The 118,351-nt window shown below is 42.6% G+C and overlaps 3 protein-coding genes and 1 pseudogene across 10 annotated transcripts; 2 read left to right on the top strand and 2 right to left on the bottom strand.

The window, feature by feature from the left end:
- Positions 1–9,401: 9,401 nt before the first annotated feature.
- Positions 9,402–34,870, bottom strand: LOC139577067 (major facilitator superfamily domain-containing protein 3-like). Its single transcript, XM_071403825.1, has 6 exons — positions 34,812–34,870; positions 32,529–33,294; positions 24,009–24,156; positions 17,846–17,946; positions 13,267–13,376; positions 9,402–9,726 (listed from the first exon to the last, which is right to left on the bottom strand). Exons 2-6 carry the CDS (start codon positions 33,217–33,219, stop codon positions 9,535–9,537), a joined length of 1,242 nt encoding a protein of 413 aa, XP_071259926.1. The 5' UTR covers positions 33,220–33,294; positions 34,812–34,870; the 3' UTR covers positions 9,402–9,534.
- On the top strand, positions 21,758–81,100 carry LOC139577068 (annexin A1-like). 8 transcript variants are annotated; one of them, XM_071403829.1, is made up of 14 exons: positions 71,833–71,956; positions 72,281–72,348; positions 73,215–73,274; positions 74,118–74,208; positions 74,534–74,628; positions 74,803–74,916; positions 76,076–76,166; positions 76,257–76,336; positions 76,432–76,488; positions 76,591–76,684; positions 79,236–79,331; positions 79,728–79,786; positions 80,083–80,205; positions 80,693–81,100. In XM_071403829.1, exons 3-14 carry the CDS (start codon positions 73,227–73,229, stop codon positions 80,750–80,752), a joined length of 1,008 nt encoding a protein of 335 aa, XP_071259930.1. In that variant the 5' UTR covers positions 71,833–71,956; positions 72,281–72,348; positions 73,215–73,226; the 3' UTR covers positions 80,753–81,100. The 8 variants fall into 8 exon arrangements, 6 of the variants coding, with proteins under 6 accessions (XP_071259932.1, XP_071259927.1, XP_071259930.1 ...); XM_071403827.1 differs by having other exon boundaries at positions 71,904–72,025; XM_071403826.1 differs by lacking the exon at positions 72,281–72,348 and having other exon boundaries at positions 71,828–71,956.
- Positions 81,101–89,470: 8,370 nt separating this feature from the next.
- LOC139577065 (annexin A1-like) lies at positions 89,471–102,295 on the bottom strand. Its single transcript, XM_071403823.1, has 13 exons — positions 102,149–102,295; positions 101,314–101,385; positions 100,805–100,895; positions 100,093–100,187; positions 99,792–99,905; positions 95,438–95,528; positions 95,265–95,344; positions 95,104–95,160; positions 94,893–94,986; positions 91,339–91,434; positions 90,887–90,945; positions 90,469–90,591; positions 89,471–89,868 (listed from the first exon to the last, which is right to left on the bottom strand). Exons 2-13 carry the CDS (start codon positions 101,371–101,373, stop codon positions 89,809–89,811), a joined length of 1,020 nt encoding a protein of 339 aa, XP_071259924.1. The 5' UTR covers positions 101,374–101,385; positions 102,149–102,295; the 3' UTR covers positions 89,471–89,808.
- A 15,576-nt stretch (positions 102,296–117,871) lies between these two features.
- LOC139575357 (uncharacterized) overlaps positions 117,872–118,351 on the top strand; it is a 1,513-nt pseudogene continuing 1,033 nt past the window's right edge.

Genomic DNA, 118,351 nt, shown 5'->3' with positions numbered 1-118,351 from the left:
CTCCTGCTGAATCTTTGTCCTTATGACTGCTGCTATTTTAAGCTGATACAGTGCAGCTGATATAGGCAACAGATTTCACGCCAACCTGTCACTTCAAAAGCACTCAATGATCTCGGAGTGTCTGCATTTGAACTTTATGTTTATTGTGGTATACCGTGATGTAAGCAGAATTCAATATAATTCCAATGCAAGAACTCCCAAAAATGTATCCCCCTTGCCGATTTCAACTGCCCCCTTAGTCCCTTCATCCTGGCACCGGGACTGGCCTGCCTTAGTTACAGAACAGAGGCAGGAGATGGATAGATACAGTAGCAGCAGTGTAATTTTCCATTCCCTCCGAGTTGGCTCTCACCAGGCGGATGCAGGCGGATGCACATGCAGCACAGGTCACATGACGATTGCACCAATTTCTACATGATTTAAATTCAATTAGTAAACCTATCCAGCTAGGGCTGGTGATGCAATATCTCTTCTGGTGAGTGACAAATGGTCCTTGGAGGTCATCGAAGACAGACCTTTCAGAATTGGGAGCATCACACTAGGGTGGCTTCCTTAGCCAATGGTGACAGGACCTGTACACTGTTCACCCTCATTTTGGTAGCACAGGCCTAGCTAGTGATTTCTTCTAATTATATCTGACCATGTTTAATTTAAAATGTTACATTACTGGAGGAATTTAAAGATAGTGATGCACAAAGTAAACGACAGTATCGGGGCGACTTCCGCAACAACTAAGAGTGCGAAGCTAAACTTCTTGGCTTTTGTTGACCCGCAGCAGAGGGAAGTGCACCCGTGCACATGTGCAAATACTCTGTGTGAGTACAGCGTCTTGCATGGAACTCATCTGCAATATCTTCGGTTCATCCTGCTGCTCGTGGCACCATCATATCGTGGATTCTCAGTTTAATCTTCAGACTTGAAATCAGATCCTGGTATCTGTACCGTGTGTACTAGTGGAATATATGCATTCAAGTAGAGTATTACATTCCATAGTCATTTAATTTGTACAGAAGTCATTTCCATATAGAATCTGTACTCTCTGCCAACATAATCAGTCAGCTATTTTTAGAGGTGTACTCTAATCTGCATGAATATTCCAATGAGATAGCAGAGGCGTCATGCCCATATGGGGCACAGGGGCACTTGCCCCCTCACAGGACACTATTCATCACGATCAGACAGGATTCTTAAAAGGAAGATATATTGGAGACAATATTAGACAACTACTAGAAATAATGGGAAACTTTGAGAATGCAGGGAAACCAGGTATAATCTTTATAGGAGATGTTAAGAAAGCATTTGATACAGTATGTCTAGAATCTGTTTATAAGTGCCTGGATTTTTTCATCTTTAGAGAATCTCTCAAGATGGGTAAAAGTCATGTACAGCAATTATTTATATAAAACAATTATAATGGTTACATCTGAGAACTTTGAAGTTTCAAGAGGCATAAAACAAGGTTGCCCTCCGTCACCATACATACAGTATTAATTATGGCCATTGAATTGTTAGCTTTAACAATCAAATCTAAAGATAACATTATTAAGGGACCAAAAATTAAGGAATTAGAGTATCAATGTATGCATATGATTCAAGTTCTCTCTGGAGTCCTTAATCTTCAACCTTGAAGGGCCTCATTGAGGAACTGGATAATTTCTCCAGTTTCTCTGGACTAAAACCCAACTATGATAAGTGTACTATATTACGGATTACTTTAAATTGCTATGTGGTCTCTCGATTTAAATGGGTGGATGGTGAAGTTGATGTACATATCCTGGAAAAGTTGAGCAATTTTGCAACTATTAACTTTCATATCAAATGTAGCAAAATATATAGAATCTTGAAACCATGGAGATGGAAAAACCTATCCAATTACGGGAAGATTAATTTTTATGAAGGACATTGTAAACAAGAACTGTAAAATTATGTCACACAAGCAACTAACAGTGTATGGCGGTGCATGCTCAATACAAAATTATAACCAACTCATCGCGGCTCTGCTACAAAATATGAAAATACAATTACTTAAGAAGAAATGAAAGAATTTGTCTGTCACCCATTAAAAATCATCAATGGCTTAAATTGATTAGTATTAATTGAGAAATGTAGCAGTTTCACTTAAACTCAAAAGGTTTCACCGCAATACCATATAAAATTCAAGTAAGTTGGGAACAGGTTTTTGATGTCCCATAACCTTGGCTTCGGGTCAATGAACTGACAAACAAAACAATTGCATTCAGAAATTATTCAGACCCCTTCCCTTTTTCCACATTTTGTTACGTTACAGCCTTATTCTAAAATTGAATAAATTAACATTTCCTCATCAATCTACACACAATACCGCGTAATGACAGTGAAAACAGTTAAACAAAAAAAAATGCTATACCCTTTGCTATGAGACTCGAAATTGTTTTGATTGATCATCTTTCAGATGTTTCTACAACTTGATTGGACATGATTTGGAAAGGCACACCTGTCTATATAAGGTCCCATAGTTGCCAGTGCATGTCAGAGCAAAAACCAAGCCATGAAGTCGAAGGAATTATCCGTAGAGCTCCGAGACAGGATTGTGTTGAGGAACAGATCTGGGGAAGGGTACCAAAACATTTCTGCAGCATTAAAGGTCCCCCAAAACACAGTGTTCTCCTTAATTCTTAAATGGAAGAAGTTTGGAACCATCAAGACTCTTCCCAGAGCTGGCCGCTTGCCCAAACTGAGCAATCGAAGGAGAAGGGCTTTGGTCAGGGAGGTGACCAAGAACCTGATGGTCACTCTGACAGAGCTCCAGAGTTCCTCTGTGGAGATGGGAGAACCTACCAGAAGGAGAACCATCTCTTCAGCACTTCACCAATCAGGACTTGATGGTAGAGTGGCTAGACGGAAGCCACTCCTCAGTAAAAGGCACATGACAGCCCGCTTGGAGTTTGCCAAAAGGCACCTAAAGGACTCTCAGACCATGAGAAACAAGATTCTCTGGTCTGATGAAACAAAGATTGAACTCTTTGGCCTGACTGTCAAGCGTCATGTCCGGAGGAAACCTGGCACCATTGCTACGGTGAAGCATGGTGGTGGCAGCATAATGCTGTGGGGATGTTTTTCAGCGGCAGGGACTGGGAGACTAGTCAGAATCGAGAGAAAGATGAACGGAGCAAAGTACAGAGAGATCCTTGATGAAAACCTGCTCCAGAGCACTCAGGACCTCAGACTGGGGCGAAGGTTCACCTTCCAACAGGACAACGACCCTAAGCAGAGAGCCAAGATAATGCAGGAGTGGCTTCGGGACAAGTCTCTGAATGTCCTTGAGTGGCCCAGCCAGAGCCCGGACTTGAACCGGATCGAACATCTCTGGAGAGACCTGAAAATAGCTGTGCAGCGACGCTCCCCATCCAACCTGACAGAGCTTGAGATGATCTGCAGAGAAGAATAGTAGAATCTCCCCAAATATAGGTGTGCCAAGCTTGTAGCGTCATACCCAAGAAGAATTGAGGCTGTAATCGCTGCCAAAGGTGCTTCAACAAAGTACTGAGTAAAGGGTCTGAATACTTACGTAAATGTCATATTTCAGTTTTTATATTTAATATATTTGTAAAAAATTCAAATTCATTATGGGGTATTGTGTGTGTAGATTGATGAGGATAAAAAAAAAAACATTTTAGAATAAGGCTGTAACATAACAAAATGTTGAAAAAGTGAAAGGGTCTGAATACTTTCCAAATGCACTGTAGTCTACATATTTCATCATCAATTAATTTGGTATCTTGTGTCATGGCTTAACCTCTCTGGGATATTCGGGATGGTAGCGTCCCACCTCGCCAACAGCCAGTGAAATTGCAGGGCGCCAAATTCAAAACAACAGAAATCCCATAATTAAAATTCCTCAAACATACAAGTATTTTACACCATTTTAAAGATAAACTTGTTGTAAATCCAGCCACAGTGTCCGATTTCAAAAAGGCTTTACGACGAAAGCACACCAAACGATTATGTTAGGTCAGCTCCTAGTCACAGAAAAACACAGCCATTTTTCCAGCCAAAGAGGGGATTCACAAAAAGCAGAAATAGAGAAAATTAATCACTAACCTTTGATGATCTTCATTAGATGACACTCATAGGACTTCATGTTACACAATACATGTACGTTTTGTTCGATAAAGTTCATATTAATATCCAAAACTCTCAGTTTACATTGGCGCGTTATATTCAGTAATGTGTTGCTTCCAAAACATCCGGTGATTTTGCAGAGAGCCACATCAATTTCCAGAAATACTCATAATAAACATTGCTAAAAGATACAAATGTTACGCATGGAATTATAGATAAACTTCTCCTTAATGCAACCGCTGTGTCAGATTTCAAAAAAGCATTATGGAAAAAACACACCATGCAATACCCATGCAATACTCTGAGTACTGCGCTCAGACACAAAAACAAGCCATACAGATACCCGCCATGTTGTGGAGTCAACAGAAGTCAGAAATAGCATTATAAATATTCACTTACCTTTGATGATCTTCATCTGAATGCACTCCCAGGAATCCCAGTTCCACAATAAATGTTTGTTTTGTTCGATAAAGTCCATAATTTATGTCCAAATACCTCCTTTTTGTTTGAGCGTTTAGTACACAAATCCAAAGTCAGGAGGTGCGGGCAAGTCCAGGCGAAAGTTCAGACTAAAAGTTATATTACAGTTCGTAGAAACATGTCAAACGAAGTATAGAATCAATCTTTAGGATGTTTTTATCATAAATCTTCAATAATGTTTCAACCAGAGAATTCGCACGAGACTGAGCTCATGGCACTCTGCCAGACCCCTGACTCAAACAGCTCTCATCCCCCCCTCCTTCACAGTAGAAGCCTCAAACAAGGTTCTAAAGACTGTTGACATCTAGTGGAAGCCTTAGGAAGTGCAATATGACCCCATAGACACTGTATATTTGATAGGCAATGACCTGAAAAACTACAAACCTCAGATTTCCCACTTCCTGGTTGGATTTTCTCTCAGGTTTTTTCCTGCCATATTAGTTCTGTTTTACTCACAGACATCATTCAAACAGTTTTAGAAACTTCAGAGTGTTTTCTATCCAAGTCTCCTAATTATATGCATATTCTAGCTTTCAGGCCTGAGTAGCAGGCAGTTTACTCTGGGCACCTTTTTATCCAAGTTACTCAATACTGTCCCCCAGTCCCAAAGAAGTTAATCGACTCCATGAAAACAAAATCTATTAATAGCCTATCAAACAGATGAAAGAATATGCCGCTTGAGTGTTCATTACTGAATCATTACTGAAGACAAAATGATCAGTGATCAGTTCTCAGCAGGGTTGTGAGAAGATCTATTGCTCTGAGTAATAAGACTGAATCAGAGATATAGTGAAAACTTTCACTGGCAGTTACAATCAAAGAAGATTAGACTGAGATTGCAGGCCGATGATGGCTCGCCAAACGCAACATTCCACAGCTGTGGATGGTCAGACCTTGCATCCATTGCTCTGTCTATGAATTGGAAAGTGGATACATTTCTCCAGTGGTGGAGTAACCGCTTTGTTGTTGTTTGAATCCCAGATTGCCCCTTTAATGGACACGTTAACGGACATATTTTCTGAAAATACCTCATTGGACAGAATAAGGGGCACACAGTTACACGCCCAGAAGCAAAAGATCAATTAACATTTTATAATTACTGCATCCTCACTTTTGTAACTGCAATAGTGCCATCATTTTGTAGTTCAACTGTAGATATTTTTGCAGTAAACACTGCAATTACTGCATCCAAATTAACATTGTTTATTTTTTTAAAGTAGGTATCCAGGTAAAGAGGATTGCCTGTGTCAATGTCTTTTTAAGAGTTACCTACATATTTGTTTGTTTTGATAAATCTGTAGACATTAGTAAGAGGAAACCGTTTACCCTTTTTCATCTTTGCAGACACTGCTTTCCATAATTGAAAACACCTCACATTCCTGCGCATGATGAATGACTGTCCATCCACACCTGTAGCAAGAAACCAGCAGACACTGTCCACTGATCTGATCGAGCCTACCTGGCCACGAGGGTTATGTAATCTCAGGTCTATGGTGTATGTAAAACCAAACACCTAGTTATCTTAGCTGTCTATGGTGATGTGTTTGGTAATGGGAGTTAGTTCATATACTGAAGTACTACTGTATAAAGTGATAGAAGCTGGTCTGTAGGGAAAAGTCCAATAGAGAGGGTCCTATAGAGTCCTTTCTGATGGGTGGAGATGTGACAGGCTGCCAGCTCATATGGTGTTGTGCTTGATTCACTTCACAGTGGGTCGTGGGCCCCTCTCGCCCCCATCCCTGGCCTCAACCCTATTCTCTCACAACCTCGTTTGAGCCATTAGGGCCATAGCAGAAGACGCCCCATGTTTCAAACCACCCCTCTCTGCACCCCACCTCCCCATCCCTTCATTCCTCTGCCCTCTACTACTACTCCATCCCATAACCCCCTCTGTGTCTCATAGACAACCTGTCGTGGCACGTTGGCTGAGGGCCGCATCACAGTGTTCAGGGTGTTGTGAAAAGCCCTCTCTAACGATGCCATGATTACATGTCTGTCCATCAGCCAGTGCTGTAGCAAATCATCAACTCTGAGAAGACAAGGGGCCAGGGACTTGAAGGGGTTAACTGCCTTTGTATGATTGATTGAACTGAAGCGATTCATCAGGATACTCTGTCTCACATTCAAGGGAGTCGAATGAATATGTATCTTCGTGTCATTTATCTTTGTTGTATCTGTATCATTTTCCAAAATCATATATTAAATGATCTGGGAAGTGTGTTAAGCCATGCCCTTTTAACTGGCAAGGGGAAAAAATTGGGCTGGTAGGGGTTATCTGGATTTTCTGCCAGGTTACCTATTGTACAGATGAAGACAAGTGTTGGGTTTTCCCTAATCTGATACATAACACCTGTAGCAAATACACGGATTACAACTGACTTGAAACAGACAAATTAGGCAATGTAATACTCAACAGTGATGTACTGCAGGAAAACTGAACACGCGACATCATCGCTCGATGTTACGTTAGAATTTAAATGGGTCTATTGATTAAATGGTCATTCATGTAGTCATTGTTCCAAACACCTGTGTTTTGATTCCCCGACAGAGAACCAAACCTGATCAATGTGTGTTGAAAATGCCAATACCACCTGTGATTTCTGAGAAATATCAATGCTGTAGCTAGAATGTGGTGGGTGTGTTGCATGGAGCAAGGGGAGAGGTATAGGAGAGAGATGGAGTCACACACACACACACACACACACACACACACACACACACACACACACACACACACACACACACACACACACACACACACACACACACACACACACACACACACACACACACACACACACACACACACACACACACACACACACACACACACACACACACACACACACACACACACACACACACACACACACACACACACAAAGAGCTATGGTTATCAGGAGGACCCTGATGTAATGAGATCTTTATCCAAAATGACATAGGGTGTGGATATATGAGAGACGTGTGTGAGGAAAACATAATTGTGTCCCAAGATTTGGCATGGTGTAATGTCCCCAACAATGGCTAGCCTCAATCCCATTCAGTCCACTGGATATAACCGGTTTGATATATTAACTTTATGCTTCTATCTTTCAAATGTACAGGTGTTTACTATGATTCTTTTTTAGACTGATGCCAAAGTGACGGTATTAAAAACAGGTACGTTCAGGTAGAGGATTATTACAGGATATGACATTTGGGCAGCAGCTTTATTTAGTGACAATCTCTCAGCATGTGTCAGAGGCAGGGGTGTGCTTTGCAACAGGTGCTTTACATTAGTGTGGACTTGGCTGTATTGGTCAAAGTGACCTTGCTGATCATGACAGTTCATAACATGGCTGCTCTGGTTTTATCTCCCCACGGCTGTCCCTATCTGAAACTGCCTAGGCCTAGTGTCACTATGCCACCTCTGTGAACTGTCATCCCTTTGGCTTGTCCCCTGTGATTTTCATCCCTGTGACTATCTGTTATATTGTAATTCAGCAATCACAATGTGTGATACGGTAAACAAAAGACAGATGGTATTCAATCAGTGTGAGGCATTGGTTGAATATTTCAGTCCTTTTGCCAGTAGACGCCTCTCACGAGTCGAATGAACTGCACCACAATCTAAGTTGCTTCAACTGCTGTGATTAGATAAGGTGTGTGTTATTCTTAAGAACTTTACACATTATTTAACAACTCAAACAAGCAATATCAGCAGGTAGTTAAACAACCAGCATCTATGAAAAATTACATATAAATATAATTTCCCCCCAGAATTCATAAAAATGTACAATATATATTTTTCATTTTTTTTGTTGCCAATCTTGGAAAACTAACCACCATACAAAATGTAAGGCTACAGTACTGTTCTCGGTAATACTTTATTTGGATAGTCCATCTGTAGATATAGACCATCAGTAACATTTCAACTAACTATCTACTAACCCTAGCTGTAACCTAAACCGTTATCATAACCCTAAGCTTAGACCGTACCCTAACCTTAACCCTAACCCTAAACCTAACAGTAACCATAGCAAGCAGTTGCTTATCAACAGATAGTTTGTTGATAGTATGACCATCTGTAGAGCATCTACAGATTTAAAATCCGGACTATATAAATAAAGTCTGACCTGGTTCTCTAATTGCGCTAACAACTAACCTAGGCTAGCAGAGTAATGGTTCAAGCTAGCTACCTCTAATCAAAATTGCACGCTAGCTAGCAAATGTTGTACTTTACAGCTCACTAGCTTCTTCTGCGTATCTTACAGTGTTGATAAGAGGTAGTAGGGATTCATTCAAAAATGTCACCACAGAACAAGTTCAAAAAGGAAACTGATATGACATATATAACCTTCATCGCTGGCTAATCAATGGCTAAGTATAACTGCTGGATTAAATTTGACTGCAGCCTTGGCAAATATGAAAATGGCTCAGATGGTACTGTATGTCCTCCAACAACCCCTTAACAGCTTTCCCATTTATTGTCCTCCCTATCCCTTATGCTACTGATCCAATCCCCCCAACTCAATATAGCTACTCATCAGTGTCCTGGAAAAATCTTGTATAAAAAAGTTCACTTTTCAGGAATCTGAAACAATGTTGTTGTTGCCATATATTAATGGGAATTCACAAGGCTTTTTGAATTACTTATATTAGTACTAGATTCATTAATCTTTCACAGAACATGGAGTGGAATGTTCTGTGAAAAGTTCAATTTATGTTTTAAAAAAGTGAGAGTTTTTCTAGGACGCCGACGTACGACAGAATTTGCTTCGCACTCATGCAACACACTTCTTCCTCCTCCTCCTCAATCTCAGTGATCACCATCTCTAGTCCTGGACACCTATAGGGTGTGGAGGTTTTTGTTCCAACCCTACACTCACACACCTTGTTCAACGACTCAACTGATCATCGACCCCTTGAGTAGCTTGATCTGATGTGTTAGTAAGGGCTAGAACAAAAAGCTGATCACTTGGGCTCTTCCCTGAGCGCCCCTGTGTCTGTGGCCTTCCAGATGTGGAGGGCTGTCCCGGCAGAGAGGACCAGGAAAAGGAGGAAGGCGGTGGGAAAACCCACCCAGTCCACCAGGCCCCCTGCCAGGGCACCGAACATCAGCTTCCCCAGTACCTCCAGAGTGGACAGGAAACTGTAGTGGGTGGCCTGTAGAGAGAAGAGGAGAGGGTTAGGTAGGGACGAGCTCAGAGAGAGAAAAAACTAGAGGCCACACCACACCAACACAGATTACCTAACATCCCAGACTCCACCTCTCAGGCCCACAGCAACACAACAAGGCAACATAGCCAACGCATCTCCATGGGTCTCCACCCTCCACTGACACCTAAATGTTCACACAATGGCAACCCTATTCCATACACTCAGGTGTATGACATAAAGACTCTACAAATGAAACAATGTAAACTGCTAACCTCTTAACTGAATGGATTAATTTCAGCAGAAACCACTAAGACATCCGCTGTGGCATGCATAGTTATCAGTACAGTTCTGGCTATCCCTAAATCCACATGATCAAAGTGAGATGGATCTTAATCAATAAGGGGAGGGAGTGATCATGGTGAGCAGATGACTTAGATCATTAGAACTTTGGGGCGGTGAAAAGGCGACAAGGTCTTCCTTAGTTGTGCCTTTGACGCCATGTAACATAGCTCCTGTGTGGCTAATTGTAATTTAGCCAGTTACCTGACTAGGAAAATGTCACCGGCGACGAAACAAGAAAACTGTAAAGGAGACATTACCCAGGCATCTCTGTTGGGTCTCAGTATTGAGAAAAGTGCTGGTTTGAGCCAGGTTCACACAGTTGAAGTGCCTGTAGACCCGAGTTAAGTGAAGTGCTTTTATTCGGGCTAACTTGCTTAAGAGATTCCGTTTCTCTCTCCTGGGCCATCGACAACCACTCATGGTATCAGCTTTCTGTCACTGGATATGACCTTAAAAAGGTAGCTATATGTGTCACTGTCATGAGAACATTTCAAATTAACCCCAGAGGTTATTAGCTTTGTTTCATTATGTTTTTCTTCCTTAATTGCCCAGATACAGCCCTGTATCCTCCTTGGCGTAGTTTTCCTAGTCAACGACTCCTTGGTAGAACTGTGGTAACTCGTCCCCTTCAGAATTGATTGAGTGACGATTGAGAGGCTGCGAACAGAACACCTCCAGGCAGCGATGGCCCAGTTTAAACAGGACAAAATAAGTTATGTCAAAGAAGAGGGGGGGAGAGAGGGAAATATAGATATGTAAAAGGGGAGAGAGAGTTAGCTAGGAGAAGAAAATGGCCTTGTTAGTCCCAGCTGAAGGGTGGGTGTTGTTTCTGTGAGGAGGGCTACCTGTCCTGCCTGTTGACATCGTAGGATATAATCTAACTCCAGGAGTTTCCATTTTGCTCGCTAACATATCAGACCATTCCAGAGGCCGACGGGTTTCAGAGAATTTTGTCTTCTTATATAAAAATCATCTCCTCCAAGTGGAGGTAAAAGGATGAGAGCCTCACTCTGTAAATGTGTGCATAGCTTCAAAGATTGGGCCACATGCAAAAATGTTAACAATTGAGCAAATGCATCCCCATGACAAATAGCACTTGATTTCTGACACATCTCAAGGAATGACTTTACCTTTTAAAACATGATTTGAAGTTGAACATAATTGTCCGTTGACGACAAAAATGTAACCAATGGAGTTCAGTTTTTTGGTAAAGATCACTTTATCTTTATTTAACTAGGCACGTCAGTTAAGAACAAATTCTTATTTTCAATGACGGGCTAGGAACAGTTGGTTAACTGCCTTGTTCAGGGGCAGAATGACAGATCTTTACCTTGTCAGCTCGGGGATATGATCTTGCAACCTTTCGGTTACTAGTGCAACGCACTAACCACTAGGCTACCTGCCGCCCCAATGTACTGATGATGTTAGACATTTGTACTTACCTCAGTCACATTCACCAAAATCAAGGGATATACAGTTGAAGTCGGAAGTTTACATACACCATAGCCAAATACATTTAAACTCAGTTTTTCACAATTCCTGACATTTAATCCTAGTAAAAAGTCCCTGTCTTAGGTCAGTTAGGATCACCACTTTATTTTAAGAATGTGAAATGTCAGAATAATAGTAGAGAGATTGATTTATTTCAGCTTTTATTTCTTTCATCACATTCCCAGTGGGTCAGAAGTTTACATACACTCAATTAGTATTTGGTAGCATTGCCTTGAAATTGTTTAACTTGGGTCAAACGTTTCGGGTAGCCTTACACAAGCCTCCCACAATAAGTTGGGTGAATTTTGGCAATTTCCTCCCATTCCTCCTGAGCTGGTGTAACTGAGTCAGGTTTGTAGCTCCTTGCTCGCACACGCTTTTTCAGTTCTGTCCACAAATGTTCTATAGGATTGAGGTCAGTGCTTTGTGATGGCCACTCCAATACCTTGACTTTGTTGTCCTTAAGCCATTTTGCCACAACTTTGTAAGTATGCTTGCGGTCATTGTCCATTTGGAAGACCCATTTGCGACCAAGGTTTAACTTCCTGACTGATGTCTTGAGATGTTGCTTCAATATATCCACATAATTTTACCTCCTCATGATGCCATCTATTTTGTGAAGTGGACCAGTCCCTCCTGCAGCAAAGCACCACCACAACATGATGCTGCCACCCCCGTGCTTCACGGTTGGGATGGTGTTCTTTGGCTTGCAAGCCTCCCCCTTTTTCCTCTAAACATAACAATGGTCATTATGGCCAAACAATTCAATTTTTGTGTCATCAGACCAGAGGACATTTCCCCAAAAAGTACAATCTTTGTTCCCATGTGCAGTTGCAAACGGTAGTCTGGCTTTTTTATGGCGGTTTTGGAACAGTGGCTTCCTTGCTGAGCGGCCTTTCAGGTTATGTCGATATAGGACTAGTTTTACTGTGGATATTGATACTTTTGTACCTGTTTCCTCCAGGATCTTCACAAGGTCCTTTGCTGTTGTTCTGGGATTGATTTGAACTTTTCGCACCAAAGTACATTCATCTCTAGGAGACAGAGAGCATCTCCTTCCTGAGCGGTGTGACGGCTGCGTGGTCCCATGGAGTTTATACTTGCGTACTATTGTTTGTACAGATGAATGTGGTAACTTCAGGCGCTTGGACCAGACTTGTGGAGGTCTCCAATTTTTTTTCTGTGGTCTTGGCTGATTTCTTTTGATTTTCCCATGATGTCAAGCGAAGAGGCACTGAGTTTGAAGGTAGGCCTTGAAATACATCCACAGGTACACCTCCAATTATGTCAATTCACCTATCAGAAGCTTCTAAAGCCATAACATCATTTTCTGGAATTTTCCAAGCTGTTTAAAGGCACAGTGACTTATGTAAAACTTCTGACCCACTGGAATTGTGATACAGTGAATTATAAGTGAAATAATCTGTCTGTAAACAATTATTGGAAAAATTACTTGTGTCATGCACAAAGTAGATGTCCTAACCGACTTGCCAAAACTGTAGTTTGTTAACTTTGTGGAGTGGTTAAAAAACAAGTTTTTAATAACTCCAACCTAAGTATATGTAGACTTCTGACTTAAACTGTATGTGATTATTTAATATCACTGAAAAAAATTCAGATCTGTCTTTAATACTTGTTTCTCACATAAAGGACCTGACTTCGCCATGGGAAACAATGTTCTAGGTTGACAGGTGTGTAGAGGGTGACTCTTACCTGTACACTCTCCTCCGCTCTCTGTGTGCAGTGCATCATGGTTGTGAAGGTGAGCGTTGTGATGAGGCCGCCCAGAAAGTGCTGAATGCTCAAACTCAACACTGCCATACCTGAGGGGCAAACACAGTAACAGCCTTGACACTGTCTCAAACTCAACACTGCCATACCTGAGGGGCAAACACAGTAACAGCCTTGACACTGTCTCAAACTCAACACAATATTGCGTAACATTATGGGTGCTTATATTTGTCCTATTTCACACATGTGAATTGGGAATGTGTTTTTTGCATATCCCACTCTCCCTAAGACCCTTGGAGAGTGGGGTCAAGGCCAGGGTCTGCCATTATCAACAGCAACCCTGGAACAATTAGGGGTTAAGTGCCTTGCTCAAGGGCGCATCGACAGATATTTCACCTTGTCGACTCAGGTATTCGAACTAGTGACCTTTCGGTTACTGGCCCAACGCTCTAACCGCTAGGCTACCTGCTGCATCCTGTCTTAAAGTGGTGTTATCTAAATTTGCCTCTTTCTTTTCACTCAGAGTCCCTACTGGATGGATGGTGTGAGAAGGAGAGCTCAGTGGCACAGCGTATATCAGTGGAGTCTGATCTGTCGCTGAACCGAGACAACAAAGGTGGAAGTGAGGGGGGTGCTGTCTCCTCGCGTTCCCCCAAACAAGTTGTTCCCTCTCAGAAGACAGCAGAACACAGGCGACAGAGTGTCTCTCAGCTCCCACTGACGTTGAATTATTCACCGGAGATGTCGAGTTTTGCAGAATAAGACTTCTCCATTTCACAGGATTCAGAGAGCGAGACACTAACTCAGCGTATCAGAGTGAGAAAATGGGGCACTCATGTAATATTGAGAATTTTACAGCAAAACATTTTTTAATCTTTGACATCATTGTTCCTGCTCTAAAGAGGGAGACCTCTATTTCCAGAGGTTTCCAGAGTGAACAGCTCAACATAGGTTCAAACAGGTCACTGAGAAAGCTTCTGTTCTGCTTTCAGCTTTCCTTCAATTTAGTCGATTAAAATGGGATGTTTGTGAGAGATGCTCAAAGCGCTGTAAACTGACCTCTTCACGCACCTCTTCTTCCACCACATACAGGGCCTTCAGAAAGTATTCACACCCCTTGACCTTTTCCACATTTTGTTGTGTTACAGCCCAAGTTTAAAATTGCTTAAATTGAGATGTTGTGTCACCGGTTTACACACAATACTCAATAATGTCAAAGTGGAATTATGTTTTTTGAAATGTTTGCAAATGAATAAAAAATTAAAAGCTGAAATGTCTTGAGTCAATACGTTTTCAACCCCTTTGTTATGGAAAGCCTAAATAAGTTCAGGTGTAAAAATGTGCTTAACAAGTCACATAATAAGTTACATAGACTCTGTGTGCAATAATAGTGGTTAACATATATTTTTTTATGACTACCTCATCTCTGTACCCCACACATACAATTATCTGTAGTCCCTCAGTCGAGCAGTGAATTTCAAACACATAGACTAGGGAAGTTTTCCAATGCCTCACAAAGAAGGGCAGCTATTAGTAGATAAAAAGCACACATTGGATATTGCTTTGAGCATGGTGAAGTTATTAATTACACTTTGGATGGTGTATCAATACACCCAGTCACTACAAAGATACAGGCGTCCTTCTAAACTCAGTTGCTGGAGAGGAAGGAAACTGCTCAGGGATTTCACCATGTGGCCAGTGGTGACTTTTAAAAAGTTACAGAGTTTAATGGCTGTGATAGGAGAAAACTGAGGATGGATCAACAACATTATAGTTACTCCACAATACTAACCTAAATGACAGAAGGAATACAAATATTTCAAAACATGCATCCTGTTTGCAATAAGGCACTAAAGTAAATTTGCAAAAAAAAATGTCAAAGTAATGAACTTTAAGTCCTGAATACAAAGCGCTATGTTTGGAACAAATCCAACACATCACTGAGTACCACTCTTCATATTTTCAAACATGGTGGTGGCGGCATCATGTTATGGGTATGCTTGTCAAAAAGTTTTTATTAGGATAAAAATAAACGTAATAGAGCTAAGCACAGCCAAAATCCTAGAGGAAAATGTCTGCTTTCTAACAGACTCCGGGAGACAAATTCACCTTTCAGCAGGACAATAACCTAAAACACAAGGCCAAATATACACTGGAGTTGCTTACCAAGATGACATTGAATGTTGCTGAGTGGCCTAGTTAAAGTTTTGACTTAAATCGGCTTAAACATCTATGTCTCTTGAAACGATCAATAACCAACTTGACAGAGCTTGAAGAATTAAAAAAATAATAATGTGCAAATATTGTACAATCCAGGTATGCAAAGCTTTTAGAGTCTTACCCAGAAAAACACAGCTGTATTCGCTGCCAAAGGTGATTCTAACATGTATTGACTCAGGAGTGTGAATACTTATGTAAATAATATATTTCTGTATTTCATTTTCAATACATTTGCAAAAATGTCTAAAAACATGTTTTCACTTTGTCATTATGGGGGTATTGTGTGTAGATGGGTAATACATTTTTTTTTTAATCCATTTTGAATTCCAGCTGTAACACAACTTATTTATTTTTTATTTTCCCTTTATTTAACTAGGTAAGTCAGTTAAGAACAAATTCTTATTTACAATGACGACCTAGGAACAGTGGGTTAACTGCCTTGTTCAGGGGCAGAACGACAGATTCGATCTAGCTGGCCCAACGCTCTAACCACTAGGCTACCTACCGCCCTCGAGACTAACTTAATGTGAAATAAGTCAAGGGGTATGAATACTTTCTGAAAGCACTGTATGTGTGTGTGTTGTATGTATAGGCCTTATGTACCAGGTCTCTATTGAAAAATGTATTTCTATCTCAACGAGACAAACCTGGTTCAATAAAGGTTCAATCAAGAAGGCCTGAATGTGAACGGGTTACACATATATTTTTTATTTATGTATAGGCCTAAATGTGGATGGGTAACATAAGACACAACGTGTTATTTGTTTCGCTATGGGGTCAGGGGGTTAGAGTGTGGCCGTTGTAGATGCATACGATGGGTATCCAGTAAAGTCCATCATGTGTAGCAAAGCGGATGGATCTGCGAGCCCAGTGGGTTTGTTCATAATAGTCTTGACTACCTGTGTGAGTCAGTGAGGTCACATGGAGGTGCCTGCCTTCATTCATCAGTCACACATTCACCTGCCTCCTGCTCCCACTTTGTGCAAGGTGAAAGAAAGATATCGAGCTACGGATAGACAAACAGATGTGGCTTGTGGGGGACTAGAGACACGGACAGGTCTAGATCAGTGGAAAAGGACATGCTGGTTAGAGTCAATGGTGTATGTCCATGGTTAGTGAACTGATGACATTGACCCCGTTTACATGCACACCAATATCCCGTTATTATTCGGGATACTCAAGTATTCTATTTTTGAGTTGACGCATATAAACATCATATCCCGTTTACAATAACCGCAAAAAGCTTGTATCACGGTCATAAGAAAGCCAGATAAGATGCCTGGGATATGCTGATGGGATACTGTAGCATGTAAACATCTTATGCCATTTACTGTTGATTTTCAGGCTCAGTTGTGCATATCATGGGTGTTGTGCATTCTATGGTGTTGTGTGATGATCTTTTTATCTGATTATCGAACAAATCACTTAACAAGTAGGCTACCTGCGCAGTTCCATCCACCATTATTAATTCCATAATAATTTTGCCTACTATAATTAATTTCCGATATTTCAAATCAAGTTTCTGCTTATAATTTCCGACATTTGGTAGGCCATTTGTTTGTAAACTGTAGTTTGATAGCCTACATGCAGCTTTGCTTCTGTCATAACTTGTTGCCCCAGAATACTAAATAAAGTAGTGCTCACCAGAATAATCTCTTATTTCAATAGAATGAATACATTAATCTAGTTAACACCAGTAAAGTTGTTTCGTTTAGGAACCGGGGAGAAAACACAATAACTGTGCAATTGGTCCTGTGCAAAATGTCCAAATGCCATCAGTTTGACCGGTTTTAAGGAAAGGAAAAGCTAAGAAAACAACTAAACAAGTTTCTGATAAGACTTTCTGATAAGACAGTTCGTCTTGGCTGCATATTTTATGTGGTTGAAATACTGTCTGCTTGCATAACAGTGTCAAAGACAAAACATTACACGCACATTCACATTTTCTCAAGAGATACTAAAAGAAAGAAATCAGACTTTTCCACTCCTGTCCAGACACAAAATTAACATTTGTTGTCTAATTTTACTGTAAGAAATGCTGAAATTCTGCAGGAGTTCATATTTTATTACTCTACATGTGAGAGGTTATAGACCTACAGTCAGTGTCCAGATTTCAGTTACTATTCCATTTAACCCATCTGAACTTCAATGAGGAATATTCTGTTTATTCATGGATACAGGGATACTCGTGAGCAGGATATCAAAGGTGCATGTAAACAGCTTATCCCGAACAAGACCTTAAGCGGGATATGAGCTACTATCTGGAATACTGTGCGCATGTAAACGTGGTCAATGCTGCCTAGTCAAGTTGTGGTCAGAGTGCGGTCTGGTCTTCTCTCACCTTTCATGAGTGGAGAAGGTTCCAGCACGGTCAGGAGGGAGCTCTGGAACACCATGCTGACAGTCCGCATCACAAATACCCGCCTCATCAGAGAGCCAATACTGTGGAGACACACAAGACAGACAACCAGTCACAAATGCCATTTGACACACACACAGGCAAAGAATACTGTGTAGTATGTGTATGCTAACAAAAACAAACACCATATTTCCTTCTACAGTAGCACACACACCCACACTCCAGGGTTTCCATGAGGAAAATGTGGCACCGGACATTTGACTGGCAGCATTTTAATTTACTGGACATTCGAGAATGTTTTTAACCTCTTTTTCTCCCCAATTTCGTGGTATCCAATTGGTTGTTACAGTCTTGTCCCATCGCTGCCACTCCCGTACGGACTCGCGAGAGGCGAAGGTCGAGAGCCGTGCATCCTCCGAAACACAACCCAGCCAAGCCACAATGCTTCTTGACACAACGCCCGCTTAACCCGGAAGCCAACCGCACCAATGTGTTGGCGGAAACACCGTACACCTGGCGACCGTGTCAGCGTGCATTGCGCCCGGCCCGCCACAGGAATCACTAGTGCGCGAAGGGACAAGAACATCCCTGCCGGCCAAACCCTCCCCTAACCCGACGCTGGGCCAATTGTGCGCCGCCCTATGGGTCTTCTGGTCGCGGCCGGCTGCGACAGAGCCTGGAATCAAACCAGGATCTCTTGTGGCACAGCTAGCACTGCGATACCTGACATTTGAGAAATTTACCAAACCCATACGTAACATGATCAGGGCGTCCACCCACGGTATTCAGAATGACAGAAATCACATTTAAATTATAGTAATTCATCTTAACAAATCATGAACCTCAAGGATGAACGGTGTGGGTCTTCTTGCCGAATTCCATTTAAAGATGTTAGAATAACTCCCACATTTACTTTTGCTCAGCCAACAAGACGAGTAATGAACAACCAAACCACAAGCCTATGTCAATCTACTAACCCCAATTTGTTATTTGTTTAGGCTCTGTAATCCAGCACTTTGAATTTGAAATGATACAATGACTATGAAGTGCAGACTGTCAGCTTAATTTGAGTGTATTTTCATCCATATCAGGTGAACCGTTTAAAAATGAATGGCAAATAATGTAATCATTGCGTGCTAGGAATATGGGACTACTTTAATACACATAAGTGAATTTGTCCCAATACTTGTTGTCCCCTAAAATGAAGGGACTATGTACAAAAAGTGCTGTAATTTCTAAACGGTTCACCCACTATGAATGAAAATACCCTAAAATTAAAGCTGACAGTCTGCACTTTAAACTCGCTCATTGTATAATTTCAAATCCAAAGTGCTGGATTACAGACCCAAAACAAAACAAACAAAACATGTGTCACTGTCCCGATACTTTTGGAGCTCACTGTAGGTTACTGGTTTCAATAACATAAAGTTTTTATAAAATAATTGCATCCACATTTGGTCTTATTTTGGCTAGACTACTTTAAAGAATGGTAAACATGCCTCATAATATGTAGTATAATGTTCAGCTTTCAAACTATTTAGTATATGTTTTCCAAATGCATACGGCCTCCAGCTCATTGCAAAGTGGTGTGTGACGCACTGAAGCCTACCTGCCATTATAGGCACTTAGAATGGCGAATGGGAAGTGCACTTCAAATACCAGTTGAGAAATAAAAATAGTATCTCTTTTTTATCATGCTATCAAAATTGTTTTTAACATGAGATTTCAGTTAGAATTGTTGCACAATGATTGGGCTTATAAAAGCACATTTCCCTCCAGCAGCACCAGGAGCTGTAGCTGCAGGTCTCGTGCTGTCAAAGATGTTCAGCTTAAACTAGGCTCTGTATGCTAGGCTCTGTATGCTAGGCTTTGTATGCTAGGCTCTGTATGCTAGGCTCTGTATGCTAGGCTCTGTATGCTAGGTTCTGTATGCTACACTCTGTATGCTAAGCTCTAAATGCTAGGCTCTGTATGCTAGACTCTGTATGCTAGGTTCTGTATGCTAGGCTCTGTATGCTAGGCTCTGTATGCTAGGTTCTGTATGCTAGACTCTGTATGCTAGACTCTGCATGCTAGGTTCTGTATGCTAGACTCTGTATGCTAGACTCTGTATGCTAGACTCTGTATGCTAGGCTCTGTATGCTAGGCTCTGTATGCTAGGCTCTGTATGCTAGGTTCTGTATGCTAGACTCTGTATGCTAGACTCTGTATGCTGGGCTCTGTATGCTGGGCTCTGTATGCTGGGCTCTGTATGCTAGGCTCTGTATGCTAGACTCTGTATGCTAGACTCTGTATGCTGGGCTATGTATGCTGGGCTCTGTATGCTAGGCTCTGTATGCTGTGCGTGTGTGATAAATAAGAATCATAACGACTAACAAAAATATACACATGCCAATTTAATTTCACTAAATTATGGAAATTAACCCATAGACCAATAAGCATGACTGGTCAAATGTATTTACATCAACTGGCATTTCCATCAATGAATAGGCTAAAAGGCATTATTTTGCTATGGGATTTTTTTCTCTCTCCCAGACAATTGGCCGGTGCAAATTTTATTTATCAGCTTAAAAAATATATATTGGCCATAAGCCGGCTATTACCGGCTAACGGAAACCGTGACACACACACACACACGACGTGTCCCCAGACGCTAATTGATTCCTTGTTAGTCTAAGAGCTGTGTCTCCCGATAGGCTTGGCTCATGGGGTAATCAATAACCCAAGGAGCTCCCCACTTCTCACCCCCTTAGAGCATTGTGTTGTGTGTGTGTGTATCTCCCAGGGATTACCTCTGTGCCAATCAGTCCCCAAAGGATCCTGTCAATCAGACAAACCAGACACGTGTCTGGTATCTGACATCTATACCATCTGACAAGGACATTACCACATGGACATTACCACAGCTTAGTTTGATTTAACTATGACATGAGAAATAGACCAACTATACTTAAATCTGATACCAAATAGTATCTGTCCATTCTGTCAGTCTTTACGTCTACAGGCTCTACAACACCTCTCTCATTTCTCCTTCTTTACCCTTTCCACCAGAAAACCAATCTGCTGTCATTCACATGCTAAAAACATTCTTTCCCTCATTTTTATTCTCTCCTTCTCAATGACACTCTTTCAAATTTGGCTCTCTGAGGAGTTGCAGTAGTGATGGGGTGAGAGGAGAACCTGCCTCGCTACTGACACCTCACACGGGCCGGGCTGCGATACCATATAGGCTCTCGGGTTGCCGATGGCGATCTGTGTGAGGCAGTCAGTCTCTGACCACTCAGGCGTTTCTGATGGGGCCCAGGATAAATGTTCAAATTTGATTTGAGAGCGGCTTGGTGGATTAGCTTTGTGTAGTGTGTATATGTGTGCTTGTGTGTTGGGAGGTGGGGGAGAGTGGTGGTGAGTCATTCTGTGGGAATCTGGACTGGGTGTACAGTGTCAGATGAACGCACCGCTGTGTGTGAAAATGTGACTATTCTGCCCGAGTCCTAACGAAGACATCAAAACTATGAAATAACACATATGGAATCATGTAGTAACCAAAAAAAGTGTTAAACAAATCAAAATATGTTTAATAAAGATTAGGGGGATAAAGATTAGGGGGAAGGGTAGGAAGGAGGACAGAGGAAGAGTGAGAGAAAAATAGACGGATGTTGAGGATAGCTACAGAGAGTCTGAGAAACAAACTGCACAATTCCTTCTCTTTCCCACTCTATCCCTATTCCTTATATGGGATGTTTCTCTCTTTGTTTCTGAACTATTCTCTACATTTTGTGAAGGTATCCATTGATTCACTGCATGGCAGCTAAGTGAAATTGTTCTGTCTCAGACCCAACTCAATCAGGGCACTGTGACTCCCTACCCGCATTTCAGGGCCGATGGGGATGCAGGCATCTTGGATAAGGCCATCAAGGCCAAAGGTGAGGTTGTCACACACACACACACACACACACACACACACACACACACACACACACACACACACACACACACACACACACACACACACACACACACACACACACACTCACACACACACACACACACACACACACACACACCCCCCCCCAATGTGGGTGATATCTGTGCCACAGAAAGGGACGCTAAAATGGGCACTATAGACAGAGTTGCTTCTAAACGCTAACAGGAGAGTGCTGCCTCTGAACGCTAACAAGAGAGTGCTCCCTCTGAACGCTAACAGGAGAGTGCTGCCTCTGAACGCTAACAAGAGAGTGCTGCCTCTGAACGCTAACAAGAGAGTGCTCCCTCTGAACGCTAACAAGAGAGTGCTGCCTCTGAACGCTAACAAGAGAGTGCTGCCTCTGAACGCTAACAAGAGAGTGCTCCCTCTGAACGCTAACAAGAGAGTGCTGCCTCTGAACGCTAACAAGAGAGTGCTGCCTCTGAACGCTAACAAGAGAGTGCTCCCTCTGAACGCTAACAAGAGAGTGCTGCCTCTGAACGCTAACAAGAGAGTGCTGCCCCTGAACGCTAACAAGAGAGTGCTCCCTCTGAACGCTAACAAGAGAGTGCTGCCTCTGAACGCTAACAAGAGAGTGCTGCCTCTGAACGCTAACAGGAGAGTGCTGCCTCTGAACGCTAACAAGAGAGTGCTACGTCTGAACGCTAACAGGAGAGTGCTACGTCTGAACGCTAACAGGAGAGTGTTACGTCTGAACGCTAACAGGAGAGTGCTGCCTCAGAACGCTAACAGGAGAGTGCTGCCTCTGAATGTTAACAGGAGAGTGTTACGTCTGAACACTAACAGGAGAGTGTTACGTCTGAACGCTAACAGGAGAGTGTTACGTCTGAACGCTAACAGGAGAGTGCTGCCTCTGAACGCTAACAGGAGAGTGCTGCCTCTGAACGCTAACAAGAGAGTGCTGCCTCTGAACGCTAACAAGAGAGTGCTGCCTCTGAACGCTAACAAGAGAGTGCTGCCTCTGAACGCTAACAAGAGAGTGCTGCCTCTGAACGCTAACAAGAGAGTGCTGCCCCTGAACGCTAACAAGAGAGTGCTCCCTCTGAACGCTAACAAGAGAGTGCTGCCTCTGAACGCTAACAAGAGAGTGCTGCCTCTGAACGCTAACAGGAGAGTGCTGCCTCTGAACGCTAACAAGAGAGTGCTACGTCTGAACGCTAACAGGAGAGTGCTACGTCTGAACGCTAACAGGAGAGTGTTACGTCTGAACGCTAACAGGAGAGTGCTGCCTCAGAACGCTAACAGGAGAGTGCTGCCTCTGAATGTTAACAGGAGAGTGTTACGTCTGAACACTAACAGGAGAGTGTTACGTCTGAACGCTAACAGGAGAGTGTTACGTCTGAACGCTAACAGGAGAGTGCTGCCTCAGAACGCTAACAGGAGAGTGCTGCCTCTGAATGTTAACAGGAGAGTGTTACGTCTGAACGCTAACAGGAGAGTGTTACGTCTGAACGCTAACAGGAGAGTGTTACGTCTGAACGCTAACAGGAGAGTGCTGCCTCTGAACGCTAACAAGAGAGTGCTGCCTCTGAACGCTAACAAGAGAGTGCTGCCTCTGAACGCTAACAAGAGAGTGCTGCCCCTGAACGCTAACAAGAGAGTGCTCCCTCTGAACGCTAACAAGAGAGTGCTGCCTCTGAACGCTAACAGGAGAGTGCTGCCTCTGAACGCTAACAAGAGAGTGCTGCCTCTGAACGCTAACAAGAGAGTGCTGCCTCTGAACGCTAACAAGAGAGTGCTGCCCCTGAACGCTAACAAGAGAGTGCTCCCTCTGAACGCTAACAAGAGAGTGCTGCCTCTGAACGCTAACAGGAGAGTGCTGCCTCTGAACGCTAACAGGAGAGTGCTACGTCTGAACGCTAACAGGAGAGTGTTACGTCTGAACGCTAACAGGAGAGTGCTGCCTCAGAACGCTAACAGGAGAGTGCTGCCTCTGAATGTTAACAGGAGAGTGTTACGTCTGAACGCTAACAGGAGAGTGTTACGTCTGAACGCTAACAGGAGAGTGCTGCCTCAGAACGCTAACAGGAGAGTGCTGCCTCTGAATGTTAACAGGAGAGTGTTACGTCTGAACGCTAACAGGAGAGTGTTACGTCTGAACGCTAACAGGAGAGTGTTACGTCTGAACGCTAACAGGAGAGTGCTGCCTCTGAACGCTACCTGAACTGGGAGAGCAGCAGGCCACCGAGGGAGGAGCCACAGATTGAGAAGCACATGGCGATCATGCCATTCCAGAACCCCAGCTCCCGGGCTGTCATGTGATGGTCCAAAAGGAAGAGAGGGAACATGGTCACCGCACCCTGCTCACCTGTGGATAGAGAGAGAGAGAGAGAGAGAGAGAGAGAGAGAGAGAGAGAGAGAGAGAGAGAGAGAGAGAGAGAGAGAGAGAGAGAGAGAGAGAGAGAGAGAGAGAGAGAGAGAGGACAAACCAGTTGGGGTTCAGGTTAGACAAAAGAGAGTTAGACTCTAAACACAAATCTGTTCATCTGTAGTTTTAGTCGTTTTATCTACAACATAGCCAAGAGTCAACTACGATGGATTAGCCATTGTTGGAAATAAACACCTGTGACAGAGCTATTTAAAGGAAAAACGGAAGAAGAAAACAATAGTGGATGTCTTCACTGTGTATGACAACTCCAACTTTCTTAAACACTGTGACAGTGAACAAAGCAGTTACTTTTAATAGACTGGACAATGTTATATTGGTGCTTTCTTAATCTAACAACATACACTATTCCTAGATAGTATCAATAATAGATGTAAAAAAAAAAACAATGAATAACATGCGTCATTTTTCAAAAGGGCCTAATGTAAAACTTCCTCAGATAACACAAGCCTCAGTCACAGAGCTTTCGGGTGAAATAAAAGTTTGTCAGTGAGACAATAGTGTCTCTGTCGCTGTGTGGTTTCGAAGGTGGGACAATGTTCTGCCGAACGACACTGTAAAATATTCAGCACTGCCGCCATTATTAATGGAGAGTGACTTCACAAAGACAGGGAGACGGAGTGTTGAGTGACAACTCAGAGACTGCTGTCAAAGAGACGACACACACACACACACACACACACACACACACACACACACACACACACACACACACACACACACACACACACACACACACACACACACACACACACACACACACACACACACACACACACACACGGCCAGAAGAAAAACAAAAATAGAGAGAGAATCTTTCACATGAAATGGAGAAGGATATCAAACAGAGTTCTTAGAGAAGACGCTCAAAACCTCCTGGCACACGGGAACGCTACGACAACGTACACGTTATGACAACGCTATGTGACAGCCAAGCTAAATGTATGGCAGGAGAATGAGAGGGATAAACAGAGGTTGCTATGATGACATATTCATTCAGCGTCTATATTCTATATTCCAAGGCAGCACTAACATCAACAGCTATCAGCTACTGTACTACTCACTATTTCCCACCATCACCGGTTGAAACCTGGGGAACTTTTTATCATCCAACAGGGTAGATAGTTTGAGCATTTGTCATTACGGCAAGACATTACTTAAATGGGCAATCTGCCATTGCTACATCAATTTTTTGACTTTGAAATGATCGATATACACCCATTGATTCTTGAAGAATATATACTGAGTGTACAAAACATTAGGAACACGTACCTAATATTGAGTTGCACCCCATTTTGCCCTCAGAACAGCCTCAATTTGTCAGGGCATGGACTCTACAAGCTATTGAAAGCGTTTCACAGGGATTCTGGCCCATATTGACTACAATGCTTCCCACAAATGTGTCAAGTTGGCTGGATGTCCTTTGGGTGGTTGACCATTCTTGATACACATGGGAAACTGTTGAGCGTGAAAAACCCTCCAACCGGGGTGCCTGGCACCTATTGCCATTCCCCGTTCAAAGGCACTTAAATCTTTTGTTTTGCCCATTCAACCTCTGAATGGCACACACACAATCCATGTCTCAATTGTCTCAAGGCTTAAAAGGCATTTTTTTTAACCTGTCTCCTCCCCTTCATATACACTGATTGAGGGGATTTAACAAGTGACATCAATAAGGGATCATAGCTTTCACGTGGATTCACCTGGTCAGTCTATGTCATGGAAACAGCAGGTGTTCCTAATGTTTTGTACACTCAGTGTAATTAAAATGCCTCATGCGCTTAGTTAAATTCTTTTACTCCATCAAGACCCCAAATATACATTTGTTTCACTCATTTGTTTGTAAACAGTGTAGGTCTTATTGTAAACAAACACTGCATCAAAATAGCCCAAAAAATGGTTATAACTATAATTTATAATTTAATTTTTACATTTTACTCATTTAGCAAATGCTCTTATCCAGAGTGACTTACAGTTAGTGCATTCATCTTAAGATAGCTAGGTGTGATATCCACATATCACTGTCATGGTAAGTACATTTTATCTCAATAAAGTAGCTCAGCAAAGTCAGAGTTAGTAAGGGAGGAAAAGTGTTAGTTCACAAAATGCATTTTTATGCAGGGGGGGTTGCTCTGCTGTCCTAGCTTTAGGGGGAAGCCAGTTCCACCATTGGGTTGTGCAAGGGAAGAGAAGAGCTTGGACTGGGCTGAGCAGGAGCTGCCCTCCAGTAGGGGTGGGAGGGCCAAGAGACCAGAGGTGCTCAGGTTGGGGTGTAGGGTTTGAGCATAGCCTGAAGGTAGGGAGGGGCAGTTAGTCACTCATGGGATGGTCAGTCCTTGCATCCATAGCTCTGTCTATGAATTTGAGAGTGGTTACATTCCTCCAACCCCATCCCTGAGCTATTTACCAAAACACTGGATAGGGTAACACCTTTGTTGTTGTTTGAACAACAGATTGTTCTTTTAAAGCCTTTATGATGTCTAATAAACCGCAGGCTACTGTTGCACATGGAAACCATGTGTTTGATGTATTTGATACCAATCCACTCATTCCACTCCAGCCATTACCACGAGCCCTGTCCTCTCCAATTAAGGTGCCACCAACCTCCTATGCTTGATTCTTTACCAGTGGTTCTGTCTACAGCATTCAGTGCTCCCACTGCTTCAAACTCATTATTTCTTTAAAAGGGGAGTGCAGACAAAAACAACAGGGCTGATTATTCAATTCTATAAATATTCTCAAAGCAACAATTGTCCATTTCAGTGGGGATTTCATTAGGCATCCACAAAGAAGAAACTAGTAGAGAGGGGGGTATGGGAGAAAGATAGAGAGACAGAGAGTGGGATAGAGACAGAGGGGGAGAAAGACAGAGAGAGAGAGAACAACAGAGACAGAAAATGGGAAAAGGCGGAGAGAAAAATTATGGATAAGAGAGAAAGACAGAGAGAGAGGGGTAAGGGAGAAACATGAACAGACAGAGAGAGGGGTAAGGGAGAAACATGAACAGACAGAGAGAGAGGGGTAAAGGAGAAACATGAACAGACAGAGAGAGAGGGGTAAGAGAGAAACATGAACAGACGGAGAGAGAGGGGTAAGAGAGAAACATGAACAGACAGAGAGAGAGGGGTAAGAGAGAAACATGAACAGACAGAGAGAGAGGGGTAAGGGAGAAACATGAACAGACAGAGAGAGAGGGGTAAGAGAGAAACATGAACAGACAGAGAGAGAGGGGTAAAGGAGAAACATGAACAGACGGAGAGAGAGGGGTAAGAGAGAAACATGAACAGACAGAGAGAGAGGGGTAAGAGAGAAACATGAACAGACAGAGAGAGAGGGGTAAGAGAGAAACATGAACAGACGGAGAGAGAGGGGTAAGAGAGAAACATGAACAGACGGAGAGAGAGGGGTAAGAGAGAAACATGAACAGACAGAGAGAGAGGGGTAAGGGAGAAACATGAACAGACAGAGAGAGGGGTAAGGGAGAAACATGAACAGACAGAGAGAGAGGGGTAAAGGAGAAACATGAACAGACAGAGAGAGAGGGGTAAGAGAGAAACATGAACAGACAGAGAGAGAGGGGTAAGAGAGAAACATGAACAGACAGAGAGAGAGGGGTAAGAGAGAAACATGAACAGACGGAGAGAGAGAGGGGTAAGAGAGAAACATGAACAGACGGAGAGAGAGGGGTAAGAGAGAAACATGAACAGACAGAGAGAGAGGGGTAAAGGAGAAACATGAACAGACAGAGAGAGAGGGGTAAGGGAGAAACATGAACAGACAGAGAGAGGGGTAAGGGAGAAACATGAACAGACAGAGAGAGAGGGGTAAGGGAGAAACATGAACAGACAGAGAGAGAGGGGTAAGGGAGAAACATGAACAGACAGAGAGAGAGGGGTAAGAGAGAAACATGAACAGACAGAGAGAGAGAGGGGTAAGGGAGAAACATGAACAGACAGAGAGAGAGGGGTAAAGGAGAAACATGAACAGACAGAGAGAGGGGTAAGGGAGAAACATGAACAGACAGAGAGAGAGGGGTAAGGGAGAAACATGAACAGACAGAGAGAGAGAGGTAAAGGAGAAACATGAACAGAGAGAGAGAGAGGGGTAAGGGAGAAACATGAACAGACAGAGAGAGAGGGGTAAGGGAGAAACATGAACAGACAGAGAGAGGGGTAAGGGAGAAACATGAACAGACAGAGAGAGAGGGGTAAGGGAGAAACATGAACAGACAGAGAGAGAGAGGTAAAGGAGAAACATGAACAGAGAGAGAGAGAGGGGTAAGGGAGAAACATGAACAGACAGAGAGAGAGGGGTAAAGGAGAAACATGAACAGACAGAGAGAGAGGGGTAAGGGAGAAACATGAACAGACAGAGAGAGAGGGGTAAAGGAGAAACATGAACAGACAGGGAGAGGGGTAAGGGAGAAACATGAACAGACAGAGAGAGGGGTAAGGGAGAAACATGAACAGACAGAGAGAGAGGGGTAAAGGAGAAACATGAACAGACAGAGAGAGAGGGGTAAGGGAGAAACATGAACAGACAGAGAGAAGGGGGTAAGGGAGAGAGATAGTGAGAATGATTTATGGAGAGAGACAGGGTTTATAGAGGAGGAGGGATGCAGAAAAATTGCCAAAATGTGGAAGAATGAGACTGAGGAGAATGAGGAATTTGGTACAGGAGGGGTGATGGGGAGAGGAGGGTTGACAGGTTGCTGATGGGTAACAAGAGGTGTTTGTGTACGAGTAAGAAAGAAAGAAAGAAATAGTGAGAGAGAGAAGAGGAGGAGACACCAGCATGAGAGGGTAGGTGGGGTGAAGGGTCAATTAGGACACAGAATGGTCAGGTAACAGAGTGATCACATGAAGCTCAGACACTAGAGGCCAGGATCAGATGGGATCACGAGGACACTTAGGAGAAAACAAGACACAAAACACACCCTGGGAACACGACAGAGAGAGAGGCCCAGTAAATCAGTAAGCTGATTAATCAGTAATCAGTACACCTTCCATAGACAATAGACACCCCACACCCTCACATGACAAGCCCTATTGACACACACACACTAACAGCAATCCCTACAGGTGTGCACTTTGCAGGGTGTCACAGAGTTTGTTGAACCCCTAAGGAACTAGGCTGAAGCATGGGGAAAAAACTTGAACCCCACCCACCCTACCCAGATGGGTCACTTTGCTAAAATGCTCTTACTTTACCAACTATGTTTTACTCCCATAACCACATGAACTATAACTGTCCTCTCTAACCTTTCTACAGAAAGCTGTTGCACTACAGAGCTCCATAGTACCAAGAGATCCACACCATTCCATCAATCAGGGGTCCTAACATTCCATGTAGGACTGGGTGATATGGCCAAAATAACATATCACATTCTTTTGAGTGCATGGCAGTATTTGACAGTATTCTGTGTTTCTGAATAATACAAGCTATAAATATGTTTTATGACTAGTGCATAACCCTAGGATGGCAACAGATTCATTCTAATTGGTTTAATGGTCTTTCTCCTTTCTGATTGTTTTATACTCAACCAAACTAGGACAAAACCGGTATACCTTGAAATATGATACATCACCCAGCCCTAACTACATGCCACCAGTGTATTGACCAATGATTGATATCTATGCTGTTGACGAAGCAAACAAACACTGACTATGCAATGTAGGGGAGCAGTGTTATGGACAACCAAACAGGGTCACTGGTTGGTTTGGCTCCAGTATTGAAAAAGTCCTGTTATACCGTCCCAATACTGTCCTCTCTCTTTAGGCCTCTTTGCCTTTATTCATCGCTGTCTCTGTCTCCCTCTGGGCACCATGTGGTGGTTCTTCATCAATTCATCGCCCCTTCAGCCTCCCTGCCGTCCTCCTTTTTCCCTCTTAAAAATTACCCCACATGCCCCCCCCCCTCTTCCCCTCACCCATGCTCTGCCATCATCTCTCCCGTGTCTCACAGTCTATCCTCCCAGTATGGCTGTGCATGACAGAGGAGGAGGGGGGGGGGGGGTCCCATAGCAGGAAACAACAGGACATTTTAATTATTGCGTGGATTATAATTAATGGACATTTTTGTAGGGGTTGATACATTCTTTGTTAGTGCAAATCAAGTCTGACATTTTAAAGTGGAAATTACCTGCAACAACAGGGTGATCAAATTAAGATCTTACATCTGTAGATGTTGGCCGCAAGTTAACCACTGACTGATACAGGGTCAGTTTTTCTCTGTTTGATTAGTGGTTAAGGTTATTATTGTAGGGTAGGTTAATCTGATCCTAGATCAGTGGGTACTAAACCCAATAAGAGCAGCTCTATCACTTTCCCATCTACCAATACTAGCCCATCCCTCCACCGGTGTTCCCCGGACTACAATACACAGGTTCATTCTCCTTCTATCCCTTTTGCCCCCGACTCTCTCTCTGGGATTCTGCCCAGACAGCAAGTCCCATGGCCGCGACCTCAGATGACACAGGGGTCATCCAAACGGCTCCCTCTCATTGGTTGTGCGGTTCTACACAGAGCAAACTCACTGTGTTCATTAATAGTGTGTGGGAGAGAGGGGTCTGAGATGAGATGAGTGTGTTTGTGTGTTGGGGGAGGGGGGGGGTTTAAGGCAGACCTTTCACTCCAAAATCTCACACACAAACAGTCTCACATTCACACGGGTTTCACCCGACAGTTGCACACAAACAGTATGACTTTTTTATTCTGAAATAAAGAGCGAACAACTAAGCCGGTTATTTGTAAATGCTGATTATATTAGATATGATTATTATGTTAATATTGATAACATCATGAGGATGAGGATGTTAACGATAATGGCGATGATGAAAATTATTGCTATGGAGATGGTGACAGTGGTGATGATGCCGATGCTGGTGAACCCCTCAAACAAACTGTCTTACTGTCCTGTCTAGTGTCTGCCTGGGATCATCCAATTACTGTGCCACCCCTAACACACTCTCTCTCAAACACATACGAACACATACAGGAAAAACAATGGCACACACATTCACAAAGAAGCACATGTATGCAAATGTATATAGAACATGTTTTCCCAACACCCAAACAAACACACACACCAGTGTGACGCTGCGTCTTCCATTTCAGTTTCCATGAAAAAAACACCAGACACACAGACACTCTAATCCTTACATAATCCCCTCCTGCTGCCAGACACCAAACTCTGTTCCTACCAATTCTCACACACACACACACACACACACACACACTGCTTAACACCAAACTGTGTTGATCATAGAACGTTTTCCCTTGCAAATATAAACTTGGACACAAATACATTTTTTTAAAGGACAACATTCCAAACATCTCACCAGCCCTAATATATACCTGTTACTTTGTACATAAAGGCTATTCACTGAGTTCAAAATGTCATATTTTCCAAAAATGGAACTTTAAGTAGGTTCTGGACTCATTACCAAATCCCTGGGAATAACTCACTCATTCCCTGTATTCATCAACAGACTAGATGATCAGTCTAGATCAGGGTCATCGTTAGTTACCCCAGACACAAATGTTATTTTAAACCTAACCTTAACCACACTGCTAACTTTATGCCTAACCTTAAATTAAGACCAAAAAGTACATTTTTACAATATAGCCCTTTTTTTAAAACTTTGTGGCTGTAGTAAATAGTTCAGGGCCCTCTTGGATATGGCAACAGTGGTAAGAAATGAGACCACAGCTGAATGGAGAAAATATGATTCTGTCTTGCTTACTTCATTTTTACATTTTAGTCATTTCGCAGATGATATTATCCAGAGCGACTTACAGGAGAAATTAGGGTTAAGTACCTTGATCAAGAGCACAAACAGATTACATTTTTCACCAAGTCAGCTCAGAGATTTGAACAAGCGACCGTTTGGTTACTGGCCCAACGCTCTTAACCGCTAGGCTACCTGCCACCTACTTCACAAATGAGGCTACAGGTCATCAGGCTGGTATTCAATAGGCACCAAATGGAATAAAACAGACTGAAACAGGCAGGGACTATGGGAACTTGTCCAATAACAAACTATTCTTTTTGTATTCCGTTGCTAAATGTTTTGCTACGTTTTGCATTAATGAATGTAGGACTACTATTAGAAGAAAACATGTTTTGGCTAAGTCATTTATGGAATAGTGGGTTTCTTATGTAGTAGCCTTGTAGTGGATCAGCTTTAGTGTACAGTAGCTGAGAGTGCAGGTTAGTGTTAAGACTTTTAGCTACTTCTCCATTTGGTACAGTAGGTGAGTGTGCATGGTTGTCAGACTGACTAGCAGATTTACCCAGTTTGTATGTGAGAACGTAGATCATGGTCCAGGGTGTGCCAGGTACTGACAGCAGCTTCCGCCACACCCTCCAGGGATGCACAGCGTCTGACTGGACCCCCCTCCTCCCCTCTGCCTGGCCCCTCAACAGCTCATTGTCCAGCACAGGGGCCCCCCACACAAACAGTGCCACCCCGAAGTACACAAAGGCCAACAGCATAAACATAGGGCCCCACCCAGCCACGTCAATCACAGCCAGGAGCCCGCCCCCGGCGAACACCGAGCCGGCCTTGTAGCCCACCACCTGAGCCATGTTGCCCAGGCCCAGCTCGCTGCGGCCCTTCAGCAGTCCCACAGCGGCCCCGTCCACTGTGATGTCCTGAATCGATGCCAGGGCGTTCATGGCCAGCAGAGTCCCCACCACTCCCCAGATGTGGGCCTCCGGGGCCAGAGCGGCACTGGAGAGACAAGTAAGCGCCAGGCCAGAGACCGTGGCCACCAGCCAGCACCGTTTGGTGCCCACACGGTCCACCAGGGGTGCCCAGAGGACCTTGAGCACCCAGGGGAAGTAGAGGATTTTGGTCAAGCCGATGTGGGTGAGGGAGTGGCCCGCCCCACGGAGGTAGACAGGGAGCAACAAGGACTGGAGACCATAGGGGATCCCCTGCACAAAGTACAGGAGGCCCAGAAAAAACAGCTTGTCATTCATGATTAAATAGGAAAGGGACAATTCGTCAGGTCATGACGATGTTCCACCAGGAGCTGATCAAATGGGTCGATCAGCCTAGGAGAGATGGGGAAGAGAGAGAGGGGATCATTTCACTGACAGAAAACATGAACAAATGGGTGCCGGAGTCTGGTCTAGTTAGTCCGGCAGACTCCAGACCACACATGCAAGCTAGTGACGGGGTTCCAAATTCCACCTTGCTCCCTATACTCTTTCTCCCTCTGTATCTGTCACCTTGTCTACCTTCCGACTGCCAAGGTACATGAAAAAATAAATACTAAAACATATATAAAAATAAAATCATGAGCAAATGTTATTCCCCTGATAGTTTTGGGATTTAGTATATGTATTAAATGAAGGAAACTCAGGCAGAAGCACATTATACACTGAACAAAAATATAAATGCAACATGTAAACTGTTGGTCCTATGTTTCATAAGCTGAAATAAAAGATCCCAGAAATTTTCTAATTTTCTTTTTCAAATTTTGTGCACAAATTTGTTTCTCTTCCCTGTTAGTGGGCATTTCTCCTTTGTCAATATAATCCATCCACCTCACAGGTGTGGCATATCAAGAAGCTGATTAAGCAGCATGATCATTACACAGGTGCACCTTATACTGGGGACAATAAAAGGCCACTCTAAAATGTGAATTTTTGTCACACAACACAGTGCAGATATCGCAAGTTTTGAGGGAGTGTGCAATTGGCATATGGACTGCAGAAATGTCCAACAGAGCTCTTGCCAGAGAATTGAATGTTAATTTCTCTACCATAAGCCGCCTCCAACATAATTTTAGAGAATTTGGCAGTACGTCCAACCGGCCTCACAACCGCAGACCACGTGTAACCATGCCAGCCCAGGACCTCCACATCCGGCATCTTCACCTGTGGGATTGTCTGAGACCAGCCACCCAGACAGCTGATGAAACTGAGGAGTATTTTTGTCTGTAATAAAGCCCTTTTGTGGGGAAAAACACATGTTGATTGGCTGGTCCTGGATCTCAAGTGGGTAGGCCTATGTCCTTCCAGGCCCACACCTGGCTGCACCTCTGCCTAGTCATGTAAAATCCATAGATAAGGCCTAATGAATGTATTTCAATTGACTGATTTCCTTACATGAACTGTAACTAAGGGAAATCGTTAATTGTTGCGTTTATATTTTTGTTCAGTATATTTTGGCAAACTGATGCATCAGACAGCTGTCAAGCTTTATTCACAAGCAATAATTAACTTTATTAACTAGTTCATTTTCCTTTTAATTAAACGTATAACACATGGGACAGTGTAGATATCCGTTTACGCCCCAAACTTGACCTTAAGATAGTAGCAAGCTAAACTGATGTCTCGGTAACTTGGCTAGTTATACCACACGCAAAAACCAATAAACATGCATGGCCAAATAGCTAGTATTCAAGCTAACGCTGTCATACTACCAATTCAGAGTTAGTTAAGTATCAGCGCGTGCCAATAGATAGCAAATTCCGTGGTGAATTTGTATAAATATTATATTATAAAACGTTAATCTGAGTGCAATCTGTTATGATAGTTGTGTCGTTAGCTAGCTGGCTACATACTGGAAAGGGAGAACCTGTTTTCAGCGTCTCGTCAGCAACACTAACAGAGTACAGCCGGGTCACGGAATTTCTGAATTTTTCTAAATAAAAGTCCCCCAAGTAATAGTAGAAACGTGTCAATAACCTGTATTTGTCTTAACATTAACAATGATTCCTATTTTTTCATATTTAAGTGACATTTGCATTAAATGTGGGTTTTACAACTTGTTACACTGTCAAATAAATGGCCACAATACAAATCACCATATGGAATACATATTGGTTTATAGAGCAAAAACTATTCTGGGTGTCGCAGTAAAAGTATTGTAGGAAAAACTCAGTAGGGTCTGTAGAATGTATATACTGTATGTGTGGTGTCATTTCATGGGGCTCTGAATAATACAGAGTGTTGCTGGCCTTTTACTCAACCCATTCCATTGGCCGCAATGGGAATAACTGTATATGGAATACATATTGTCTTATATAGAAAGAAACTATTCTGTTTGCCGCAGTAAAAGAATTGAAAGGAATTATCAGTAAGGTCTGTATAATATATATATGGTGTTATGTCACGGTGGACAGAGGTCTATATGCCCAGCAACACTTTTTACACCACACACTCCATTGGTCACAATGCAATACACTACAGGCCAATAGATTACATATTTTCTTATAGAGAGAAATTAGGTTTAGGTGTCGAAGTAAAATGTACAGTACCAGTCAAAAGTTTGTACACACTTACTCATTCAAGGGTTTTCTTTTTTTAAACTATTTTCTATATTGTATAATAATAGTGAAGACATCAAAACTATGAAATAACACATATGGAATCATGTAGTCACCAAAAAAGTGTTAAACAAATCAAAATATATTTTATATTTGAGATTCTTCAAAGTAGCCACCCTTTGCCATGATGACAGCATTGCACACTCTTGGCATTCTCTCAACCAGCTTCATGAGGTAGTCACCTGGAAATGCATTTCAATTAACAGGTGTGCCTTGTTAAAAGTTAATTTGTGGAATTTCTTTCCTTAATGCATTTGAGCCTATCAGTTGTGTTGTGACAAGGTACGGGTGGTATACAGAAGATAGCCCTATTTGGTAAAAGAGAAATGACAGTCCATCATTACTTTAAGACATGAAGGTTAGTCAATCCGGAAAATTTCAAGAACTTTGAAAGTGCAGTCGCAAAAACCATCAGGCACTATGATGAAACTGGCTCTCATGAGGACCCCCACAGGAAAGGAAGGCCCAGAGTTACCACTGCTGTAGAGGATAAGTTCATTAGAGTTACCAGCCTCAGAAATTGCAGCCCAAATAAATGCTTCACAGAGTTCAAGTAACAGACACATCTCAACATCAACTGTTCAGAGGAGACTGTGTGAATCAGACCTTCATGGTCGAATTACTGCAAAGAAACCAACCAAAGGACACCAATAATAAGAAGAGACTTGCTTGGGCCAAGAAACATGAGCAATGGACATTAGTAGTGGAAATTACCAGTGGAAATGTGAAATTTTTGGTTCCAACCGCCGTGTCTTTGTGAGATGCAGAGTAGGTGAACGAATGATCTCTGCATGTGTGGTTCCCACCATGAAGCATAGAGGAGGAGGTGTGATGGTGTGGGGGTGCTTTGTTGGTGACACTGTCTGTGATTTTAGGCACACTTAACCAGCATGGCTACCACAGCATTCTGCAATGATACGCCATCCCATCTGGTTTACGCTTAGTGGGACTATCATTTGTTTTTCAACAGGGCAATAACCCAACACACCTCCAGGCTGTGTAAGTGCTATTTGACCAAAAAGGAGAGTGATGGAGTACTGCATCAGATGACCTGGTCTCCACAATCACCCAACCTCAACCCAATTGAGATTGCTTGGAATGAGTTGGACCGCAGAATGAAGGAAAAGCTGCCAACAAGTGCTCAGCATATGTGGGAACTCCTTCAAGACTGTTGGAAAACATTCCTCATGAAGTTGGTTGAGAGAATGCCAAGAGTGTTTAAAGCTGTCATCATAATCCTGTTGAACGCGGAACGAGGGAGAGTTAGTTGTTTTAACGTTTTATAGTAGGTAGCTAACTTTTTAGGTTGGATCCCGTGACGCCGTTGGGATCAGTTGCTGGGTCTGTTACTCTCTGTCCAGTGATCCTGCCGACCACACACACAACAATTGATTAATGGACTGCTGAATGTATATTTTTTTCATCTTGTTGGGTTTGTTCTTTTCCATATTTTGTACAGTATATACAGTGGGGAGAACAAGTATTTGATACACTGCCGATTTTGCAGGTTTTCCTACTTACAAAGCATGTAGAGGTCTGTAATTTTTTTATCATAGGTACACTTCAACTGTGAGAGACGGAATCTAAAACAAAAATCCAGAAAATCACATTGTATGATTTTTAAATAATTAATTTGCATTTTATTGCATGACATAAGTATTTGATCACCTACCAACCAGTAAGATTTCCGGCTCTCACAGACCTGTTAGTTTTTCTTTAAGAAGCCCTCCTGTTCTCCACTCATTACCTGTATTAACTGCACCTGTTTGAACTCGTTACCTGTATAAAAGACACCTTTCCACACACTCAATCAAACAGATTCCAACCTCTCCACAATGGCCAAGACCAGAGAGCTGTGTAAGGACATCAGGGATGAAATTGTAGACCTGCACAAGGCTGGGATGGGCTACAGGACAATAGGCAAGCAGCTTAGTGAGAAGGCAACAACTGTTGGCGCAATTATTAGAAAATGGAAGAAGTTCAAGATGACGGTCAATCACCCTCGGTCTGGGGCTCCATGCAAGATCTCACCTCGTGGGGCATCAATGATCATGAGGAAGGTGAGGGATCAGCCCAGAACTACACGGCAGGACCTGGTCAATGACCTGAAGAGAGCTGGGACCACAGTCTCAAAGAAAACCATTAGTAACACACTACGCCGTCATGGATTAAAATCCTGCAGCGCACGCAAGGTCCCCCTGCTCAAGCCAGCGCATGTCCAGGCCCGTCTGAAGTTTGCCAATGACCATCTGGATGATCCAGAGGAGGAATGGGAGAAGGTCATGTGGTCTGATGAGACAAAAATAGAGCTTTTTGGTCTAAACTCCACTCGCTGTGTTTGGAGGAAGAAGAAGGATGAGTACAACCCCAACAACACCATCCCAACTGTGAAGCATGGAGGTGGAAACATCATTCTTTGGGGATGCTTTTCTGCAAAGGGGACAGGACGACTGCACCGTATTGAGGGGAGGATGGATGGGGCCATGTATCGCGAGATCTTGGCCAACAACCTCCTTCCCTCAGTAAGAGCATTGAAGATGGGTCGTGGCTGGGTCTTCCAGAATGACAACGACCCAAAACACACAGCCAGGGCAACTAAGGAGTGGCTCCGTAAGAAGCATCTCAAGGTCCTGGAGTGGCCTAGCCAGTCTCCAGACCTGAACCCAATAGAAAATCTTTGGAGGGAGCTGAAAGTCCGTATTGCCCAGCGACAGCCCCGAAACCTGAAGGATCTGGAGAAGGTCTGTATGGAGGAGTGGGCCAAAATCCCTGCTGCAGTGTGTGCAAACCTGGTCAAGAACTACAGGAAACGTCTGATCTCTGTAATTGCAAACAAAGGTTTCTGTACCAAATATTAAGTTCTGCTTTTCTGATGTATCAAATACTTATGTCATGCAATAAAATGCTAATTAATTACTTAAAAATCATACAATGTGATTTTCTGGATTTTTGTTTTAGATTCCGTCTCTCACAGTTGAAGTGTACCTATGATAAAAATTACAGACCTCTACATGCTTTGTAAGTAGGAAAACCTGCAAAATCGGCAGTGTATCAAATACTTGTTCTCCCCACTGTATCTGATAAGCATTGCAAATTTGAAAGAAAAAGCATTGCAAATTTGAATTTTGTAAAGTTAGTGTGGGAGAGGTGGAAAAAATATTGTTATCGATCAATAATGACAAACCTCCTGGCATTGACAACTTAGATGGAAAGCTACTGAGGATTGTAGCTGACTCTATAGCCACTCCTATCGGTCATATCTTTAATCTGAGTTTAGAGGAAAGTCTTTGTCCTCAGGCCTGGAGAGAAGCCAAAGTAATTCCGCTACTCAAGAGAGGTAAAACGGCCTTTACTGGCTCTAACAGCAGACCAATCAGCTTGCTGCCGCCACTTAGCAAACTGTTTGTGGATTGCCCATTGGGCCCGGTGTGTTCTGGTGGTATAAACCTACCTAACCAATTTTAATAGAATGGGAAGCCCTTCCACAATTGATGGCTCATCAGCAGGAAATTAATTATTATAAGCTGCCTGTTTTGTTTTCGTGTTTGTTTTTGCTAAGCAGACTGTCAGGTCTGTGAGAGGACTTTGTGCATGTAGGAACAGTGATATATGCTTTATTACAGAATTGTGTAGGTTAACAGGAAGAATAAACCAATATCCTGATATGCCTTGCTCATATCGATATCAAACGGTATCGATATCATATCAAATTATCGATAAGGGGCCCACCACTATATGAAATAAATAAAACATTTATATTTAAATATAATATCATTATTAAGCATATAGCTTCATTTCATCAGTCTGCTGTATCATTCAAGCTTAAAACAGTTGCAGTTATGGTGTTTATGTGTGCTTGTTCTTTAAAGCAGTCATGTGAGAGGGCAATGTGAATACACCTTTTCACAATAGCAAGCAATACTATGTTTTTCATGAGTTATCGGAAAGGAAACTACTTAGTTGAAATACGTTAAGGTTCTAAGCTTGAATGATACAGCAGACTGATGAAATGAAGCTATATGCTTAATAATGATATTATATTTAAATATAAATGTTTTATTTATTTCATATAGTGGTGGGCCCCTTATCGATAATTTGATATGATATCGATACCGTTTTATATCGATATGAGCAAGGCATATCAGGATATTGTTTTTTTCTTCCTGTTAACCTACACAATTGCCTTGTTCAGGGACAGAACCACTGCCTTGTTCAGGGACAGAACCATACATTTGTATCTTGTCAGCTCGGGAATTCGATCTTGCAACCTTTCGGTTACTAGTCCAACACACTAACCACTAGGCTACCTGCCACCCCAATGTATTGATGATGTTAGACATTTGTACTTACATTCACCAAAATCAAGGGATATACAGTTGAAGTCGGAAGTTTACATACACCTTAGCCAAATACATTTAAACTCAGTTTTCACAATTCCTGACATTTAATCCTAGTAAAAATTCCCTTTCTTAGGTCAGTTAGGATCACCACTTTATTTTAAGAATGTGAAATGTCAGAATAATAGTAGAGAGAATAATTTATTTCAGCTTTAACGTCTTTCATCACATTCCCAGTGGGTCAGAAGTTAACATACACTCAATTAGTATTTGGTAGCATTGCCTTTACATTGTTTAACTTGGGTCAAATGTTTCGGGTAGCCTTCCACAAGCTTCCCACAGTAAGTTGGGTGAATTTTGGCCTATTCCTCCTGACAGAGCTGGTGTAACTGAGTCAGGTTTGTAGGCCTCCTTGCTCTCACAGGCTTTTTCAGTTTTGCCCACAAATCAAATTTTCGATAGGATTGAGGTCAGGGATTTGTGATGGCCATTCCAATACCTTGACTTTGTTGTCCTTAAGCCATTTTGCCACAACTTTGGAAGTATGCTTGGGGTCATTGTCCATCTGGAAGACCCATTTGCGACCAAGCTTTAACTTCCTGACTGATGTCTTGAGATGTTACTTCAATATATCCACATAATTTTCCTCCCTCATGATGCCATCTGTTTTGTGAAGTGCACCAGTCCCTCCTGCAGCAAAGCACCCCCCAACATGATGTTGACACCCCTGTGCTTCACGGTTGGGATGGTGTTCTTCAGCTTGCAAGCCTCCCCCTTTTTCCTCCAAACATAACGATGGTCATTATTACCAAACAGTTCTATTTTTGTTTCATCAGACCAGAGGACATTTCTCCTAAAAGTATGATCTTTGTCCCAATGTGCAGTTGCAAACAGTAGTCTGGCTTTTTTATGGCGGTTTTGGAGCAGTGGCATCTTCGTTGCTGAGCGGCCTTCCAGGTTATGTCGATATAGGACTCGTTTTACTGTGGATATAGATACTTTTGTACCCGTTTCCTCCAACATCTTCACAAGGTCCTTTGCTGTTGTTCTGGGATTGATTTGCACGCCATGAAGTCGAAGGAATGTATTTTCTAGAAACTGATATAATATCAATATCAAATCGAAAAATGCAACTGATATCGATATACACCGAGTACACCAAACATTAGAAACACCTTTTGTCCTCAGACCAGCCTCAGTTTGTCGGGGCATGGACTCTACAAGGTGTCAAAAGCGTTACACAGGGATGCTGGCCCATGTTGACTCCAATACTTCCTACAGTTGTGTCAAGTTGGCTGGGTGTCCTTTGGGTGGTGGACCATTCTTGATACACACAGGAAACTGTTGAGCATGAAAAGCCCAGCAGCGTTGCAGTTCTTGACTCAAACCGGTGTGCTTGGCACCTACTATCATACCCTGTTCAAAGGCACTTAAATATGTTTCTTTCCCATTCACCCTCTGAATGGCACACTTACACAATCCATGTCACAATTGTCTCAAGGCTTAAAAATCCTTCTTCAAACAACCTGTCTCCTCCCCTTCATCTTCATTGATTGAAGTGGATTTAACAAGTGCCGTCAATAAAGGATCATAGGATTCACCTGGATTCACCTGGTCAGTCTATGTCATGAAAGGAGCAGGTGTTTTGTATACTCAGTGTAGATTTTTCACTAATTCAATGGATTTATTCGACGAGGGATTGCAACGAATGAATGTATTATAAAGTGTGTTAGAGCCCACATTTACATCGGAACAAATATTTTTGTTATATTTGTACCCTATAGTGTCCAAGCACCCCATTTTAAGCAGTTTGACCACATTAAAAGGCCAACAACACTCAGTATTATTCAGAGCTGTTTGTGTGGGGGGCCCCTGTGCTGGACAATGAGCTGTTGAGGGGCCAGGCAGAGGGGAGGAGGGGGGTCCAGTCAGATGCTGTGCATCCCTGGAGGGTGTGGCGGAAGCTGCTGTCAGTACCTGGGACACCCTGGACCATGATCTACATTCTCACATACAAACTGGGTAAATCTGCTAGTCAGTCTGACAACCATGCACACTCACCTACTGTACCAAATGGAGAAGTAGCTAAAAGTCTTAACACTAACCTGCACTCTCAGCTACTGTACACTAAAGCTGATCCACTACAAGGCTACTACATAAGAAACCCACTATTCCATAAATGACTTAGCCAAAACATGTTTTCTTCTAATAGTAATCCTACAGGTCTAGGCGATTACTGCATCAATGTGCCTGTGTTGAAAAGCACAGCGATTAATCCATATATTATATCTATGATGAAAACCCCTCCATCACTTCATAATTTATCTCCACGTTGAAAAGCTTTACCGTAGAGACTGGTTGAAGTTTTCCTGTGTTGCATCAGTACTTTCCCAGCATTTGAACACCACATTTTTCATTAAAATAGCCTTAACGTGTTCTCTACTCATTCTCTATGTAAGGGTGGTTTAGGTCATCGAGTTCAAGGGACAGAGGAGTTTTCAATACAGGTACTGTCTGTTTGACTCCTATGAGAAAGCACACAAAACCTTTTGGGGTTATATTCATTAGTGCACAATGGAGCAAAACATTTTGCAATGGAAAATGAAAACAAGCGTTTCTTATTGGACAAGCTCTCATAGTCCCTCCTTGTTTCAGTCTGTTTTCTCCCGTTTGGTAATAATGAATACAACCTTGATGACGCCATTCTAAACATCTCTTTCTCTGGGTCGTGTTCACTAGGGCATGCAAAAGAAAACATATTAAAACAGTTTGCAATGGTGAACAAAATTAAGTGTTTCATATTGGTCCGATCCAAGTAATCCCCTCGCTGTTTCAGTCAGTTTTCTTCCGTTTAGTGCCTAAATGAACACAACTCAGATGACCTGTAACCTCATTTGTGAGGTAAGCAAGACTGAGTCGTCTTTTCTCCATTCAGCTGTGGACTCATTTCTTACCATGAGATGTCACTGTTTTCATGTCTAAGAGGGCCCAGATCTAGGTTTTCCACTAGTTACGACAGCCACAGTAAAAAATGGCTATATCATAAACATGTATGAAAACATAACTTAACTTTTTGGTCTTAATTTAAGGTTAGGCATAATGTTAGCAGTGTGGTAAAGGTTATTGTTAAAATCACATTTTAAGAAGAGAAATTGTAGAAGTTAAGCAGGCTTTGTGGCTGTGGTAGTGACGACCCTGATCTATACTGATCAACTAATCTGTTGATGAATAAAGGGAATGAGTGGGTTATTACCAGGGATTTAATAGTGAGTCCAGAATCTAGCCTACTTAAAATCCTGTTTTTGGAAAATATGACATTTTGAGCTGTGTGAATAGCATTTATGTACAAAGAAACGGGTACATACATTTATATATTGTGTGTGTGTGTGAGCAAGAGTTGATATGAACAGAGTTTGGTGTTTGGCAGCAGGAGGGGATTATGTAAGGATTAGAGTGTCTGTGTCTGTGGTGTTTTTTTTCATGGAAATTGAAATGGAAGACGCAGCGTCACACTGGTGTGTGTGTGTGTGTGTTTGGGTGTTGGGAAAACATGTTCTATATACATGTGCTTGTTTTTGAATGTTGTGTTGTTAATTATAATCCACACAATAATTACAATTTCCTGTTGCTGCAGGATTATTTTCCTGTTGTGGAAACTAGTCCCCTCCCTTCCATGCACAGCCATACTGGGAGGATAGACTGTGAGACACGGGAGAGATGATGGCAGAGCATGGGTGAGGGGAAGAGGGGGGGGGGGGGGCATGTGGGGTAATTTTTAAGAGGGAAAAAGGAGGACGGCAGGGAGGCTGAAGGGGCGATGAATTAATGAAGAACCACCACATGGTGCCCAGAGGGAGACAGAGACAGCGATGAATAAAGGCAAAGAGGCCTAAAGAGAGAGGACAGTATTGGGACGGTATAACAGGACTTTTTCAATACTGGAGCCAAACCAACCAGTGACCCTGTTTGGTTGTCCATAACACTGCTCCCCTACATTGCATAGTCAGTGTTTGTTTGCTTCGTCAACAGCATAGATATCAATCATTGGTCAATACACTGGTGGCATGTAGTTAGGGCTGGGTGATGTATCATATTTCAAGGTATACCGGTTTTGAGTATAAAAAAGGAGAAAGACCATTGAACCAATTAGAATGAATCTGTTGCCATCCTAGGGTTATGCACTAGTCATAAAACATATTTATAGCTTCTATTATTCAGAAACATAGAATACCGTCAAACACTGCCATGCAGTCAAAACATTTGAAAAATATTGTGATATGTTGATATGCAAGTTGATACATTGCGATGTTTTCATTTCTAAAGTCCCACTCTACCTAACTTTATTTCCAACCTTGAGACATACGAGATACCACACCCAGTCTCAGGGATGGCTAACTTTGGAAATTCCTTTGTTCTCTACCCCTCTCTCTGTCTGTTCATGTTTCTCCTTTACCCCTCTCTCTCAATCTGTTCAGGTTTCTCCTTTACTCCTCTCTCTCTGTCTGTTCATGTTTCTCCTTTACCCCTCTCTCTCTGTCTGTTCATGTTTCTCTCTTACCCCTCTCTCTCTGTCTGTTCAGGTTTCTCCTTTACCCCTCTCTCTCTGTCTGTTCATGTTTCTCTCTTACCCCTCTCTCTCTGTCTGTTCATGTTTCTCCCTTACCCCCTTCTCTCTGTCTGTTCATGTTTCTCCCTTACCCCTCTCTCTCTGTCTGTTCATGTTTCTCCTTTACCCCTCTCTCTCTGTCTGTTCATGTTTCTCCCTTACCCCTCTCTCTCTGTCTGTTCATGTTTCTCCCTTACCCCTCTCTCTCTGTCTGTTCATGTTTCTCCCTTACCCCTCTCTCTCTGTCTGTTCATGTTTCTCTCTTACCCCTCTCTCTGTCTGTTCATGTTTCTCCCTTACCCCTCTCTCTCTGTCTGTTCATGTTTCTCTCTTACCCCTCTCTCTCTGTCTGTTCATGTTTCTCTCTTACCCCTCTCTCTCTGTCTGTTCATGTTTCTCTCTTACCCCTCTCTCTCTGTCTGTTCATGTTTCTCTCTTACCCCTCTCTCTCTGTCTGTTCATCTTTCTACCTTACCCCTCTCTTTCTCTCTCCCCCTTTTCCCTCTTTATGTCTCTGTCTTTGTCTCCCTCTCTCTGTCATTCTCTCTGTCTGTCTTTCTCCCTCTCCCTGTCATTCTCTCTGTCTGTCTTTCTCCCTCTCCCTCTCTCTGTCTCTGTTATTCTCTCTGTCTCTTTCTCCCTTTATCTGTCTCTCTCCATCTTTCTATCTTGAGTCCGCCTGCATTCCATCTAAAAACGTTTGTAACAGTTCATGCATATATTATGATGACATTTTGTGAAATTTAGTTCGTTTTGGTCTTTGGCATAGTTTTTTCCACTGTTTGTGCACGAGCTGAAGACGGTAGCTGAGGTCGGCCCCTTCGTTGGTTATAGGTCAACAGTAGGGATTCTTCAATTAAGTGTTTGTGTCAGAGTCTAGGTGATGTAGGTAAGGCGGAGTCAGGCGCAGGACACAGGATGAGTAATAATAGTAACTTTACTCAAAAATAAATCTTCCAACAAGGAGAACGAAAATCCAGAATCACATAAACGAGACAACTGACAACAATAGACACGCACAAAACCATGATGGCTCCAGAGGGTTAAATAGGGAAATAATTAAAACGTAATGGGAACCAGGTGTGTACAATACAGACAAAACAAATGGAAATGTAGATCGGTGGAGGCTAGAAAACCGGTGACATCTACCGCCGAACGCCGCCAGAACAAGGAGAGGCACCAACTTCGGCGGAAGTCGTGACAGTTTGTTGTCATTCAACGAGAGATTAATCATTTTCATGCACATTTTTTGACTTGAGAAATACTGCACCAAACATCTTAGTTATTTGTATAATTGCTGACTAAGATCTCCTTGGCAAAAACGTCAAAATTAATGACAGATTTCTGGAGTTATCTTAGATTAATTCAGACTATTTTGAGGCTACGGTGTCTCAAGATGAACAAACTTTCAAGATGAACAGCTTTTTTCTAGTTTTTCAAGCGAATGTATTTTAAGGGAGTATGCTAGCACACTCGTTCAGTTCACCTAGTCGAGTTCGGCCAGCATGCTGATGCCTTTATTACTCATCTCTCCACCTTTCTCCCTTACCGCTCTCTATGTCCTTCTCCTTTACCCCTCTCTGTGTCCTTCTCCTTTACCCCTCTCTGTGTCCTTCTCCTTTACCCCTCTCTGTGTCCTTCTCCTTTACCCCTCTATGTGTCCTTCTCCTTTACCCCTCTCCTTTACCCCTCTCTATGTCTTTCTCCCTTACCTCTCTCTGTGTCCTTCTCCTTTACCCCTCTCTGTGTCCTTCTCCTTTACCCCTCTCTGTGTCCTTCTCCTTTACCCCTCTCTGTGTCCTTCTCCTTTACCCCTCTCTATGTCTTTCTCCCTTACCCCTCTCGATGTCTTTCTCCCTTACCCCTCTCTGTGTCTTTCTCCCTTACCCCTCGTTTTCTCTCTCTGTCTTTCTCCCTCTGTATCTGTCTTTCTCCCACTCTCTGTCTATCTATCCTTCTCTCTTACCCCTCTCTCTACTAGTTTCTAATTTGTGGATGCCTAATGAAATCCCCACTGAAATGGACAATTGTTGCTTTGAGAATATTTATAGAATTGAATAATCAGCCCTGTTGTGTTTGTCTGCACTCCCCTTTTAAATAATGAATGAGTTTGAAGCAGTGGGAGCACTGAAAGAGGTAGAGACACAGAACCACGAGTAAAGAATCAAGAGTTGATTATTTCAGTGTAGGAAATATGATGAACTGCAACAGTAACCTGCAGATTATTAGACATTATAAAGGCTTATAGTGCTTATAACATGTTATAACACATCATACCTGCAGGCTTTAAAAGGACAATCCTCTGTTCAAACAACCACAAAGGTTTTACCCTATCCAGTGTTTTGGTAAATAGCTCAGGGATGGGGTTGGAGGAATGTAACCACTCTCAAATTCATAGACAGAGCTATGGATGCAAGGACTGACCCTCCCATGAGATCAAAATTAGAGTTCTAACCATACTTTGAGGCTATACAGTGTTTGTTTACAATAAGGCCTACACTGTTTACAAACAAAGGAGTAAAACAAGCTTATATTTTGGGTTTTGATGGGGTATGACAGTTTAAACTGGTGCTGGTGGGGAATAGTGATTAGTAGCTGATAGCTGTTGATGTTAGCGCTGCTGTGGAATATAGAATATAGATGTGATGAATATCATCATAGCAACCTCTGTTTATCCCTCTCATTCTCCTGCCATAAGTTTAGCTGTCACATAGTAATGTCAGAACGTTTACGTGTGCGTTGTCTTAGCGTTCCCTCGCTCCAGGAGGTTTTCAGAATCTTCTCTGAGAACTGTTTTTGATTTCCTTCTCTGTTTCATGTGAAAGGTTCTCTCTCTCTCTCTTTTTCTCTCTTCCTCTATTTTAGTTTTTCTCCTGGCCCAGTGTGTGTGTGTGTGTGTAGTCTCTTTGACAGCAGTCTCTGAGCTAGAGGTCTTCACGGATATACCCGAACCTGATTACCTGAGATCTGGGGGTCGGATCACGCTCGGTGGCCACGGACCTCGGATCTGTCTGAAAATATGTGAAATACCGGCAAATCCAAAATTATATTTGAAGAAGAAAATATCCTGATGAAAATAAATACCCTTATGAAAAGAATCACATTTGCTACGCATGGCAGTTGGTTCAGTAAAAAACATGAATCTCTCCTCCAACTGTCTGCCTTCCTCTCTGTCTGTCTTGAGCTGACACTATAGTGAACTTGTAACATTGTTTCAACTGGGCCCTCAATGTTTCCCATGCTAATGGGCTCAGAACAGACATAGCTGTATTTGAGTAAGACAGAAGTGTTCAGGTAGCCTATTTTATGACGTCTCCACTGGAGATATATAGTGACAGCTCAAGCCAGACAGCGAGGCAGACAGGCCGACTGGCACAGCAGTTTAAGGCACTGCATCTCAGTGCTAGAGGAATCACTCAAACCCTGGTTCAATTCCAGGCTGTATCACAACTGGCCGTGATTGGGAGTCCCATAGGGCGGCACACAATTGGCCCAGCGTCGTCCGGGTTAGGGTTTGGCCGTGGTAGGCCGCCATTGTAAATAACAATTTGTTCTTAACTGACTTGCCTAGGTAAATAAAGGTTCAATAAAATAAAGATATGGGATCAGCAACAGTGCTTGACTTGGACTGAAATACAGTACCAGTCAAACGTTTGGACACAGTTACTCATTCCAGGGTTTTTCTTAATTCTTACTAGTTTCTACATTGTAGAATAATAGTGAAGATATCAAAACTGTGAAATAATACATATGGAATCATGTAGTAACCAAAAAATAGTTAAACAAATCACAATATATGTAAGGACTGGGTGTCGGAGTGCGAAGTCAAGCGCAGGAAACAGCAGGTGCAATAACAAATGTTCTTTAATGAACATTGAGAAACTAGGCTACCCTTCTATACACTGGGTGTTCTCATAAAACAACCCCAGACACGGGGGGGAACGAAAACAGTCCAGTAACAACGTAGATCGAAACAAACACCACTCTTACCAACTAACAATCCCGCACAAAGAAATGGGCGGGCCGGCTGACTGATAAGCCCAACTAATTACAAACCTAATACAAAACAGGTGTAACCAATAAACACATAAGGAGGGGGAGAAAGGGATCAGTGGCAGCTAATAGGCCGGTGACGACGACCGCCGAGCGCCACCCGAATGGGAAGGAGAGCCTGCCTCGGTCGGAGTCGTGACAGTACCCCCCCTCTGACGCGCGGCTCCCGCAGCGTGCCGACACCGGCCTCGAGGTCGACCCGGAGGACGAGGTGCAGGGCGATCCGGATGGAGGCGATGGAAATCCCTCAGCATAGACGGATCCAAAATGTCCCCCACCGGTACCCAGCACCTCTCCTCCGGACCGTACCCCTCCCAGTCCACGAGGTACTGCAGGCCCCTCACCCGGCGTCTCGAGTCCAGAATGGCCCGTATCGTGTACGCCGGGGACCCCTCGATGTCCAGAGGGGGAGGAGGGACCTCCGGCACCTCACCGTCCAGCAGGGGACCAGCTACCACCGGCCTGAGGAGAGACACATGAAACGAGGGGTTAATACGATAATAGGAAGGGAGTTGTAATCGATAACACACCTCGTTTATTCTCCTCAGGACTTTGAAGGGCCCTACACACTGCGGACCCAGCTTCCGGCAGGGCAAGCGGAGGGGCAGGTTTCGGGTCGAGAGCCAGGCCCTGTCCCCCGGTACAAACACGGGGGCCTAACTGCGGTGGCGGTCAGCACTCCTCTTCTGCCGTCCACTAGCTTGTTGGAGGGATTCCTGGATGGCCCTCCATGTCTCCTTGGAGCGCTGCACCCATTCCTCCACCGCAGGAGCCTCGGTCTGGCTCGGATGCTATGGTGCCAGGACCGGCTGGTACCCCAATACACACTGAAAGGGGGACACGTTAGTAGAGGAGTGGCGTAGTGAGTTCTGGGCCATTTCGGCCCAGGGGATGTATCTCGCCCACTCCCCTGGCCGGTCCTGGCAATATGACCGCAGAAACCTACCCACCTCCTGGTTCACTCTCTCCACCTGCCCATTACTCTCGGGGTGATAACCGGAGGTCAGGCTGACCGAGACCCCCAAACGCTCCATGAACGCCCTCCATACTCGGGACGTGAATTGGGGGCCCCGATCAGAAACGATGTCCTCCGGCACCCCGTAGTGCCGGAAGACGTGGGTGAATAATGCCTCCGCAGTCTGTAGGGCTGTAGGGATACCGGGCAACGGGAGGAGACGGCAGGACTTAGAGAACCGATCCACAATCACCAGTACCGTAGTGTTCCCCTGAGACGGGGGAAGATCGGTCAGAAAATCTACGGACAGATGCGACCAAGGCCGTTGTGGAACGGGGAGGGGTTGTAACTTTCCTCTAGGAAGGTGCCTAGGAGCCTTACTCTGGGCGCATACCGAACAGGAGGAAACATAAACCCTAACGTCCCTAGCCAAGGTAGGCCACCAATACCTCCCCCGAAGGCTCCCCACTGTCCTCGTCACCCCAGGGTGACCCGAGGAGGGTAGAACGTGAGCCCACCGAATCAATTTGTCCCGAACACCAAGCGGCACGTACTTCCGACCCACCGCACACTGAGGAGGAGCGGGTTCCGCCCGTAACGCCCGCTCGATGTCCGAGTCCACCTCCCACACCACTGGTGCTATCAGCCTTGAGGCGGGAAGGATGGGAGTAGGTTCGGTGGACCGATCGTCCGTGTCGTAAAAACGGGACAGTGCATCCGCCTTTACGTTCTGGGAGCCCGGTTTATACGTTAACGTGAACCGGAATCGGGTAAAGAACATGGCCCACCTTGCCTGACGTGGGTTCAGTCTCCTAGCTGCCCGAATATACTCCAGATTCTGGTGGTCGGTCCAGATGAGAAAAGGGTGCTTAGCCCCCTCAAGCCAGTGTCTCCACACCTTCAGAGCACTGACCACTGCTAACAACTCCCGGTCCCCCACATCATAGTTACGCTCCGCTGGGCTGAGCTTCTTCGAGAAGAAAGCACAGGGGTGGAGTTTTGGTGGCGTACCAGAGCGCTGTGATAGCACGGCACCTACCCCAGCCTCGGACGTGTCCACCTCCACTATGAATGCTAGAGAGGGGTCCGGATGCGCCAACACGGGCGCATCCGTGAACAGCGCCTTCAACTTGTTGAAAGCTCCGTCCGCTTTTGCTGACCACTGCAACCGCACCGGACCCCCCTTCAGCAGTGAGGTAATGGGAGCTGCTACCTGGCCAAAACCCCGGATAAACCTCCGGTAGTAGTTGGCAAAACCCAAAAACCGCTGCACCTCTTTTACCGTGGTCGGAGTCGGCCAATTACGCACGGCCTTAATGCGGTCACCCTCCACCACCACCCCCGAGGTGGAAATGCGATAACCCAGAAAAGAGACGGCTCGTTTGGAGAACACACACTTCTCAGCCTTGACATATAGGTCATGCTCCAGCAGTCTACCAAGCACCTTGCGTACCAGAGACACATGCGCGGCGTGAGTGGCTGAGTAGATCAGAATGTCATCGATATAAACAACCACTCCCTGCCCGTGCAGGTCCCTGAGAATGTCGTCTACAAAGGATTGGAAAACGGCTGGAGCATTCTTTAACCCATACAGTACTCATAATGGCCCGATGTGGTACTAAATGCGGTTTTCCACTCGTCTCCTTTCCGAATACGCACCAGACTATACGCGCACCTGAGATCCAATTTTGTGAAGAACTGCGCTCCGTGAAATGATTCCATTGCCGTAGCAATGCGAGGTAGTGGGTAACTAAACCCCACGGTGATGGCATTTAGACCTCTATAATCAATACACGGACGTAAACCTCCCTCCTTTTTCTTCACAAAAAAGAAACTCGAGGAAACGGGTGAGATGGAGGACCGAATGTACCCCTGTCCCAGAGACTCAGTGACATATGTCTCCATAGCCACCGTCTCCTCTTGGGACAATGGGTATCGCACAATCCCTTCCCGGTCGATGAGGTGGTAATTTAGTCGCTTTCGTTTTACTGAAAGCGATTGCCAAATCGGCATACTCGGGGGGAATGCACACCGTGGAACCCTGGTCTGGACTTTCCACCGACGTGGCACCGATGGAAACTCCCAAACACCTTCCAGAACACTCCTTTGACCACCCCTGGAGAACCCCCTGTCTCCACAAAATTTTAGGATTGTGCCGGGCCAGCCAGGGAATCCCTAGCACCACTGGAAACGCAGGCGAATCAATAATATAAAGACTGATACGCTCCTTATGATTCCCCTGCGTCACCATGTCCAGGGGAACCGTGGTCTCCCTGACCACCCCTGACCCTAATGGCCGGCTATCTAGGGAGTGCACGGGAAAGGGAGAATCTATCGGCACAAGCGGAACCCCTAACCTAAGAGTGAGTCCGCGATCCATAAAGTTCCCAGCTGCGCCTGAATCGACTAGCGCCCTATGCTGGGAAGAGGGAAAAAATTTAAGGAAAAAAATTAAGACAAACATGTGACCAACAGGTGGTTCTGGGTGAGTTTGGTGCGGACTCACCTGGGGTGATCGAGAAGCGTTCCGCCTGCCATCTCGACTCCCAGACGGACCCCCCCAGCACCGATCGGCCGTGTGTCCTCTCCGACCACAGCTGGTGCAGCTCCTCCTCCGGTACCCCTCGGCACGGCCCCTCCCAACTCCATCGGAATAGGAGCGGAGGTGCTGGGTGGTGGAACGTACAGGACCCTCTCAGAACGCCCGCGGGCAGCCAGCAGATTGTCCAGTCGGATGGACATGTCAATCAGCTCATCCAGGGAAAGAGCGGTGTCCCGACATGCTAGCTCCCTGCGGACGTCCTCCCGGAGACTACACCGGTAGTGGTCAATAAGGGCCCTGTCGTTCCACCCAGATCCTGCAGCCAGGGTCCGGAACTCCAGCGCGTAATCCTGGGCGCTCCTCCTCTCCTGCCTAAGGTGGAACAGTCGTTCTCCCGCCGCTCGGCCCTCTGGAGGGTGGTCAAACACGGCACAAAAACAGCGGGTAAACTCTGGGTAGTGCTCCTTCGCTGAGTCTGGGCCATTGCAGACTGCGTTCGCCCACTCCAGAGCACGACCCGTGAGGCAGGAGACGAGGACACTCACCCTCTCCGCTCCCGAGGGAGTGGGTCTTACGGTGGCAAGGTACAGTTCCAGTTGGAGTAAGAACCCCTGGCACCCCGCCGCCGCTCCATCATAATCCCTCGGGAGTGTCAGACGGAGAGCGCTGGAGCCGGGGGATGGAGAGTCCTGGGCTGGAAGAGCCGAAGGTGGAGAGAGGAGACCACTCCTCTCCCATCGGTCCATTCGCTCCATCATTGAATCCATCGCCGATCCGATACGGTGGAGAACGGTGGTATGATGGAGCACCCGTTCCTCCATCGATGGGAGAGGGTTGGCCGCTGCTCCTGCTGACTCCATTTCTTTCTAGGTGCGGGATTCTGTAAGGACTGGGTGTCGGAGTGCGAAGTCAAGCGCAGGAAACAGCAGGTGCAATAACAAATGTTCTTTAATGAACATTGAGAAACTAGGCCACCCTTCTATACACTGGGTGTTCTCATAAAACAACCCCAGACACGGGGGGGAACGAAAACAGTCCAGTAACAACGTAGATCGAAACAAACACCACTCTTACCAACTAACAATCCCGCACAAAGAAACGGGCGGGCCGGCTGACTGATAAGCCCAACTAATTACAAACCTAATACAAAACAGGTGTAACCAATAAACACATAAGGAGGGGGAGAAAGGGATCAGTGGCAGCTAATAGGCCGGTGACGACGACCGCCGAGCGCCACCCGAACGGGAAGGAGAGCCTGCCTCGGTCGGAGTCGTGACAATATATTTTAGATTTTAGATTCTTCAAAGAAGCCACCCTTCACCTTGATGACAGCTTTGCACACTCGTGACATTTTCACAACCAGTTTCACCTGGAAATCTTTTCCAACAGTCTTGAAGGAGTTCACACATATGCTGAGCACTTGTTGAATTCTAAATACATTACAGACAGTGTCACCAGCAAATCACCCCAACACCATCACACCTCCTCTTCCATGTTTCACGGTGGGAACCACACACGCAGAGATCATCTGTTCACCTACTCTGCGTCTCAGAAAGACACAGCGGTTGGAACCAAAAATCTCAAATTTGGACTCATCAGATCAAAGGACATATTTCAGCCGGTCTAATGTCCATTGCTCGTGTTTCTTGGCCCAAGCAAGTCTCATTTTCTTATTGGTGTCCTTTAGTAGTGGTTTCTTTGCAGTAATTTTACCATGAAGGCCTGATTCACGCAGTCTCCTCTGAACAATTAATGTTGAGATGTGTCTGTTTAATTTAAAATATTTTTAACCTTTATTTAACTAGGCAACTTGAACTATGTGAAGCATTTATGTGGGCTGCAATTTCTAAGGCTGGTGACTTCAATGAACTTATCCTCTGCAGCAGAGGTAACTCTGGGTCTTCCGTTCCTGTGGCGGTCCTCATGAGAGCCAGTTTCATCATAGCACTTGATGGTTTTGCGACTGCTCTTAAAAGAAACTTTGAAAGTTGTTGAAATGTTCCGGATTGACTGACCTTCATTTCTTAAAGTAATGATGGACTGGCATTTCTCTTTGCTTATTTGAGCAGTTCTTGCCATAATATGGACTTGGTATTTTACCAAAAAGGGCAATCTTCTGTATACCACCCCTACCTTGTTTCAACACAACTGATTGGCTCAAACACATTAAGAAGGAAAGGAATTCCACTAATGAACTTTTAACAAGGCACACATGTTAATTGAAATGCATTCCAGGTGACTACCTCATGAAGCTGGTGAAGAGAATGCCAAGAGTGTGCAAAGCTGTCATCAAAGCAATTTATTTTATGTTTAACTAGGCAAGTCAGTTAAGAACACATTCTTATTCACAATGACAGTCTACCCCAGCAACACTGGGCCAATTGTGCACTGCCCTATGGGACACCCAATCACGGCCGGATGTGGTACAACCTGGATTCGAACCAGGGACTGTAGTGACACCTCTTGCACTGAGATGCGGTGCCTTAAACCGCTACTTTGAATCTCAAATCTAAAATGCATTTTGATTTGTTTAACACTTTTTTGGATACTACATTATTCCATATGTATTATTTCATAGTTTTCATGTCTTCACTATTATTCTACAATGTAGAAAATAGCAAAAATGAAGAAAAACCCTTGAATTAGTCAGTGTGTCCAAACTTTTGACTGGTACTGTAGGTGCCGGTACTCATTTTGGGTGCCAGTACTGTTTATATTTAAGTGCAGAAGCGCCACAATAATTTTGAGCTAATATTCTATAAGAGGAACAGGAGTTCAATCGGTACCAGATTTTAGGTGCCGGTACTCAGCTTCAGTGTGCTTCTGCCCAAGTCAAGCACTGTTCAGCAATATGTTTCTATTTCACACCGTGGCGCGGTGCTTAGCCTACTTAGGCCTATAGAAAAGGAGAGTGTTTTGTTAAGATTTTTCAAATACAGTAACTATTGTCGTGTAATCAGACTTGTCTATACATGAGGAAAATAACTATTAACAGTGTAAAAAACAAATTGGTCCTGTGCGGCTCAGTTGGTAGAGCATGGCGCAGGGTTGTGGGTTTGATTCCCACGGGGGACTAGCACAGAGAAAAAGTATTAAAAATATTACTTAAATAAAAATGAATCTTTATGTTGGCAAATGTTGGCAAATGTATTGCTAGCTTGACGTTTCATAACATTACAGGATGCAATATGCAAATAACACCAGATCTCTCGTTTTCAGAGAACAAAGGATAGACCTCCTTTGTCTCAACAGACCTCAAAGGATTATTCTGCCATTATGTCGGAAGGTCTGTTGCCGACTAGTTCTTCTGGAACATTTCAACATAGTCATGAACATAAAATATTTCCAGTAAACTTTAACCCAAAATGTATCTCTCATTTCTTTTAACACAAATCTACCCCACCTGTAAGTTCGAACTGTAACAACTTGTCAACTGTTGTTTTCTTTTTCTTTTTTTACATAGAGCTCAGTCTTTTGTTGCTGTTTGTTTGACTTAGTATTGGCACTGTGGTACGAAGCAGTTGTCCCATCAGCAGTTGTGCCGGGCTGAAGCCATTCTGAAGTGGAGTTGACCGATAGGCCATCAAAGCAAGGTAACGGTCTGCTGTTTTCTTGAGGAGGTTCTCCTATCCTTTGCTTTGAGGGAACTTTGGACTGCTAGTGACATGGCAAAATCCATACTCTGCAGCGAAGTCCAAAAGGGGTCTTCCAGAGAAATGAGGACCATTGTCCGTAAACCAGGACCTTAGGTACCTCAATGTGAGCGAAGATAGTCTTCAGATGGACTACGACGTCCGCAGACTTTGTTAGTGACAGGTTTGCGATTTCCACATACCTTGAGAAGTCGTCCACTACTAGCAGGTAGGTGGTGCTTTTCAGAGTGAACAAGTCCGCTCCCAGTCTTTGCCAGGGTGTCTCTGGAAGTAGTGATGGTATGAGTGGTTCTGTGTGGTTTGTGAGCTCTTTGATGAATGTCCTCCAGTTAAACACAAGTTAATTCAGTTGCTGGCTGAGGCCAGGCCACAACACAGCTTGTTGTGCAGGTTCTCTGCGCTTTACTACACCTTGATTACCCTTGTGCAGCTTGGTGAGTACATCATTTTGTAAGGCTGATGGAATAACAAGTCTTGTTCCTTTCAACAGGAGACCATTGTGAACTGTGAGAAAAGCACATTCTGCCCTGTACAGTTTCAGTGGTCCTTCACATCCACTGAACTCAGGCCATCTTTCTTGACACATTGTCATCACTTTTGAGCACACACTGTCGGCTTTGAGTGGTTCTCTCAGATTGTCCATGTAGGAATCACTCACTGGAAGCTGTCCCATGATGGCATCCACATAGATAGTTGTGCTCTCCATGAGCTCCGTTTCTGCAGCAGTAGCTTTGGCTTCGACTGGTGCACATGACAGCGTGTCTGCAGTCCACAGACTCTTTCCAGGGACATGAGCAATAGTGTAGGAATATCTCATAAGTCTCATCTTGAATAGCTGGATTTACGGGGGAAGGATATCCAAGGGTTGGTTCTCCAGAAGGCTCAGGAGAGGTTTGTAATCTGTTTCCAACTGAAAGTGTTGACCAATGAGAAAGCCCCAGAGCTTATTTTTTCCACTTGAGCGTATCTCTGCTCGGTTGGTGTGAGAGACCGGGAAGAGTAGACGACAGGTCTCCATTCCTCATTTCACTTCTGCAGCAGTACTCCTCCTAGTCCGTAGGAAGAAGTATCAGCTGACACGTTGAATTCTTTGTTTGGGTCGTACAGGGCTAACACGGGTGTGGATGTTAGCTCCTCTTTGAAGGCTCTGACTTGGTCAGCCCCCCAGTACCAGTGTTTTGTCTTTGAGAGTAGGTCTCTGGTGAGGTTTGTCCTTTTCAGCTAACTGGGGGATGAACTTTTCCAGCTGGTTCACCATTCCTAGGAAATTCTGCAATTCGCTGATGTTGGATGGCTCCGCCAACTCCTTGACAGCCTCTGTATTTGTCGGGTCAGGCTGTACTCACTTCCTGCTTTGACAGTTCACATTTGTCTATGTTTGGAGTTAAGCCGGCTTTTTCCATCTTCTGCAATGCAGCATGAAGTCTTGCATTATGCTCCTCCTGTGTTTGGCCCCAGACTAACACATCATCCATGTGGCAGCCCACACCTTCCAGGCCTTCAGTGACCTCTGTCACCATTCTGTTCTGGACGTGGTCAGGCGCTGAAGCGATGCCGAAAGGCAGGCAGTTGAAGTAGTAATGTCAGAAAGTGGTGATGAAGGTTGTTAGCTTAACTGACTTCTCAGCTAACGGGATCTGCCAGAAGCCCATGTTCGCGTCGAGCTTGCTGATGTTTTTCACCCCGGCTAGTGAGCCAAGAGTCTGTTCGTAAAAAAACGACACATATCCGCACGTCCACGTAATTCTTTGGAACAGCCACCATGCCGGCGCACCAGTTTGTTGGCTCCTCCACTTTGGTGACAACCTTGACAACATTGAACCCTTGCATGAGCTCTATCTCTTTCTTGACTTTTGAATCTGTCGTGGGATGTGGAGTGAGTAGGCTGAGTTTCAGCTTGATGGTATATGGTTGTTGTACTGTGCCACGACCGCTGCACAGCTTTGGATAGCTTCTTTTAGTGTCTGTAAATCGAATCGAGCAACGAGTTCAAGCTTTGTGATAGCTGGTCTGCCTAGTAAAGCTGTGTGTAGATCTCTGATGACATCATACACGTCCTCCAGTGTCTAGTAAAGTGTCTCGTTTTCTAGCTTTTGTAGAACCACACTTGCAACGCCAATCACGTCCACTGGCGCTCTTCATGGTCCTAGCAGAGGTTGTGTTGATTTTTGCAGATCTGGCTTGCTGGTTCTGCAAAAATGTGATTGAACACATTGTCTGGGATAACAGTCAGATCGGCACCAGTGTCTATTTAGAATTTCACATTTCTGTCCATCACTTGAATGTCAATCATCCATGGGTCACCTCCTGCTGTTATTGTTCCTAGGAAAATGCTATCTTCCTCTTCTTGAACCTTGCTTACGGCTGTTGATGACATAGACACACGTTGGTAATGTCCCTTTTTCCGACAGGAGTGACACACTAATTCATTAGCTGCACACTGTTCTCTTGGATGTGCACAGCTTTTGCCACAGTTTCGACACTTTCACTACTTTTTGTCATTAGCTTTAGCATTTCCATGGCTAGCTTTCTCATGTTGGAATTTCTGTTTCCAATGATACAGCCTGCCTTTCTGCATAACTCTATCCACCGAGCATGCCTCTTTTGTTATTACTGTTTCACCTCGCAGGCAACTTTGCTGCTTTTTAACTTCTTCAGTTTCCCACGCCATCTCAATGGCTCTTTCTAGCGTGAGATATTTATCTATCCATTCTGACAGACGCATGTCTGCTAACCCAACGACTAGCCTGTCTATAATTAGCTCACCATGCAAAAGTCCATTGTTGCAATGCTCTGCTAGGGCATATAAGGCTGTGACAAAATAATCCACTGTTTCATTTTCCCCGTCTCCACATGTTAAAGCGGGCTCTCTCATAGATCATGTTCCATCTTTGATTCTCCCTCATCCTGGACATATTTTGGGTCGGATCTGGTGCACCTCAAATCCGAATCGAATAGGGTATTATCTTTCCAAAAATAACCGGGTCTTGTCGGTGTCGGATAGGAATTTCACGTATCCAATCATTTTCGGGATCTGAGAAGACCTCTTCTCTGAGCTGTCATTTAATGCTCCATCTCCCTGTCTTTGTGAAGTCACTCTCCATTAATAATGGCGGCAGCGCTGAATATTTTACAGCGTCGTTCGGGCAGAAAATTGTCCCGCCTTCAAAACCACACAGCGACAGAGACACTATTGTCTCACTGACAAACTTTTATTTAAACCGAAAACTCTGTGACTGAGGCTTGTGTTATCTGAGGTAATGTGGGGTAATGTGGGTGTGTACTGTATGCGTGGTGGTGTTTGCTACTGTAGAGGGAAAGAAGTGTTTGTTTTTATTAGCATAAACATACCCCACAGCATTCTTCGCCTGTGTGTGTGTCAAATGGCATTTGTGACTGGTCTTGTGTGTCTCCACAGTATTGGCTCTCTGATGAGGCGGGTGTTTGTGATGCGGACTGTCAGTATGGTGTTCCAGAGCTCCCTCCTGACCGTGCTGGAACCTTCTCCACTCATGAAAGGTGAGAGAAGACCAGACCGCACTCTACTGATCTAGACCTGAACGTGTCTCTAGTCCCCCACAAGCCACATCTGTTGTCTATCCGTAGCTCAATATCTTTCTTTCACCTTGCACAAAGTGGGAGCAGGAGGCAGGTGAATGTGTGACTGATGAACGAAGGCAGGCACCTCCATGTGACCTCACTGACTCACACAGGTAGTCAAGACTATTATGAACAAACCCACTGGGCTCGCAGATCCATCCGCTTTGCTACACATGATGGACTTTACTGGATACCCATCGTATGCATCTACAACGGCCACACTCTAACCCCCTGACCCCATAGCGAAACAAATAACACGTTGTGTCTTATGTTACCCATCCACATTTAGGCCTATACATATAACATTTTGTCACGTGTAACCCATCCACATTTAGGCCTATACATATAACATTTTGTCACGTGTAACCCATCCACATTTAGGTATTATTTATTTATTGAACCTTTATTTAACCAGGTTAGTCTCATTGAGATATAAATCTATTTTTCAATAGAGACCTGGGACATAAGGCCTATACATACAATACACACATTGGTGTTGGAAGAGGTGAGTTTACAGCGCTTTGAGCATTTAGAAAGGCGCTATATAAATGCAATCAATTATTTATTCTTTATTATTTTATGATACACACAATCCATTCGGTGTGCTGCATTAGCCCATAAGCCATGCATGCACCTCAGCAGTGGTGGAAAAAGTACTAAATTGTCATACTCGAGTAAAAGTAAAGATACCTTCATAGAAAATGACTCAAGTAGAGGTGAAAGTGACCCAGTAAAATACTATTTGAGTAAAAGTCTAAAAGTATTTGGTTTTAAATATACTTAAGTATCAAAAGTAAATGGAATTGCTAAAATGTTCTTAAGTATCAAAAGTAAAAGTAAAATTATGAATAATTTCAAATTCCTTATATTAAGCAAACCAGACGGCGCAATGTTCTTGTTTTTTTAATTGACGGATATCCAGGGGCACACTCCAACACTCAGACATAATTTACAAACGAAGCATTTGTGTTTAGTGAGTCTGCCAGATCAGAGGCAGTAGGGATGACCAGGGATGTTCTCTTGATACTCTAAGTGTGTGAATTAGACCATTTTCCTGTCAGAATGTAAAGAGTACTTTTGGGTGTCAGGGAAAATGTATGGCATAAAAAGTACATTGTATTTTTGGGGGGAATATAGTGAAGTAAAAGTAAAAGTTGCCCAAAAAATACATAGTAAAGTAAAGTACAGATACCCCCAAAAAACTACTTAAGTAGTACTTTAAAATATTTTTACTTAAGTACTTTACACCACTGCACCTCAGCCAGGCAGACGTGGATTTAAATACTTATTGTATTAAAAAAAAAGGATGGAAAGTGCTGCTAGGATACACTAGGAGATCTATAAATCTCAGACCCCCCCCACCTCTCTCTCTGCTCTCTCTGCTCTCTCTCACAAACATCCCATTTTAATCTCATCCAAATCATCTTGCCTTCTGAACCCATTTCAAGGCTGCGTTGAAACAATGACTGGTAAATGTTCCAAGACCAGCTCAGTTAATCCCTACCATTGTGACAAATGTACATGTAAGGAAGACCTTGTGACAAATGTACATGATCTTAGGGGCATTGGAAAACACAATGTAAGTCATTTAATTTATATACCCCTAATTGCACCGAATACATCTGTTTATCCTACAGCTACTGTAAGCAGTAATCATGAGCCTATAAACCAGAGTTACACTGTCAGCACTGAGGCGGTGTGCCATAGTAGGAAGTCTACCTCTTACATAATGTCTCGCAACATTGGGCAATTGTGTTGATACAGCATCAAGGCTCTTTTTCCGCCCCTCAGGTATGGCCGTGTTGAGTTTGAGCACTTCCTGGGCGGCCTCATCACCACACTCACAACTACGATGCACTCTACACAAAGAGCAGAGTCACCCTCTACATTAATATAATTTAGCAATTACAGTTAAGTGCCTTGCTCAAGGGCACATCAATATATTTTCACCTTGTTGACTCAGGGATTCAAACCAGCAACCTTTCAGTTACTGGCACAATGCACTTAACCACTAAGCTACCTGCTGCCCTCTACACACCTGTCAACCTAGAACTTAATTTCCCATGGCCAAGTCAAGTCCTTTGTCTGAGAAACACACATCTGCATTTAAAGACACACATCTGCATTTTTTTTCAGTAATTTTAAATAATCACATATGTGACCCACCGCCTCAATTTGGTCTTTTGTAGCAAAATTTCTATAAAAGTAGAGACTCAGAGCTACAAAATGACATATCATACAGTGCAGTTGAGGAACAATGGGAAAGTAATTCTGCTTTGAAAGTTGATAAACTTGTAACCCAACTTTTGAGAAAATGACCCTTGAATAATTTTGGTACACCTACAGGACAGCTCTTCTTTGTCTACACCTATTCATCATTGTTCACACCCTCTTAAGCCCCACCCATCTCTTTAAGGATTCACATGAGGCAATGTGGTAAACAGAGTGAGTAAGGTAGTGTAGTAAACATTCAAAGATTTCAAGACTAAAAGTGGTGAAAGTAGTAGTCTACAATAAGGACAAACTCCAGATGAAAATACACTTTATCTAGTCCTTGGCATATATCCTTATCTGACTTTGAAAGTGTCCAGATAACAATATTGTATAAATGTTAGAGGATGCTTACTCAGACACTTGTCTAAATTAATGGTTCATGTGAAAGAAATGCTATAACCACCCCCCAGCCACATCAAGCTAAGTGGAGGGGTCACTATTGTCTAGACATGTACACATGTTCATGAAATACAATAGATGGCTGTAATCACCCCCAGACACACCTGGCTAACTTGATGGGTCATGTAATCATTATCTTGCGAAGTGAAATATTTTTTAGCTAGCTCTCTAGCTAGCTAAACAATGAACCATAAACCCAACCCATTATCTACAGTACAAACGGATTGTTATAGCCAGCATTATGCTGGAGTATAAATCTGCAAATAGCTAAAGCTAAGCAACTAGGCTCAATGTTAGCTAGCTAGCTCACATTGGGCTATAACTAGCAATGAAAATGTATTTCTGACTAAATTAGGAACATAATATCTGAAAATGTAGCTAGACTTTTACCCGTATACAGGCATGAATGCTTCCGTTTGGTTTGTAGCTAGCTACAGATTGTTTGGCCCGTTGTTGTGTCAAGTCACTCCGGTTCACACTGGCCATGTGCATAAACATAAATTCTGGGCAGCAATGTTGTTGAGAGCATTAGCAACACATTTGCAGATCTCCGTGGCTAACGTTATATTTTTCAAAAAAAGCAGCGGTAGCAAGGATTATCGAAACATACTGAGCTGCTCATGTTATAGACAGAATCATGCTACATGGCAGACACAGGAGGCTGTTAAGGAGGGAAGGGGTCATAATAATGTCCGGAACGGAGCAAATGGAATGGCATCAAACTTGCCAAACTGACATGCCTAGCTAAATAAAGGTTAAATAAATAATAATAAAAAATAAAACACCTGGAAACCATGTGCTTGTTGTATTTGATACCATTCCACCAATTCTGCTCCAGTCATTAACACAATCCCGTTCTACCCAATTAAAGTGCCACCAACCTCCTGTGATGGTAGACCAATCTGAACTTATCTCTCGGCATGTCCAGCCCAGCCATTATCTCAGACAATCATGGCTAGCGGGAAGGTTTCTCTCTTGTAAACACATTTACAGAGTGGGGCTCTCAGCCTTTTACCTCAGCTTGGAGGAGACATTTCTAATTAAGAAGACGAGATTCTATAAAACCCAACGACCTCTGGGGTGGTCTGTTATGTAAGCGAACGAAACAAAAACTCCTAGAGTTAGATCATATCCTGCGATGTCAACAGGTAGGACAGGTAGCCTTCCTCACAGCAACAACACCCACCGGTCTGCTTGGATCTCTCTCTCTCCATCTCTTTCCATTTCTCTCTCTCTCCTTTTACATATCTATATCCCCCCCCCCCCTCTTTTTTGACATAGCTTATTTTGTCCTGTTTAAACTGGGCCATTGCTGCCTGGAGGTGTTCTGTCCGCAGCCTCTCAAACGTCACTCAATCAATTCTGAAGGGGACAGAACCACAGTTCTACCAAGGAGTCGTTGACTAGGAAAACTACGCCAAGGAGGATACAGGGCTGTATCTGGGCAATTAAGGAATAAAAACGTAATGAAACGTAATGAAGCTAATAACCTCTGGGGTTAATTTGAAATGTTCTCATGACATTGACACATATAGCTACCTTTTTAAAGTCATATCCAGTGACAGAAAGCTGATACCGTGAGTGCTTGTCGATGACCCAGGAGAGAGAAACTGAATCCTTTTTACAAGTTAGCCCGAATAAAAGGTCTTGACTTAACTCAGATCTACAGGCGCTCAGACTGTGTGAAACCAGCTGAACCCAGTAATGTGCTCAAAACTGAGACCCAGCAAAGATGCCTGGGAAATGTCTCCTTGGCAGCTCACCTATTTCGTCGCCGGTGACATTTTCCGAGTCAGGTAACTGGCTAAATTACAATTAGCCACACAGGAGCTATGTTACATGGCGTCAAAGGCACAACTAAGGAAGACCTTGTCGCCTTTTCACCGCCCCAAAGTTCTAATGATCTAAGTCATCTGCTCACCATGATCACTCCCTCCCCTTATTGATTAAGATCCATCTTACTTTGATCATGTGGATTTAGGGATAGCCAGAACTGTACTGATAACTATGCATGCCACAGCGGATGTCTTAGTGGTTTCTGCTGAAATTAATCCATTCAGTTAAGAGGTTAGCAGTTTACATTGTTTCATTTGTAGAGTCTTTATGTCATACACCTGAGTGTATGGAATAGGGTTGCCATTGTGTGAACATTTAGGTGTCAGTGGAGGGTGGAGACCCATGGAGATGCGTTGGCTATGTTGCCTTGTTGTGTTGCTGTGGGCCTGAGAGGTGGAGTCTGGGATGTTAGGTAATCTGTGTTGGTGTGGTGTGGCCTCTAGTTTTTTCTCTCTCTGAGCTCATCCCTACCTAACCCTCTCCTCTTCTCTCTACAGGCCACCCACTACAGTTTCCTGTCCACTTTGGAGGTACTGGGGAAGCTGATGTTCGGTGCCCTGGCAGGGGGCCTGGTAGACTGGGTGGGTTTTCCCACCGCCTTCCTCCTTTTCCTGGTCCTCTCTGCCGGGACAGCCCTCCACATCTGGAAGGCCACAGACACAGGGGCCCTCAGGGAAGAGCCCAAGTGATCAGCTTTTTGTTCTAGCCCTTACTAACACATCAGATCAAGCTAATCAAAGGGTCAATGATCAGTTGAGTCGTTGAACAAGGTGTGTGAGTGTAAGGTTGGAACAAAACATAAATTGAAAATTTCACAGAACATTCCACTCCATGTTCTGTGAAAGATTAATGAATCTAATACTAATATAAGTCATTCAAAAAGCCTTGTGAATTCCCATTAATATATGGCAACAACAACATTGTTTCAGATTCCTGAAAAGATAACTTTTTTATACAAGATTTTTCCAGGACACTGATGAGTAGCTATATTGAGTTGGGAGATTGGATCAGTAGCATAAGGGATAGGGAGGACAATAAATGGGAAAGCTGTTGAGCAGCTGAGCAGTAAAGTTCAACATTTGCTAGCTAGCGTATCATTTTGATTAGAGGTAGCTAGTTTTAACGATTACTCAGCTAGCCTGGGTTAGTTATTAGTGCAATTAAAGAACCGGATCAAACTGTCTGTTAATAAACAACGTATTGCTAACGCTACGGTTAGGGTTAGCTTTAGAATAAGGGTTAGGGTTGGAGCTAGGGTTAGGGTTAGTAGATAGTTTAAATGTTACTGATAGTCTGTAAATCATCTACAGATGGACTATCCAATAACGTTTTAGCGAGAACCATACTGTAGCCTTACATTCTGTATGGTGGATAGTTATTTAAGATTGGCTAAAGAAAATACAAAAATATGCAGTTATTGTACATTTTCATGTAATTTGTTATGAATTCTGGGGGGAAAATGAATGATATGTAATGTTACATAGATGCTGGTTGTTTAACTACCTGCTGATATTACTTATTTGAGTTGTTAAATAATGTGTAAAGTTCTTAAGAATAACACACACCTTATCTAATCACTTTTTAGTGGGTTGAAACATACAGCAGTTGAAGAAACTTAGATTGTGGTGAAACAGAAAGCAGTTGAAGCATCTTAGAATGTGGTGAAACAGACAGCAGTTGAAGCATCTTAGATTGTGGTGAAACAGACAGCAGTTGAAGCATCTTAGAATGTGGTGAAACATACAGCAGCTGAAGCAACTTAGAATGTGGTGAAACATACAGCAGCTGAAGCAACTTAGATTGTGGTGCAGTAATTTTAACTTTTTTTCTTTTTTACAGTTCATTTGACTGGTGAGAGGCGTCTCCTGGCAAATAGACTGAAATATTCAACCAATGCCTCACACTGATTGAATACCATCTGTCTTTTGTTTACCGTGTCACACATTGTGATGGCTGAATTACAATATAACAGATAGTCACAGGGATGACAATCCAGGGGACAAGTCAAAGGGATGACAGTTCACAGAGGTGGCATAGTGACACTAGGCCTAGGCAGTTTCAGATAGGGACAGCCGGAGATAGAACCAGAGCAGCCATGTTATGAACTGTCATGATCAGCAAGGTCACTTTGACCAATGCAGTCATTGTTGCAAGGCACATCTCTGACACATGCTGAGAGGCTGTAATAAAATCAAGTTGCTATCCAAATGACTATGTTCCGTGGGGTTGCATGTTACTCAGACAGGGAGAGGTTGAAAATGTCAGTGAAGACACTTCCCAGTTGGTCAGCGCACGCTCGGAGTACACGTCCTGGTAATCCATCTGGCCCTGCGGCCTTGTGAATGTTGACCTGTTTAAAGGTCTTACTCACATCGGCTGCGGAGAGTGTGATCACACAGTCATCTGGAACAGCTGATGCCCTCATGCATGTTGAAGTATTACTTGCCTCGAAGTGAGCATAGAAGTTATTTAGCTCGTCTGGTAGGCTCATGTCACTGAGCAGCTCTCTGCTGTGCTTCCCTTTGTAGTCTGTAATAGTTTGCAAGCCCTGCCACATCCGACGAGCGTCGGAGCCGGTGTAGTAATTCACCACATTCCGAAAGAAACATTTTAACTTTTTACTCCGTACATTTTCCCTGACACCCAAAGTGCTTGTTACATTTTGAATGCTTAGCAGGACAGGAAAATGGTCCAGTTCACACACTTATCAAGAAAACATCCCTGGTCATCTCTACTGCCTCTGATCTGGCGGACTCACTAAACACAAATGCTTAGTTTGTAAATGATGTGTCACACCCTGATCTGTTTCCCCTGTCTTTGTGATTGTTTCCACCACCCCTCCAGGTGTCGCCCATCTTTCCCATTATCCCCTGTGTATTTATACCTGTGTTCTCCGTTTGTCTGTTGCCAGCTCATTTTGTTTCGTCCAGCGTCTTTCCCTCTGCTCCTGTCTCTCGATTGTTTTCCCGGTATTGAAATTCTGCCGGCCCTGAGCCTGCCTGCCGTCCTGTACCTTTGCCCCACCTTTCTGGATTACTGACCTTTGCCTGCCCTGACCCTGAGCCTGCCTGCTGTCCTGTACCTTTGCCCCACCTATCTGGATTACTGACTTCTGCCTGCCCTTGACTTGCCTTTTGCCTACCCCTGTTTGATTAATAAACTGTTGTTACTTTGAAGTTGTCTACATCTGAGTCTTACCTGAAACGTGTTATGATGTCTGAGTGTTGGAGTGTGCCCTTAGCTATCTGTAAAGAAAAGAAAATGTTGCCATCTGGTTTGCTTAATATAAGGAATTTGAATACTTACAGTTTGGAAGTTTACGTACACTTAGGTTGGAGTTATTAAAACTAGTTTTTCAACCACTCCACACATTTCTTGTTAACAAACTATATTTTTGGCAAGTCGGTTAGGACATCTACTTTGTGCATGACACAAGTAATTTTTCCAACAATTGTTTACAGACAGATTATTTATCACAATTCCAGTGGGTCAGAAGTTTACATACACTAAGTTGACTGTGCCTTTAAACAGCTTGAAAAATACCATAAAATGATGTCATGGCTTTAGAAGCTTCTGATAGACTAATTGACATCATCTGAGTCAATTGGAGGTGTACCTGTGGATGTATTTCAAGGCCTACCTTCAAACTCAATGCTCTTTGCTTGACATCATGAGAAAATCTAAAGAAATCAGCCAAGACCTCAGAAAAAAATTGTAGACCTCCACAAGTCTGGTTCATTCTTGGGAGCAATTTCCAAACTCCTGAAGGTACCACGTTCATCTGTACAAACAAGAGTACGCAAGTATAAACACCACGAGACCACGCAGCCGTCATACCGCTCAGGAAGGAGACGCGTTCTGTCTCCTAGAGATGAGCGTACTTTGGTGCGAAAAGTGCAAATCAGTCCCAGAACAACAGCAAAGGACCTTGTGAAGATGCTGGAGGAAACAGGTACAAAAGTATCTATATCCACAGTAAAACGAGTCCAATATCAACATAACCTGAAAGGTCGCTCAGCAATGAAGAAGCCACTGCTCCAATACCATCATAAAAAAGCCAGACTACAGTTTGCAACTGCACATGGGGACAAAGATCGTACATTTAGGAGAAATGTCCTCTGGTATGATGAAACAAAAATAGAACTGTTTGGCCATAATGACCATTGTTGTGTTTGGAGGAAAAAGGGGGAGGCTTGCAAGCCGAAGAACACCATCCCAACCGTGAAGCACAGGGGTGGCAGCATCATGTTGTGGGGGTGCTTTGCTGCAGGAGGGACTGGTGCACTTCACAAAATAGATGGCATCATGAGGTAGGAAAATGATGTGGATATATTGAAGCAACATCTCAAGACATCAGTCAGGAAGTTAAAGCTTGGTTGCAAATGGATCTTCCAAATGGACAATGACCCCAAGCATACTTCCAAAGTTGTTGCAAAATGGCTTAAGGACAACAAAGTCAAGGTATTGGAGTGGCCATCACAAAGCCCTGACCTCAATCCTATAGAAAATTTGTGGGCAGGACTGAAAAAACGTGTGCGAGCAAGGAGGCCTACGAACCTGACTCAATTACATCAGCTCTGTCAGGAGGAATGGGCCAAATTCACCCAACTTATTGTGGGAAGCTTGTGGAAAGCTACCCGATACGTTTGACCCAAGTTAAACAACTTAAAGGCAATGCTACCAAATACTAATTGAGTGTATGTAAACCTCTGACCCACTGGGAATGTGATGAAAGAAGTAAAAGCTGAAATAAATCATTCTCTCTACTATTATTCTGACATTTCACATTCTTAAAATAAAGTGGTGATCCTAGCTGACCTAAAACAGGGAATTTTTACTAGGATTAAATGTCAGGAATTGTGAAAACTGAGTTTAAATGTATTTGGCTAAGTAAGGTGTATGTAAACTTCTGACTTCAACTGTAAGTATATTTACTTTTAGACTTTTACTTAATTAGTATCTTACTGGGTGACTTTCACTTTTACTTGAGTCATTTTCGATTAAGGTATCTGTACTTTTATTGAACTATGACAATTGCATACTTTTTCCATCACTGATCATGCGCAACAATGTGAGGTGTTTTCACTTATGGAAAGCAGTGAAAAAGGGAAAAACGGTTTCCTCTCACTAATGTCTACAGATTTATTAAAACAAACAAATATGTAGGTAACTATTAAAAAGACATTGACACGGGCAATCCTCGTTACCTGGATACCTACCTTTCCAAAAATGTATTGTGTTATTTGGATGCTATAATTGCAGTATGTACTTCACTGTAAAATAACTACATTTGAACTGCAGTTGAACTACAAAATGACGGGACTACTGCAGGTACAAAATGAGGATGCAGTAATTATAAATGTTAATTGATATTTTGCTTCTGGACATGGGGAGGTGTGCCCCTTATTTTGTCCAATAAGGAATTTTCTGAATATACACTGCTCAAAAAAATAAAGGGAACACTTAAACAACACAATGTAACTCCAAGTCAATCACACTTCTGTGAAATCAAACTGTTCACTTAGGAAGCAACACTGATTGACAATAAATTTCACATGCTGTTGTGCAAATGGAATAGACAAAAGGTGGAAATTATAGGCAATTAGCAAGACACCCTCAATAAAGGAGTGGTTCTGCAGGTGGTGACCACAGACCACTTCTCAGTTCCTATGCTTCCTGGCTGATGTTTTGGTCACTTTTGAATGCACATTTGTGGCCTGCTGGAGGTCATTTTGCAGGGCTCTGGCAGTGCTCATCCTTGCACAAAGGCGGAGGTAGCGGTCCTGCTGCTGGGTTGTTGCCCTCCTACGGCCTCCTCCACGTCTCCTGATGTACTGGCCTGTCTCCTGGTAGCGCCTCCATGCTCTGGACACTACGCTGACAGACACAGCAAACCTTCTTGCCACAGCTCGCATTGATGTGCCATCCTGGATGAGCTGCACTACCTGAGCCACTTGTGTGGGTTGTAGACTCCGTCTCATGCTACCACTAGAGTGAAAGCACCGCCAGCATTCAAAAGTGACCAAAACATCAGCCAGGAAGCATAGGAACTGAGAAGTGGTCTGTGGTCACCACCTGCAGAACCACTCCTTTATTGGGGGTGTCTTGCTAATTGCCTATAATTTCCACCTTTTGTCTATTCCATTTGCACAACAGCATGTGAAATTTATTGTCAATCAGTGTTGCTTCCTAAGTGGACAGTTTGCTTTCACAGAAGTGTGATTGACTTGGAGTTACATTGTGTTGTTTAAGTGTTCCCTTTATTTTTTTGAGCAGTGTATATCTGTCCATTAAAGGGGAAATCTGGGATTTAAGCAACAACAAAACGGACACCACACCACTTTTTGGTAAACAGCTGAGGGGGTGGAGAAATGTGTCCATTCTGAAATTCATAGACAGAGCAATGGATTAAAGGACTGACCATCCACAGCTGTGGGATGTTGTGTTTAGCGGGCCATCATCGGCCTGACTGCCTCTGCAATCTCAATCTTATCCTCTTTGATTGTAACTGCCAGTGAAAGTTATTTTGCTATATCTCTGATGCAGTCTTGTTACTCAGAGAGACAGAGCTTCTCACAACAACCCTGCTGAGATAACTGATCACTGATCATTTGTCTTCAGTAATGATTCTCATAACACTCAAACGGCATATTCTGAATCTGTTTGATAGGTTATTAATAGCTTTCATTTTCATGGAGTCGATTAAGCCCATGACACAGGTAACCAAGTTATTTTTATGATGAAATAGGTAGACCAGGGATGGGCAATTAGAATTTTCCCCCAACCCTAACAAACACAGCTGATTAAATGTATTGCTTTCTAAACGGAAGATCATGATTAGTTGATTATTGGAGGTGTGTAGGCTAGGGTTGGGTTAAAAGTGAGACACCAATCAGACCCCCAAGGACTGGAGTTGCCCATCCCTGAGGTAGACAGGGTTGTGTAGGTGACTTTCTAAATGTAGTCCGTTACAGTTACTAGCTACCTGTCCAAAATTTAAATCAGTGACGTAACTTTTTGATTACCCAAATGTAGTAACGCAATTGGATAACTTTCAGTTAATTTTGGATTCGTTATCCCTTAAGAAGCATTAGAAGAAGACAAAAAGGATCCATCAGATGCATTTGGTGTGTCATCTGACTTGTGATCAGACTCGCTCAGGTGGAACAAACTTAAACATACACCTTTTTTCAAAGCTGAATTGAATGTCATTGAGAAAACAGAAAGAATTTCTGAATGTAAAAGTAACTCAAGTAATTCAGTAATTATTTAGTTTTTCAAAAGTATCTGTAAGAGTAGCTTTGGAGAGGTTGTCGTGTAATCTTTCTGAGTAACTTGTCCAAAGATCCCCATAGGAATGTTCAAACAAGTTGGACAGGTATCTTACAGTTAGTGTCAGGTCCCAGACCGTCTTGTGGCCTTGACAACCGCAAGAGGTAGCTAGTAAACCACACCCTTTACCACCAGCTGCAAAGGAGGATTATACATGAGATCAAAATGATAGTTTTAACCATGTTTTGAAGCTCTACAGTGTTTGTTTACAATTACATTGTTTCCAACCAATGTAGTAAAACAAGTTTATATTTTGGACTCTCATGGGTAACGCAGCTCATTTATAGGTTATATTTATAGGTTATATCCTTCAAGACTCAATGGCTAATTAACTTAAAAATCCAATAATGAATCTAGCTAATCCCATTTAAGGGAACCCCTTTTGGCCTACCGGTAACTGCGCCCCCCATATCGAGGCACAACTTCCACAGCCTAAGAAATCTCATTTCACTTCAATTTATACTGTCTACATTAAATATTGAATTTGTTAACATCATCTCAAGAGGGAACCTTGCTAAACATTCCACATCTGTTTTCATGTAACCAAATTGTGTCAGATCTGTCAGTTTTCTTCTACTGCTGGCTGCTATTCATTTACTGTCAACTTTACTGGGTTGCATGGAAAGGTTTACACAGTCTCGCAACCAGCAGTGCCTGTCCAATGATAGTGTCGAGTGTGGGCTGCACCATTTCTAGGTGGGGTTTTTCATGTATATAAATATATGAGTGCATCTTCCCAAGGCCCATGCAATCTGTCTGAGAAAGTTTCACAGTCCCTACCTTTGTCTAGCTGGTAAGATATCCCTTTTTTTATTCAATAGACCTTCTCCAGGAAATTGAGCATCTCGACTTCCAATTCTAGGTAACAATCATTTGTTCACTTCTCTCCTTTTTAGGGACTTTGAAACCATGTTTAGATGGGAAACTAACTTCACCGCTGTATGAATACATTCTAAATGCAGTGTAACGTTACCCTAGGGAACTTTACCATGCGTACATCCCTGTTTCTTTGTTACTCACGTCGCTCATATCAGATAGCCAGTGTGGCTGTGGTGTAGTTGTGATATTTCAGAATGATTTTTGATTCATTATTTTCTGTAACGGATCCATACCTCAGATCCTGTTATGTCTTGAAAAGCACTGTGAACTAACTGAGGAAAAGTGAGGAAAAGGTTCAAGTTTTGGGTGAGTTCTATCTACATGATTCCAGATAGGCGCGGTCACCACCAGATTGTTTGCCAACATTGTGAAATAGATAGTCCCGTGACAAATAATTAATCTGTGCACCCTCATAAACACACATTTCTATCCAGTTGTTCTAGGAATATAATTGTATTCTATTTAATGATGATTAGCCGATATAAGCGGCAGCCTATCATAGGCAGAGACATTGTTTAATTTTTTGTTGGGGATGAGTGTCACGTTCCTGACCTTGTTTTCCTTTTGTATAGTTGTGTTTAGTGGGTCAGGACGTGAGCTGGGTGGGCAGTCTGTGTTTGTTCTATGTTAAGTGTCATTGTTAATTGACCTTGTATGGTTCTCAATCAGAGGCAGGTGTTTGACGTTTCCTCTGATTGAGAACCATATATAGGTAGGTTGTTTAACATTGTTTGTTGTGGGTGGTTGTCTTCCGTGTCTGTGTATGTCGCACCACACGGGACTGTTTCGTTTTCGTTCGTGTATGTAGTCTGTTCGTGCGTTCTTCGTATATTGTAAGTTCGTTTGTTCAGGTCTGTTGACTTCGTTTATTATTTTGAAATTTCTCAAGTGTTCTTCGTGTTTCGTCTTTGTTTAAATAAATCATTATGTATTCATCACCCGCTGCGCCTTGGTCCAATCTCTCACCTAAAGACGACCGTTACAATGAGTCCATGAAATATAGTTTGACAAAATATATGCATGGTCTGGTACTGTTACTGTAGCATATGATGGCATCAAAGAATGACACTAACACTAATTATTTTAGAAATTCAATAGAATTTGATGTCAAGAGAGGATTTTATTAATACTGTACTGTGGTTATTACTGAATCTCCCTGTTTCTCTCTGCAGACCTGTGCCACCATGTCCTTCTTGCAGCAGACCCTCTATCTGGGCATGGCAGATGATTCGGTAGGGTTCTGTTCCACTTGAGGGAAACCCCCCCCAAAAATTGTGTTCTCTGTGGAATAACTTACCAGGCTGTGTTTGTACACTTGTAGCCAGTGATGTAAAGTACTTTTGTAAAAAAAAAAAAACATTAAAGTACTCTAAGTATTTATGTAGGTTTTTGGGGTATCTTACTTTATATATTTTTGGCAACTTTTACTTTAACTCCACTACATTCCTAAAGAAAATAATATATTTTTTACTCCATAAATTTGCCCTAGCAACCAAAAATGCTCGTTACATTTTGAATGCTTAGCAGTACAGACAAATTGTCAAATTCACGTACTTAACAAGAGAACATCCCTGGTCATCGCTACTGCCTCTGATCTGGTCGACTTACTAAACATAAATGTAAAGAAACCAAGAAAGCCATGCAGTCTGGTTTTCATATATAAGGAATTTGAAATTATTTAAACTTTTAGTTTTACTTTTGATTCTTAAGTATATTTTAGCAATTACATTTACTTGTGATACTTAAGTATATTTAAAAACCAAACACTTTTAGACTTATTTTACTGGATGACCTTTACTTTTACTTGACTCATTTTGACAATTGAGTACTTTTTGTAGCCGCATAAAAATTAGGGGGGAGGGAGGAGGACAGAGGAAGAGAGAGAAAAATAGACGGATGTTGAGGATAGCTACAGAGAGTCTGAGAAACAAACTGCACAATTCCTTCTCTTTCCCACTCTATCCCTATTCCTTATATGGGATGTTTCTCTCTTTGTTTCTGAACTATTCTCTACATTTTGTGAAGGTATCCATTGATTCACTGCATGGCAGCTAAGTGAAATTGTTCTCTCTCAGACCCAACTCAATCAGGGCACTGTGACTCCCTACCCGCATTTCAGTGCCGATGGGGATACAGGCATCTTGGATAAGGCCATCAAGGCCAAAGGTGAGGTTGACACACACACACACACACACACACAAATAATGTTTGAATGTGTTTCATAGCAGAGAAGCTTAGTTGAATAGAACTCACTCCGTGTGTAACATGATGGAGCATAGAAGGATATTCTGAGAGCATGTGACCGTGTGTACATTTCCGGGTCCGTGTTTTCATTGTCTCTTACTGGGGAGTAGTCAGAGCTGCCTAACCGTAAGCCCGGGGCCACACAGACACTTAATGTTCATAAAGAAATTGATAAGGGCTCATGGATTAGAGTATGCAACAACGTTTCTTATTGAACAAGTCCTTCCATCTTGTCTCTGTGACGTAGGTGTAGATGAGAACACCCTCATTGATGTGCTGGTGAAGAGGAGCAACGCCCAGAGACAGCAGATCAAAGCTAGCTATCAAAAGGCTAGTGGCATGGTAAGACGGGACACCCACTAGGTGCGTTTGGTTTGGCAGCTCGTGGGTGGAATTCGCACTTTAGGACTAATGGAACAATGCAAAACGTGCATAATCCAGAAACCTGGCGCACCTGGAAAGCTAAAACACACATGTGTATGACTGTGGAAGTGTGTATCATCCCTCTGTCTGCAGCCTCTGGAGACTGCCCTGAAGTCAGCCCTAAATGGAGAGCTGGAGGAGGTGGTTCTGGCACTGCTCAAAACGCCAGCCCAATATGACGCCCAACAGCTCAAACTGGCCATGAAGGTACACATGCACTCACTCACTCGCTCACTCCTACTAAGAATATACAATACTACTTAGAATACAAACAAATGTGAATCTTTCCCTCCGTTCGGGTGGCCTAGAGACGGCAATAGATGCAATACAAATAATGAAAGTGTAATGATTACCTTCTAAAGAGGACGCTGGGATGACGTCATCCTGTATTCTTGCTTAGCTGTTTAGTATGACCCACCCACTTCCTAACACCCTACCCATAGTGACACTATTCTGCTGTATTGTTGTGTAGTTGTGTAATAACGGTGGGACTTTTAAAATGGGTGGGTCTGTCTTCTTCGTACAATGGGTGTGACTGTTTTAATATGTGAGGAGACGGTAAGAAAAGTGGTGATGAGTACCTACTATACTTTTGGTTTAACGATACACAAGTCTGTGCATGTGCAGTGTGTGAGCCCAGCTAGCACATTTGGTTCCTTGGAAGTTGTGGGAACGTACGTTTTTGGTTTCCCATTGGTTCTGTGAACGAAGCCATACATTTCCTGACTGGTAAAATGGTTGCAGGGAGGTTCTGAGAATGTTGTTTTAAACGTTCTGAGAATGGAAGTGAAAATGTGTCTTGTTCTGGGAACGTATATTTTTAGGTTGCAGGGAGGTTCTGGGAATGTTTAGAACTCCAAGCACCGACGGGACACATGGAAATTCATTTGCTTAAGCATTAATAATGCAAACACATTTATTTTTTATTTTGGCACAGTCAGTGAGATTTGAACCTTTGACCTTTTGTTCTCTATCAATGGAATTGAATTATAATTTTAGTGAAGTTTCTTAAATGTGCTGAGAATGTTTCAATGCCAAACAACTATCCAGCACCATTCCCAGAAAGTTATGGGAAGGTTGTATGCAGAATAACCATGGGACAACCACGGTCTCACCAATCTCTAAGAAACATACAGTGTTCACAACGTTATGTGCTAGCTGGGAGGTGTCTGGCATAGTGGTAGACCTGTAGGTGCAGGTAGTGCCATGCTTCAGTCTGTTCTGTTCCATTTGGGGTATAATGAACATGGCCCAGCTCCTTATGTGTTTGTGTCATCCAATCCTGGGCTCTTTTGTCTCAGCTTTATGACTGATGTGACCCTTTTGTCCTTGTTGACCCTTCGCCCCTCTCACCTATCTCTCTCAGGGATTGGGCACAGATGAGGATACTCTGATTGAGATTCTGGCCTCCAGGACCAATAAAGAGATCAAAGAGATAAAGAAAGCCTATCAGGAAGGTGTGTAATATGTGAATATGTATATGTAGATGTCCTGTACGTGATGTGATAGTTACAACAAGACAATAATCCTGGCTTTTTTCTTGCTAGAATACAAAAACGAGCTGCAGAATGACATCAAGTCTGACACAGGCGGAGACTTCAGAAATGCTCTGCTCTCGCTCTGCAAGGTGTGTGTGTGTTTATTTATAGTTTCTTTAACCTCAGATGAATAGTATGGCACAATTAACCTCACTGCCCCCGCTCTCTCCCTCACATACTGTAGGCTACTAGGAATGAGGACTTCATCGTGAACCAGGAACTTGCTGAAAGTGATGCCAAGGTATGGAGGAGAAGAAAGAAATCAACGTTTGACACTGGCACAGAGAGTCAATGTGTAATTTAATCCCTGTGTGATGCCTGTGCCTACTCTATCGATCCATAGGCCCTGTATGAGGCTGGAGAGAAGAAGAAGGGAACGGACTGCTCTGTCTTCATAGACATTCTGACCACCAGAAGTGCTCCTCAGCTCCGCCAAGGTGAATATGTGACAGCACAGCTCTATGTGAGCTAAATAAAAGTACAGACTCAGAGCTTCTGGTATATCAAACACTGTAGTTTGACGAAACATGGTAAATTATGCTGCTAAACTTGTAAAACCACTTAGGAGACAAGTAGTAGAAATGCCCTTGCTAGAGTGCTCCTCTTTGTTTAAGCCCATTCAGCATCGTTCACACCCTTTTAAGCCTTAGCCACACCTATTTAAGTATTCATATGTAAACGCATGTAAGTCAGCATGGCATTGTCTTCCAGAAACTAGTCTCACTATTTAAACTTTCTCCCACTGAACTTTGTCGATAAATAGCACCTGCTCAATTGAGGGCAGAAAAGTTGTTGAGAGTTGTAGCAACACTTTTGCAGTTGTCCATAGCTTCCCAAAATCTGCAGTAGCAAAGATGATCTATATACTGACCAGTATATTAATGTGGATGCTACCGGGATTACAGATAATCATTAATTAATTGTGAACAATGATGAGTGAGAAAGTTAGAGGGATAAATATCATACCCCTCAAAAATGCTAACCCCCCATTATTGGTAATGGTGAGAGCAGGGCCGGCAAACGTGTGGCGAGCAGCATTTTCCCAGCACTTTTCAATTAGATGAGGCAGCGCTACACCACTTGATTTAGTTTAATCATTTTTTTTTTTTACGCAAATGTGTTGAAGTCAAGGACAAACTGTTTCTTTGATTGACTTGCCTTGTCTGATAATTTGTCAACTCACACAATTAGTAGCCTATGTCCTTCTCATCAGAGTACTCCAGGTTATCGTGTGGGCTCACACCGTAGAACAGGGTTTCCCACACTCAGTCCTGGGGCCCCCCTGGTGCACGTTTTGGTCTTTGCCCTAACACTACACAGCTGATTCAAATAACCAACTCATCATCAAGATTTGATTATATTAATCAGCTGTGTAGTGCTGGGTAAAAAAATGAAACGTCCACCCAAGGGAGGCCCCAGGACCGAGTGTGGGAAACCCTGCTGTAGAGCAATAGGATAAAGTGGCTTGCGCTCTGCTCACCTCGACCAAAAGTTACACTTCCAGTGTAGCAGGTTTAAAAAAAACAACATCACCTCCTCCCTCCCGACATACTTGACCCTCTCCAATTCGTCTACCGCCCTGACAGATCCACAGACAACGCAATCGCCATTGCACTGCACACTGCCCTCAAACACATAAACAAAATAAATGCATATCTGAGGCTGCTGTTCATCAGTTACAGCTGGGCCTTCAATACCATAGTGTGCTCTAAGCTCATCACAAAGCTCAAAACCCTGAGACAACTCCTTATTCAACTGGTTCCTGGACTTCCTGACAGGCCGCCCCAGGTGGTGAAGGTAGGCAACATTACGTCCTCAGTCCCCACCTGTACTCCATGTATACCCACGACTGTGTGGCCTCACGCCGTTCCAACTCCATCACCAAGTTCGCAGACGGCATGACAGTAGCAGGCCTGATTACCAACAACGACGAGACAGCCTAGGACGTAGGCACTCTGACGGTATGATGCCAGGTAAACATCCTCTCCCTCAACGTCAGCAAAACAAAGTAACTGATTGCGGTATACACATCTCCAATGAGCTGAAATGGTCATATCCACACGGACATCGAGGTGAAAAAGGCACAGCAGCGACTCTTCAATCTCAGGAGGCAGAAGATATTAGGCATTTGTCCGGGGGCTCTCAGTCTCCTACAGGAGCACCATCGGGAGCATACGGTCAGGCTGCATCATGGCCGGGTACGGCAACTCCACTGCCACTGACTGCAAGGTTCTACAGAGGGTGGTACGCTCAGCCGAACGTACAATTGGATGCTCATTACCTGCCATCCAGGACACCTACAACACCAGGTGTTGCAGGAAGGCCAAGAAGATCATCAAGAACCTCAGACAAGCAAGCCACAGCCTGTTCTCCCCGCTTCCATTACTCAGACGCGGGCAGTATAGGAGTATTATGACAAACTGTCGGACTGACCAATAGCTTCTACCCCCAGACCATCAGGCTGCTGAATAGTCACTAGGCAGCTACCTGGTCCCCCTCCTGCCCCCTTTGCAGCTCTCTCTATGCATATTCTACCCCACCGCCACCAATGAACATTTACGTATACTCAAGAATTTCACTGTACACTTCGATTACATCTGTGACCCTGTGCATGTGACTAATAAACGCATCTAATCTATTCATCGTAAAATAATCTTTAGGGGTGTCAATAATTTTTTACCCATACCTTTTTGATTATTTAACAAGTATTAGCTAAAATCTCTTTATTTGAGCAATAGGACAAATATAAGCACCCACCTAATTATTTAATTACACACACACTTATTTCTCACCACCTGTTAATTACATTGTAGCCCTATCTATAGGGTTCTTTGTTTTTGTCATCACTTAGACACTGATGAATACTACTATAATCTAGATGTGCGTGTGTTTTCCCTTTTTCGTACACTGCACGTGCAACCACAAATTATTTGATACTGTTTGAACATTTCAAGTACATCTCTCTCGCTCTCTCTTTCTCTCTCTCAGGGTTTGAGAAGTACTTCAAGTACAGTAAGGTGGATGTGACAAAGGCTATCGACCTGGAACTGAAGGGAGACATTGAGAACTGTCTGACTGCCTTGGGTGAGATGGCACTGCCAGGACCAAGTCTAGTAATGTTCCAATGTCTTTTAAATAATCTGTGCATCACCCTCAATCCATGTCTTCTGCTGCATCACACCCTTCACTGGGCATCAGTCCTGTAACATTACACTGTCCTTCATTTCCTCATGCACAAAAAGCCCACACTGTGAGCAAATTAACATTGGTCTCTCGAGTATAAAATAATCATCACTTATAAATAGATGGGATGGCACATTATCCAAAGGCACATTCACTATACTACAACTCCTGCAATGCACTGGTCACCTCATGGCCATTCCGATATCCTTGCAACAGCTTTGGGGAATGCTGCCTCTTGTCTATGCTGCTCTATGATGTCATGATGTCATCTGACTGGTTTTGCTATCTGTTTTTCAGTGAAGTGTGCTGGAAGCAAGCCTGCTTTCTTTGCTGAGATTCTCAACTTGGCCATGAAGGTCTGTTTACAGTTAAACATAGTTACAGTATGTTTTATGTGCCAGATAAGAGTTTGACCTGGGTCGTGTTCATTAGGGTATGCAACAGAAAATCTATTAAATGAAAATAAATGTTTCTTATCGGACAAATCCAGGTACCTGTTACAGTCCAAAACGACCCTATTTTAAGATTTGACAATCTACAGAAGAACATGCAAATACTGTACAAGAAAGCACAAACAGATCTCGGTTCAAGCTAAGGATCTTGCACCATCTGGTTATAAATCTTCAGTTTGTGTGCCTGTGCCATACCCCAGGGTAAAGGAACCAGGACCAAGATTCTGACCCGTATCATGGTGAGCCGTTCTGAAGTGGACATGGCCCGGATCAAACAAGCGTACCAGAAGACGTTTGGGAAAACCCTCTACCAGGATATTCTGGTGAGCAAACATCTCCACTGCCAAAGTGGCAATAAAAGACAAGGAACTGTTTCCCCGACCCAGATTAAGCATAGTACTAGACCTTAAAGCTTTTTCAACAGATTCTCCATTGAGAATGAGTTTAAACCCAGGACTAGGCTTAATCGGGGTCCAGAGTTTTAAGGACATGCATCAGATTGTACGAAGTATTCAGATTTCTGGGTCCAATCTGAGATAGGATAGAAGACTGACCATGTGTGAAATGGGAAAATATGGCATCTGAAAAATAATTGTCAAAATACAATGTTATATTATGGTGTTTAAACATGATTTATATTTTGTAGAGTAACTCTTATTTAACTTGGCAAGTCAGTTAAGAACAAATTCTTATTTACAATGACGGCATACACCGGGCAAACCCAGACGATGCTGGGCCAATTGTGCGCCGCCCTATGGGACTCTCAATCCTGGCCGGTTGTGATACAGCCTCTGTCTCTTACCCCCTTAGAATGACACCAATGGCGACTATGAGAAGATCCTACTGGCCTTGTGTGGAAGTGACAGCTAACTTTCTCTCCTCTCTCACCTAGCAAGAATGGCATTCGCACCATTTTAGAAAACTGTACATGAAACATTACCCTCCAATGCCTCAATGTGCACTTCCCAAAATATAATGGTTCATGACAAATATCTGGAATGGCAGTCCTGATGTATTTTTGCTAAATGCTAACAGCAATAAGCAGTTAGTATGTTAAGCAGCATTGCATAATTTAGCCTAGCTTCAGTAGACTTGGTGATCTATTCCATAGTGCAATATATCACACACTTAACCATGTGTGCCAAGAATATACAGTGGCATTGTACCCTGGTTGAATAACTGGTCCTTTGTGAAAATAAAGCTTTATGTGGATCCAAATTGTCTGAATTTGACTGTGTATATATTGATAATTCTATTTTTATTTTTTTATTATTCGTATAATTTTTTGCAATGCAGCCTGTAGCCTGTCTATGAAAGTTATAATTTGATAATGACCCACCGAGAATGTACCACCTCAGACCATGTTATGAGTTACATTTACAACACTGTAAAACACACAGACATTGTGTAATACAAATGAGATATCTCACTCTAGAATTTAGATGTAATTATTTATTAGGTCTACAGTAGCAAGACGTAATTTTGAAGGATGGTCACATGTAAGGCCATTCTTGAAGACAGAGGAGAGTAGAATACAGGTTTTGAACAAACTGACTTCTTAATCTTAACATAAGCCTAATTCAAATTCCAACAAAGAAAAACTATGGAACCATCTCAGAGGCAAAAATGTACGAAAATATGTGTTCGGACCTGGGTGGTCTAATCAATAACACATTGCTAACCATGTAAGTAAAGAAATGACAATCAAACGTATGAATTTCAACACAGTAGGCCTACATTCTCATGGTCATGGAGGAATGCCGTGTCATGAACCACAGATATAGTAGGCTACTGATAACAGTTTTGATTAGGCCTAAACAGAAAGATGTTTGTTTGAGTCTTGATTAAGCTGAAAAACCCTTGTGGTTTGCTGAAAAGAAATGACGTCCATTGTGGTATGGGTCAGATTGACCCGCACAGTTTAAACACACTCAAGACAGTCAAAGAATCACGTAAAAACAGCCAATACTTTATTTTGTCAGACCTTTCAGAAATAAGAAATACAAGAACATTTGATTTAAACTCCATATTTAAGAACTTTTTGAAAAATAAAATTCCTTTCTCACAAACAAGCATTTTCTGGAGCTCATTTTTGAAAGTCTGTCAGATCTGCTGTTCTCGCACTGAGAAGGAGAAGCTTGGGAAAGCTCCCTTTCTCCCAAAGGTAATGATAAGTGTTTAATTTGGACCTGTGCAAATATCTAGACAGATGAAAGCCTCCGGGTCAAAATGACCCACAACATGTTTGTATACAAAATCTACACAGACATTCCACAATCAAATCAAATTTATTTATAAAGCCCTTACATCAGCTGATATCTCAAAGTGCTGTACAGAAACCCATCCTAAAACCCCAAACAGCAAGAAATGCAGGACTAGAAGCACGGTGCCTATGTAAAAACTCTCGAAAGGCCAGAACCTAGGAAGAAACCTAGAGGAACCAGGCTATGAGGGGTGTCCAGTTCTCTTCTGGCTGGGCGGAGATTATAACAGAACATGACCAAGATGTTCAAAGCTGACCAGCAGGGTCAAATAATAATCACAGTGGTTGTCGAGGGTGCAACAGGTCAGCACCTCAGGAGTAAATGTCAGTTGGCTTTTCATAGCCGATCATTCAGAGTATCTCTACCGCTCCTGCTGTCTCTAGAGAGTTGAAAACAGCAGGCCTGGGACAGGGAGCACATCCGGTGAACAGGTCAGGGTTCCATAGCCGCAGGCAGAACAGTTGAAACTGGAGCAGCAGCACAGCCAGGTGGACTGGGGACAGCAAGGAGTCATCAGGCCAGGTAGTCCTGACGCATGGTCCTAGGGCTCAAGTCCTCAGAGAGAGAAAGAAAGAGAGAATTAGAGAGAGCATACTTAAATTCACACAGGGCACCGGATAAGACAGGAGAAATACTCCAGATATAACAGACTGACCCTAGCCCCCCGAAACATAAACTACTGCAGCATAAATACTGGAGGCTGAGACAGGAGAGGTCGGGAGACACTGTGGCCCCATCCGACAATACCCCCGGACAGGGCAAAACAGGCAGGATATAACCCCACCCACTTTGCCAAAGCACAGCCGCCACACCACTAGAGGGATATCGTCAACCACCAACTTACCATCCTGAGACAAGGCCGAGTATAGCCCACAAAGATCTCCGCCACGGCACAACCCAATGGGGGCTCCAACCCAGAAGACGGCATGAGTGGGACATCTGACTGCCCTCAAAGTAATTCATAGCGCTTTATTTGGAAGAAGTAGACTGAGGTATTCAAGAAATAAGTTGTTTCATCTAACATGTCCAAGCAGGAATGCATGATTATAGATATTTTCATGTGTAACCTAATCCAGTGATTGTCATGAATTTTGGGTTGACAATTAGACTAAAGTTGCTGTATTTCACAGTCAAAATATAAAGTTTTTTTAGTCAGGGTTGGGTAGGTTACTTTAAAAAAGTAATCCGTTGCAGTTATTTGTCTAAAATTGTATTCTGTAACGTAACTTTTGGATTACTCAGTAACGTAATCTGATTACTTCGTTACTTTTTGATTATTTCACTCATAAAACAAGAAAAAAAAGATGACCAATTAAACAACATTTATTGCAGGATGTTTGAGCCACATTAAAAGACGTCACAAAACATTGTGACAACTGTATTTAAGCCCTCTATACCTGCCTCTAGCACGCATCCTTCATCCTGATCTTGTCCATTTACACCTATAAGATCTGATTACAGTCAGACCACAATGCGTCTTAATGCAAGATCGAATCCCGAGCTGACATGGTACAAATCTGTTGTTCTGCTCCTGAACAAGGCAGTTAACCCACTGTTCCTAGGCCGTCATTGAAAATAAGAATATGTTCTTAACTGACTTGCCTAGTTAAATTAAGGTAAAATTTAAAAATAAATCATGTACACCTGTCTAAAAATGTGGGCACAAACACAATGTGCAGGACAAAGGATACATGTTAAAACTAGGCATATTTGTTCTTAACTGACTTGCCTAGTTAAATAAAAGGTTAAATAAGGGCTTAAGTAACACAGCAGCATGGATGATGCTAAACACTTATCCCAAGAGACACCAGTACAAAAATAAAAATGTATGCACCCACTACTGTAAGTCGTTCTGGATAAGAGCATCAGAGAAATGACAAAAAATTGAAATATGAAGAAAACAGTGTAGTCACACATTTTGTCCACTAAGTAGTTTAAGTTTAAGCAAAAAAAGTTCAGCTTGGTGCAATAAACCCACATATCAGACATGGCATTGCAGTAGGCCTATTCTGAAGCTAGCCTACTCACATGATGGAAGGCAGAAATTGCTTTTGTATTGTAGCAAGAGGACATGCTCTAATGAGCATCAGACATCCTGTTTCACTGAGGGGTAAACAGTTTCCACCATAGCTGAAAAGGCCGCTCAACTGGGGCACTGGAGGGCAGTGTCGTGTTGTACTTCAGAAACAAGTTTCGGACTGTGGGGAACGATTTCAATGAGTCCAAAGACTTGTCTTTGAGGAACTTCCTCACCTCATCCTCTGCAGCGCCACTGGCCCTTGTTGTTGCATCTCCGAACACAAAAAAAATTGTCTTCTGACTCAGACTCGTTCTATGCTCCCTCATCAACCTCTTCGGAGTGTGTGTTCTCCATAGAAACTGCATCTCCTCTCTCTTTCCAGGGTTGAGAGGCATTTTCTCTGAGAGCTTAGACTTCGAACTTAGACTTGAAGCTTAGGATTGTTGGGATAAGAAAGCCAAGAAAACACTTCTCTCTCTGAAGAAGATCAATAGAGAATGCAAGTGGCTGTAAGACTGTACTGTACTCCTTGAGAAAAGCAATCTCACGAGGATGTAGTTTGCTGCTCACACCCAGGTCTTCACAGATTTGCCCCAACTGTTCATATGTGAGGGCTATGAGTTTGGAGATGGCACGGTACTCTGAGCTCTATCTTGTCACACATTACTTTCATGCTTGCAATGTCCTAGCAAACTTTAAACCCGATTCCGTACAATGTGCGCAACTGCAACATTCAAACGAGGCTACAAAGAAAACTAATGGGACTGTAGCGACTGTGTTGACTTCAAAATCGGGGGTGTGAACTAGGTTTATATTCAAGCGTTGATCGACATGGTAATGGCTCGATAGTATTGGAGAAAAGTTGAAAAAAACGTACCCTCCGTTACATGTCATGCCGTAACGTACAGCACGCATAAAGCAACTATTTCTGTCTTACAATCTCTCTCCACCAGGTGTAGCACTTCTCTCATCCTTTAAAAACAAGAAATGGACAGTGACGGGGGTAACGTTAAGGGGGGGATACCTAGTAATTTTTTCATCATTGCATGCGATCATCATTCTCAAAGCCGCTGTTTACTTCTAAGATCACTTTAGCACCGCCCTAAAAACCCGATTCAAATTCGACACACACCTTCAAATAGGTATGTAATGACACATTATATAAACTCTTTAGTGTTTTATTGATATTTTAGAGGTGATAAGGTGATAAGTTGGACAGATCGAGTGAAAAAAAGCAATTTTCCCACACAACATCTCTCCTTCTCACTATCACGCATTAGTTTCGCTTCCCCACCCGCCATTTTTAAAAAGACCCGACGGGGCTCATTGCCTTCTTGAATCATGCAGAAACGGGCAACGCTGGGGTCATGTAATTGATTCTGTTGGCAAGGGGAGAAATTGTGCTTTACAATGGTATTGACATTACAGTTGATCTGGAAGTATTAAGTTTTTGGGGCGCTAAAATAAGGTCAATTGTACGGACCAAGGCGATGTACAAAAGTGAGTGAGTTTACGTCGTAAACATACCCCATTCCGTACAAATGTGCGTAACCGCGACATTCAAACATGGCTGCAATGAAAACGAGTGGGACTGTAGTGACTGTGTTGGCATCAAAATCCGGGGTGTGAACTACGTTTCGATTCAGCGTTGATTGACATTGTCATGGACTAACAGTATTGGAGAAAAGATTAAAAAAACAGACCCCTCTGACGCTGTACGTTACATCGTGACGTGTCACTACGTAACGTACAGCGCGCATTTGCAACTCATTTTGTGCCGTACAGCCTCTTTCCACCAGGGGTAGCCCTTCTCTCGCAGATTAAAATCATGCTTAACCATATACACTTGTAAGAAAACTTCATTATTTATGATTTTTGTCTAAATTAACCTCTCTAGGGTACGTGAGACGGTAGCGTCCCACCTCTTCAACAGCCAGTGAAACTACAGGGCGCCAAATTCAAAACAGAAATTCCATAATTAAAATTCCTCAAACATACATGTATTTTACATCATTTTAAAGATACACTTGTTGTAAATCCAGCCACAGTGTCCGATTTCAAAAAGGCTTTACGATGAAAGCAAACCAAACGATTATGTTAGGTGAGTGCCTATTCACAGAATAACACAGCCATTTTTCCAGCCAAAGAGAGGATTCTCAAAAAGCAGAAATATAGATAAAATGTATCACTAACCTTTGATGATCTTCATCAGATGACACTCATAGGACTTCATGTTACACAATACATGTATGTTTTGTTCGGTAAAGTTCATATTTATATCCAAAAATCTGAGTTTACATTGGCACCTTAAGTTCAGAAGTCACAAAACATCCTTTGATTTTGCAGAGAGCCACATCAATTTACAGGAATACTCATAATAACATTGCTAAAAGATACAACTGTTATGCATGGAATTTTAGATGCACCCGCTGTGTCAGATTTCAAAAAAGCTTTACGAAAAAAGCAAACCATGCAATAATCTGAGTCGGCGCTCAGAGCCCAATCGAGACACAAATATAGCCGCCATATTATGCAGTCAACAGAAGTCAGAAGTAACATTATAAACATTCACTTACCTTTGATGATTGTGACGATTTTCTTCTTCATCGGATGAGGAGTATGAAGGATCGGACCAAAATGCAGCGTGGTAAGTGTCCATGTTACTTTAATATAACAGAACACGAAAAAATACAAAAATAACAAAGTGAATGACAACGAAAACCGAAACAAACACAAAACAGGAAACAACTACCCACAAACACAGGTGGGAACAGGCTACCTAAGTATGATTCTCAATCAGAGACAACGATTGACAGCTGCCTCTGATTGGGAACCATACTAGGACAAACACAGAAATACAACACATAGAACAAAACATAGAATATAGAACATAGAATGCCCACCCCAACTCACGCCCTGACCAAACCAAAATAAAGACATAAAAAAGGAACTAAGGTCAGAACGTGACAACGATCTTCATCAGAATGCACTCCCAGGAATCCCAGTTCCACAATAAATGTTTGTTTTGTTCAATAATGTCCATCATTTATGTCCGAATTCCTCCTTGTTGTTCTAGCGTTCAGTACACTTTCCAAACTCACGACGCGCGGGCAGGTCCAGCGGAATGTATGGACGAAAAGTTAAAAAAGTTATATTACAGTCCGTAAAAACATGACAAACGAAGTATTGAATCAATCTACAGGATGTTTTTAACATAATTCTTCAATAATGTTCCAACTGGAGTATTCCTGTGTCTTCAGAATTGCGATGGAACAGAGCTCGCTCTAACATGAACACACATAGTCAGGGCATGTTCAGGTCATGGCAGACCTGACTCATTCCTCTCTCCTTCGGCCCCACTAAACAGTAGAGGCATCAGACAAGGTTCTAACGACTGTTGACATCTAGTGGAAGCATTAGGAAGTGCAACATTACCAATATCCCACTGTATCTTCAATAGGAGCTGAGTTGAAAATCGACAAACCTCAGATTTCCCACTTCCTGGTTGAATTTTTTCTCAGGTTTTTGCCTGCCTGATGAGTTCTGTTATACTTCAGAGTGTTTTCTATCCAAATATACTAATAATATGCATATTATAGCTTTTATGGCTTTGTAGCAGGCCGTTTACTCTGGGCATGCTTTTCATCCGGAAGTGAAAATACTGCCCCCTACCCCAAAGAAGTTAATATAATTATTGCTAATATTAAACTAATATTTCATGACTAGGGTGCCAATTGCATTTTTTTGCACGTCATTACTGCGAGCCATCACGACACTCAAAAGCCGGAACAGCTGCAGTTCACTTGTGAGGCTAACGTTAGCGCAGCCCTAAATCCCTCTTCAAATTCGACACAAACCTTCAAACAGGTATGTGATGAGACATTACATAAACTCTATGTTTTATTTACATTTTAAAGTTAATTAGTTGGACAAATCGGGTGAAAAACCTGTTTCTTCACACAACCTATTTCCCCCTTTCAAGATCACTTCGTAGCCTTCGCTCCCCACCCGACATTTTTAAAAAGAGCCGACGAAGCTCATTACCTTCTTGAATTATGCAGAGATGGGCATCATGAAGATCTCATCATTAATTTTGTTGGAAAGGGGAGAAATTGTGCTTTACATTGGTTTTAATATTACAGTTGATCTGGGAGTATTACGTTTTTTGGGCGCAAAAATAAGGTCAATTGTACGGACCAAGGCGATGTACAAAAGTGAGTTTAAGTTAGTTAGCTACAAATCTGACTAACTAGTTAGCTAGTGCTCTCTGAAATCCCAGACATATGCTGGAACATTGGTAACATTGGGAAGACAACCTGGCTGTCTCTAAAGACTAGATAGCTTGCTTAGCTAACGCGCCACACCAGCCAATCGTCATTCTTACCTCCAAGTGTTTCTTCAGGTTTGCGGTCGAGTCTCTGGATGTCGACAGCAGCTTTCACCATGGGCAAACATAGTTTGCATTGAACTGTTGCATTCCTTCCTTTTCTTCTTTGAACACAAATTGTTATTTGAAACGCCATCCAAAAATGCACTGCGCTGGCACGCCATACCTTTTTCTTTTTTGACCATGTATGTTGCACAGGCGGGAAGATCAAAGTAGCAGTTTTTCGCCGTTTAATCAAGACACAAACAAGCATCTTTCTCCGTTTAAGCCTAATCAAAACGGTTATCAGTAGCCAATATCTGTGGTTTATGACACTGCATTCCTCCATGACCGCGAGAATGTAGACCTACTGTGTTGAAATTCATGATTTTGAATGTCGTTTCTCTACTCACATGGTTAACATTGTGTTACTGATTAGAATCCCGGGTCTGAACAAACACATATTTTCGTAACCTTTTGCCGCTGGTGTTTAAAAAAAATAATTTAATACAGGTTTTTCCTCATTGGATAAAATCTATTTTTCAAAGGAGACCTGGTTCGATTTAATTAGGCTTATGTCTATAAGATTGAGAAGTCAGTCGTTTAAATAAAAAGGTGCCATCTACTTTTCGGTCTTCCTCAAGAATGGCTTTACATTTAACTGTAGTCTCACGGGACCATCCTTCCAAAGCCTGTCATGCTACTTACTGTAGGCCTAATACACATATGTCTATCGAAATTCTAGTGTTACACACCATATCTGTGTTTTACAATGTTGTAAATGTAACTCATGACATGGTTCATTCTCAATGTGTCATTATCAAATTATAACTTTTCATAGAGAGCATTATTTTTTGTATTATTTTGTAGCCTAATTATTAACATGCAATGTTGCATAGAATGAAAAATATATACACAAACAAATTCAGCAGACAATATGGATCCACATAAAATGCTTTATTTTCACAAAGGACCAGTTATCCAACCAGGGTACAATGCCACTGTATATTCTTGGTGTGCGATAGATTGCACTATGGATCACCAAGTCTGCTGAAGCTAGATTAAATTATGCAATGCTGCTTAACATGCTAACTGTGCTTATTGCTGTTAGCATGTAGCGAAAATACATCAGGACTGCCATTTCAGATAGTTGTCATGAAACATATTTGGCAAGAGCATTTGAGACATTGGAGGGTAATGTTTCATCATGTACATTATTCTCCATTGGAACTCATGCACTGTGGTAGACAGTATCTCCTGGTGAGATAAGAGAAAGTTAGTTGTCACTTCCACACAGGGCCAGTAAGATCTTCTCATAGTCTCCATTGGTGTCATCCTAAGGGGATAAGAGAGAGCACAGTTACTCTACAAAATATAAATAATGTTTAGACACCATATTATAAACTGGGTGGTTCAAGCCCTGCAGGCAGATTGGCTGACGGCTGTGGTATACCACATGTATGACAAAATAGTTATTTTTTAACTGTCCTAATTACGTTGGTATAGAGTTTATAATAGCAATATGGCACCTTGGGGGTTTGTGATATATAGCCAATATACCATGGCTAAGCGCTGTGTCCAGGCACTCCACGTTGCGCGTAAGAACAGCCCTTAACCATTGTATATTAGCCATATACCACACACCCTCAGGCCTTATTGCTTAAATATAACATTGACAATTATTTTCAGATTCCAAATTTCTCCATTTCACACATGGTCAGTCTTCTATCCTATCTTGAATTGGACCCAGAAATCTGAATACTTCATACAATGTGATGTCCTTAAAACTCCGAATAAGCCTAGTCCTGGATTTAAACTCATTCTCAATGGAGAATCTGTTGAAAAAGCTTTAAGGTCTAGTACTATGCTTAATCTGGGTCGGGGAAACAGTTCCTTGTCTTTTATTGCCACTTTGGCAGTGGAGATGTTTGCTCACCAGAATATCCTGGTAGAGGGTTTTCCCAAACGTCTTCTGGTACGCTTGTTTGATCCGGGCCATGTCCACTTCAGAACGGCTCACCATGATACGGGTCAGAATCTTGGTCCTGGTTCCTTTACCCTGGGGTATGGCACAGGCACACAAACTGAAGATTTATAACCAGATAGTGCAAGGTCCTTCGCTTGAACCGAGATCTGTTTGTGCTTTCTTGTATAGTATATGTGCATAAACGTTTTCTTCTCTAGTTCTTCTGTAGATTGTCAACTCTTAAAACTGAGACGTATTCATTAGGTAGACAATTGACAGAAACAGGTAGGGAATACATGGATGTGTCCAATAAGAAACACATTTTTGCTTTAAAAATGTTTGTCTAGTACATAAAACATACTGTAAGTATGCTTAAGAGTAAACAGACCTTCATGGCCAAGTTGAGAATCTCAGCAAAGAAAGCAGGCTTGCTTCCAGCACACTTCACTGAAAGACAGATAGCAAAACCAGTCAGATGACATCATAGAGCAGCATAGACAAGAGGCAGCATTCCCCAAAGCTGTCGCAAGGATATCGGAATGGCCATGAGGTGACCAGTGCATTGCAGGAGTTGTAGTATAGTGAATGTGCCTTTGGATAATGTGCCATCCCATCTATTTATAAGTGATGATTATTTTATACTCGAGAGACCAATGTTAATTTGCTCACATCACAGTGTGGGCTTTTTGTGCATGAGGAAATGAAGGACAGTGTAATGTTATAGGACTGATGCCCAGTGAAGGGTGTGATGCAGCAGAAGACATGGATTGAGGGTGATGCACAGATTATTTAAAAGACATTGGAACATTACTAGACTTGGTCCTGGCAGTGCCATCTCACCCAAGGCAGTCAGACAGTTCTCAATGTCTCCCTTCAGTTCCAGGTCGATAGCCTTTGTCACATCCACCTTACTGTACTTGGAGTACTTCTCAAACACTGAGAGAGGAAGAGAGAAAAATAATGATGTACTTGAAACGCTCACACAGTATCAAGTCATGTGTGGTCGCACATACAGTGTATGAAAAAGGGAAAACCCCACGCACTTCTATATTCGAGTAGCATTTGTGGTGCGTTGACAAACATTTTGCCCGACTTCAGTGTCTAACTGATGACAAAAACAATGTAATTAACAGGTGGTGAGAAAATAAGTGTGTGTGTGTGTGTGTACTTAAATAATCATTTGGTGGGTGCTTATATTTGTCCTATTTCACACACGCACAAGTGAATATTAGATGCATGTGTGACTTGGAAATGTATTTTTTGCACATCCCAAATCTGAGACAACCTCTCTCTGTGTGTGTGAGAGTGTGAGTGAGTGAGAGAGAGAGGGGATTCAAGAAGTTGGTCATTTGGCGCTGGTTCCTTCTTCACAGTAGGGATGTTAGATTATTATTATTTCTTCAGAAATGCCTTTGAACATTCATGTGCCTTAATAACAAAGTGTGTATTTTCTGAAACATCTGAAACATGTTTAATTACAAGCCTAGTTTAGCCAAGGAGAAAGCACTGAGCTACACTGGAGCTAGGGATTCCAGTAGGCCTATCTGAAATAGATCTTTGTGCTTAAATTGTTTAAGCGAAAGATGGACAATTTATGGCATCTACGGCAGCCAGTCAAGTTGAGCCCGCTCTGTGGTTGTCCCATTAGGCAAAGGGATTTAAAAAAAACTGAACACAGAATTCCAGCAGCCGAACAGTGCTACACTGGGGCGTCGCAAAAGCAGTTGATTTTTTTAAATTTACATTAGAGTGTCTAGTTTGAGAAACAGATGCATCACAAGTCCTCAACTGGCAGCTTCATTAAACAGTACCCGCAAAACACCAGTCTCAACGGCAACAGTGAAGGGACTCCGGGATGCTGGCCATCTAGGCATAGTTCCTCTGTCCAGTGTCTGTGTTCTTTTGCCAATCTTAATCTTTTCTTTTTATTGGCCAGTCTGAGATATGGCTCTTTCTTCGCCTCTTCACTGTTGACGTTGAGACTGGTGTTTTGCGGGTACTATTTAATGAAGCTGCCAGTTGAGGACTTGTGAGGCGTCAGTGTCTAGTTTGAGAAACACTAATGTACTTGTCCTCTTCCTCAATTGTGCACCGGGGCCTCCCACGCTTTCTATTCTGGTTAGAGCCAGTTTGCGCTGTTCTGTGAAGGGAGTAGTACATTGTGTTGTACGAGATCTTCAGTTTCTTGGCAATTTCTCACATGGAATAGCCTTCATTTCTCAGATTCTCCGTGGAATGTTCAAAGTTTCTGATATTTTTTTATAACCCAAACCTGATCTGTACTTCTCCACAACTTTGTCCCTGACCTGTTTAGAGAGCTCCTTGGTCTTCATGGTGCCCCTTGCTTAGTGGTGTTGCAGACTCTGGGGCCTTTCAGAACAGGTGTTTATATACTGAGATCATGTGACAGATCATGTGACACTTAGACTGCACACAGGTGGACTTTATTTAATTTATTAAGTGACTTCTGAAGGTAATTGTTTGCACCAGATCTTATTTAGGGGCTTCATAGCAAAGGGGGTGAATACATATGCACGCACCACTTACGTGTGTATTTTTTTGAATGTTTTTTTAATTTCACTTCACCAATTTTGACTTTTGTGTGTGTCCATTACATGAAATCCAAATAAAAATACATTACATTGCATTACAGGTTGTAATGCAACAAAATAGGAAAAAAAACACCAAGGGGGTGAATTATTTTGGAAGGCACTATGTGTGTGGGTGTATATACTGTATATACACACACCCACACATACACTTTCATTACATATAAAGATAGAGCTTTACAGCCTTATTCTAAAATGTATTAAATAGTCTCCCCCCCCTCTCAATCAATCTACAAACAATACCCCATAATGACAAAGCCAAAACAGGTTTTTAGAATTTTTGGCATATTTATTAATGCAGAATTATCACATTTACAGAAGTATTCAGACCCTTCACTCAGTACTTTGTTGTCTTCTTGGGTATGACGCTACAAGCTTGGCACATCTGTATTTGGGGAGTTTCTCCCATTCTTCTCTGCAGATCCTCTCAAGTGCTGTCAGGTTGGATGTGGCGCTGCGCTGCACAGCTATTTTCAGGTCTCTCCAGAGATGTTTGATCGGATTCAAGTCCGGGCTCTGGTAGGGCCACTCAAGGACATTCAGAGACTTGTCCTGAAGCCCCTCCTATATTGTCTTGGTTGTGTGCTTAAGGTTGTTGGGCTGCTGGAATGTGAACCTTCGCCCCAGTCTGAGGTCCTGTGTGCTCGAGAGCAAGTTTTCGTCAACGATCTCTCTATACTTTGCTCCTTTCATCTTTCCTTCGATCCTGACTAGTCTTCTAGTTCCTGCCGCTGAAAAACATCCCCACAGCATGAAGCTACCAACACTATGCTTCACTGTAGGGATGGTGCCAGGTTTACTCCAGATGTGATGCTTGGCATTCAGGCCAAAGAGTTCAAAGTCTCATGATCTGAGTCTTTAGGTGACATTTGGCAAACTCCAAGCTCACTGTCATGTGCATTTTACTGAGGAGTAGCTTCCATCTGGCCACTATCATAAAGGCCTGATTGGTGGAGTGCTGCAGAGATGGTTGTCCTTCTGTAAGGTTCTCCCATCTCCACAGAGGAACTCTGCAGCTCTGTCAGACTCCCTGACCAAGGCCCTTCTCCCCGATTGCTCAGATTGGCCGGGCGGCCAGCTCTAGGAAAAGTCTTCTTGGTTCCAAACTTCTTCCAATTAAGAATGATGGAGGCCACAGTGTTCTTGGTGACCTTCAATCCTGCAGAAATTATTTGGTACCCTTCCCCAGATCTGTGCCTCGACACAAGCCTGTCTCAGAGATCTACGGACAATTCCTTCGACCTCATGGCTTGGTTTTTGCTCTGACATTCACTGTCAACTGTGGGACCTTAAATAGACCGGTTGTGTGCCTTTCCAAATCATGTCCAATTAATTTACCACAGGTGGACTCCAATCAAGTTGTAGAAACAGCTCAAGGATGATCAATGGGAACAAGATGCACCGGAGCTCAATTTCGAATACTTACTTATGTAAATAAGGTATTTCTGTTTTGTATTTTTAATACATTTGCAAAATTGTCTTAAAACCGGTTTTCACTTTGTCATTATGGATATTTTTGTAGATTGATGAGCTAAAAAAACATTTGATTAATTTGAGTAAGGCTGTAACGTAACAAAATTCCGGAAAAAGTCAAGGGGTCTGAATACTTTCCGAATGCACTGTATATATGGAAAAATAAATAAGGACATCTTTCGGTCGACCAAGATTTTTTTGTTTTTGGGGACACCCCTAGTGGTTTTACAAGTTTGTCAACTTTCAAAGCAGCATAACTTTCCATGTTTCGAGTAGACTTAAGCTCACAGAGCTGTGCCGTCACATATTCACCTTGGCGGAGATGAGAAGCACTTCTGTTGGTCAGAATGTCTATGAAGACAGAGCAGTCTGTTCCCTTCCTCTTCTCTCCAGCCTCATACAGGGCCTATGGACCGATAGAGTAGGCACAGGCATCACATACAGGAATCACATTACACATTGACTTCTTAAATTCTCTCACATACAGACACAAACACACTCCCTCTCCCTCTTTTCTCCATACCCTGGCATCACTGTCAGCAAGTTCCTGGTTCACCATGGAGTCCTCAATCCTAGCAGCCTACAGTGTGTGAAGGAGGGAAGGGGGGTGGGTTTATTGTTCCAAACTATTCATCCGAAGTTAAACAAACACACACACACACACACACACACACACACACACACCTTGCAGAGCGAGAGCAGAGCATTCCTGAAGTCTCCACCTGTGTCAGACTTGATGTCATTTTCCAGCTCCTTTTTGTATTCTAGCAAGAAAAAAGCCAGGATTATTGGCTTGTTGTAACTATCACATCATGTACAGGACATTTACATATTGCAGACATAAACATATTACACACCTTCCTTATAGACCTTCTTTATCTCTTTGATCTCTTTATTGGTCCTGGAGGCCAGAATCTCAATCAGAGTATCCTCATCTGTGCCCAATCCCTGAGAGAGATAGGTGAGAGGGGTGAAGGGTCAACAAGGACAAAAGGGTCACGAGTCAAAGCTGAGACAAAAGAGCCCAGGATCGGATGACACAAACACAAAGAGCAGGGCCATGTTCCTTATACCCCAAATGGAACAAAACAGGCAAACAGGGGACTACCTGCACTTACAAGTCTATCACTATACCAGACACCGCACTGCTAGCATATAATGTTCTATGAACCAAATGTTTCCTAGAGCTTGGTGAGAGCGTGGTTGTCCTATGGTTATTTTGCATACAACCTTCCGGGAATGGTGCAGGATAGTTGCTTGGCTTTGGAACATTCTCAGCACATTTAAGGAACTTGACCCCTCAAAAAAAAAAATATAATAATTGCCATTTCATTACCTTAACATTTACTAAAACCACAATAAAACATTAAACGTTCTAAGAACGTTATAAAGCGAATTTAGGCCTAAATTCAGTTTGTGAGAAAACAAGCAACTATAGCGTAGAGAATCATTGTACCATCTAAACCGCTATGAAATGTGACCTTTTCAGGAAGCTAAATGTGTCACACGTCACTACAGGAGAGGCATTTAAATATAAACAAATACATTTTGTTTATAGTGACTTGACAACAGGACAAACAAGTGTTCATCCATGTATACGGGTAAGAGTCTAGCTTCATTTTCTGGTATTATACATTTCTAATTTAGTCAGAAATAAGTTTTCATTTTAAGTTAAAGCGTACTGTTAGCTAGCTTGCGAAAGATAGCTAGCCAGCCAGCAACCTAACGTTAGGTGGATGATCTGCAATCCATTTCCATTTCTAGTTATAGTCTATTGTTAGCTAGCTAACATTGAACCTAGTTGGTTCGCTTTAGCTACCTGAATATTCAAACTACAGCATTTCATGCATGGTGGCTAGCTACAATCCATTTGTACTGTAGCTATGGGTTGGGATTATGGTTTATTGTTCAGCTACCTACCTGTCTAAACAGAATACTCCACTTCGCCAAACGATTACATAACCCATCAAGTTAGCCAGGTGTGTCTGGGGGTGATTATGGTGATCTATTGTATTTTATGAACATGTGTACATGTCTAGACAATAGTGACCCCTCCACTTAGCTTGATGTGGCTAGGTTGGTGGTTAGAGCATTTCTTTCACATGAACCATCAATTTAGACAATATTTGTATAACCATTTCACTGTTCCGTTTACACCTTTATCCTGTACACGTGACAAATACATTGATTTAATATACTGTGTATTTACCAGAAACGGCAATATGAAGAACAGGACCTGCACCAAAGTCAGATTAGGATATAGGACTAGAGAGTGTATTTTTATGACTATTTTTTATATTACTTTCAGCACTTTTAGTATTGACATTTTTGGATGTTTACTACACTACCTTACTCACTCTGTTTAGCACATGGCCTCATGTGAATCCTTAAAGAGATGGGTGGGGTTTAAGAGGGTGTGAACGATGCTGAATGGGTGTAGACAAAGAAGAGCTCTCTAGTAGGTGTACCAAAACATTCAAGGACCATTTTCTCAAAGCAGAATTACTTTCCCATTGTTCCTCAATTGCAGTGTATGATATACCACTGTAGCTCTGAGTCTGTACTTTTATCCAATGTAAAAAACACAATTTAAAATGTTGACACATAAGACTGAATTGAGGTGGTGGGTCAAATATATTTTCCATAACCAATAATATTGTCATTTCAGCCGTTTGAAACTGGTGTACAAAACCAAACGTAAAAGACGCAAAAACAAAACTTAACGGTAAGCATAGAAAAAGTGCACATAGAACAGATCTACTGCTTCTTAGACTTGCTTTCAACGAGAATGACAGATGTATAACTCACATTTCTATGTGAATTTGGTCGGGTCACCCAAAAAGTTACACAATGCAGCTTTAAATGTATTCAAATGTATTAATTGGCCACACCTGATCTTAATGAGCGCTTATTTTCCTTTGAAATGGTGTTTGTTTGAATAGACTAAAATTAATCGCTTTGTATGTGTTAAAAAGATATGGCATGGCGCAATAAACTAATTCCATGGATAGAGAACAGAAGATTATAGGTTCGAATCGGACTGACTCCATGACACAATAAAAAAAAAGAAATGTGTTTGCATGATTAATAATGCCTTAGCAAATTAAGTTCTATGTGTCCTGTGATTGGAGTTAACGCAAACTAAGTTAGCCGTGTTATTATACTGAACAAAAATAAAACGCAATTTCAACAATTTTACTGAGTTACAGTTCATATAAGGAAATCAGTCAAATTAAATAAATTCATTAGGGCCCAATCTATGAATTTCACAAGACTGGGAATACAGATATGTAGTTGTTGGTCACAGATACAAAAAAAGGTAAGGGCGTGAATCAGAAAACCAGTCAGTATCTGTTGTGTCCACCATTTGCCTCATGCAGCATAACATCTACTTCACATTGAGTTGATCAGGCTGTTGATTGTGACCTGTGGAATGTTGTCCTAGTCCTCTTCAATGGCGGTTCAAAGTGGCTGGATATTGGTGGGAACTGGAACACGCTATCATAGAAGTGAATCCAGAGCATCGCAAATTTGCTCAATGGTCTGGTGAGTATGCAGGCCATGGAAGAACTGGGACATTTTCAGCTTCCAGGAATTGTGTCCAGATCCTTGCGACATGGGGCTGTGCATTATCATGTTGAAACATGGCAGCGGATGAATGGCACAACAATGGGCATCAGAATCTTGTCATTTTATCTCTGTGCATTCAAATGACCATTGATAAAATGCAATTGTGTTCGTTGTCTGTCGCTTACACCTGCCCATACCATAACACCACCATAGGGCACTCTGTTCACAACATCGACATCAACAAAACGCTCACCCACACGACGCCATACTGCCCGGTACAGTTTAAACCTGGATTAATCCGTGAAGAGCGCACTTCTCCAGCGTGCCAGTGGCCATCGAAGGTGAGCATTTGCCCGCTTAAGTCAGTTACGACGCCGAACTGCAGTCAGGCCAAGACAATGGTGAGGACGATGAGCACACAGATGAGCTTCCCTGAGACGGTTACTGAATGTTTGTGCAGGAATTCCTCGGTTGTGCAAACCCAGAGTTTCATCAGCTGTCCGGGTAGCTGTTCTCAGACGATCCCGCAGGTGAAGAAGCCTGATGGAGGTCGTGGGCTGGCATGGTTACACATGGTCTGCGGTTGCGAGGCCGGTTGTACAATCTGCCAAATTCTCTAAGACAACGTTGGAGGTGGCTTATGGTAGGGAAATGAACATTCAATTCTCTGGCAACAGCTATGGCGGACATTCTTGCAGTCAGCAAACCAACTGCATGCTCCCTCAACTTGAGACCTGTGGCATTGTGTTGTGTGACAAAACGGCACATTTTAGAGTGGCTTTTTCTTGTCCCCAGCACAAGGTGCACCTGTGTAATGATAATGCCGTTTAATCAGCTTATTGATAAGCCACACCTGTAGGGTGGATGGATTACCTAGGCAAAGGAGAAATGCTCACTAACAGGGAAGTAAACAAATTTGTTCCAAAAATCTGAGAAATAACCTGGGGGGGGGTTCAGCTCATGAAACAGAGACCAACACTTTACATGTTGCATTTATATTTCTGTTCAGTATAAAAAAGTCTAATTGAAACATTCACAGAACCTTATTAAATTACTTTCAAATAAACTATAATTTCCATTCTTAGAACATTAATAAAACCTCCCAGGAAAACTTTAAAGGAACCATAGGAACCTCTATGCAACCATTTTACCAGTCAGGAAACGTATGGCTTAGTTACCAGAACCAATGGGAAACCAAAAACATACATTCCCACAACTTCCTAGAAACCAAATGTGCTAGCTGGGCTCACACACACTGCACATGCACAGACTTGTGTATCCTGAAACTTAAAGTACCGTGAAACTTAAAGTACAGTAGGTACTCATCACCACTTTTCTTACCATCTCCTCACATATTAAAACAGTTCCACCCATTGTATAAAGAACACAGACAGTCCCACCCATTTTAAAAGTCCCACCGTTATTACACAACACTATAATAAAGCAGAATGAGTCACTATGGGTAGGGTGTTAGGAAGTGGGTGGGTCTGACTAAACAGCAGAACAAGAATACAGGATGACGTCATCACAGCTTCCTCTTTAGAAACAATTCATTACTCTTTAAACATTTGTACTATACAGTATCTGTTACCATCTGTAGTATTGTATATTCTTAGTAGGAGTGAGTGAGTGCATGTGTACCTTCATGGCCAGTTTGAGCTGTTGGGCGTCATATTGGGCTGGCGTTTTGAGCAGTGCCAGAACCACCTCCTCCAGCTCTCCATTTAGGGCTGACTTCAGGGCAGTCTCCAGAGGCTGCAGACAGAGGGATGATACACACTTCCACAGTCATACACGTGTGTGTTTTAGCTTTCCAGGTACACCAGGTGGCTGGAGTTTGCACGTTTTGCATCGTTCCATTGATCCTGAAGTGCGAATTCCAACCACGAGCCGCCACCCGCACATGCTAAACCAAACGCACCTAGTGGGTGTCCCGTCTTACCTTGCCACTAGCCTTTTGGTAGCTAGCTTTGATCTGCTGTCTCTGGGCATTGCTCCTCTTCACCAGCACTTCAATGATGGTGTTCTCATCTACACCTACGTCACAGAGACAAGATGGAATGACTTGTTCAATAGATGGGTTGGCTGACAACGTCACGAAAATGATGAGCATGCATCGGTGTGGCCAGAAGGTGTGTGTTATGATTCTGAACCGTCAGATAGCTAGCAACAAATGACAAAAAGCTGTCATGTAGGGAATCGTGGGTATCTTTGTATTGATACCATGTCTTGTTTTGACTAATGTACTCTCTTTGCTAATATGGCTAAAATTCACTAGATAGCTAACCAACAACTTCAGACAAAGTATAGCCAATCCCATCTGTTTTGCCACATAGTTGTACACTCGTCAGTTTTGTTGCTAAACAGCCAACCCGTCTCTAGGAAACACCATTGCCTAGCTTAATCCATGAGCCCGTATCCATTTTTTAACTAACACAAAGAATCTGTGTGGCCCCAGGCTTACGGTGAGAAATCTTTCACCGCTCCCCAGCAAAAGACAATAGAAACAGACATGTACACACATGCTCACATTCCCTCCCAGAATGTCCTTCTATGCTGCCTCATGTTACACACGGAGTGAGTTCTATTCAACTAAGCGTCTCTGCTATGAAACACATTCAAACATTATTTGTGTGTGTGTGTGACAACCTCACCTTTGGCCTTGATGGCCTTATCCAAGATGCCTGCATCCCCATCGGCACTGAAATGCGGGTAGGGAGTCACAGTGCCCTGATTGAGTAAGGTCTGAGACAGAACAATTTCACTTAGCTGCCATGCAGTGAATCAATGGATACCTTCACAAAATGTAGAGAATAGTTCAGAAGCAAAGAGAGAAACATCCCATATAAGGAATAGGGATAGAGTGGGAAAGAGAAGGAATTGTGCATTTTGTATTTTTGGTTTCTAATGGTTCTGAACCGAAGGGCTCCTCCTACTCAATTCCTTCTATGAATCACAAGATAAGTATGGTCATCCATCTCTCCTCCCATGACTCTCTGTCTCAGACTAACCCTCTTTCTTTACCCTCAACATCCATCACCTTTGCTCTCACTCTGTCCTCCCCCGTCCCCTCCTCTCTTTCTGGCTAGAAATGTACAAACACAGCCTGGTAAATATTTGCAGATTCAAGGCTATTCCTCAAGCAAGTGGAACAGAACCCTACCATGTCATCGGGCATGCCCAGATAGACGGTCTGTTCCAGGAAGGCTGCAACAAAGGACATGGTGGAACAGGTCTGCAGAGAGGAATAGGGGGATTCAGTAATAACCACAGTACAGTATTAATAATATCCTCTATATTGACACCAAAGTCTATTGAATTTCTAAAATAATTATAGTTGAAAAACTAATTCTTTGATGCCAGAATATGCTACAGTAACAGACCATGCATATATTTTGTCAAACTATTTCATGGACTCACAAAAGTAAACAATGTCTCTGCCTATGATAGGTTGCCACTTAAATCTGCTAATCATCATTCCATAGAATACAATTATATGCCTACAACAACTGGATAGACATGTGTTTGAGGCTGTACAGATTATGTATGTCACTGCAGAACAAACTGCCCCCATCTATCGCACAATGTTAGCAAAAAATCTGGTGATGACCGCGCCTAACTGGAATCATGTAGAACTCACACAAAACTTTAACCGTTTCGTCACTTTTACTCAGTTAGTTCACAATGCTTTTATGCTTTTCAAGACATAACATGATCTGCTCACTCAGGTAAATGCAACCGTTACAGAAAATAAGGAATCAAAATAACTCTGAAATGTTACTACTGCGCCACAGCCACTGGCTACCAGATCAGAGAGACAAAGAAACAGGGAAGTTAGTTTCCCATCTAAACACGTTTCAACGTCCCGAAAAAGGAGAGTTCCCAAATGCTAAATATAATGGTTCATGACAACAACAAATTATTGTTATCTAGGATTGGAAGTCGAGGTGCTCAATTTCCTGCAGAAGGTATATTGAATCAAAAATTGGATATCTTACCAGCTGGCCACAGGTAGGGACTGTGAAACTTTCTCAGACTGAGATTGCAGGGGGGTTGGGAATTTGCACAACCATGTATATATATGCGAAAAACCCCACCTACAGTAGCAACGGTGCAGCCCACACTCGCAATACGTACCATTGGACAGGCACTTCTGGTTGCAAGACTGCGTAAACGTTTCCATGCAGCGCAATAAAGTTGTCAGTAAATTAATAGCAGCCATGTCGGAAAAAATAACTGTTGGTCCTGACACAATTTGGTTAAATGAAAACAGATGTGGATTGTTTAATAAGGTTTCTTCTTGTGTCGATGTGAACAAATTCAATATTTAATGTAGACACTATACATTGAAGTAAAATGTGATTTCTTAGCCTATTGAAGTTGTGCTTCGATCTGGGGTTACAATTACCGGTAGGCCAAAAAGGGTTCCCTTGATTTTTAAATGAATGATATTTAGCCATTGAGTCTTGAAGAATATAACCTATAAATACTTCATGACCTGCGTTACCCATCAGAGCCCAATATATAAGCTTGTTTTACTACATTGTTTGTAATATTTTTTATTTATTGTAAACAAACACTGTAAAGCAGGGTCCCCAACTGGTGGCCGGGTGGTTTTATGTGCCCCAAGTTTAATGAGCAAACATAATAAACTGTAAAAAAACAGGAAATAAGTCCCAAGTGATTCTTATTTAAGAAATCTGTTCCTGAGTATTCCCATGCATAATAGAGAGACATGTGAACAAATATAAGCAAGGCTTGAAATGATTCACTTTTAGTCAAACATATCTGTTTGGACTTCTTGTGGTCAATTTGCAGTCTACGCTCCGGCCCCCCGACCATCCGCTCAAGAAACAAATCATCCATGGCTGAATCTAGTTGATGATCCCTGCTGTAAACCTTTAGAACATGATTCAACTATCACTTTTATCTCATGTATAATCCTCCTTTGAGGCTGGCGGTAAAGAGTGCCTCACGGGTGTGGTTTACTAGCTACCTCCTGTGGTTGTTAAGGCCACAGGTCTGAGACCTGATGCTACCTGTAAATTGCCTGCCAAGCTTGTGCCTGCCTCTGTCAATGTTATTTTAAAGAGTTACCTGCATATTTGTTTGTTTTGATACATCTCTATAGATTAGTGAGATTAGTAAAACCCTTTGGGTTCCCACCTTTTAGGTTCTGCTTTGCCTCATTGAAAACACCTTAAATTCCTGCGCATGATGACTGACTGTCCATCCACACCTGTACAACACCTGTAGCAGGCAACCAGCAGACACCGCCCACAGATCTGCTCAAGCGTACACACTTTCTGGGTTATAGATAGTACATTTCTGGGTTATAGATAGCCACGAGTGTTATATCATCTCAGGTCTATGGTCTACGTAAAACCAAACACACCTGGTTATCTTTAATGTAGGCCTATCATCCATTACTATGTGAACAGTGATTCCCAGAGATCCTCCTTTGAGGCTGGTGGTAAAGAGTGTCTCAAGGGTGTGGTTTACTAGCTATCTCCTGTGGTTGTCAAGGCCACAAGACTGTCTGGGACCTGACACTAACTGTAAGCTACCTGTCCAACATGTTTCAACATTCCATGCTTCATACAATGAAGATGTTTGTACAAGTTACTCAGAAGGAGTAGACTACAACCTTTTCAAAGCATGCACATAATAGGGTTGAGGAGAAACTGATTACATGTAATATTGTAGAGGATTCATTATTGGATGACTTTTAAATTCAGTAAGGATGTTTTTTGTTATCGACCAAATTGTATTTATTTTGTAATATTTTATAATTATCAGTTATCTCAGCAGGGTTGTTGTGAGAAGCTCTGTTACCCTGAGTAACAAGACTATCAGAGATAAAGTGAAATAACTTTCACTGGCAGTTACAATCAAAGAGGAAAAGACTGAGATTGCAGAGGAACAGCTATGGATGGTCAGTCCTTGCATCCATTTCTCTGTCTATGAATTTGAAAGTGGATACATTTCTCCACCCCATCAGCTGTTTACCAAAAAGTGGTGGGGTGTCCTCTTTGTTGTTGAATCCCAGATGGATCCTTAATGGACAGATATATTTTCTGAAAATACCTCATTGGACAAAATAAGGGGCACACCTCCCTACACCCAGCAGCAAAAGATCAATTAACATTTACTGCATCCTCACTTTTGTAACTGTAGTAGTGCAATCATTTTGTAATTAAACTGCAGTTCAACCTTAGTTATTTTGCAGCCAGTCCTTCAGGGTGGGGGTCCTTCAGGTCGCCACTGAGCCTGCTTTGCATGTTATTTTGGCATTGATACGTGTCACATATCACTTTTCAAGCTATGTAAAAAAATATATATACATTGAGTTAATAAAGCCGCATACAAACATGGTCTCTTTTTTGCTTTCTTGAGTAAGGCAGCTCCAAAATGCAGGTGTTTCAGTCTAGCTCAGTGCTTTCTGTGGTGGTGGGACAGCCAGCGGAAAATACGGAGCGCTCAATGTTCTGTTACTCATCGGGACACTATGTCACCACCAAATCTAAGGGTAAAGCTTGAAATTCAAGCCCCTTGGGTGCTGCCATAGAGTTACAGTGCCCATCCAAGAAGGGTCAAGGTCATTGGCCACAGATAAAATGACGTCAAATCACTTTATATCTACAGTAGCTTTGATTGGAGTGATCATGTCAACGTCATACTTTCAAAAAGCTAGTAGTCATCATCATCAATCAAGTCGACAATCTACTGGCAAATCCTTTTTAATCCTTGTCATATGAAGAGAAATTATAGATAAAACGTATCGGTGCTCATCGGCAATTGGACATTTTTTACATTTTATTGAACCTTTATTTAACTAGGCAAGTCAGTTAAGAACAAATTCTTATTTACAATGACGGCCTACCCCGGCCAAAACCGGACGACGCTGGGCAAATTGTGCGCCGCCCTATGGGACATAAACATTACACAACTAGTTGGAAATCGCAAATTCAACAATCAGTGTTATGGAAGGAATCAGTGGCTAACTGCAAGTGTTGCAAAGCAATCACTAGTCTGATATTCAACAGACCATGTTCTGAATTCTGTCGCTGTACATTTCAAAAGTGCTGAACAATTAGTATTATTGACTATGTCTGTCTAGCTCGCTCATTAATGTCTTAATCGAAATTACGGATTGCCTCTTATCCGCTTGTCGTCCCTTTAAGCCGTGTTTTGTACATCTCAATTGTCAGTAGAAACCCCATTTGTTTAAGCAAGTCAGCCATATCAGCTATGTTTTTTTAAAAGGCAGTAAATGAGGCTGAATGAACTGTTTCGCTGCCAGACAAGGCTCAGCTGATAGCCAGGTGTAGCAGTGGTAAGGTGTTGGGACTGCTGTTGGGACAGCTTTATGTAGGCCCTAACAGTTTGTGGACACCGTTTGTCACCGTCATAGTGCAAATCATGTATTTTTTGTGTTGTGTTGTGGCTTTGCTAAAATCGCCACTGATACTGCATACAAATTAACACTGTTTATTTTTGTAAAGGTAGGTATCAAGGATTGCCTGTCAATGTTTTTTTAAGAGTTACCTACATATGTTTGTTTTGATAAATCTCTATACGTTAGTGAGAGGAAACCTCCCTTTTTCACTGCTCTCCATATTTGAAAACACATTCCTGCGCATGATGAATGACTGTCCATCCACACCTGTAGCAGGAAACCAGCAGACACTGTCCACTGATCTGATCGAGCATACCTGGCCACGAGGGTTATGTAATCTCAGGTCTATGGTGTACGTAAAAACCAAACACCCCTAATTATCTTTGCTGTAAGCCGATCATCCTTGACTGTGCAAGCAATGATTTCCAACTCCTGTCCTCCAGTCCCCCAACACCATACTATTTTGTTGTAACTCCAGAAAAACTCAGCTGATTCAACTCATTCAGGGCTTGATGATTAGTTGACAATTTGAATCAGGTGAGTTTGTCTGGGTCTACAACAAAAATGTGTGCAGTTGGGGGACTGGCGTTGGGAAACACTGCTCTAGAGATCCTCCTTTGACGCTGACAGTAAAGAGTGCCTCAAGGATATGGTTGACTAGCTAATTCCTGCGGTTGTCAACACCACAAGACTGTCTGGGACCTGACACAACCTGTAAGCTACCTGCTCAACTTGTTTGAACATTCCATGCTTCATAAAATGGAGATGTTTGGACAAGTTACTCAGAAAGATTAGGCTACAATCTCTTCAAAACTTGCACTTATTATAGTCCACTTCAGCGATGGGGAGCTCTAGTCCTCGAGGGCCTGATTGGTGTCACAGTTTTGCCCCAGCTCCAGATAACACACCTGACTCCAATAATCATCTAATCATGATCTTCAGTTTAGAATGACATTAGTTTAATCAGCTGTGTTTGCTAGGGATGGAGAAAAAGTGTAACACCACTCAGGCCCTCGAGGACTGTAGTTGCCCATCCCTGGTCTACCTATTTCATCATCAAAATAACTTGGTTACTTGTGTCATGGCTTAATGGACTCCATAAAAACAAAAGCTATTAATAACCTATCAAACAGATTCAGAATATGCCGTTTGAGTGTTATAAGAATCATTACTGAAGACAAAATTGTCAATGATCAGTTATAATGATCAGTTATTTCAGCAGGGTTGTTGTGAGAAGCTCTGTCTCTCTGAGTAACAAGACTGCATCAGAGATATAGCAAAATAACTTTCCCTGGCAGTTACTATCAAAGAGGATAAGACTGAGATTGCAGAGGCAGTCAGGCCGATGATGGCCCGCTAAACACGACATCCCATAGCTGTGGCCCTTGGAGAGTTTTGTGGCACTCTTACTTGCTAGATCCCTGGCAGGGAGGCAGAGAGACTAGTGGTTAAAATTTTAGCGCCAGTAACCGAAAGGTTGCTGGTTTGAATACCCAAGCCGACAAAGTGAAAATCTGTTGATGTGCCCTTGAGCAAGGCACTTAACCCTAATGTGCTCCAGGGGCGCTGTACTACTACTATGATCCTGTAAAACAACACATTTCACTGCACCTATCCCGTGTGTACACTGAGTATATCAAACATTAGGAACACCGTCCTAATATTGCACCCACCTTTTGCCCTTAGACAGCCTCAGTTCATCGGGTCATGGACTCTACAACGTGTCGAAAGCTTGTTGGCCCATGTTGACTCCAATGCTTCCCACAGTTGTGTCAAGTTGACTGGATGTCCTTTATGTGGTGGACCAATGTTTTGTATACTCAGTGTGTATGGCAACACAACATATTTATATATGTATGTGTGCCTGGCATGCATTGTTAACTGTGAGTGAGTTAGTGACTGACTGACTGACTGACTGACAGGTCTGTATCTGTCTACCAGGCTATGGATGTCCTCTGGGTATTTTGGGTAGTGGAAGCAGAAGCAGGGATGCTATTAGTCATTTCCTGCCAAGTCAGGATGTTCATTAAAAAGGCATAAGTATGGGTTTAGGGCATCTGGGTTATACCAGATGCTCCCTTTGTGCCTTTCAATTCAGATCTTTAGATGGATCATGGGTGGTTTCATACCTTTTTTCCTGGCCATGTGACCTGATTACTGCAAATCTTACAGATTGTGGTTTTAAAGTAAGTCACTAATAGTCCTCTGACCTTCCTGTTGGCCCGGTCACACTGTTTCTGCTCTGGACAACTCTGCTGTTGTTCGGCATGACAACAACCACAACAACAATAACAAAGTTGGCGAAAGTTACTATTCATAAAGCATCTCAGATCTTGGACCAGTTTAGCCTTTTAGATGATAATTAATAAAATCCTAATGCTACATTTTAGCAGATGCTCTTATCTAGAGCAATTAGGGTAAAGTGCCTTGCTCAAGGGCACATCAACAGATTTTTCATTTAGTCTAGTTACAATCTCTAACTCACACACTGGAAACCTGATGATTGTTTGAAGTTCGTCCTCTGCAGCGAACAGGGCAAGCTAATACCAAAGTGGTAAAACCCCATCTTAAAGTATAATATTTAAGGATTAATTTAGTTTGTATCATTTTTGGATACAATGTTAATGCCATACTTGACATATAACTTTTTGTTGTGCTTTAGCTGTCACCTTGAGACATTGGCTGCACTAGCTAGCTAGTGCTTCGCTCGCGGTAAAGTTAACAGAACTGTGGGAAAGCAGTGTTCGACAGGCGCTGACAGTGAGATTTTCTACATTGTAGAATAATAGTGAAGACATAAAAACTATGAAATAACACATATGGAATAATGTAGTAACCAAAAAAGTGATCAACAAATCAAAATATATTTTATTTGAGATTCTTCAAAATAGCCACCCTTTGCCTTGATGACAGCTTTGCACACTCTTGGCATTCTCTCAACCAGCTTCATGAGGTAGTCACCTGGAATGCATTTGACTTATCAGGTGTGCCTTGTTAAAAGTTAATTTGTAGAATTTCTTTCCATCTTAATGCGTTTGAGACAATCAGTTGTGTTGTGACAAGCTAGGGCGGTATACAGAAGATAGCTCTATTTGTAAAATATCAAGTCCATATTATGGCAAGAACAGCTCAAATAAGCAAAGAGAGATGACAGTCCATCATTACTTTAAGACATGAAGGTCAGTCAATCCGGAACATTTCAAGAACTTTGAAAGTTTCTTTCATGTACAGTCACAAAAACCATCAAGTGCTATGATGAAACTGGCTTTCATGAGGACGGCCGCAGGAAAGGAAGACCCAGCGTTACCTCTGCTGCAGAGGATAAGTTCATTGGAGATAACTGCACCTCAGATTGCAGCCCAAATTAATGTTCAAGTAACAGACACATCTCAACATCAACTGTTCAGACGAGACTGCATGAATCAGGCCTTCATGGTCGAATTGCTGCAAAGGAACCACTACTAAAGGACACCAATAAGAGGAAGAGACTTGCTTGGGCCAAGAAACACAAGCAATGGACATTAGACCGGTGGAAATCTGTCCTTTGGTCTGACGAGTCCAAATTTTTGATTTTTGGTTCCAACCGCTGTGTCTTTTGGAGATGCAGAGTAGGTGAACGGATGATCTCTGCATGTGTGGTTCCCACCGTGAAGCATGGAGGAGGAGGTGTGATGGTGTGGGGGTGCTTTGCTGGTGACACTGTCAGTGATTTATTTAGAATTCAAGGTGTTCTTAACCAGCATGGCTAACACAGTGATACACCATCCCATCAGGTTTGGGACTATCATTTGTTTTTCAACAGGACAATGACCCAAAACACACCTCCAGGCTGTGTAAGGGCTATTTCACCAATAAGATGAGTGATGGTGCTGCATCAGATGACCTGGCCTCCACAATCACCCAACCTCAACCCAATTGAGATGGTTTGGGATGAGTTGGACCGCGGAGTGAAGAAAAAGCAGCCATCAAATTCTCAGCATATGTGGGAACTTCAAGACTGTTGGAAAAGTTTTGAAGCTGGTTGAGGGAATGCCAAGAGTTTACAAAGCTGTCATCAAACCAAAGGGTGGTTACTTTGAAGAATCTCAAATATAAAACATATTTGGATTTGTTTAACACTTTTTGGTAACTACATGATTCCATAGGTGTTATTTCATAGTTTTGATGTCTTCACTATTATTCTACAACGTAGAAAAGAGTAAAAAATAGAAAAACCCTTGAATGAGTAAGTGTGTCCAACCTTTTGACTGGTACTGTATATTTTTTTACTGCATCAGGGATAGTGTACACAGACGTTTCGGCTTTACACTCAATATGGCCACAGGTTCACCCTTCACAGAACGGTGACTTGAACGGAAATGTCCATTCTAGTCCCTCTATTTCTATGGGAGTAGCAAAGGGAGTGTGTTGGAGAGGATTGGTATATTTTGGTGTAGAGAGAATTAGGGAGCGAGTGGGTGGAAAATAAACAATGACATTTTCTAGAATACTTAGGCTTGACTGAAGAGTTAGGATGAGGAAGATTTTGTGTATTTTGTTAGACTGTGTGTGGATTCTCTACCGCTGACAAGCATCTCTCAATCTCTGCCATCGGGGTGGAAGCAGAGGGGTCATGGAGGTCCAGATTTACATCCCCTACGAGTCAGCTGAACTGCATTACGCAGATACAGTGACATTCATATGTCAGAGAATATCTGGGGGAAATTAACATTACAAAGAGTTTTTATGGTACTATACAGTACATTCGGAAAGTATTCAGACGTCTTGATTTTTCACACGTTGTTACGTTACAGCCTTATTTCCCCCCCCTCGTCAATCTACACACAATAGCCCACAATGACAAAGCCAAAACAGGTTTTTAGAAAATAAAAAAGTATAAAAAATACATAATATTCAGAACCTTTGCTATGAGACTCGAAATTGAGCTCAGGTGCATCCTGTTTCCATTAATCATCATTGAGATGTATCTACAACTTGAGTGGAGTCCACCTGTGGCAAATTCAATTGATTGGACATGATTTAGAAGGCACACACCTGTCGATATAAGGTCCCACAGTTGACAGTGCATGTCAGAGCAAAAACCAAGCCATGAGGTCGAAGGAATTGTCCGTAGAGCTCCAAGACAGGATTGTGTCGAGGCACAGATCTAGGGGAATGTACCAAAAAATGTCTGCAGCATTGAAGGTCCCCAAGAACACAGTGGCTTCCATCATTCTTAAATGGAAGAGGTTTGGAACCATCAGGAATCTTCCTAGAGCTGGCCACATGGCCAAATTGAGCAATCGGGGGAGAAGGGCCTTGGTCAGGGAGGGGAGGCAACAAGATTCTTATGGTCACTCTAAGAGAGCTGCAGAGTTCCTCTGTGGAGATGGGAGAACCTTCCAGAAGGACAACCATCTCTGCAGCACTCCACCAATCAGGCCTTTATGGTAGAGTGGTCAGACGGAAGCCACTCCTCAGTAAAAGGTACATGACAGCCCGCTTGGAGTTTGCCAAAAGGCACTTAAAGGACTCTCAGACCATGAGAAACAAGATTCTCTGGTCTGATGAAACCAAGATTGAACTCTTTGGCTTGAATGCCAAGCGTCACGTCTGGAGGAAACCTGGCACCATCCCTACAGTGAAGCACGGTGGTGGCAGAATCATGCTGTGGGGATGTTTTTCAGCGGCAGGGACTGGGAGACTGGTCAGGATCAAGGGAAAGATGAACGGAGCAAAGTACAGAGAGATCCTTGATGAAAACCTACTCCAGAGCGCTCAGGACAGTTCACCTTCCAACAGGACAACGACCCTAAGCACACAGTCAAGACAACGCTGGAGTGGCTTCAGGACAAGTCTCTGAATGTCCTTGAGTGGCCCAGCCAGAGTCCGGACTTGAACCCGATCAAACATCTCTGGAGACCTGAAAATAGCTGTGCAGCAACGCTCCCCATCCAACCTGACAGAGCTTGAGAGGATCTGCAGAGTATAATGGGAGAAACTCCCAAATACAGATGTGCCAAGCTTATAGCGTCATACCCAAGAAGACTCAAGGCTGTAATCGCTGCCAAAAGGTCCTTCAACAAAGTACTGAGTAAAGGGTCTGAATACTCATGTAAATGTGATATTTCATTTTTATATTTGTTATAAATTTCCAAACATTTCTAAAAACCTGTTTTTTCTTTGTCATTATGAGGTATTGTGCGTAGATGAGGGGGGAAAATGTTTTAATCAATTTTAGAATAAGGCTGTAACATAACAAAATGTGGATAAAGTCATGGGGTCTGAATACCTACCTGAATGTACTGTAAGTGTTTAGCATTTCTGTGAAGCCACATAGTAGACTATTGAGTTCAAGAGCAGTAATCATAATGCAATGTACAGAGAAGGAATGGGTTAAAATAGTCAGACGTGTGACCCAGGAACAGGCCTGATGTTGATGTGGGAAAAGAAACACACAGTGAGTTCATTGATAGAGATAGTGTTGTGTTCTCCTCTTTACTCACATGTCTGTGGCTCCTTCTGCCTAGAGGCGTGTGTTTGTGCGTGCATTTGCGTGCAGATCAGATTAGAATTACCTGGTGTTTGTGATTTGTCAGTCTTTATCGCTATGTAATCTGTGCTGTCATGCTGCTGTAAACTCTTTGTGTGTATATGAGTCATTAACCTTTGTCCTGGCATATTATCAGTTGACTGATCTTAAATCAAATCAAATAGTCACGTACACAGATTTGCAGGTGTTATAGCAAGTGCAGTAGAATGCTTATGTTACTAGCTCCAACTGTGCAGTAGAATGTCTGACAAATACACAAATAATCCCCCAAAATTAACAAGAAATCAAGAAATAACAATCCAAAGTAGATATATTAGAGTGAGCACACATGAGAATCCAGAATTTTCACTGAGTGCACAAAACATTAGGAACACCATCCTAATATCGAGTTTTGGCCCTCAGAACAGCCTCAATCGGGGCATGGACTATACAAGGTGTCGAAAGCTTCTTTAGTCTTGCCCATTCACCCTATGAATGGCACACACACAATCCACGTCTCAATAGTCTTAAGGCTTAAAAATCCTTTAACCTGCTTCCTCCCCTTCATCTACACTGATTGAAGTGGATTTAACAAGTGACATCAATAAGAGATCTTAGACTGACCAGGTGAATCCAGGTGAAAGTTCTCATGGAAAGAGCAGGTGTTCTTAATGTTTGGTACACTCAGTGTAAATGTTTTCCATTGTGATCAGGTATTCAGTTTTATGGATAGTTGCTAGAAGTTCCCCCAAAATGCTTTCGCTGCCTTAATTGTGACGGTAAGGATTGGGGGTAGAGTAATCTGATCCTTGATCTGTGGTTACTGGCAATTTCTACCATAAGCATTCAGTGTAGTGGGGTTGTGACTTTGAGCACTGAGCAGGCTTTGTGGTTCATATGTGTGCAGTGACACAGTGCTGCCTCTGGAGGGGGCCCAAGCCCGCCAAGAGAAGTTGAAGGAGAGTCTATATACTGAAGAGAGGGGCTAAAACCCAAATCCCCCCCTTCCCCTTCTCGTCACCCCTCGGCCCTACATTTGAGCGTACACGTGTGCCTCCACCACTTGAACAAGTGTCCCAAAGCTGAGGGAGTGACAATTTTGATTGTAGGGTCTAATTAGACCCTCGGACACTTCGACTGAGAGGCTGCAGGCTTCAGAGCGAAGTGCTATCCCGACACGCACTGCGATATGTTTGTAATTTGCACGATTTCATCAAAAGAATGGAGAGGTGGGCTTAATTATATTCCATTTGCATTTGTTTGTCTGATTTTGAGACTTGACACATGATGTAACAGATGAAGTTCTTCCCAAATTAAATGTTTACCTGTTACTGAGGTTAATATCTTGTAAAACGACAGACGGGATTTGTTCATTTGAATTTGTATTATTTAAAAGTGGAACATGAATTCCATCATTCAAGTCAGGAAGGTGTCCTGAAGTTGATGTTTTTTTTACCCTATCCCCTTGGAGTTTTGTCAGCAACATGTAACAATTGAGGGCCCTCCGAGCAAGTTGGTAGGGGCGAGGTTAGGGGGTGGTTTGGGATTCATAAGAGATTACTGAGCTCCTGCATGCAGAGCAGACACCATCCCACCTGTCTCTATGGCATAGCCCCCATGGGGTGGCCTGCTCTGCACTGTCATTGAGAAGGTGAGGCAGTCTTGAAATGTCTCCATTATACAGTGTCTTTTAAAAAGTATCTAATCTCGGAAACCCAGAACTAGAATCTGTCAACGAAAGATTAAACAGTCTCCATTATGTTTATGTACTGTATGTAGCCCCAGGGCACCAGTATTGACTATATAGCACTGATCTTTATTATCATCATTGAAGCTATGGAAAGTAAAAAGGAAGGAGCACTGCTTGAGGGCCAGTTTCCCAGACACAGATTAGTCCTTGTCCTGGACTAAAAAGTGCTTTCAATGGAGAATCTCCTTTGTGAATGCTTTTTAGTCCAGGTCTAGGCTTAATTAGTGTCTGGGAAACTGTCCCTTAAAGAACCGTGAGGAGAACCGTGTGGCCTTGTGCCAAGCAAGAGAGAACCTTGACTATATGTCACAACTACTTTATTAAGGAAAAATGTACTCACTATAACTGTGAAATCTGGTTGGCCCACCTAGCTATCTTAAGATGAATGCACTAACTGAAAGTCACTCTGGATAAGAGTGTCTGTTATATAACTAGAATTGAAACATTTTAATATAATATGACAGCAGATGACCACAATCGCAAAGAGGAGGACAATCCTGACCCAGAATGGTCAGTATACAAACTACAATGCTGATTTCCATCCCATGAAAATGTCTTTGACTTACTGTAGCTTCCTTTCCAGCCATGGAATCTTCCTTATTCAAACTTGTTCTTAGAGCATCTCTGCCTCAAGGGCAGAACAAATGTGGTTGTGTTTAGGCAAGAAGTCCCAATTGGTTAGGGTTGAGGCTAAGGTTAGTGTTGAACAGTGATATGGACATGAAGCTACAGTTAGGATTAGAGTTGAGGCTAGGATAAGGGTTGAACCAGGATATGGACATGAAGCTACGGTTAGGATTGGAGTTGAGGCTAGGATAAGGGTTGAACCAGGATATGGACATGAAGCTACGGTTAGGATTGGAGTTGAGGCTAGGATAAGGGTTGAACCAGGATATGGACATGAAGCTACGGTTAGGATTGGAGTTGAGGCTAGGATAAGGGTTGAACCAGGATATGGACATGAAGCTACGGTTAGGATTGGAGTTGAGGCTAGGATAAGGGTTGAACCAGGATATGGACATGAAGCTACGGTTAGGATTGGAGTTGAGGCTAGGATAAGGGTTGAACCAGGATATGGACATGAAGCTACGGTTAGGCTAAGGGTTGCGGTAAGTTTTCGAACCAACAACCTTTTGAATGGAAACCTGTGTGGAAGCATTAAAGAGACCATAGCTAACCCCTATATTACATAGTACCCTTTAGATACAGTGGGGCAAAAAAGTATTTAGTCAGCCACCAATTGTGCAAGTTCTCCCACTTAAAAAGATGAGAGAGGCCTGTAATTTTCATCATAGGTACACTTCAACTATGACAGACAAAACGAGAAAAAAAATTCCAGAAAATCACATTGTACGATTTTTAATGAATTTATTTGCAAATTATGGTGGAAAATAAGTATTTGGTCAATAACAAAAGTTTATCTCAATACTTTGTCATTGCCAACAAAGGGTATATAACAGAGGTCAAACGTTTTCTGTAAGTCTTCACAAGGTTTTCACACACTGTTGCTGGTATTTTGGCCCATTCCTCCATGCAGATCTCCTCTAGAGCAGTGATGTTTTGGGGCTGTTGCTGGGCAACACGGACTTTCAACTCCCTCCAAAGATTTTCTATGGGGTTGAGATCTGGAGACTGGCTAGGCCACTCCATGACCTTGAAATGCTTCTTACGAAGCCACTCCTTCGTTGCCTGGGCGGTGTGTTTGGGATCATTGTCATGCTGAAAGACCCAGCCACGTTTCATCTTCAATGCCCTTGCTGATGGAAGGAGGTTTTCACTCAAAATCTCACGATACATGGCCCCATTCATTCTTTCCTTTACACGGATCAGTCGTCCTGGTCCCTTTGCAGAAAAACAGCCCCAAAGCATGATGTTTCCACCCCCATGCTTCACAGTAGGTATGGTGTTCTTTGGATGCAACTCAGCATTCTTTGTCCCCCAAACACGACGAGTTGAGTTTTTACCAAAAAGTTATATTTTGGTTTCATCTGACCATATGACATTCTCCCAATCTTCTTCTGGATCATCCAAATGCTCTCTAGCAAACTTCAGACGGGCCTGGACATGTGTCCCCCTGCTTAAGCCAGTACGTCTGGCACTGCAGGATTTGAGTCCCTGGCGGCGTAGTGTGTTACTGATGGTAGGCTTTGTTACTTTGGTCCCAGCTCTCTGCAGGTCATTCACTAGGTCCCCCTGTGTGGTTCTGGGATTTTTGCTCACCGTTCTTGTGATCATTTTGACCCCACGGGGTGAGATCTTGCATGGAGCCCCAGATCGAGGGAGATTATCAGTGGTCTTGTATGTCTTCCATTTCCTAATAATTGCTCCCACAGTTGATTTCTTCAAACCAAGCTGCTTACCTATTGCAGACTCAGTCTTCCCAGCCTGGTGCAGGTCTACAATTTTGTTTCTGGTGTCCTTTGACAGCTCTTTGGTCTTGGCCATAGTGGAGTTTGGAGTGTGACTGTTTGAGGTTGTGGACAGGTGTCTTTTATACTGATAACAAGTTCAAACAGGTGCCATTAATACAGGTAACGAGTGGAGGACAGAGGAGCCTCTTAAAGAAGAAGTTACAGGTCTGTGAGAGCCAGAAATCTTGCTTGTTTGTAGGTGACCAAATACTTATTTTCCACCATAATTTGCAAATAAATTCATTAAAAATCGTACAATGTGATTTTCTGGATTTTTTCTCTCTCATTTTGTCTGTCATAGTTGAAGTGTACCTATGATGAAAATTTACAGGCCTCTCTCATCTTTTTAAGTGGGAGAACTTGCACAATTGGTGGCTGACTAAATACTTTTTTGCCCCACTGTATGGGACAAATTAAATGGATATGGTGCCTCTTGTTATTGAGTGAATAATGTTCTGTACCACAGGTTGGACCCATTCGATGAGCATGCATCTAATGTGCTTTTGCTACAGGTGACACTGAGGGAATGTGAGATTACCCGGAAGGCTTTGGACTGTATCAGAGTCGGTTCCAGCCCTTCTCTCTCTGGTAATGTGTGTGTGTGTGTGTGTGTGTGTGTGTGTGTGTGTGTGTGTGTGTGTGGTCACTACTACGTATGTTGACCTATGTGTCTCTGTTTCTATTTGTGTAACAACATGATATGTAAACTGCAGATCTTTCTGTAGTGTGATCGAGTACAGCAGGGTTGGGCTCAATTCAAATTGAAGTCAGTCAATTCAGGTAGTAAACTGAAATTCCAATTAATTCATAAAAAATGTTGCTTTTATTTTCAATTACTTCTGAAAAGGAGAAGCTATTAATTTCAAAAGTTGTTAATTTTTGTCATTTTAAATTAAATCACTTACTGAATTGAAAGACTTATTCAGACCCCTTCCCTTTTTCCACATTTTGTTATGTTACAGCCTTATTCTAAAATTGATTAAATACACATTTTTCTTCATCAATCTACACACAATACCAAATAATGACAAAGCAAAAACAGGTTTTTATACATTTTAGCAAATGTATTAAAAATAAAAAAGAGAAATACCTTATTTACATAAGTCCAGATCTACATCCCCTACAAGTCAGCTGAACTGCATTACGCAGTTACAGTGGCATTCATATGTCAGAGAAGATCCTGGGAAAAATTAACATTACAAAGAGTTTTTATGATAGTATACAGTACATTCGGAAAGTATTCAGACGCCTTGATTTTCCCCACATTTTGTTACGTTACAGCCTTATCCCCCCCCCCTCCCCTCATCAATCTACACACAATAGCCGACAATGACAAAGCCAAAACAGGTTTTTAGAAAATAAAAAACAGATATACCTTATTTACTTAAGTATTCAGACCCTTTGCTATGAGACTTGAAATTGAGCTCAGGTGCATCCTATTTCCATTGATCATCCTTTGAGATGTTTATACAAATTGATTGGAGTCCACCTGTGGTAAATTCAATTGATTGGACATGATTTGGAAAGGCACACACATGGTCCCACAGTTGACAGTGCATGTCAGAGTAAAAACCAAGCCATGAGGTCGAAGGAATTGTCCGTAGAGATCTGAGACAGGATTGTGCAGCTTCGAAGGTCTTCAAGAACACCATGGCCTCAATCATTCTTAAATGGAAGAAGTTTGGAACCACCAAGACTCTTCCTAGAGCTAAAACAGGTGAGAGAGGAGAATGGGAAAGTCGTGGAGAACTACACTTCAGAGAGGACAATGAGGAAGAAATACTACAACATGGTGGAGGACATGAAATGTAGTTATCCATCATTGGGACCAACTAGGTTTGAACACAGGTCTTCTATGTGCCCAAAGACTATTTCAGTTGAGCTTAAGCTTAGGCGCAATTTCAGTACTGTACAGTGTGGGGTCGCTTGACCTTTGCGGTTGCTTTGTCGTGGTGCAGATTACATGTTGGTGTTCTGTCAGATACGATCAATGAGCCAGGCCAAGCCAGCTCAGGGAGGGGCCATTGCCGTGGAGCATCTGGACGATTACTCTGTTACCGTGGAAACGCCAAGGGGGCCAAGAGAGTTCCGAATCGACCGGGTATTCAGCGGTGAGAGCTCCCAGGAAGA

The sequence above is a fragment of the Salvelinus alpinus genome, chromosome 5, assembly GCF_045679555.1.
Source record: "Salvelinus alpinus chromosome 5, SLU_Salpinus.1, whole genome shotgun sequence".
Lineage (NCBI taxonomy): Eukaryota > Metazoa > Chordata > Actinopteri > Salmoniformes > Salmonidae > Salvelinus > Salvelinus alpinus.
Note: the sequence above shows the minus strand (reverse complement) of the source record. Positions and strands in the feature narration are given on the sequence as shown.

What these genes read in the sequence shown, in the direction of transcription:
- LOC139577067 (XM_071403825.1), bottom strand. Translation starts at nt 33,219, where the DNA reads ATGAATGACAAGCTGTTTTTTCTGGGCCTCCTGTACTTTGTGCAGGGG. An exon ending in CTGCTGCTCTCCCAGTTCAG is followed by an intron (nt 17,947 to 24,008) that starts GTAGCGTTCAGA and finishes GTGTCTCCACAG; the next exon opens with TATTGGCTCTCTGATGAGGC. An exon ending in GAGCGGAGGAGAGTGTACAG is followed by an intron (nt 9,727 to 13,266) that starts GTAAGAGTCACC and finishes TTCTCTCTACAG; the next exon opens with GCCACCCACTACAGTTTCCT.
- LOC139577068 (XM_071403826.1), top strand. Translation starts at nt 73,227, where the DNA reads ATGTCCTTCTTGCAGCAGACCCTCTATCTGGGCATGGCAGATGATTCG. An exon ending in TAAGGCCATCAAGGCCAAAG is followed by an intron (nt 74,209 to 74,533) that starts GTGAGGTTGACA and finishes TCTGTGACGTAG; the next exon opens with GTGTAGATGAGAACACCCTC. An exon ending in TGCTCCTCAGCTCCGCCAAG is followed by an intron (nt 76,685 to 79,235) that starts GTGAATATGTGA and finishes TCTCTCTCTCAG; the next exon opens with GGTTTGAGAAGTACTTCAAG.
- LOC139577065 (XM_071403823.1), bottom strand. Translation starts at nt 101,373, where the DNA reads ATGTCCTTTGTTGCAGCCTTCCTGGAACAGACCGTCTATCTGGGCATG. An exon ending in TGGGCATGCCCGATGACATG is followed by an intron (nt 100,896 to 101,313) that starts GTAGGGTTCTGT and finishes GTTCTGTCTCAG; the next exon opens with ACCTTACTCAATCAGGGCAC. An exon ending in TAAGGCCATCAAGGCCAAAG is followed by an intron (nt 100,188 to 100,804) that starts GTGAGGTTGTCA and finishes TCTGTGACGTAG; the next exon opens with GTGTAGATGAGAACACCATC.